The sequence below is a fragment of the Homalodisca vitripennis genome, chromosome X (genome assembly GCF_021130785.1).
Source record: "Homalodisca vitripennis isolate AUS2020 chromosome X, UT_GWSS_2.1, whole genome shotgun sequence".
NCBI classification, from domain to species: Eukaryota; Metazoa; Arthropoda; class Insecta; order Hemiptera; family Cicadellidae; genus Homalodisca; species Homalodisca vitripennis.
This window is the reverse complement of record NC_060215.1, coordinates 139,842,751-139,986,929: the sequence shown is the minus strand read 5'-3', so window position 1 is coordinate 139,986,929 and position 144,179 is coordinate 139,842,751. Positions and strand designations below refer to the sequence as shown.

At 32.7% G+C, this 144,179-nt stretch overlaps 2 protein-coding genes and 1 long non-coding RNA gene across 3 annotated transcripts in view; 2 read left to right on the top strand and 1 right to left on the bottom strand.

The window, feature by feature from the left end:
* Positions 1-22,340, top strand: part of LOC124369637 — a 25,439-nt gene extending 3,099 nt beyond the window's left edge. Inside the window, exons 2-8 of the mRNA XM_046827689.1 lie at positions 294-356; positions 2,643-2,693; positions 5,424-5,538; positions 9,492-9,620; positions 17,042-17,101; positions 20,087-20,137; positions 22,265-22,340. Of these exons, the coding sequence (XP_046683645.1) occupies positions 5,483-5,538; positions 9,492-9,620; positions 17,042-17,101; positions 20,087-20,137; positions 22,265-22,340 (372 nt within the window). The 5' untranslated portion in view covers positions 294-356; positions 2,643-2,693; positions 5,424-5,482. The remainder of the gene's footprint in view (positions 1-293; positions 357-2,642; positions 2,694-5,423; positions 5,539-9,491; positions 9,621-17,041; positions 17,102-20,086; positions 20,138-22,264) is intronic.
* Positions 22,341-35,310: 12,970 nt separating this feature from the next.
* Positions 35,311-47,676, bottom strand: LOC124369919. The gene is made up of 5 exons (XR_006923129.1): positions 47,285-47,676; positions 45,279-45,396; positions 43,592-43,763; positions 40,777-40,912; positions 35,311-35,461 (listed from the first exon to the last, which is right to left on the bottom strand). It is a non-coding gene; the product is annotated as an uncharacterized LOC124369919 (long non-coding RNA).
* Positions 47,677-58,421: 10,745 nt separating this feature from the next.
* Positions 58,422-138,314, top strand: LOC124369916 (enhancer of polycomb homolog 1). Its single transcript, XM_046828096.1, has 13 exons — positions 58,422-58,985; positions 67,501-67,639; positions 69,519-69,619; positions 71,581-71,721; positions 79,500-79,759; positions 83,123-83,252; positions 89,844-90,044; positions 94,034-94,185; positions 99,922-100,104; positions 105,329-105,458; positions 109,952-110,510; positions 124,644-124,764; positions 133,325-138,314. Exons 1-13 carry the CDS (start codon positions 58,833-58,835, stop codon positions 133,431-133,433), a joined length of 2,379 nt encoding a protein of 792 aa, XP_046684052.1. The 5' UTR covers positions 58,422-58,832; the 3' UTR covers positions 133,434-138,314.
* Positions 138,315-144,179: the final 5,865 nt, after the last annotated feature.

Genomic DNA, 144,179 nt, shown 5'->3' with positions numbered 1-144,179 from the left:
ATGCGGTTAAGATTCAATAAAAGACTGCTCAATTTGGAAAGTAAAGAGCCAATAGTGAGATGCCATGGTAGGTTAACATCGATTACCAACCCTCCAGAAATCGGTACAAGTAAGAGAGTTAAAGCAAGATGGGAGGAACAATGTGTTAGGTTGAAGAGTCTTGTAATGGTGTAGTTGTAATTAATTACACTGAGTGTAACAAGGGTTAAATTTCAACCTATTTGTAACAAATCAAGAATTATTTACTGAGAAGTACAGTATTTTAATTTGTACATGTTCCATTTAATTTTCAGATTCAAAATTCCAAAAATGTCGGTGGTTGAGGTAGAAGATTTCTCCGCAGAGTTTCTTCGTCTGTAAGTATTACAATTTATGTACAAGGGTCATTCAGGAATTTTTCCTTTTGCATCTTGATTTTAAATGAGTAGGATTAGAGACACGGTCTTTGTGATCGCTCTCCCATTTCGTAACAAACCATAGTTCACATTAACCACCATAATCTGCTCTTAGGTAACTTGTGAAGAATCGTTGTGAATTGTGTTCTGTATATGGAGAACAATCATTAGTGGAATGAGGAAACTTGTTTCGGAAAGTACGCTCAAACATTCTTAAAGTGGCTAGCCACTGTGGTTTGTTGACTTTGTTCAATATAATAAAAATACTATAGAAAATTATACGTTTTCTTTAACAAATCTTTGTATTCAGTATATTGTATATTGTTTTTGCACTTTCTATTTGTTCAATAATAATTTTTTTGTTTCCAAAACTTTTCAAAGTAAACGGGTGGATAAGTGGACATGTAGCGGAATTTAATTCTTTACTTATTGAGAAGCTCGCAAACCGATATGGGAAAGTGCTTAACTTAAATGGTACCATAGTTATCTAGAGAATAGCGAATTAATTATGTATTGAGTATTATTTATTTTCAAAATCAACTTATTCAACTTGTAAAAATGAAACTCTCTTTATCAGTCTAAGACATAAAAACCAATGTTATCATGGTGCCAGTTACTTATTTTTCAGGAATTTTATTGCAAATTAAGTACTTGCAAGGTTTATTATTTTATTTCAACTGGTAAATGTAGAGAAAACAAACAGTATTTTTAAACCATCAAACTTGTTATGTTATGGTCCACCATTTTTAAACTGTAAAATATTCATTAAATAAATGCCAAAAGATGTTTAATTTTACCATAGTGTTAAACCAAAATACCATGTAACATAGAGTTGAGTTTGAAAATGTAGTAATCATAATTAACAATAATAATACGGGATATGTTTTAATTTCAAACATTAAAAGATTGTTTTTTAGTTTTCACTCAAAAAGAGATGAAGATAAACACATAGTTTGATATAAATTAATTCTATTTCATAGACGTATAAAATGTTGTATAATGTGATGACTTATTTAAATGTTTTGAGCTATACCCTTTTTACTTTATCAAAATATTTATTTTTTGCTGGTGGGTAAATTTTAGTTTGGAATTCATACAAAATATTGGGTCTTCTGTAAAACCTAAATTTTATTACTTGTTTGTCTGTTATTTTGAAACAATAAACTACTTTTTTTATACAAAGTGTTTTTCTCAACTAGATCTTTAAAAAATGTGCCGTATCTTATATGTTTAGATATGAACATTTTGAGATGCAAATCCGGAACCTACAGTTTGGGCACACCCTCTTCATTAAATTTGATGACAATATTTAAAAAAAGATCACTTGTATGTGGTTTAGGGGTGTTGCATATTGTTCCTCTGGTTTAGCTCTAGTCATTCTTATTATGTACATTTAGGACACTTTAGCTGACACACTCTGTATACTTTTGATTTAAAAGATATATCTTTAATTTTATACAATACTTAAAGTGTAATCTATAAGATTCATAATACAAGTTTTTATTATCTTTTATTTGGTTTTCTGGCTTCAGATACTACTATTTTTATAACGAAACCAAAACCAAAGTATCTGCTTATGAGTTATCTTGCCAATTGGTGACAATACATTTTGGGAAAATTCTGTTACAGGGTTTTGGTAATATATTTATAAAACGTTAACATTTATATTGCAGTAAATACTGACAGTTTCACCACAATAGATGTACTTTTGATTTTAGTAAGATTTTTTGGGTTAAGATTTTAGAATAGTGTTGTTAAGAATTAAGATCTATTTTATGTAGATGTATTTTCAATATGTCTCTGTCATTAATTTTCAATTTCAGTATTCATCTCAAAAATCTTGATGAATATTTTAGTTGTTTTTTTTTTTTCAAAAAATAACCTCTTCTAAGTTATGTGTGACAAATGTTATTTAAAATTTAATATTACCCTAAATAAACAATAAACAAACAATTGGTAATCTAACTTTACCTGTTTTCCAAATTATACAAGTGTATAAAAACTGAAGTATGTGATACCATACATATGGAAATGTTCATTATATTTTGTTAATAAATGAGTGAATTGGTAACTAAGAGATTATGTCTATCTGTTTTTAAATTAGGTTGTGACAGATGATTTAAACCATGTAAACTTGTGGGCATTCAAAACATTCTCGTTAAAAATTTGTTGTGGTTAATTTCATATTAGTATTTGTTGGCATAGAAGTCTTTGTACTTATTAACTTATGCAATATTATTGTTCTAGCTTCAGAGAGACCGATGACACTGAACAAGAGATAATGCAGCAACAGCCACGGTAAGAGTATTTCAAATTTAATCAACATGAATAACATGATTTCACACATTTACCATTGTTATATAGTACAATAACAGTAATGCTGAAAAACTAATCTGAAAATATTGTAAAGTTAGTCAATTTGTAAAAATACTACTATATATACTAATCTAATTGGTAGCTCTTAACCTACTATACAATGTTCCTTGTTCAAATTCGGATCTGAAATGTAACAAATAATAATTTGGTGGGCTAAACTGAATCATTATTCAGTTTTCTAATACAATTTAATCCAGAATAATAATATTTTTGAATGTATGAAAATAAAATAAAAAGACGAATTAAAGTTTACCTTACGTTGTGTAGTTTTCTGCAAAACAATTATTGTGTTGTGAAGATAACAAATTATGTGTACATTTTTTCGATAAACATTGAATTACAAAAAGTACTTGCTCCGTCGAGACTCGAACCTGGATCTCTCACTTGCCGGGTGAATGTGCTACCATTACACCACAGAGCTCTTACTTTTTACAATTCAATTATATTGTATTTGGCCGTATCTGTTACATATGCGTTTAAATAACCAAACTAACATATTATCGGAAGACCAAATACATGTCAAACGACTTTTGTTTACATTAATCAAATTTGTATAAATGGCAATAGCCTTATTTAATTTTTTCAATAAACATTAAATTACAAAAAGTACTTGCTCCGCTGGGACTCAAACCCGGATCTCTCACTTGCTGGGTGAATGTGCTACCATTAAACCACAGAGCCCTTACTTTTTACGATTCAATTATATTGTATTTGGCCGTATGATGGTATATGCCTTAGATAACTTGTAATATCTTTTAACAATATGTTGTCTACAGATCTGTGGCCAAGAAGAAGGATCAAATAAAAAAAAACATTAAAATATTCCTGCAAACTTCAAATTACAAAATTTGTCTTTAAATGTACCAAAAGACTTCTTAAATGAACCAAATTTGAAAAATAATTCCAGCTGACTAAAATTCAATCAAAGTATTAACTATTTTGTTCATTATTAATCTATTATAAAACAAGAACAATGTCCAAGTGATACATTTATTAATTTTAACTGTTCAATGTTAATACTTATTGTAAGATTCGTGAGAAGTTTTACTCAAAATATATGCTCCCGGATTTTCCCCGAAATATTTGCAAAATTCATATGTTTCCAGGAATTATTAAAATTTATAATAACTGAAACATATGGCTGAAATTATATATTATGCAGCATATAATTATTAAATAATAACATGACATCATTATGATTTGACTAAAAAGAACTCAAAAAGTTCTTAAGTTCAAAAATTAAAAGATAATTAAAAACACATAAAACATAGCAGTAAGTAGTAAAAAAAACCTAATACAATAATACAGAGCAGACTGGGTATAGCAAAACATAATTTAATGGTTAAGGCATTGGGGCTATAATTTAAAAGGTTAGACATTGAAAGAAACACGAGTCCTGTATTTTTTAACAATCATTCTTCCCGTATTTAGACAATGAAAACCAGCGAAAACATTTTTCCTGTTGAAAACAAAAAATCCGTGTATCTCATAATTGTCCATAGAATTGATTATAAAAATTCAATGAGTCTCTTTGCGATTTCATCCAAGAGTTGACAAATATTTTTAACCACTTAGAAATCAGGCAAAATCCAACTTCAAACATGGTTATATCATTGATCAACAATGGAAAAGAAAAAGCTATAAAACCTGGATAATTATGTGATCAAGGAAATAAAGTGTTATTTATAGGTTCTGACAACTTCTGAGTAAATACTTTTAATGTAATAATAGATTCCTTGCAAATGGAACTGAAAACACATTGGGAGGGTTGAGTGAGAAGTGCTCTCTTCATAAATAGTTTGGATTTTTGTTTTGTTTTGAAATAGATGAGTTGTTAAGAGCATATTTTGAGGATACTTAATTGAAGAATATCAACATAGAGCATTTAATACGATGATATGATTGAAAAATTTGCAACAAAAAAGCAAGAAGGAAAGCTCTAAAAGCTTTTCATATTTAAGAATTTAGGTTTGATGTAAGTGTATTGCTAAAATTACTTAAATTTGTTATTTTATTATATTATATGTAATTCAGTTTTCGTAGTATATGGCATATGAGTGGAACAAGCATACCTTTTAATCTTGGAGCAAACTGTGGATGCCCAAGAGATATCTCGAACCCAACTTAAAATGTTAACTTAATGTACATGTGATGTAATAAAATACATTTCATTATGACGACAAACATATTTTATTTATATTTATATTTTCAACCCTACTTGTATCCAATTTTAACACTATTGAATGTGTGATAGATTTATTTATTTATCTACAGAAGTATTATAAATTGGATAAGCTGAAAAATAGTGTTAGCAGGACACTGCACCGTATCTGTATGGCATTTCCACTGTGTGGCACCATCTTCTATGTTGTAGTAGACCTAGGGGCGGAAAATTATTAAATCCAGTCCTGCCCCAATGTAGTAAACAGTGAATGATCATTTATGAATGATTTATTGAAAATCCTAATGATGATTGATGAATTTGTGTCCTTATATTATACAGCTAGAAACTGATATAGCAGATGGTCACCCATGTCTATACTTCTGCTTTTGATAACTGAATGAGGAAAATCTGATCAATTTCCATATGATCATTTATGAACCGTTCAGTAATGCATCCTCACATCAAATAACTTTGATCTTCTGTTACAGAGGTAGATTGTCCCGAATATTTCGGGCGATCTGCCCGTGCTGCTGTTCATTAAGAAGAAATGACCCCGAAGAAAACTCTGCGGAGGATCTCGTATCAAAGGCAATCCTCATCTAGGTGAGTGATCGTACACAAACTACAGGCTTTCATTCAGTCTATGTAGATCTGTCCCTTAGAATTCAAAATCAATATTTTTTAAACTGAGGGGTCTTAAATCCTGCACTTCAGGGGATACTGATTGCTCTAGACCACTTGTTCCTTTTATTTACGCCAAATTGAATTACTTATTCAAATGTACTCCCTCAAAAATTTACCCTTGACTATTTGTTTAAAATATTTTTGCTGTTTTTCTAGAATATAGAATGTTTTAAAAACATTTGGTTGTATGGTGAAATTGCCACAAATAAAAAATTAAATGCAAGTAATGTTGCAGATAATTTTATGAGGCTTTCAAAGCCTTTTTTGTAGGCAAAAATTGAGTTTATTTCTTTTTTAAATTTATTAACAAGGCAAAGTTTTCATGAATATGAAAACAAAAAACTCTATGACTTAATTAATGAAATAAAATATGGATTGTGTCTCTTATCAAATAACAGATGATAATTATTTCAACAGCTGTTATATTTAATTTTTATATAACAAATGTCTCCAGGTAATTTCAATCCTGCAAAAATGGGAATAACACAAATCTTTCTAATGTCTTTTTAGGACTTTTTAAAGTAAACATGTATTGGTCAAGTATTCCTTAATAATAACATATTTATTCTACATCTGACATATTAACTAACTTTGTTTATCATTCACATTTAACTCCACTTGATTATACATAAAAATCATGTTTAGTTACAGGGTTGTACAAATTAATTATAGTAGTTGAGGTAACACGTTTTAAAATATATGGCTCCCAAATACTTTTTTCTGCAAAATATCTTTCTTTGGTGTTTTCCTCATTTATGGACAGGGCAATTGCCAAATATTCCATCCAATTTCCCAATTATTTTCTCTCTGTGAGAAAGGTTTGTATGGGACTCAGTGTCACGTGGCAAAAGAGTTAATGCTAAATAGCATTTTCAAAGTAATTGATTCAGTGTGATAACTTTGTTCCTAGTGGGCACTGCTGTCATTTATATTGCAAACTAAAGTTCTGAAATACAAGTATATTATGTGGAAAATACTGAACTAGAAAGAAATCATCAAAAATGTTGATGTTTGTTTTTGTTTTTTCACGTCAAATAGCAACAATATTATACAACCAATTTTTGTCTATCCTGTTCTAGTTATTTTGAAAATTTTGTTTTACAATTGCTGATTTGAAAATTGTCTCTAAATCTTGTATTATATCTCCACGACTGTTAAGTTGTCTTGGTAAGGTTCATTATATCCAAGTTACTAAAACGGCCCATACAGTGGATCATCAAGTTTTAGTTTAAGCATGGTTCTGATTGCAACTTTTAGAAAGTGCAATATTCTGTTTAAGTTTAATTTTGATGTAGCCCACGTTCTTGAATATCATAAGTAATATGTCCATGAACTGTTGACAAATATACTGGTTTTATTTTATCTATATCGTGAAACAGGACTAACTTTTTAGTTGCAAAAATACTGGAGCTAATTTTTATACAAATTTTATAAACATGGTTTGACCAATTCATGGTTTTATAAAGGTTTTAATCCAAGAAAAGTTTTACTATTAGATAAATTTAAAGGTAAGTGTTATCTGTTTCTTAACATTTTAAGAAATTTTGAAATGAAAAAAATTAATAAAAGTTGTTTTGTGTTCGGTGAGACGCAAGTTAATGCTACTTAACTGTTCACTAATTTTATGAGTTGCTTCTTGAGCCCCTGCCAAGACATCATTGCTATTTTTTACTACGTACATTTAAATTTAGGTCGTCAACATATACAGGATGAATCAAAAGTCAGGATGCCTCTATTTATTTTCTAAAGTTTATATATAGGAAGATATCATTTGGGCAGTGGTACAATGCAGAAAAGAAGTATCATTTGATGGTTTTAACAATTTTTTGTGCCCCCCAAAATTTGTTATTAAAAATATTGTTCTGGTAACACTGACTATTATTTTGGATAAGAAAGATATAGTGACCTCTGGTTCAATCAATATATTGGTGGTTCAATGTATCCAGGTACAATGTTAACCAATAAGACTCCTTGCCACTGATACAAAAATTCCTTAATTTATTAATATATTTATAATGGGAAACACTGTCAAACACTTTAATTATAACAACAAAATTAACCTTATCAACATTTTGTACAATATTCCCAACAAGATAAATCAAAGCAGTAAACGACAATCTATTTTGTCTAAACCCGTGCTGTTCTAAATCTAATAATTAGCTTTTCTCACAATACTTCATTAACTACTTCATGATGTTACATGCACATTTTTAACACTTTGAGTTTGTAATGAATAGGCAGTCTTATAGCTTTTTGGATATTATCTGATCCCCTTCTTTATTTATTTTAATTTTATTTCTTTATAGCATTTTTTTAGAATTTTACACCGTATCACAATCGACCAATCATTTTAAACTAAAAGGAATCCAAATCTACTCATTGGATATACAAACAAACTTACATTGCATATATTCAATTCCACAACAGTCACAATAGCTCAGATCCAAAATTTTTCAGAATTGCCAGCAGTTCATCATGAACTCATCAACTGATTAAAATGCTTTAGACAACGAAATGCCTTTGAGATGAATTTGAAAATTAATGTGATTGTCGAAATATTTTATACTTTCAGGGAACATGTTCATTATTTGACACCAATCTCTTGTGGCAGATGTTGTAATGTTGATAGTCTGTGATGTTGATTTCTGAGGTTGTCCCTTGCCTCTCGTTCCATAATGATGAACATCCCTGCCGCTAGCTAAACTACATCATTATCAGCAGTACAGGAACACTTAAAAACTAGAGGCAGTGCCAAATCAGGTAGATTTCATAGAGATTTGTCAATCGAAATTTCCGGGAGATTTTTTAAATTTTCCGATCATGAACCCCAGAATCCAAAAACACCATAATCAAAAAAACATATATATATGTGTGTGTGTGTGTGTGTGTGTGTATGTATGGGCTTATGCAATATACTGTTAGCTTGTAAACACGATAAATGCCGTAATTTTTAAAATATCCAGACTTAACTTAGTACAAAGGCAGTACATAGCTTGGATGAGTTCGTTAGTCCAATGGAAAGTTTCAAGATGGCTGCCATACAGATTTGGCCAAAAGTTTTAACTCAACTTATTCCCAACAGAGACCCAAACCAATATATTTATATGTGTGTGTATATATATATATATATATATATATTACATCATTGTAAATAACTTTTAATCTTTTGCTTTTTTCTATACCTCTCTCTTAAGGTTGTAGCCATTCTAAATTTGGAAAATGAATGGTTATATCAGTCATACATTATGGTGCAAAAATTGTTTTAGAATTCCCAGGTATTTACAACAATGATTGTTCCAATCTATTTTTTACAAATTTTAACATTGAATATTTTTACATGTATATACAACATTATGGGAATAAGTGTTAACATGATAACTACTGTAGTTCTTAATAGATTCAGGCCATACTTAGTACATAGACAATATCTGTTACATAGCTTGGATTAGTTTATTAGCCAGTTCTATTATATTACTATATTAAGTATAACTTACAATAACTTCATACTATAGTGACATAGTAAAAATTATTACAAACTACTATTAGTTATTATGTCAAATGTAAAATTATTTAAATTTTCTATTCTATGTTTCATCATACTGATCTGTGTCTTTAAAGAAACTTTTACTTAGCTCATGTATTTGTTTTAGGATACTTGAACATAACTAAACAGCCATAATCCTGATAACCCTGAATTTATTACTTCTAGTCTAATCTCTACATAAGAGCCTGTGTCCACTGGTTATTCTTTTACTGTTTAAATATACTGTAAAGATACTTTTAAATTATCTCAAAATTATGGAAATATTCCTTGGTTCCTTCTTTAGAGAATTGTTGAACGGTTGAAAATTATATTATCTTATCTGTTTCAGATTTCTTAATCACGTGCAGGTGTGGCTGAGGAGACACCTGGCTCCAACACCACCTCCACTCCGAACCCCATGGGTACCACCACTACAAACTTGTGGTAGACTCCCCTGTGTTGTGGACTCAGATGTCTCGTGAGTAGAACTTACCAATCCTCATTGACAGTTAAATATAAATAAGCAAACAGGCATATATATTCATGGTAAACATAAGACCACTTATCTCATTTATCCATCAGTTCTGGAAGCTGCCCAAAATTCTTATAAGTTTAGAATCAGACTCAGAATGCAATATTCAGTATCATCAAGACATGATTTGGCACCATTACATGCTTGTTTACATAATGTATGTGTGATTCTATTTTTCAGCTATACATTCAGAATCGTATAATCAAAATACATTTTTCTGACGTGGTGTTCAAGAAATCTACCGTGCTGCCTGAGATTTTAAATTGGCAGGTTTATGCAGGCAATTCTTTTTTTTTTAACATGTATATTTCAATATAATTCACTTCCCCGATTGTTTTTCTTCTGTTGTTTCATTCGGCCAGTGGCGGTCAGAGGTCCACGCAGCCCATGCTACTGCATGTGGTAACAAGACGGAGGAGAGCCAACAAAGTCAGTGTCCCTACTTTCCCCACTAACCAATGAAACATAAGAGCGCATTACAAAAGAAGTTGGTCTGCCTTGGCAGCTTTAAATTGTTAAAATAAAAATTGGAATCTAAACAATTGAACTTTCCTGAGTTAGTTTTATTGCTATCAAAAAATTATTTTTAGAAGGTAAAAATGCTTCCTTGAAGTTATCATTAAGAATATTTTAAATATTTCTGTTAAAATCCTTTAAGTAATACAATTTAAATCGATTTATCATATTTTGTACATTGTAAAAAGCAAACACTCAATATAATGAGGACTTTTTGAGCATGTTGGAAAATTTTTAAGATTATGTGTATTTAAAAAAACTAGTACAAGTATTCCAATAATGATTTTATCCCTCATTACATTAGATGCAATGTAAAACCATTCAAAAATTTGTGTTCAGGAGAGCTCTGGCTGGTTTATACCTCCCAGTTGAACCTTTACTGGGTATAACAAAAACTGATGTGTCACTTAAATTTGGGCAATCTTATGGATGTCTATGAGCGGCACATCACTAACTACAAATGTCGAGATATTCGGGTGCAAAGATAGGTCAATGGGTCTAGTCTTCTGCAGGAGATAGCTGTTGGAGTTGGTGAGGCTCCCTTCTATAATCCGTGTCAAATCCAGTTGCTAACTTCAATATAAGGGAGAGCTAGCCCTGCCTGCTGTGACTGCAGAGGCTGGAAAAGAGTTGATCGTCACTTCTTTCACGGTGATATGACTGAGACATAGTGCCCGCTATTCCTCCTCATGGATCATGACAGAAGGTGGCCCCTATCCCCAACCTTTTTTTTTCTTCCTGATGGAAAAGAACAGTTTGTCCCCGCGCTTAGTCTTAAAAGGACCTTTGCGCCTCCCTTACTTTAATTTTGTCCGAGGCTTTTGCAAAAACCAATCAGATTTGAAGGCTCCTGTTCTGTGATATCCTTGGGGCTGAGGAGATATGCTCCCAGGTATCTTTTCCGAGTTTCTAAGATGGCAGGACAATCTAACCAAATGTGATCTGCTGATTCCTACTCTTCTCCACAGAGTCTACATTTGTTAGTCTGACTAAGGCCTACCTACCTTCATAAGATGTTTCCTTAGGGGGCCATGTCCTGTCAACATTCCTAATATTAGTCTTATATCCTCCTTATTCTGATCTAAGAGAGCTGTCCACCCTTTAACGTAAGGAGAGATACACATTTTGGATAGTCTTAATCCTGAGGCTCTACTCCAATTGTTGTGTCTTATCCTCTTTTCCCAATCTTTGATCAGAGCTTTAATGTTGGAGAAGGCTATCCCGCAACCTGGCTTAGGCCCCATAATTGTGGATTCCGCTCCCTTTTTGGTGAGGATGTCTGCTTTTTCATTTCCATGAATACCTTCATGATCCAGTACCTATCCGAGTGTTACTCTGTTATTCATTGCCAGCTCTGCTAGAGCATTCTTACATTCCCAGACCGCTTTCGAATCAAACGAACAGGTATCAAGTGCCTTCAGTGCAGCCTGCCTATCAGAAAGTATTAGGTATTTTAATCCTTTTGTCCTCATTTGTATGAGTCTTCTGGAGTCTATTGCCATGACCTCTGCCTGAAAACTTGTGGCATGTCTACCTAGGGGCACAGCCATGTCGACTCCTGGTCCGTGTGGTCCGTATCCTGCCCTAGAGGACAAGGCGTGAACCATCTGTGTAAAACTTCAGGACTCCCTCCTTTTGTAGAGTAGGCCTCCTTTTTAATCCATTTCTCCCTACTTCCGATACAAAGCATACATGGGTTATGAAAGGAGTATTTCTTAACCATTGCATCTGACACTTTGGTTAGAATTTCAGCCTCAGGAAATACTTGCAATATCTATATGTGGCCTTCTAAGAATGTGGCCTTTATTACCTTTGTTCCTAGAAGTTTCATTGCACTTACAGCGGCTGTTCTCACCACCTCCTGCCCTAGAAGAGTGTATCCCAGGACCGCTTCAATTGCTAGTGTTGGGCAGGAGCTCATCGCTCCCGTGATGCTTAAGCAAGCTAGCCTTTGAAGACTCTGTAGCCTTTTAGCAGCTGTTGTTTCTTCTACTTTCGGCCCCCACACATTCAAATTCATTTTTCTGGAAGGGTTCTATTTCTTCCAACTCTTCTACTAGGGACACTTGGTATCCCTTCCAGTTGATAGAACCCTCTGGGTAACGTTTTTTTCCCCTATCTCCTCTATGTCGAACCTAATAGGGCAGTGGTCCGATAGTGAGGCCTCCTCTGAGACGTGCCACCTTATAGTGTTTATGTTTTTGAGTCCTGTGGATAGGGTTATGTCTACGACTTCTTTCCTAGTTCTAGTAATAAAGGTTGGACTTGACCCTCTATTTTCTAAAACTAAATCATTGCTAAACATAAACTGTAGAAGTTCCTCACCTCTTTGGTTTATGTTAGTGTTTCCCCAGTAGGTATCGTGAGCATTGCAGTCGCAGCCAAGAATGAGGGTCGAACCTCTATCTCTGCAGCTCTGCAATAGTCTTTCTATCTCTTTTGTTGGACAGGTTGGGGAAATAGGCTGAGGCTATAGTAACCTCTTACACCCCTTGCAGTGATGTTACTTTCACTGTAGCCGCCACCAGATCTCTTATTATAAGATCTGTAATAGGAAAGGCTGTTATTTTTTTTGAAATTAGAATACATGTTCTGGGGTTTTCAATTGATCGATCATACAGTATATGGGATTATCTACCTGAGTCGTCAATCCTCTGATGCAACCTCTATTGATCCAAGGTTCCTGGATTAGGGCGATATCCAGGCCTGTTGAGATAAACCTCCTTCCCAAGATGTTGGTTGCACCCTTAGCATGGTGAAGGTTTATTTGTATTAGGCACATACTTACGCCTTTTTTCCACCTCACCCTGGTGGCCCATCCCCGTCCCTCCTTTTGGATTGTTTGGAGACGCCCTTTTTCTTCCTTGGGCTGAGATGGATGGTCCTTTTAGAGAACGTCCCCTCTTCAAGAAGAGGGAACATGTTGGTTTTACGCTTATGACCACTGCACTGGCTTGTGGAGTAGACCTTTCAGGCAAGGTATGTACAGATTGCTCTGACACCTTCGTGGTCTCCTCCACTTCCATCTCTTCAGCGGTGCTTTTTCCGTGGTGACTGTCTCAGATTTCTCTGAAGTCTCCTCTACCTTTTTAGGTTTTTCCGTGTTTCCTTGGTGTTTCTTTTTCAGTCTGAGCTGAATTTTTCCAAACTTGTAGCCGATCCATGGACCTTCAATTGACAATAGACAATATACTTTAATGACATATTCTTTGAGAACAGAACATCGAGTCAATAGTCATTAGATTCGTAAAAATAAACATGTTTAATTGTCACAAAATTCCTTTTCTGTGTAGTAAGGATTGTCTTGTAGCCATAGATTTAGCTTTCTCTTGAGTGTCTTGACTGGTTCTTGTTTGAGATGGTCTGGTAGGCGGTTGAAATATGCTGCTCCCTTGTATGAGGGTTTCCTTCCAAACAGGCTGAGATGGTGAGTTGGTAGTGTGAAGTCTGCAGCATGACGAGTATTGTGCTGGTGCATGTCTCTATGCCTGAGCTGTGCTGTATTAACAGCATGTAGAATCACTTCTTGAATGTGAAGTGATACTACTGTGAGGATCTTTAGCTCTTTAAAAGCTTCCCGACAGCTTTCTCGTGGGGCGATATTGCCTCCCCAGGTTGCAATACCATACCTCATATGTGATTCAAATAAAGCAAAGTATGCTGTTTTTGCTGCTTCCAAGCCACTTATTTGTTTTAGTCTCCTAATGACATAAGTGCATGATGAGAGCTTTTTGCAGAGGCCGTCTATGTGCGCTGTCCAGGACAGGGTAGAATCTATTGTTATTCCGAGGTACTTTGTGCTGTTTTTTGACTCTATATCTGGTAGTGTTATGTTAGTGTTGTTTTTGTTTCTGGTAGTAAAGGATAGCTGGACTGTTTTCTTTTCATTAAGAACCAGTTCGTTTGTTGTGCAGTACTGTTTGGTAATGTTGAGGGCGGTGTTAGTGTTTCTGGTGAGTGTTTCCAGTGATCTATGTGCCAGTGTGATGGCTGTATCGTCGGCGTACATTACTGTATGGCAGGAGTCTTGTAACCAGCTTGGGAGGTCATTTGTCAATAGAAGGTACAGTATGGGGCCCAACTTCCTTCTCAAGTTTGTTTGCTGTGGCGCAGTCGACTGCCAGGGTAAGTAGTACTGACTTTCCCTCGTCGCTTCTACGCAGAATGTTCCATTCTCCGACAGAGAGCTCTTTGTTTTGTACTTTCAAGAACTTCATAATCCTGTCGGTGGTTTCATGTATACTGTTAGGGAGATAGACAGTCGCAATTCTTGCACGTGGAATTTCTTCCTCTGGTACAATCCTCAGACTGGCCCCTTTCCTAGGCTTAAGGGAATCTTGCTTTCCCTTAAGCTATTCAGCAGTATTGGTGTTTTCACAGGTGAAGATCAGAACTCCTTGTCTCCTGTTGATACCGTAGAATCTTGGAGAGTAGAGACCCTCCTGTTCCTCCACGATAGCTTCCAGGATGAAGCTCTGGATCTCCTCTATCTGTTCTGTCATGAGTAGGGTCTCGGGAAAATTGGAGTGTAGAACCCCCACCCTTATACCTTCTACTGCTTGTTTATATGAAGGTTTCCGGGGTTGTGCAGATTGCTCCTTATGTTCCCCCTGTCTTTCTTTGTTTTTTGGTTTCTTTCTCCGATAAACTTCCAGTGTAGATCCATCAGAGTGAGGTCTTTTTAATTTTTTACCCTCCTTTTGTTTGTTCAAAAATTTATTTTTTCTTCTGGAATTGGTTTTAAGGCCAATTCCTTGGCTTCTTCCTGAGAGTAACCTCTTTTCCGAAGCCAGATCATGAGTTTCCTGGCGGCTCCACATAGTTTAGGCAGTTCTGGGAGCAGCCTTTCAGCTTTTGCTCCCTCTTCCTTTTGGTGTTTGCCCTCCAGTATGGTGTCTTCTTCTTCAGTGTCAACTCTAGCCGAGTCTGAGGTTTGAGGACTTCTACTAGGAAGTCGGCCTGTTTTTTGAGTTTGTTCAGGATTTCTAGAGTCGGAACCCATTATCAATCCCTCTATTTTTTGTGAATTTTCATCCACTTTTTGAGTGCTACAAGAGCTCTCTGGCTTATTTTCGTTTTTTTTGTGTGTTTCTTTACTAATTTTGTTCCCACGAGTAGCGGAGATATAAAGGTCACCCCAAGCATTGTCTCGCTCTACTTGGGGAAGGCTAAGTTTAAACTGGAGGTCGCCCGGTATCCAGAGTTCGCTTATTAACGACCAAGCACTCCCTTAATCAAGCAGCCCTCGGCATATGCTGTTCCACCTTGGCTTGGATACAGAAGGAAATTTAGATTTAGGATGGTTATAAATAGATTTTTGGGAAGTTTACCCGACAGGTGAGAGTAGTAAGAAAAGAAAAATGATTGTAGTGAGGATAGTTTGAAAGAAGCCCACCAGATCAGCTCAGCCTGATCAGAATAATCAAAGAAAACAAGATTTGGATCAAGCAGATCCCATGTGCACGAAAAAATACAGCACTTTAGAAGAGAGAAGGTGGCTATGCGTGTGCTTCGTGGACGCTCTGGCTTGGCACACGTGTTGGGGTATGAAGACCCCGCCACTTCCGCACCCTATCCCCAACCTTATCAATCCTGAATGGATTTTTTTATGTTTTGAGTTACACACATTTTTACTTTATCAAAATATTTATTTTTTGCTGGTGGGTAAATTTTAGTTTGGAATTCATACAAAATATTGGGTCTTCTGTAAAACCTAAATTTTATTACTCGTTTGTCTGTTATTTTGAAACAATAAACTACTTTTTTTATACAAAGCGTTTTTCTCAACTAGATCTTTAAAAAATGTGCCGTATCTTACATGTTTAGATATGAACATTTTGAGATGCAAATCCGGAACCTACAGTTTGGGCACACCCTCTTCATTAAATTTGATGACAATATTTAAAAAAGATCACTTGTATGTGGTTTAGGGGTGCTGCATATTGTTCCTTTGGTTTAGCTCTAGTCATTCTTCTTATGTACATTTAGGGCACTTTAGCTGACACACTCTGTATACTTTTGATTTAAAAGATATATCTTTAATTTTATACAATACTTAAAGGGTAATCTATAAAATTCATAATACAAGTTTTTATTATCTTTTATTTGGTTTTCTGGCTTCAGATACTACTATTTTTATAACGAAACCAAAACCAAAGTAATCTGCTTATGAGTTATCTTGCCAATTGGTGACAATACATTTTGGGAAAATTCTGTTACATGGTTTTGGTAATATATTTATAAAACGTTAACATTTATATTGCAGTAAATATTGACAGTTTCACCAAAATAGATGTACTTTTAATTTTAGTAAGATTTTTTTGGTTAAGATTTTTTAATGGTATTGTTTTGAATTAAGATTATATATATTTTATGTAGATGTATTTTCAATATGTCTCTGTCATTAATTTTCTATTTTCAATATTTATCCACTCTCAAAAATCTTAATGAATATTTTAGTTGTTTTTTTACAAAAAATAACCTCATCTAATTTACGTGTGACGAATGTTATTTAAAATTTAATATGACCCTAAATAAACAACAAACAAACAATTGGTAATCTAACTTTACCTGTTTTCCAAATTATACAAGTGTATAAAAACTAAAGTATGTGATACCATACATATGGAAATGTTCATTATATTTTCTTAATAAATGAGTGAATTGGTAACTAAGAGATTATGCCTATCTTTTTTTTAAATTAGGTTGTGACAGATGATTTAAACCATGTAAACTTGTGGGCATTCAAAACATTCTCGTTTAAAATTTGTTGTGGTTAATTTCATATTAGCATTTGTTGGCATAGAAGTCTTTGTACTTATTAACTTACATATGCAATATTATTGTTCTAGCTTTGAGACCTACGAAGACACTACAGAAGTACAAGTAAAACAGCAAAAGCCACAGCCACGGTAAGAGTATTTCAAATCCAATCAACACGAATAACATGATTTCACACATTTACCACAATAACAGAAATGCTGAAAAACTAATCTGAAAATATTGTAAAGTTAGTCAATTTGTAAAAATACTACTATATATACTAATCTAATTGGTAGCTCTTAACCTATTATACAATGTTCCTTGTTCAAATTCGGATCTGAAATGTAACAAATAATAATTTGGTGGGCTAAACTGATTCATTATTCAATTTTCTAATACAATTTAATCCAGAATAATAATATTTTTGAATGTATGAAAATAAAATAAAAAGACGAATTAAAGTTAACTTACGTTGTGTAGTTTTCTGCAAAACAATTATTGTGTTGTGAAGATAACAAATTATATGTAAATTTTTTTCAATAAACATTGAATCACAAAAAGTACTTGCTCCGCCGAGACTCGAACCCGGATCTCTCACTTGCTGGGTGAATGTGCTACCATTACACCACAGAGCCCTTACTTTTTACGATTCAATTATATTGTATTTGGCCGTATGGTGGTAGCACATTCACTCGGCAAGTGAGAGATCCGGTTTCGAGTCCCGGTGGAGCAATTACTTTTTGTGATTCAATGTTTATTGAAAAAATTAAATAAGGCTATTGCCATTTATACAAATTTGATTAATGTAAACAAAAATTATATGTAAACATATAGATAACAAAACCAAATTGAGTAGTATTTAAAATTATTTAAGGCATGATTATTGTGTTCTCCTTCACAAATACAAAAGAGGAAATGTATTGTAACGTATAAAAATACTGGCAGCAGAAAATGAAAAAGGATCTGAGAACTCATAATTGTATTTTAATCTTGAATGAGTGAATAATGAATCCAAATAAAAGTTCACTGGCACAATGCCAGAGTAACTTATTGATTGTAAGTTTACCTCAGATATTGGTCATGGAATGGAATTAGATAAGTATAAAGTAGTTTCCATCCATTGTTAATTATTTCCTACAGTAAGACCAACCTTGGATTTCCTTGGAGGAATAATTTTACTTCCTATAAAATAGCACACAAAAAATAGGGTAGAGCTTTTCCATTATGGTTTGTTTATAATGAACACTATTACTAATACTTGAACATAAGTTGTCAATAAACTATTTTATTTGCATTATTTTTTTATATGTCCCATATTTAACGTATGGGACAAAATTAAAAAATATAACATTTTTTAAGCTCTTCAGCTCCTTTCTTAATCCCCAACCTTATCCATCCGGAATATCCTGTCACTCCGGAATCTAGAGAAAAGGTCCTTTTAGGACTAAATCCAAATCAATAGACGCGTCGTGTGTATCATTGTTATACCAAACAAAACATGTACTATACTGTAGATGTTTGACTTTATATCACGCAGTGCTCTTTAGTCAACTGATTAATATTTTATTCTAATGTGCTCTTTTGATATTCATTATTATTATAAAGAACTTTACGTACTTAGTGTATTGTAAAAATATGTCAAAAAGAAAGTAACAGTGGAGAGTCTTTTAGAGAAAGTATAAGGTGAATATCATAAAGATAAAATCACTCCGTGTTTGCTCAGGCTTCTAGCTGATCCAGTAGACGAAATATCCATCTTACTTCTGATGTTTGCTTAGTGAGTAAACTAGTTCACTATTAACTATCATAAGCCAATAAAAAAATTAACATACAGAACTTTAAGGTTTTTAATTGTCCACTGTGGTCTTAGATACAGCACCCCCACTCTGACACCAACATAAATCAAATATTTATAGGTTTTGATCATTTCCCAAAAATGTTTCTATAAAATTCCTCTCTTTAACACGCTTACTACACATGCAATACAATAAAAACCTGAATCAGAAAAAAATTTAATTATATTTACAAGGAATGTTTTATTATAGTCTATTAGTTGAGTTTGTATGAAAGTAAGGTAGGATGGACTTGTGTGTAATATTGTTTAGTAGCTAAGATACAGTAAAGAGGACATTGGTATTGGGTTTTACTGTTTTCAAGACAGGTTCTTATTTATATTTTAATATCTGAAGAAGTGTGCAATGTAATACTTTATATACAGTTTATACACCAAATAGTGTTTTATTTCCATTGGAAATTATTAACTTTGTATTTCTTTGTAAGTATTTATATAGATGTACTCTTATTTTCAAATAGGTGTTAATGCAGCTTAAATTAGACAAATTTTAAAAAACTTTTCATACTTTTAAAAACAATAAATTTGCTCTGGTAGTATTATGCTTCCAAGCATCATGTCATGCTTTACGTGTTTTCCTCAAATTTGAATGTTTATTTTTATTTTTGTTTACTTAACAATAATGCTTAAGGTTGCAATTTTGTATTATACCTAAAACAATAAAGTAATTATTTAATTTTGTGTATAGAGGGTGAAAAGGAATTCCCAAATCGATTTTCATTAGAAAACCGCACATGCTGATGTAGATAACAAAACAGCACACACACAAATATAAATACTGGCTGAAGCAGTAAAATTTTAAGTGATTGAAAAACTTGCTTACAAGGCTCTCTAAAGCTAACACCGGCCAATATTCTTACCACCCTTTTCTGCAATTACGAGAACTAGAATCATAAGAGGCCCCAGAACATCAATCCATAGGAAATTAAAGAATAAAATACCCAAAGTACACTTGTCTATAAACATGATGATCAACTGCTTGGGATACGGTTAGGATTGAATAAAAGGCTTTGCTCAATTTGGAAAGTAAAGAGCCAATATGTTGAGATGCCACGTTAGGTTAACATCGATTACCAACCCCCCAGAAATCGGTACAAGTAACAGAATTAAAGCCAGATGGGAGATACAATGTGTTAGGTTGAGGAGTCTTGCAATGGTGTAGTTGTAATTAATTACACTGAGTGTAACAAGGGTTAAGTTTCAATCTATTTGCATCAATCCAAGAATTTAGTTGTTGAGTAATACAATGTTTTATTCTAGAGATGTTTCCATTATGTTTCAGACCCTGCGGGATGATATTCCCAGACGAATCCCAACGAGTACTGATTCATATGTAAGTTCTTTATCCATTCATCTTAGTGACAATTTATGTAAAAGGGTCATTCAGGAAGTAAATTGTTGTTGAATGAATGGGGTTAGAGACACGATCTTGGTATTCGTTCTGGCATTTTGTACCAAACCACAGCTCCATTTAAACACTATAATCTGCTTTTTTGTAACTCGTGAAGAATCGTTGTGAATTGTGTTCTGTATATGGAGAACAATCATTAGTGGAATGAGAAAACGGTTATGTTTATTTCGGGAAGTACACACAAACATTCATGAAGTGTCTAGCCACTGTGGATTGATGACATTGTTCAATATAATAAAAAATACTATAGAAAATCATATGTTTACTTTTTCAAATCTTTGTATTGAGATTCTGCAATTTTATTTGTTAAATAGTAACTTTTTTTGGTTTCCAAAACTTTTTAAAGTAAACGGGTGGATTAGTGGACATGTAGTGGAATTTAATTCTTTACTTATTGAGAAGCTCACAAACTGATATATGAAAGTGCTTAACTTAAATGGTACCGTAGTTATCTAGAGAATATCTTAAGAATTATGTGTTGATTATTTTTTTTATTTACAAAATCAACTTATTCGGCTTGTAAAAATGAAACTATCAATCAAAGACGTAAAAACCAACATTATCATGGTGCTAATTAGTTATTGCAAATTAAGTATTTGCAAGGTTTATTATTTTATTCGAACTGGTAAAAGTATGGAAAACAGACAATATATTTTAAACCATCAAACTTGTTGGTTTAAAACTTGTTGGTTTCAACTTATGGTCTACCATTTTGAAAATGTTCAATTTCAATATTCATTAAATAAATAGCTTACCATGATGTTAAACCGACGTTTCATTGTTTAGCTTGACAAGCAGCTATTCATTGTAAGCACTGATATATGTTGTTACTGAACCAACGTAGAGAGACTTCTTGTAAAGATTTCTCTTAAACTCACATACCAAGTGGCACGGAGTTGTGTTTGAAAATGTAGTCATCATAATCAACACTAATAATAAATAGATACGTTTTAATTTTAAACATTAAAAAATTATTTTTTAGTTTTCACTCAAAAAAGACAAAGATAAAACACATGATTCAGTATAAAATAACTCTATTTTATCGATGTTTAAAATGAGCACACACTCCTCCTTAAATTTGTTGATAACATTTAAAAAAGATTATTTGTATGTGGTTTAGGGATCTTGCATGTTATTTCTTTGATTTATCTCTAGTCATTCTCCTATATATATTTATGACACCTTAGCCGACTCACCCTGTATACTTTTGTTGAAAAATATACATCTTTAATTTGATACAATACTTAAAGGGTATTCTATAAGATTCATAATACAAGTTTTTATTATCTTTTATTTGGTTTTCTGGCTTCGGATAGTACTAGTTTGTATTATGAAACCAAAATCAAAGTAATCTGCTTATGAGTTATCTTGCCAATTGGTGACAATACATTTTGGGAAAATTCTGTTACATGGTTTTGGTAATATATTTATAAAACGTTAACATTTATATTGCAGTAAATACTGATAGTTTCACCAAAATAGATGTACTATTGATTTTAGTAAGATTTTTTGGGTTAAGATTTTAGAATAGTATTGTTTTGAATTAAGATTATATCTATTTTATGTAGATGTATTTTCAATATGTCTCTGTCATTAATTTTCTATTTTCAATATTCATCTACTCTCAAAAATCTTGATGAATATTTTAGTTGTATTTTTTTTTCAAAAAATAACCTCTTCTAAGTTATGTATAACGAATGTTATTTAAAATTTAATATGACCCTAAATAAACAACAAACAAACAATTGGTAATCTGATTTTACCTGTTGATTGCTTTCCAAATTATACAAGTGTATAAAAAATAAAGTATGTGATACCATACATATGGAAATGTTCATTATATTTTGTTAATAAATGAGTGAATTGGTAACTAAGAGATTATGTCTATCTTTTTTTAAATTAGGTTGTGACAGATGATTTAAACCATGTAACTTGTGGGCATTCAAAACATTCTCGTTTAAAATTTGTTGTGGTTAATTTCATATTAGCATTTGTTAGCATAGAAGTCTTTGTACCTATTAACTTAAATGTTCAATATTATTGTTCTAGATTTAGTCAGGACTCCATTCACAGAAGAGCAAACAATGAGCCTACACAACAAGAAACCGGTCTCCAAATTATTTAATTATTGTCTTAATTTCAATTCCAATGTAAATTCATATTTCAATTCAAAATTGTTTAATTAAACTTGTATAACTAGCCAATACCAACTTCCTTATTTTCTTGTGTACAAAATTGTTCAATAATCCTATAATAAAATAAATAAATAATTAAAAACTAATGTTCAACTACAATAAATAAGTTCATAATATAAAAACAAGTGATAAAATATATAAGAATAACAGAGAATAAAACAAACAACAACTCAACAAATCTGTAACGGTGGCCTCAAAATTGACACAGGACAAATGCTCATCAAAAGGCTTTGTCCAATGAGAAATAATAAATAAATTTTAAAAGAAACAAGAAATATAAAAACAGTAGACTAAAATTTTATTTTACTAGTGTTACAAGACAAATACTCGTCAATTGAATAAAAGGCTATGTCCTTCAACCAACTATTAATAAAACTATTAAACTTAACAATACTAACTGGCCATGCGTTATCAAGTTGTTGAAAAGTTTAATTTCCATACATAAATGACTTTTCTTAGTTTTATCTAGCCTAACATTTACCACATCTAGCTTGCCTTTGTTCCTTATATTATAGGTCTAATTATGAATATTTTGTCTGAGCTGATATGTTTCAAAATTTTCTTTATATTTTAATAAACACCTCGAAGTGAATGTTCAGTGAAAAACTTGAACTAAAAGGTCCCACTGGCAAGCTATGGATCCTATTCTTCAAAATTACCATACTCAGTTTATAAAGGATAAGAGGACGTGTGAACTGCATATCTTCGCCGTGAAGAAGATGCTGCCATATTGACATGCCAGTAAGTATATTTTGTATGCAAAGTTATGTACCAGATATGGTGAAACTCCAGAAAAATACATCACATGGACAATGTGTGGTTTCTTCTAAATTTCTGGTTCACTATCTGGTAGTCCGATAGTTTTGAAGTGGAACTCTGTCAGATATGACTATAGAGTATACCCTGATGCGCTCACAGAAAAGTGGGGGGATGGCCAATCATGGGTGAGGCATATCACACAGTACACTAAACAAATCGGTTCTCACAATGCCTACAGTGATTGTATCCCAGTAAGTCGAGGATATCTGAGGGCAGGACTTTAGTCAGATCGGTTTTTTTCTGATATTTTACCCAGGGCCTGACTCTACATGGAGCCCCAACCTACCACTAACTTCAAACCCATTAGATGGCACAACATTGACATTCAATTTTTAAAATGATTGTGAATCACTCAATTTAGTAACTCAATCTATATTTGTAATATAAGTTTTTTGACTTATAAATAGGTTTGTTAGCAGTTTACGTTCATCAGTCTGAAAAAGCCTCATAAACTCTTGACTTAGTGAACAAAGTAATTGAGACTTTTGAGTCATGATGAGACTATTATAAGGTCAGCGAGAACCTAAAAGATTAGTTAATGAACTTCAAAATGAAAAGTGGGAATAAATTTGGGTACAGTTACAATTGTAACAAAAAATATTTACTGAAATGATCACTTAACTGAACAGTTCAAGAGTGTGAAAAAGCTCCAAAGGATGGCTGATGAAGACAGTAATAGCAAGACACACATAAACTTAATTTGTAATATATGTTTCTTCATTAAAAGTTATTTACCAAAAACACCATCACACACTCTGAAATGACAATGCTGCCAAGTCTAAGGTAATACTAGCAAATCATATTGATTGATTCTTGTTTTGAGTAAAGTTAAGATAATTTTATAGTTGTTTCTTTCAATATTCAATATTAATAGAATAAAGTTTTTATTAAAAATATACAGGATGGCTGGTCATCAGTGTTACAAAGATTTTTGGGTGAAATTACAAAGTAAATCAAGTTTAATGATGCATGTAAGAGGTTCCAAGTAAAAAAAATGGCTTCAAAAAGAATTATTTTAATTTTTTCTAAAATAACCATGTTTTTAAACATATTACAGCAATTTCTCAACTACCTGTAAACGGATTTGAGTAAATGACGTGATTTTCGTATTCTACATTAAATTTTGAATAGGAATAAGTGAAAATTTTAAAGGATCAATAATAAAAACTCCATTGTTAATAGTTCCAAAGTTTAAAATTTAAGTATCTGTTAAAAATAAAAAAACATTGGTCTATTGTATTTTTCTACACTCTGAGTACAAGAAGGTAGCTAAATATTTTAAAAACTGTGCCATTTTATAAGCTTTCCAACCATACACTACACTATTGAGGTTTAGATCTGCATATGTTCGTTTTAGTGTTTTGAAATCTCCAAAACACGGGGTGCAGAAAACGGTTAAAAGGCAATTCAAAAAAGGGGTAATCTAAACGTACAAAGTAGTATTAATTTACTAGTGTCATGATAATCTATTTTGATTATCAAAAACTAATTTTATATTCATTTCGTGGTCATAAATCGTTATCTAACTATCAAAACAACACTGGTATTTTGAATTATTCTTATCTATTAGATAATTATAAGATAAAATGGATTATTCCTGTTTTCTTCTTCATGTTATTTTTTATCTTCTGATCAAGCAAATACCTGCTTAGATAAAACATTGTGGTCAGTCAGTTCTTCTTTGTCAGTGATGCTAGAACCATGTCTTTCTCAAATCGCGAAAACGCTGACATGCACTTCATCTACGGGCTGTGCGACGGTAATGCGCGAGCGGCACAGAGGGAGTACAGGGCTCGCTATCCTGACCGTGTTACTCCTAGTTCACAGGTGTTCTCCAGACTCCATCAGCGCTTAACAGAAACAGGCTCTTTCCACTAAGTACTAGACAGCTAGCTACAGCTACTGGCCTTTCTCGTTGGAAAGTTTCTAATGTTTTGAAGTCTAATACGTTTCACCCGTACCATTTCACCCTGGTTCAATCACTTGAACCAAATGACTTTGAATCGAGAAGAACGTACTGTCAATGGCTCCTAAACAAAGACATTGAAGAGTATAACTTTTTCAAAAAAATATTGTGGACAGATGAAGCCAGTTTTACAAGAGAGGGTGTTTTCAACTCCCATAACATGCATGTTTGGGCAACAGAAAATCCTAGAGCTATGAGAGAATCATCTTTTCAGCATCGGTTCACAATAAACGTGTGGGCGGGAGTAGTTTGTGATATTTTCTTGGGACCCTATGTCATTGATGGAAGCTTAACAGGAGAAAAGTATCTTGACTCTTTACAACATAACTTGCCTCAACTTCTAGATCAACTCACTCGACAACAAAGAGAAGAGTTAATTTTTCAACACGACAGAGCACCTCCTCAATTTTCCAACAATGTAAGGCAGTGGTTGAATGAAAACTATCCAACTTGGATTGGGCCAGGAGGGACTGTTGCTTGGCCACCCAGATGGGATTTTGCTGAGCTTTAGTAAACATTTTTACACTGATGGAAACAAAAAAATCACAGTATAAATAATTGTGTATATAAACATGACATAGTGAGACATATAGCCTGACTAACAGTCAAAATGACTTGATCTATAGACTTAAAATTTTGTTAGCAGCTTCAGTGAAGTCTCTTATGCAACATAAAAATCTGGCATACCTTGATTTAGATGAGGTAGCCGAAGACCTAAATTTGAGGTTTCAACTATTTAAAGAAATTCTTCAGGTTAATTCACTCTTTTGGATGAACGAAGAAGATATCAAATCAAAATGTAGTAATGTGCTACATACTAGAACGATGCTGTAAATCAAACTATTTGATTAAATTGAAAGCTTTTAATACAACCAACCTTAGAAAAACCCCCAAGTCCCTTAGATCTGGACAGAGATTGTTTTGTCTGATCTCTTGTTTACCTCAGCTGAAATTATAGGTAATTGTCCTCTCGGGTTGGCGGACAATTAATTGATGGTGGCCATGGGTTCTGCGCCTACACTTGGGGATTGCATAAGGTTTCTAATATTAACAGAATATAAATTCATTTCCATATTGTCAGGTTTGGCACCAAACGTATTTTAATAAATTGATAGGATACTTTACACTAGCTACAGTCATATTCATGTTTAAGCTACTGCTGCAAATACAGAAATATTTAGTTCTTAATTTGGCCATGAGATTGCAGAAATTTCCAACCACAAAAGTAACAATTGAATTATAATTACGCAATACAGGGGACCACACATAATAGACTGAAGAGCTAAGAGGAAAATTACATAAGTTTGAATCGGGTGCAAAGTATAAATTTGGATAGAATTAAGAATGTGCTGTGGTTTACCACACAACAGAGACTGTTAATCAAGCCTTGCGGTTTTGGCTGTGCGGTCCCTACCAGCTGACATAATTATTTTTTTATATTTTCGTCTTATGCATTAATACCTATACGTGAAGTTTGATATCCGTAACTTTACTAGTTCGGGATATTAATTTTTTTATACAAAATCACAGCTAGTACCTAAACGAGACATTTCTCAACCTATGTTTGTGTGACATTTTTTGTGACACCCTTTTGTGAACAAGCTGTGCGATGTAAAGAGTGGGGTGTGACCGAGTACCTTCTCTGGGGCTTGTCAAGACTATCTGCTGCCCTGGCAGTACATGGTTGTATGTGTCAGTAAGTACAGCTACATGTATTTGCTTGCAACCTAATACAGTAATTAACAAAATAACAATTACACTCAACTCATTTCACTTATTGGCAATAAAATCAAGTTACAACACTCACGTAATATGAAGAATACGGTCTACTCATACATTTGTCGCTCATGATCTAAACTCTACACCAGTGTTGTCACCTAGCCAGTTAACAAAAACATCCCTGATACACAAGTGACATCTTCTGCAAGCACAAGTAAAATGTCACTAATGTTTGCTATTGAATTGTCTTTTCTATTCTTTTTCATTTATTAATTACATGTCAATATTTTTGCAACGTTAGTGAGAAAAAATATTAAAGTTATAAAATTCAAGGGTTGGATAAGTGTTAAAAATTTTCTCACGCTACTTTGGCCCCCTCACTCTTGCGCCTTTGATGGAGCCTCTTTCACCAACCTAGATACATCTCTGAGTGAATAAGTTTCCAATTTTTCTCACTCCCTCCCTCTCACCCCTTATTTCTTCATCAGAACACACTCTCCCCCACTGCTCTTGGCCAATCAGCTACTTTGCATTTGTGTGACACAGCTTTGTGTATGTGGATTGACCAAGAGACATTTTCCCCCGGCAAGAGTAAATTAACCTTGTCTGAGTTTAGACTATAATTAGAATAATGTTTTGAAAACTTTTTACAAGTGTTGAGAAAGTGAAAGCAATTTAAAATATTCAAATTAATATTTTAAAATAACATTTTGGACAAGAATGGCATTTATGATTGTACAAAAGTTTAACTTTAAAGAGTACATTTTAATTTGAGTGAAACGTCTATTTTAGGTATTTTTATTGTTTTATAATGAAATGTTAAGACTTTTAAATGCCATCAGACTTAGTTGTTTGCCACTAAACCACATATTAAAAAGGCAATCCAAATTAATGAAATATTGAACATTTTTTTAGGGAAATGTAAAAGTACTGTTTTAAAGCAAGGAGTTTTTAATTATAAATATTTGTATCTCTCCAAACAATTCTCATCCATTTATTTCTATTTTAACCCTTTGAGTGCCACAGCATATTTCCCAAGTCATACGCTTAAATTGCCGGAGCATTGCCTTCTGTTTTGCAAGCGTGTGGGGAAAAAACTATTCAACCGATTTAAATAATTTTTTTTTTTGTGTTATAAAACAAGGTATTTTTTCCATATAATATTATAATTTTATTTTTATTTACACAAAAAGAATATAGGTTATAACAAAAAACTAAAAAATGAAAAAAAATAAATTTCAAGTTTGAACTAAAATTTTATTTATACAATATTTTTTTTAATTTTTTTTTAATTTTTTTTAGCTATACCATATGAAAGAGCATGAAAAACTGAACAAAAATCATGCATAATATGGTGTGTTACAGTAATATTTAACCAGATACTGCCATATATACAAAATACAACAAAAAGCAATTTTTGTTCAAGTTTGTCAAAAGTTTAGAAACAATATTATAACTACCCTATTTCACTCAATGAAGTAAGACGACTGTAAAATACTAATTATATAAAAAGTATATAAAAATATACACAGGCCTACAATATAACCTTACTTCACCTAAAATCAATAGTTTGATTGGAACTTGCGTTTTAGTTCATCACCAATCCAAAAATAAAATATATGTCACTAAACACGGAAAAAGAAGTTTGTAAATGCATTGTAAGTTTTACTGAACACAATTGCAGAATAGTAATAACAACAGTTTTCAGCATAAACACACGAAACTAGCACAATGTAAACACACAATGAACGAAACTGTGTAGTTAATGGCAACAAGTAGCAGCTGACCAACTATTGCGTCATCTGTTTTTTTCTGATGACAAATAACTACAAGGGGGCGGTGAACAATAAAAATCAATCACAATTGATAGTTCGAAACTTGTAGATTGCCGTGAAATAAGTTATTTGTCAAAACAAAAATGAATTATATGTGATATTAATTAAATAAAAATCGTCTACTGGGTAGATGCCGGCAATTTATGCACATTTCACAACATCTACTATGTAGACGCTGCGGCACTCAAAGGGTTAAAATTAAAACGAGAAGAGAAATTTTTTATTTTGAAATTTAATGTTCTGTGCCAAGAGCAGCAGTGGTTGGGCCATGACACTGGCAGGGCCCTTTGACAACCATACTATATAACTCCATATGAAAGTTACAATCTCAATTAAAGATTGACATTAATGTTTACGTACTTGTAGGTATTGAGAAAGTCTAAATTTGGTACATAGCAGGTTTTGGGCTAAGACCATTAAAAAATTCAAATATTGTCTTTTTTTACTTGATTGGAATTCTTATCCTAAAAGTAATAAAAACGTGTTTTTCTTACAAATATCAAGTTTTTAGGATTGGTTTGGAAAATATATCAAACCTTTAATTTTGCAGATGTCACAAAAACTGTCTTATACTTCATAAAAAATGTATCATACCTTTCTGTAAATAAACTGTATCTGTATCTGTCTTTAAGTTTAAAAGTAGATAGTAAAAAATCAGTTATAGCCTACTTTAAATTTTTTGAAAACTAATAAAAAAAGAAACCTATGAACTGGCAAGTAACACTTGTATTTTTTTTCATTTATAACACTTATATTAAAAAAATATACTTGACTGGTTTATTGTGAAGATTGGTCCCCCATAAACATAAATAAAAAACTATATCTGTTTAATCATGTTTTTTAAAAGAACTTTTTACATGTCTGTGTAGTCGGAAGCTAGCACTTGCATATTTTGTCAACGTCCTTATACTCGTATGTTGTCATTCAAACAGTTACACTAATATTTGTATGAACGTTTATATTTATCCACTATGCTATCCAACTACTTGTTCATAACTAATTCAATCTTCAGTATGCAGTTTACGTTGATTTAAAGTTTAATGAAACATAATCCTTAATTAGCTAAATAAAAATCACAGTTTGTGCATTTATATGCTTTTAAACTTATTCATCGATATCGTAATGTGTTGCATGTTTCTAAAAAACATGGTCATTATTTCTGTTCTAAACGATTCCAATATAGTTGTCTGTGGAACTCCTCAACTGGTAGTTGTCTCTTAGACCACGAAGAGCCCTTCAGCATCCATGAGGTCAACAATGGTGAACGAAGGAATCCTTGACTCCTGTTATTTACAATAAACAATGCTATCTAACTTAGAAAAGTACTTAAATAACTAGTTATTTATTGGGAGAAATGTTGAACACAAAGTTTTAACTATGTTTGTTCACTGAATAGACATATATTATGTTAATATATCTTTATCTTGTCTTCCTGATAATCAAAATCGACTTCAAACCGATCACACAATCTTTGGTATTGGTTCAAGGTGTTTTGACTTTGTGCTTATGGTTTCAAATGTTGCAATCAAAGGAAATTTTCAAAATTTGTACTTACTTTATTTTTGAACACAATCAGGAAAATAGAAGAACGCATGAGTGAATTGTAAACTTACCTCTTTAGACTTATATTAGACAATACAACCCAAGATATTTGTATAAGTCCATAAATATACTATCAGCATAGACGTGTCCAAGAAAGTTGACAATGGTGCTATGGCACATCACTAGATTGAGAATTTAAGTATGATGTGCATAGCAACTATCCAATCGAACAAATAAATATAGGCATATCAAACTATTGTCACACTATAAATGATATGGTGTTAGCCTTCGCATTGGAAAGCTTTAGTTGGCTGTATAAATAATTTCCCTAAATACATTTTAAAAGGCTGCTAAGTAATATAAAATATATGATACTAGTGATAAATTAAAATGGATCTGGACCAATAATACAAAAAGGTTTTAGAACTATTGTCTCGAGCAAACTGGTGTTTTGATATAATATGTGATGAAGATAACGCACAGAAAATATCGTGATTACATATCGCAGCCTGTTGGTGTTGTACGTTATTTGGCTGAAGATTGAAAACGTGCGAAGACTGAGGACCTTATGACAACAAAGAGAATGCTGTCAAAGATTTCTTCCCAGAAAGTGACACTACGATTCTATTTTCAAAACTAAAAAAAGCCCTAAGAACATTTCTTATTGTAGATACAGGTACCATATTGAAGTATGTGAATGATGAAATAAAGAAATAAGCCTTTGTTGTTATTGTTATATCTGTCATAAGCCATCATAAGCAATTTTACCTATATAGTTTCATTAGATACAGAAGGAAATTCATGTCCTTTAGATACTGAACTCATTACAGTGAAGAAGTCTGTTTATGGCAGGCATATTTATGACAATAAACGGTTTGCAGTCTGAAGTAGTAATGTTGTAGAGGGATGTAATGTTATATGTTCAATCTATGTATTTATTTTGACTTACTTATTACCTCTATGTATTAGTCTAGGGTCTTTTGCCGAAGTTCAGCTGAGTAAATATAATAATAATAAATTCGTTTATTTGTCGTAAAACATGTTACATGCATTGACAAAGTCTAATTCAGCTACAGACTAAATAGCATTGTCTCTAAATAATATTTAATAAGTATAATACATAAATATTATATATATCTAACAATATAAGACATTAATTGTCTAGTTGAAAATTATACTAGTTGTATTATGAGTTTATTTTAAAACAATCATTAAAAGTCTATTTTGTTAATAGAAAAAAAACTCATCAATATTATATAAAGGGTTTTTTAACAGCCATTCATAAAGTTTATTTTTATAAATTTTAAGAGGGTATTTTTCTATCAAATGTTTCAATTTGTTATACACCTTCAAGCCAATTATAACATGACTATTCAAAGATTTGCTCAGTCGACAATATTCAATTAAAATGTTATTTTTGTTTCGTGTGTTATAATTATGTGTTTGTGTATGGTTTATTAAGTCCTTATTATTTAAAATGTAAACAGATAAGTCAAACAAATATAAATTAACTATTGTAAGTATTCCTTGGTTAATGAAAACAGGTTTACAATGATCAAGATATTCAGCTTTACCAACAATTCTAACAGCTTCCTTTTGAAGCACCAGTATTTCCTGAACTCTAGCACTATTTCCCCACAGTATTAATCCGTATCTCAAAATTGACTGAAAGTATCCAAAATATGCAGTCCGAACATAATTTTCACTTATGCAGCAAGATAGACATCTCAATAAAAAAAATAATTCTAGATAATTTAGTAGACAGAAAATCAAAGATGTAACTGTACATAAAAAAGGTTCCATGAATACATGTTAAGTAAGATTGGTTTTTCCCCACATTTATACAACCGCTTTGTGTAGTCGGTACGCATTAACCGTCATTGTTGTTGACATTTGTACAAGACCAGAAATAAGTCGTGAGGTTGGTGCAGCTGTTTGTATAGGATCGATGTTGCCTCTCACTAATTACCTTGTGTAAGCCCGGTGTTAAGTCGTGGTTGTAATAATTTTAATATAATAAGTAATATTGTATGTTGGATGGTTATAAAGTCACGTTCTCAGTGTCACATTTCATTAAATTTGAACAACCTCAAATTGTGTTCACTCTCGTAAAATAAGGTTTGATGCTGTCAAATGTCAATAAGATTCAAATTACCACTGATGTACTCTATGGGAATATCAAGAGTCATTTAATTTTCCAATAAATTTATTTGTAGGACCGAATAGTAAACACGTGGTCATTGAGTTCACCAGTTTTTGTTTTGTTTTTAACCTTCCAAGTGGTAATTAAATCACTTTAAAGTGCTGGGCTGTTTTGAAGCAAAATACATGGTTTCTTAAAAGCCACTTTTTAGATACAAATATACATTTAAAGATCATGTGTTATATATAATTTTTTTTCAAAAAAAACATGCTTTAGGAAATAAAGATAATTCAAAACAATTACCACTTTTCTCTAAAAAAAAGTCTTGATGAATAGTAGATTTTTTTTTTTTTTTTTTTTTTTTTTTTTTTTTTTTTTTTTTTTTTTTTTTTTTTTTTTTTTTTTTTTTTTTTTTTTTTTTTTAGGTGGCAAGGTTGTAAATGTGTTTTAAAACATGGTTATAAATATTTCAAAATATACAAATTGTTTCAGATTTCATTGTGGACAGTAAAAATGTCACTTCAAAGCCTTATGAACAAAAACTACACACACAAAATATAAAAACTAAAAAATGTTCCGCACACCAAAGTACACATTCAAAGTAAACACTTCTCAAACAATATTGGTTTGGATGTACATATAACCTCACAAAAGCTAATGTCTGTTATAATAATTATGAATAATAAAAAAATGTTATTTGTTCCTTTTGTTTATATACACATATGTATATATATACATATATATATATATATATATATATATATATATACATATTTACATTTGACTAAAGAAACTTAGTCAGATTCTGATTGCTGCGCTACCCTCTTTCTTCTGCCTCCCCCTACAGGCCTCCTGAAGTGCTCTAAGGCACTGTAGCAACTCATAATCAAATAGAAAATACACACACAAGAAGCAAGAATCTATAGCACAGTGAATAATAACACACAAAAAAAAACAATACGTCGCGACCGAACAATAACTAACCCAGACGAAAACTACAACAAAGTACAGCTCGGCAAGCGCAGCAACAGCTGACAAAATCAGCAGACTGTTATTTTTCATTCTACTCAAAGGCTTACAAAATAGAACCAGTGCGTAGAGATATCCTCCTAACGTTGTACTAAGAAAATTACGGAATAATGAAATAAACCGTTTTACGGCAATTTAATAAAAAACAAGCATTTCAATAACTGTATATTGATTCACTTCGATATCACTGCAAAAGTATTTTTTTAGGAATTGAACTATTGCTTCATACTCACACTATCATGTCCCACTGTCATGAACAACAAGGCAGGAAAGAGAACAAAGTTGGATGAGAACCAGGGTTGACGGAAATGGTTCCCTGCACTTTTAGTCTCGGACCCAAACTACTACGTTTAAATTTTAATATCTTGTTAATACTGTTTATAAAATATGAATATCTTTTGTAACTGTTACAATTTAATAATTTGTTATTAATTATTTTAACCTTCACATGCAATTCGGCATCACAGTCAACAAAAAGACTATATTACTAGAGTTGATCTGACTGTATCCGCATCCCAATTTACCGGAAACTCTTCAAAGTTTGAACTGTGTAATACTGATCTGTTACAATGTGCCAATTTTAGACAGATCTCCATCATACCTATAAAGTCAAAGGTCTTGGAATTCTGGTACACTCTCAACTTATACACTTGTTAGAAACTAATAAATTATTGACTTGCTAATTGTATTGCAAATTGTATTTTATCTGCAATAATCTAGGCCTATGTGTTTAGACCTCTAATGCTATAAGCTAGTGGTTGATAAAGTTGACTTCTATATTAAGTTGGTTTTGCGCAAATAAATTGAGGTTAAATAGTGAAAAAGCCCAAGTTCTCAAGATTAACCTTGACTACAGAAATGAGGATGATGCCTTGCTTACATTCTTAGGAATCGCACTGCAATCTAATCCCAAATGGCATAACATTAACAGTGTTGCTACTTGTTTGGCCAAGGGACTTTCGTGCTGCGGTCCCTAACAGATAGCGTTACACCTGACACTATGCTGAAGACCCACAAATAGAGTTGTGCGTTTAATTTCTGGAAGACTGACATTGTAGACCTCTCTTTATTAGCCTTAGAATTTTCATCCTGCCATCTCTGCATGTACTGTATACTGTTATGTACATCAAATGTAACCTTCCTAGGTATTTCAGATCAACTGACCGTCACGTTTATGAAACCAGACAAAGGCACAACATTAGTACAGTCCGGTGCATGTACAGTAGCACCCAAAATAGTTTTAGTTGTATGTGCATAAAATTGTTTAACGTCTTACCACAGTGTAATAGAGCTTTGGCTTTAAAGTAGTTAAGGTCAGTACTTAAGACTATTTTAATATCTGCATGTCTACAATTTCCAGGATTTTTATAGTGTTGGTTTTAATTCATTTTAATTTTATTTATTGTCAAGTTGATTTTAACTTATCAATCAATCATCTTTATTCATCATTCAGCATTATACATGCAATAGGTGTTGTCAAAATTTATAATAAATAACTAATACACTGAATTATGTGTTATGTCATAATTATTTACAATGTAGAATTAGAGAACGTACTTAATAAAACCATACGCAACACCTTTACCAACAATAACAATTTGTAACGACTTAAGCCTAAACCAAATAAAAACGGTTAAACAACAAACTTACAACAATTTATAATAAACATTAAAAAGGCATAGCAATCTGACCATAATGTAACATTAAAATAAATAATAAGTGATAGTTAAAACTAAGGAAGATACGTATATTAAAATTTAGTTAAATCAACAAGTTCATAAGTGAATTTATAACAGAAATTAAACAGGTGATAGATGACAAGTACTAAAATAAATAATCCAACACAATTAAATTAAATATAAGTTTATTTGCACAATTTTCAGATTGATACAGAGAGATTATACATTTTCATAAACCTTCTGGAAATTCCACTTCCTCATTTTACTACCCCACTTACACTCCCCTGAGGCCAGTCATAGCACCACCATCAGTGAAATCCTGAACACACATATGACCATCAGCACAACTGTATGTAACCATAAGCTTTTCAACTCAATAGTAAAATAAAAAGATTATATTCATTTCATGAACTTGGGAATAAGTTCCATGCGATGCCTCACTACTGACAGTTGAAGCAAGATTGCTGTTCTCTGCTTACTGGTACAAGCATCTCAATATATATTATTTATAGTAAAATTTTGCATCTTCTAAATGCCACTCTTAACAATCTTCTGTTTATTTTGTATGTAATAATATGACAATCTTTAGCCACAAAGAAATAACTAATATTCATTATTTATCACAAAACGCAGTGACAGTAGAATATTTCACTCACTCTCTATCAGTACAAATTCAATATAAAGTAGAGTCATAGTATTTTCCAAGAGAAGGCAACCACCTACCATATAAAACCTGTTTATCAATAATTAAATTATATAGAACACATTAAGATTTATAAAATTATAGGTATTACCTTATATAGAAAACTTACTTTTAAGGCTCATATTAAAAAAATTGCAAAGCAATGTTTGGAGGATTGCATATCATCGTCTCTTGCCTGTAATAGAAAAGACACACACCCTCAGCTATTAATTAATGCCTTCAATGGCATAAATAGATCAAAACTAAAGCTTATTTTTTTATCAACTACCAATAAATCTCCTCAGTGAACTGGATTATGTCCAAAATCAAGCTCTAAGGATAATTTTTAGTGCTTTAAATCTACTCCAATTATACTTAAATAACCTTGAGTCCTCCTGGGTCATTATGAAATACTCAAAAGCAATTACAATCAGGGATGGACTTAAGATTGGGGGTGGGTTTGCTCTGTGGACCGACCGGTAGAGAGCACCGACATGACATAGTCGTGTCAAAGTTTAAAAAATAGCTTTGATCATATTTTAGAAATTGAGAAATGTGTATTGTTAGTCTAGAAGTGCGTACTGCAGCTGGAAAATCACAAGTATAGTATGTAGCTGCTCATTTTAGGGCTAAACTTTTTCCCAGACAGTATAGAAAACATATGTAGAGGAATATTCAATTTAATTCAATGCAAATTTTTTTTATTTCACTTCACTTCCAACGGTAAACCCAATGTACAACAATAGTAAAAAAAAAGATCTATTAATATTAACATAATCATTTTGTGTTAAATTAGAATAGTAAACAGGTGACAACAGTTAATTTTCAACAGTTACCATAGCATAACTTTTTGATTATTTATGATTAGCCACCATATTAATACAATTTTTTACTTGAACATCAGTATTAGTCTTACTTTTTGCTATAAATTAAAAGAAAGCTCATTCTATTTTTAATTATTAATAATATGGTAAACATTGTATCAGTTACTTGATATACATGATTCTTTCCATAGCAACCAAATATTACCATGGACTGGCACTTGGATTGAAGCTGTGATGCCTCTGAGCGATGGAGATAATGATATATAGCTTTCATAAAACATGACGGAGCAATTTTTATTTCACTTACTTAATTGTGAAATAACACATAACCAAAAGTTGTCCTGTAACCAACACATTCTTGGGACAGCAAGTTACATAGTCACCGTTATTGCAATCAGTATTTGTTTGAGTTCATTTTATAAATTTAATATTCATAGTCCTTAAAGATGCTTTACCGGAATATGCGAAAAATGTAAAACATGCGTAAATATGATAATTTAAAGTAGTCTCTTTAGTCTTTTAATAGAGTTTTTTCGGGCAACTTTGTAAACATGCTCTATAAACACAGCCGGAAATAATGATAAATATGACAAGTATACTTGAGTATTTTCCTGTTTTCAAGAAAGGTATCTCAAAAAAACATTAAATTAAAAACATAACTGAACAAAAATCCAGATTGCAACGCTTTAATCTAAATGTGAATGAAAAATCATTTACAAAGTTGTAGACCATTTAAAATAAACCTTAATTTTTTTCAAAAAGAGTATTATCGGTGTGGTTATTATACAGTGTCTTAGTATAATGGACACTGAACACGGGTTAGCAATAAACTTTCATATGAAGACATTTGCTTCTAGAAGAGCACGCAAAATAAGTTAGTTGTATTTCTCAATAATGTGTTTACATCTATTTAGTGGCATTTTAAAAATTTAAATCGTGTTCCTACAATTTATTAGTTCTGATTTTAAGTTAAGTTGAATATTAAGTTAGTGTTTAATTTCAGCATTGTAATGTAAATTATATCAAAAATAAAATGATGCAGCAAGTTGATTATTTCGTTTATTTTAACCTCTGAATAAATACAGTATTAAAACTTGAAATTAATTTATGAATGTATGTACTTATAAAAAAGAATAACAACAATTAGAACACAGTCATTAAAACACATTTGACTACTATTTATACGAAAAATAGGTTTTTGAAAACTGAGGGGTGCTATTTGATATTGTTGCCCTGGGCGACATGAAATCTAGATCTCCCCTATCTTGTCCCTGATACAAATTACAACATAGTACCTACTACAGTGGGTTCCGGGTCATGTTATTTCCAGCTAACACCCAAATGGTTATAATCTTTAATGCATTTTGTAAATAATAGGGAAAATTAATTCGTTTGCACATGTATATCATTTGACACGTCCTGGATTATTTTTCATTTGTCTTGCATTTACTGAATAAACAGCTATATTATTAATCACTTATGTATAATCATATTTTAGTAGGGCTGTAAATTCTTATGGAAGGAATCTTCCAAACACAACAAACAAACTGTAAACTGTACTAAATTCTAATGTACCCCTGGCAAGGGAAGAAACGACTTGATAGCAATCCCAGACAAGTTTGGATTTGAACACACAAGAGTCCAGCGCCATCAGTGCTGCCTGACTATCCTTGAAAATATTGATTGTCTTACTCCTATATCGCAGACAAAGATTCTCATGGGCACATTCCACAATGGCTTCTACCTCCACCTGAAAAACTGTAGGATAAGGACCCATAGGGGCCACCAACTCCCTGCATGGTCTCACCCCCACAATTCCAGCGCCTGTGCCGCTTTTTGTTTTAGAGCCGTCTGTAAACCATTTAAGCTCCGCTGGTGGAACAGGTTTCCTTCCCTCCGACCAACCATCCCTAGGAGGTATCACAATCCTAAAGGGTTTGTCAAAAAAAACGTTTGTGGCACTGATCAGAGATCATGTGCAGAGGATCCCCCTGAATCAGGATGTTAATTCTACAGTGTCCACTCATAAAGTCTTCCACTAGTTCATTGTCATCCTCCATATTGCCTAAATACATTAATAAACACACATACACAGTACCTTACACTATACACAATAAACAATACAGCACAGCTAGCGAACGAAAATGGCGAACCATGAACGGATTGCGAATAAACAATGGTTGAAAAAGGCACAATACGCGGCAAACGGCACAATGTTCGACGGCAACTTCTAGGCTCACATTGAGGCAATGGCGGCCAAGCGAGCAGATGGCGGCCAAGCGAGCAGATGGCGGCCAAGCGAGCAGATGGCGGCCAAGCGAGCAGATGGCGGCCAAGCGAGCAGATGTCTGCTAGTGTTGTCACCCGCATGGCGCGCCAGTATTGCATGACAACAATATTGTACCCGCAGCGAATATGTTATTTGGCAATTGTGAAGTTAACGGCCAGAACAGCAAAATAGGAGTTTCACATTACTAACCTGTTGCTTTCGTCATCTTGAACAATACACTATAAGGTTTCAATAGGTGGAAATGACAAATAACAAAATATAGAACATTAAAAGTTGAATTACTTTTTTAGTGATGAATAATATTTTATTGTTCTACGGACATCACGTGGTCTTGTTATGATCATAAGTCAACCTCCTCTTTGATGCAGCTGACAAAGCTTATGCCATCATTGGATACGTAAAATAACACTAAACTGAAATCAGGGGCAGTTACAGGACAAATTGTTGATCAAACCATACCTTGAACAAGTCGCATTCCATCCAAGCTTTTCTTTGATTTTATAATTCACGGGATGTGAGTTAATGTTAATGTTTATGAACGCTTATGGTTTTGCCGATTTACCTATTACCATCAGCAGAAATTTGTTTGTTGTCCAGGTGTTGCTGCAAGCTAAGACAGTTAGACATTCTTTATCCATTATAAGCCCTGGGGTAGATTTCTCTTTTTGAGAAGCAAGACTTTTGGTAGACAGAGCCTTATAATTCAGTACAGTTTCATCTGCACTATAAACTTGCTGCGGCAAGCAATTTTGAGAAGAAATAAGGTCTTCAAATTCTTTTAGATAATTGGAAGCTCCTCCCCAGCAATTGTTGGATGTCTAATTCCATGCCTTTTCTTCTAACGATCCAAAAAACCACAGCTAACTGTAAATGAAGGATCACCATCCATAATTATATTTAGTTGAAGCGCCTGTTCTTTTACCAAAGGACCAGAAATAAGGGATTCCTTTCTGTCTCTGTTGAGTGGACTACAAGAATAAGGCCTCATCAAGTTTTTCATATGAAGACAGAGTCGTTTTTTCAAGAGTTTTTTTTACTCAAAGCAGAACAAAACTGCTCAATTTTAACACAATTCTTTTTCCAGTCGCTAATCGTTGCTTTTCTGACACCATATTTGACTAAAAATTTTTAGCACTTTTTCTTTTGTCCAGTCTATTTAACACTTCAAGTTTTTGTTGTGTACACGAAGAATTACTTCGTTTACTTGCCATATTTTATGTTAAACAGTTGACGTCAAGGACTAAGAACATAAGTAAAAGAGGCACACTCACTCGGTACAGTAACTCAATACTCACGGAACAAATCTTTACAATAAATTTGCTATAAGCGTACACAGTTAATGAAACAACACTAGAGTTAACACTAACGTAAATACGACTAATGTTTGGAACGTGAGAGGGGAGGAATAGTTAGGCATCAACGCATGAACAAGGTCACTGCCCCTCCCTTATGACCATCACTTGTTTACAAGCCAATAATCACTGATATCATTATTATTTGTGAAACCCGCCTATCCGAATTCCTGCGAATCCGAACAGTATTCGGTCCCAATTAGTTGGGATTGGCAGGACTCTACTGTACTATCTTGCAAGAAAAGTAGTTCCACTGTTAATGTACTAAATTCATTATTTTGTCATTTTCACCTTATATTGTTTTGTTCAGAAAAACAATAGCAATAACTTATAACATGAATCTCGTTTCTGGTGAAAAAAAAAATAAATTTGAAAATAATGCATAAAAATGTAATCAAACTATCAACAAACTAATAAACAGTTTAAAAAAACAAAGGTTCAATAAATAAGCAAAACTAACGTAACTATAACTTTGTATATACTTACAAACCAAGGTGTAATTTCTGATCACATGGAATAGCTTTCTTGATTATTCAAGAACACGATTACACGGCGAACTTATAGTCCATCAACTTGATATTTATGAACACTCCGTTGTTGATGAACCTGACTGCACCAATACCTGTAGACAGGAATTAGACAATATATCATCCTTTCCATCCAAAAATAAACTTATTAACACATTTTAAAGAAATAAAATTCTCTCAATCTTCATCTAAATAACTTATCATCATAAAATACAATTGGTATTAACAAAAATTAAATACAACACTCATAGTGAGTGACTTTTAACACTGAGTCAAATTCTGCCTTCCGGGTGAAAGTGACGTGGTCTGGGGACGAATGATTATCTGCGATATCACTAGATGAAAACCTCAGTGAGTCATTGTATTTACTGAAAAAGAAAATTTCTCTTGCTTACTTGTATGATACTTATGGGTGGGGGAAGGGTGTGCACCTTAGTCCAGTTTTAATAAAAAATTTTTTTGAAGACACATACATAAGTGTTCAAGATTAAGATTGATCAAATATGTAGCTTTACTTAATTATCTAGGAATCTATTAACCCTTTGAGTGCCAACATCCGATTTTACCGGACGACAAAAGTTGGCTGAAAAGTGACGACATCCGATTTTACCGGACGTTTGGGAAAAAGTCACTAAAAATTGTAACCTTTAATATTTTTAAATAATATCATATTGAAATGTTTGTGAAGAATCGTTCTTTTCAAAATAAATTGTTATAGTACACTTCCGATCAAACTTTAAATTATGAAACTCACATATAAACATTTTTGGTTGCCATAGCTACCAGAAACGATGTGACAATAGTTTCTTAAAAGTTGTATAACTTACCCTACTCATTATTGAAGATAATAATATAAATTTTTTAAGATTTACAGACAATTGCATACACTTTCCAGTGATATGGACTAAGAAAAGGATATGAATTTTTTTGGTCATAATAATTTGGTTGAAAAATGAAATTAAAAAATATTTTTGAATTTTTTTAGGTAAGTCCATTTTTGGTATTTCTAAATTTAGTGTTATGGTAACTTTGTTATTTTATGTTAATTAAACAGAGTTTTCAGAGAAAAATAAAAAAAGAATCATATTGATAGCTTATTAAATAATCGAACTGTGAATTTTTTACTAAAACCTTGCAAAATGCCTGAAAAAGGGCTGGCACTTTTAGGTACACCCACTAGAAAAATACCTGGCACTTTTCAGTATACCCACTCAAAAAATACTTGGCACTCAAAGGGTTAAAACACCTGTTTACATAGTGGAAAAAATACGAGGGCTGTCCAGAAAGTAGATTACGTTTCGCTCCAAGGCCATTTTGATGTCAGGGTGTTTCTCCGTTCAGTGCCTATCTAGCCATGCTAGAGAGAGGTTACTGTCGCTCCTCCTGCTGTTTTACAATAGCAGTTCAAATGTGTTATACATTGAAAATTAAGCGAGATGAAGTGCGGTCATTAATAAAGTTTTTGTTGACTTATGGGAACAATGTGATTACTGAACGTGGAGTGCGTCAGTGGTGCATGAGGTTTAAAAATGGCCGAACTAATGTGCATGATGACGAACAAAGTGGATGGCCAAGCATTGTGACTGATGAAATTGTGTCTAAAGTCGATGAGAAGTTTGAAGAAGACTGCCGATTCACAACAACAGAACTCTCACATAGTTTTCCTCAACTTTCAAGGAGTTCATAACACAGATGTTAGAGTACCGTACATTTTTTGCAAGATGGGTACCGAAAATCTTAATTTGGGGCCTATTAATTTTTTGGACCGTTTAAATTAAATTAAATTTATTTTTATCGAGTTCTGTGGCACTCTTGGCCGGCATTGCGGCACACAGTTTGGGAACCTCTGGTCTAGTCTCTTCAAGGCTTTCAGTTCTTCTTCCATTGAAACAGCTACCTTTTTACCTTTTGAAGCCATTGCCACAACTTTTAGACACAATAAAATCAAAACACGACCAACAGTCTAACAAAATGGCAGAAAGGAAACAAGGAAATAATGCACAAGACGACCTCTCAGTGAAAGAGCTACGTACGCACTGAAGACTGCAGCGCACCAAAATAAAGAGAAAGTGAGATTACCAACTCGTCGCTTGGCGCACAAATATAAGACGCACAATCGTGTAAAATAAATGGGTTGCCTTGCACGGGAATGTGCTGCGTACAGTACCTGTAACAATGGGACATATTGCATAAAATCATGTTACATGACGAATTCCCCAAGAAGATCGGATAACTCAGAAGAACGGATAAATGAGACTCTACTGTAGTACAGGTAGGATCTAAGTGTAAGGTTAAGTCTGGCTTATGGTGGGGTGACTATTACCTTCTCGGGTGCTATTAAAGCCAGAGTTATACTTGTTTTTTGCCTTTAGCAGCAACGATAATTGGAGGTTGTGGAACGACATTTGGAACGAAATTGTCTCTTATTAAACACTGTGGACAGTGCCAAACTGGTTGCCTGCAGCTTTTTAAGAGACGGGTTTTCTCGGTGCCTTTTCTGAATTCACTGAGCTATTGTTTACTAGCACTTTAATTGGCCTCCCAAGAAAGAGCAATTGGTTTATTATTGGCTTTGGCATTATCATATGTCAGAAACATTATTTACGTTTTAGTTAGGCCGTAATGCTTATTTACAACACCTAAATTGTAATCCAAGAGTAAAAGTTGTTTTCCATGAGTAAATACTAGCCTAGGCTTCATTTGACAATATTTATAACAGTTGTATAATTATTAACCAGGTTAACTCAAATGGTACATCAAAGTAGGCTTCTTACCTCAAAGTGCCTAGCTGCCCCTCCAATTGTCATCTTTCTTTCTCGTACATTTTAGACAGCATTTTCGAAGTGTTTTGGATAGATATTCTTCCATTTGACCCCTACTTCTTTGAATGTTTGTGCAAAGTAGCACATTATATTGTTGGCTTCACAAATTCTTCAGAGGTTCAGTCTGAAAACATCCCATTAGTAAAGACAGGATAAAATTATTACTAAAAACATTGTAATAAAAGAATGGGCGGTTAAAATGTATTTATATTTTTTATTCAAATCTAACATGTTTTAGTTATTGACATGCTTTTATTATTATCATAGCATATTATATAAGTCGTGTTTTTTTAATTGCATATTTTTATTCCAAATACTTTATTTGGTTGTATGTAATGGTGTTGTACCTTTGACATAACCTAAATCCGAGAAGTGGTAACCATTGGATTTCCGATGTTTTCCCTTGTTTGCAAGGTGGGAGCCATAGGATTTCCGATTATCCTGTTCTATTTCACTTCAACTTATGATTTAATGTTTAAGGCTACATTGCATCATAACATATAAGGCAACACATACAAACAACATAACATATCAATGAAAAGAGAAGACTCTGAACTTTCATTTTCATACATAAAACACAACTGACAGTTCTAAATTTGGCTATGAATAGAAAAAGAAAATTAGAATAATTTGTTCAAATCATCTTTGATCAAATGATCTTTTACAACACAGAAGTAAAATATGCGCCACGTCGTCTGCAGGCTTGGACTCGGCGCGGCGGCAGTAAGTTTATTTGTGTAAAGGGATTTTATATTTTTCCCTGACCAACGTCGAAATTCCCTGACTTTTCCCTGACTTGAGACCGGATTCCCTGACTTTTCCCTGATTTCCAGTCCTGTTTTTTCCCTGACTTTTCCCTGACCTGTAGCATCCCTGTACATATGATACAAAACTGTTTTAGTGATGTTATTTTATCCTCTAGGAGGGTTCACTTCTGGTTGGTTTATGCCTTCCTGTTGAACCTACACTGTGTACAGCAAAAACCGATGTATCACTTAAATCTGGACAACCTTATGGATGCTAGCCAGACTAGCTACCACCAATACCACACCTCGAGACCATATTGACATTCGCCTGAAAACCTGTATTGTCAAAAGCTTCTTTGATGTCCAGAAAGACACCTATGGCTACTACTTTGGCTACCAGCGCCTTCTCAATACTTCATACCAATTGATATGCAGGGCTGTCACATGATCTTCCTGGAGTATAAGCATGCTGATTTGGATGATCAGCCTAATGTATTACTTTCCTACATTATGACATGTAATTTGAAGTTTGAAATATCAAATTGCTCAATATATATTACATTTTTATTTAATTTAAGGGGATCCGGAACGCCCATCTTCATAATGTTAATATAAGGAACATTTTCTCAGAAACTGTATGTAGTACAGACTTGAATTTTTTAGCTCTGTTTAAGTAACTCTTGATACATATGTTAAATTTTTTTTTTATTATATTTTTTAAAATACACAAATATTAACTATATCCAGTGAAAAAACTCAGTATATGTATCATAGCAACCTACACACTGTGTAAAAATTTTAAATTAATATCAGCAATAGTTTATGAGATTATGTTCCTTTTATGTTAAAAAAATTAAATTTTCCGAAAACGGCAAAAAACTGAAAATACTTACTTTATTCATGACCTTAATACATTGCAGCCATATAAGCTGGTGTATCTTCTTCATCTTGTCCAAGTTTTCCACATGCTTTTTATAGAACACATGATTCCACAGCGAACTTATAGTCTCTCTGAAAAAAAACAATACCAATTAAAAAGGAATAAATTAATTTCATAATAGTTTAACTGCTCACTTAACCCTTTTACTGCCGGCCATTTTTTTATTGTACCAGTCAAAATTGCCAAGGAGGAAAATCGCTGTCGTGCATTCATTTACAAAAAATTCTGTATCTTTTTTATTTTTCATTAGATTTGCATGAAATTTTATTTTATTTACTCGTATTTAAATGCTGTTTTTTAAATAATAAAATAGCATTTTAATTTGAAACAAACTCATTATTTAATTTTAAAAATTATGTAAGTAAAAAAATAAAAATTGTGTTTGGCATCTGATAATTTATTTTTAAAATTATACTAAAATTATGAGCATATCATTATAAACTAGAGCAATTGCTTAGAACATATACCAAATTTGAAGGTGCTACCTTGAAACATAGCTGCAGTATGAGGATTTTCCCAAAACTAGTAGGCCTCCTCTAGGCCTACCAGTGGAAGTTGAAGGTAAACTTATCTGTGCCACATCCCCCTCACTATCTAATAACTCCTCATTATCTGATGGTAAGATAAAGTCAGGATCGTCATCAGTGTCATCCACATCACTTTGATTGTCATCAATAGCCCTAACACTAATATCAGATTCGTTCTCTGCATCTAAATCTGACAAATTCTGAAGGAAATCGTCACTCAGTTCGTCTTGCACTTGTACACCACCATCGATTAGACTGTTAATTATTGTTCCCTCACTCACAGGAAAGTTAGATGTAACTCTTTTACTCATTTTATCCTTGATCAACAAAAGTAACACTTCAAAAAACTTTCAATAACATTGTAAACAACAACAATGAACGAAGATTTCAGTAACATAACCCGATCAACTGGTTTTGACAGCTGTCGAGGTAGTTCGTGAATTCTAGTCAAAGACGACGAAAATAGAAATCCAAAGTTCTTAAAATGGCTTCTTTCATTATCCTTTGCTCCTAAACAACCAAAATGCAGAATATTTCAGCATTTGAACATAACAGTAGCCAGTAACAATAAAAAAAACAGACGTCCGACATATCGGACGTCGGCAGTAAAAGGGTTAATCCGCCAATCAAGCATATAAAAAATTTTCAAAACTTATTAACTACATTAAAGTTAACGTTCCGTGATTTAGTAATACACACCCTAGTTAAAGAGACTAAGCGGTATGGTAGACGGTGCATAACTAAGCTGTTCTGAGCTCAGAACACTCAGATAAGCTACCAGGAGCAGATAACGCTGAAAATCATAAATAACAAGAAGCACAGTACACAAATATTTACATTTCAATTATTGAAAAACAAAGTTAATTTTGACCCCCTTATTAAATCATAAATATATTTTTGTTTAAGATGAGCAGAATACATTAATAATGTTGAAATTTCAATTGGCTATTCCGGCTGTTATCCCTACTGATACCCTTTATTTATACTATGTTTGAGCACAGAACTTAAATAGCCTATTTCATTAAATTCATTTTCAACAATATTATTATGGTAAATAAAACCAGCTGGTAATTGCTAATTATAAATATCTATGGTCAAAGGTTTTTATATTCAATAGTTTGGATATTTCTAATAGATTACATTGTGTTGGTGACCGCTTATGATACTGCAGCCATTATGTGCAATTTAATGAATCTCCTTACAAAGGCAAAAATTGATCTGCCACTCTGGGCAATTCCGATTCCCACTTCCAGGTTAAAATAGTCAAAGGCACAACAGTAAATTCTGTGGTTGTACAAGAAACTTTATAATTGCAGCTTCAACATTTCAAAACAAATTACAGGGTTATATAGTTATGAAGTGTTATATAGTATTGAATATGATGTCATTCAAAGATTACTACACAAAACAACATATTATGTAAAGTACTTACTTGTTACTGGGGAAAAGGAAAAAATTGTTCCTCAACAGATTACTTAAGTAGGGTATAAAATTTGTCTTTAGTCAAGGGTCTGAACGGGTCAGTTAGGTGAACTAGTCATCGGGAACAGAATCTTTTCAAAAGGCCCGTTCTCCCGGAACGTATTGTTCACTTTTAAAATTTAGCTGAATAACTTTGATGATTTATTTCAAATCAAGTATTTTGTTTTTAAGAATAGTTCAAACTTATAATATTAGAGTTAAATTCATTTTAAACCCCTTATCCGCAAAAAAATGGCCATAACATGCAACTAGTAAATTAACCCTTTGCACTCCTCAGTCTATTATGCCAGCCCAGGCCACCGCCATTTTGCTGTCTAGCTCCGTTGTTTGGTGGACCTTGTTGTACTTCCCACTCCTCCGTCCATGATACCAGGCCACAGCTGTTTACTTGTACAGCTACGTATTACAGAGGTCCATGACGTTGCCTGCACTCCTCCATGTTTTTGCTAATCATTGTATTTAAAGTGACATTTAAAAGGTCCTAATTTTAAGGGAACCTTGTAGTCAAAAAATTTAAAAAAAATTAAATTTTAGTTTTATATTTTTTTAGATTCTACATATATTTCCGAGCATTTTGATATATAACACTTTGATATCTAATGTGTATTTACACTTTAAAAAAATATTTAAAGAATGCCATACCGACCTAGATTTTTCTTACCTCTCAAAACTCACTTAGCCATCGTGTCAGAACAATATATATATATATATATATATATATATATATATATATATATATATATATATATATAATATATATATATATATATATATATATATAGGTGGTGGTGACAGCTCTGCTTTTTCCATCTGTTGAGCAGGCCAAGCCATATGGTGATAGTATCCAAATCAGTAAGTTGGAGTGTATAAGGACACGTCCAAAAAGGATGGGTAGTCGTTTAGGTAGATTGAAAACTACTACGAGGCCAAAAGTTAAATGATGGGAAACCTATTTCAGGACGTGGTAGGCTTACTGATGCAATTATTGACAGTATTCAAACATATTATGGTAAAGCAATCCGAGACAACCTTGAAAATGTTGATAAAATGAGAAAGGCGGTGTGGGCGATATATTTTCATCTGCTTTCGACTGACAACTCTCCCCAGCACGAACTTTGCCCAAAGGGTGAATCGTCATGGTTGCAAATACCAAAAGTGCCTGTTTTCAGGTGATGAATATACCCATAAAAATGCAGTGCCTGAGCCTATTATGCTGGAAATAAAACATATTTTTAAGGACCTTTCAAATACAAATTTACTTCAAAAATGTCTTTATGGCCGCACACAAAATCCAAATGAGTCATTAAATAACGTCATCAGGACGAGAATTCCCAAAAACAACTTTGTTTCAATAAAAACATTAAAAGTTGGAGTGTAAGTTGCCATAATTGCTTGTAACTGTGGTGCTCTGGGTAGGGTGCAAGTTATTCAGAAAGTATGTGGTAATGCTGGAGAAAATTGTGTAGTCGGCCTAAAACAAATTGATCAAAATAGGGTTTTTAAATGCCAACAAAGCAGCCTTAGAATGCTTTAAAAATAAAAGAAAACTAAAACGAAATGCCAAAAGAAAAGGGGAAGATATGGAAGAAGAAAAAACTGTTGTGTATGGTGCTGGACTCTTTTAGTGTGACAAAAGGACAAGTTTGCAGTTTTTGGTACCTACCGGAAAATCACTTTTCCTGACACTCAGGTACACTTTTTTCATTAACCTCTTTGGTTTTCAGCCTGAATTTTTTTATGTTATGTATATCTGTGTGTCCTACAATGTTAACTATAATTAAATTGTTTAAAACTGTCAGAAAAAAATTAAAAATAAATATTTATAACCAAAAAATAGAAAGTTTTTAGTGGTTTTATATTTTTAAGTATTTTTTTTGTTTTAACGTTATATTTACTTATGGATAAGTAAACATTATTCAGAAAGATACAAATAAGCAATGTACAAAGTTTTACATGTGTACACCAAATAGTTCTGGTTCTAAGGGTACCTAAACATTACATTTTTAACATGCGCAGTATAGGGACTACAAGGTCCCCTTAAATACCTCATGTGTACTAAAAAGTTTTGTTATTGTTATCAATATTAGCAATGTTATGTATTTTGCATCGTGTTCTAATTGATTTCATATTAGGTTATTTTGGAGGTAGAAATACAAATTAAGTTATACAATTCAAAATTTAACATTTATTGATAAAAAAGGTGGATACTAGCAAACAATAGCAAAACATTATATCAAAGACAATATAAACTAGCCTATTGTACTAAAAGATGATGTCATTACACTTTGTACTATTTTAATGTGTGACATCTCTGAAAACTGTTTCCTGGATGTAATCCTGGTTTTGTAGAGCAGGTGTTGCAGTACAATCTTGTCCTTTTTCTCATCCCCGGTGCTGATCTGTTGCTACATACTACACAATATTTTGATTTATTCGCTTCTAAAAATTTAGGTATGTGCAATTTACCATTTAATCTTTCTGTTTCCTCTGTCGTGGATGATTGTCCTCTTTTGTGTGAAGTTAAATTTCTCACGTCACCAACTAGGTTTTCTATCAACTTTTTTCTAAAATTTATTTGTCTCAAACGCTTAGCTCCTGGTGGTCTGTTGTTATTACTTCTTCGGCTTCACAGTCAATGTAACTATCATGGTCACTATCTAAGTCTGGTTCACTACCACTTACTTCTGCACTTAACAATTCCCTTATGTTATAGGATTTAAGTATATCATCTGTCATTATAAAATATGAAATATTGAATATACTAAACACTTAAAATGATAAATATAAAAATGTATTATAAAATGTATAAAGAATTAACTACAATAGTCTGTTCCTGTTACATGAATAACAGTAGACCAGATACTGTACTGTAGTGACAGCCAAGTGAGTCTGTTTGGGACAGTAACTGATAAGGATACAAAGAGACTATTCCCAAATTAAATGTTGCGTCATTGTCTACAATAACATCTCAGCAGACCAGAAACATATTATTCAGCAGGCAGTGACTGAGACCGTCAGTATATAATTAAATAAACATGTTAATCCAACTATCAAAAAAGTTCTATCTTACTCGGTAATAATATATACTTAAATAATGTAGAAGCAAACCAAAATAGTGTTATTTTGTTGATTATTTAATTTACAAACAGACAAAATGTCACAGAATCTTGTAGTTGTAATACAAAAATTTAAAAAATATTATTATTGCTAGTTGACCTTGTCCTGGTATCCAGGCCAGAGGAGAGCTCAAGCAAAATGGCAGTGGCCACTATACCAGGACAGAGGAGTGGAACTCCATGAGTCATCGATATATATTAGGAGTTGATAAAGAAATGGCGACGGCCTGGATACCTGGCCAGAGGAGTGGACGGCCAAGCCTTGAACAGATGCACGGGAGTGCAAAGGGCTAAGACTACAGATTCTGTGAGTTATCGGTTACAGTAGGACTCCAAAATCGTGCAGTTGTTCTTTGTTTTTTTTTTATTGCCTGAAGGTCGACTTTGGGAAAGTTTCAGTTGCTTCTTACGTTCAGTCTTTAAGCCGGGCATCTCGTTTAGTCGTTCATTTCGTACCGTCTTTCTTTCGTTCACTGCTGACCGATTAAGAATAAAACCTTAACCGTATGTATACTCGAAGGTGGGAGAAGGGAGCCTGAGTAATATGAAAAGTGGTGGAACTTAATCGGTTAGATGTCTAAAATATGTTGTTACAGTATATTTAAAAATATGTTATTTTCCAAAGAGCGACGTGTGTGTTAGATTTTTATTTTTTACAAATATTTCAAAATGGTTATAAATAAAATAAGAAAGCGACTTACCAACATCAATAAAAATTTTATTTTTCACGCTTGGTAGATAAAAAGCAAGATAACCGTTCAATTAACTGTTTGCACTCCTCATTGGAACTGCACTCTCTCCATTTCTCCAATTATGTTTCAATTCAGTCCGGTCTTGTAAGGCTCTAATATTAGTTGTTATGTTGTTAATGATTATTCTGAAGGTAAACTGAACTTTATTTTCTACCATAGCAAAGTTAATGAGCTATCGTGATTTTTTGTCTGGAAATTTTATTTATTTACTAAAATATTTGTGTGATACACACACATGATAAGACAATAGTAGACATTGCATACATGAGAAGTTCAAAAATAATGAAAATTATATTTAAATGAGCCGTCAAATTAAATAACTAAGTCATGGCGTCATTTTAAACTGTTCCGCGTTTAGCGAAGTAAAGTTCAAACTACAGAGCAGTCAACCGGACTAATAACCAAGTGAGAAATGTGTGATGACAAAATATTTCCTTTAAGAGGGAACGCTAGTTAGCTGCCGGCCACGAATCAGAAGCTCCGCTTTTAACATGGCACCGCTTAAAAGCACGTTATAAATAGCAGTTCGGCTCGATTCCATAAATATTTAAATTTATAGCCTTACACCAATGAATACAAACCTTATAAGAAGCGCAAAGCTTATGGAGAATAGTCTGCCAAGTTGGTTTCCCGCCAAAACGAGCTTAGCGCGTCCGCCGCTAGGAGCGCTTGTTTCCCCCTCATTCCCTCTCGCTCTAGCTTGTTCTCTCTCTCTGTCTAACTGGCCGCGCGCTGTCTTCTCATTCGCTCCCGCTCTGTCTTCTGTCTCACTCTAGCTCGCCACGCCACGAGCGCCCTTCACGCTGCCTAGCGGTGGACGCGCTAAGCTTGCCAAATTCAAATAAAAATTGGCAGACTTTTTAACATTGGCTTTGCGCTTCTTATAAGGTTTGTATTCATTGCTTACACTTAGAGTCTTAATGCTAATAAATAGTAAAAAATGAAAGAAACTGTGAATACTGGTTGTTTATCATTTATATTTAGTTTTAATTTTCTAGCAAGAAACTCTATTTTGAATATAAATTATAAACTATTAGTCATAACAGTCAATCGAATTTTCAAACATCCATCAGAAAGATACCAAAAGTTTCTGAAGTGAAACATTATTTTTAGATTTGAAATTAGTTAGTATTTATAAGACAATTTTAAACTTTATATCCATCTTATAAAGAGGAGCCTCAAATACGCGGCTACAACTAAATAGTTTGCCCCCTTAATGAGATCGTAATTAAATTTCAGAACACAACAATTCCATTAACATCCCATGTTTAATGTAGACGTTAAAAACTTATGACGTCGATGTACGAGGATACGTTTCAAAATCTCAATTGTAATGTCTACATAAATTAACCATAATTTCAAGGATTCAGATCTATTGCACTAAAAAAATTTTGTTGTAAAAACCTAATCACATTACAAATTTAAGTCGTGTCGGTTAGAAGTACCTAGTCTAGTTGGTCAAAATAATGCATGTAACAAAAGGATGATAGTTTTTTCAGTATATAAATTCGTTTCTTGCGTTCATCATATATATGATTGTAAAATTAAAAATAAGTACAAATCATAAGTCTAGGAAAAGTTTACATCATTTTATGACAGCGCAAAATTATATCTCGTTAATAGTAACTTATGAATATGGCTTTTAACGCTATGTACGTTACAACTTAAAAAAATATGAGAAATAAAAGTTGTGACATATCATCAACGAATTTTACATTGAATAGTTATTAACTATATTACAGAATTTTGAAATTGATATATAAATTAATATATAAGTTTTAATATATAAGTAGTTAATATATAAATAATATTATTGTTTCATCTGATTCATGTCAAAATTTTATTGAAGTACTATAAACACTTAAACAAACTTATTTTCGTAATATTACTGTAAAATAATTTTCGTGTTTTTCGTGAAAAATTTCAACAACCACCATTGTATAAATAGAACGGTGATCTCACTGCTTATGAAAATGTTTGCTCTAAGTTTGATTGCAAACAGTATTATTACATTTATCTCTGACACAAATTACGAGACGTTGTAATAATATTATCTATAACTTTGTTACTTACTGTACGGAACAAACATTTTAGCACTTTATGATATACTATTTTTGTAAAACCCTGCATATAGTGTATATAACTAAATTTCACGATAGTATTGCATTTTCAGTGCATACAAATCTAAAAAAACTATTTTTGAATAAAACTCAAATGATTACAACACATGATTCAAATCTAAATAAGATTTAACAACTAAAATGTATTGACTTTAGAGAGGAATCGATTCCAAGCAACCACTATGAGCGGAAAACGATTGCATAAACATTGCAGCGGTGCTGATATATTGAACAAAGGACAGCGAGCTAGTTCTGTTCCGATGACGGAAAAACTGCAGCTTGATAAGATATTTATTGGTCTCTATCTTCACCTTTGAGTATCGGTCTATGAGAATATATTGCATCCAATGCTAAAAGCTGTTCAGACTTGAAACATTGTAATTTTTTGCTATCTAGCGGCAAACAAAAGAAGCCAAATATAAATCTATAAAAAAAAACTATTAAACATATATTATATCAAATAAACTCTGATAGTCATATAAGTACTGCACATTTTAGATTTAATTCATACAAATGAGGTAATTACTATAAGATTAAAATGTATTACAACTTTGAACAAAATATTTGGTACAGTAGTGCTGTCTATCTCTTAAGAACAGTCATACCTTTACCGAAAATAATGTCTGCCAAAGTATCCTTATTTGAAAGTATAATCTATTCCTCCAATGCCAATCCTCAAACTGAAAACGTATGAGGTCAAATCAACAGTGATGATGGTAATGAATTAATCGAATAATGCACGATTTTGAGTTTAATTAGCAGTTATTGAACACACACACACACACACACACACACACACACACACACACACACACACACACACACGCACGCACGCACACATACAATAACTAAAAATCATGCATTATTCGATTAACTCATCACCATCATCGCTGCTGAATTGACCTTATATGTTTTCAGTTTGAGGATTGGCAATATATATTCCATAAACATTGAATTACAAAAAATATTTGCTCTGCCGGGACTCGAACCCTAATGTTTTACTTCCCAGGTGAGTGCGCTACCACTATACCACAGAGTTCTTACGTTTTAAAATTCAATTATTCTGTACTTGGCCATATTTGTCGCATATGCGTTTAAATAACCAAACTAACAAGTGCTCGGAATACCTGTCAAACGACTTTTATTTACATTAATTAAACTTGTACAAATGGCAAAATCCGAAATTAATATCAATAAACATTGAATCACAAAAAATACTTGGACCACCGGGTCTTGAACCCGGATCTCTCACTTGCCGGGTGAGTGTGCTACCATTACACCACAGAGCCCCGGTAAAATTGTCCGAAAATCGGCCCCTATATAGCCTGCCAATGGAGTACCCGGAAGGTAATGATTAAACACTTTTCTTTTCGTCCTTGTTCCAAATATGTAGAAAAGTCCTTTCCTTAGCTGTCACTACCGATAAATATCCAGGAAGTTTCCCTCAATTCAGCTATTGCAGATTCTTCCAATATTTTTAGTTTCGGTTTCAACCCTGCATTTACCAATTTTAAATTCATAGTATTAGTTAATGTGAGTTGATTAATATTAGTTTTAAGTTTTCTTTACCCTTGTCGTCCTAATTCAATATATCTAGATTTTCAAATTAATTTATAGTAATTAATTATCTAATTGGAATAAAATTATCTTTTGTAGCTTTTTTCTGGGAGCTTTATGCCATTTATTATTTACTCGTTCGTTAGTTTTGTATAAGCCTCTCTGTTGAGGTACTTGTGTAACGGTTTTACGTTCAGTGTGTTGCTTACTGAATTCCATGTAGGAGCAAATGCACATTTCACTGTTCCTATAATCCATTCTTAAAAGGAAGATTTGAATTTTTGCTTACACAGTAGTGATATGCTATACATCTTGAAATAGACAATACATGTATACTATATTCAAAAGATTCTTTTGCTTAAGACATGACTTTTCCTCAAATCTACTCTTCTCAATTCCAAGTCGACTTGCAACTAATTGAGCTGATAAACTGTTCATTGAACGCAATGAATCAAAGTGATAATTATGTTTTATTATTATCTTTTTCCATAAACAACAAGCTCTAATGAAAACCTGAATCCTCCCTTTCGACATCATCGTAGTTGCTTACACATAGGAAAGAGCATTTACAGTTATAGAAAGTAGATCGCTCAATAAATTTTGCCACCATTTCTGGAGTACTGAGTTTCCAAACAGCTGTTACTGAGGGGTCTAAAAACAAAATATTATCTGAATATATACTATCAGCCATAGCAGAAAGGTAGTCACTCAAGACAGAATCGTCTACCCATTTATCTGTACTTCAAGACTTGTTTTATTTTAAGCTTAATAAGTCATTTGTTGCAGTTCGTAAGTTCAGTTATAACTGTTCAATGGCGTTGTCTTTCCAGTTAAGCTTCGCTTGAAGTGAATCTTTAAGGCATTAGCTCCTGCCGTGAGTTACTATTATTTTGTATGATCAATTTACATTAGGCAGTGCTTGATCTAAGTTTTTCTCCATTAGTTCTTGTTTTTTATAAGAGTGCCAGCCTTTCCTCTTCATCTACTTCATGGGAATTATATGAACAATTTAAATCAATTTCTCTCTGTTTTTTTCTAAGTAAATTTTTGACTACAATATAGCAGTTTCCTTGAGATATAAGACAAGTATGTTCTCTTCATGCTCCATAATGAGTGTGTTACAATGTTTAATAAAAGTTGCCGATTTAGATCATCTACCTCTCCATCAGATCTATTACTAGCGTATATACTTTGTTTATTTCAAAACGAACATCAACTATGTTATCTTTTATAGAGCCTTGGTATCCATCCGATTCTAGTATAATTTCTTCTAGATGATGCATTTTTAACTCTAAAATAAACTCTTATATTTTTTAGTTATGTAACATCACGCTGTTGGTATCAAATCCCAATAGTAGTATATGAAAATCAGTAAGTATGTATTCACAAATGACTATAAGGTGACTAAATATTTCATTTAACTCCTTAAATTCTTTGATCATTAGACCTGAAATACACTTGAAGGCCGATGTTGTGTTTGAAAAATGAAATCGCTTTAATAATTCTGGTTTTCGTTGCCTTGGGTGGGCGGTTGGCTACGGGGATAAGTCTGCAGGCAGGGAAACCCTGATACCGAAGTGCACATGCGCAAACCACGTAAAATACGAACGTGACCTTGCTCCAGCTTGTTATCAACGAAGTTTTACAGAAATATGATACAGTTTTTATTTTTAGATACCGGTAAACTCACGTCATCTCAGCTTCAGCTTTCTACGGCCGGAAATAGTGCATTGAATCTATTTTTTAAACTATAATAACAATATTTATTTTACGGAGCACTATTACTTTTACTGTTGATCGTGTTTGACAGTCGTTCCAATCCATTAATATGTAATATCTTCTTAGAGATGATATTATAATTACGCTGTATAAATCCTTTTTCAACCTTGGTAAACCAACTTTGTCCTGTGTAATGTCCACAAACACAGTGTTCTAGAGAAGGATGTGTATATCCGTACAATATCCTATGAAAACATACTGAATGTGTACATTAAAATTTGATAAGATTCACCGATTCCGACATGTTTCCATATAACACTAATAGTGTACTGGTTGAGATCAATTTCCCGACTTGGGAATCTGTAATACAACATTTAATTTGGAAGTTAAAAAAGACAAGTGTCAACTAAAAAGGTTCTCTGTATGAATATTAAACAAGAAATCCCAAAGCAAGAATACATCAATGATAAATCTCGGATGGCAGAGTGTATTTGGGATTTTGGGAAAAGCAGATATGTTATTGGAGAATCGGCCATATGTGTTTTTCATCTCACCGGTGTATTCGATATGCTCGATCACAATTTGCTCCTGCAAAAACTTGACTATTGCGGGATAATAGGTGTTTAAAATTCTTGGATCTCTTCATATTTAATGAGAAGGGCTTAGGCTGTTCGAGTTCGCTTCAGGGGTTCTACAGCTGCAAAACAAATGTTTTATTACATTCAAAGGAGAAAAAGTACAGAGCTTCTCAAGCGCCAGTCTTAGGTCCTCAATTTTTCTCTCATTTATTAACGACCTGCAATCTTGTATTACTGGCGCCAATGCAAACGTCTGTCAGTTTTTAGATGACACCTATCTCCATAAACGGCCAGAGACGAACCAACCTTGAGATTTTGCCTATATATAAATCAGTAATTTAATGGATTGGTTTCAAAGGAGCCAATTATTTCTAAATGAAGTAAAAACTCAAACACTACATTGCCGTATCACCAATAGATCCTAACGGCCAGGGCTGTAAAAATTGGTTTTGAAAGAGACAGAGGTATCACTATGTGAAATCTCAACGATTCTTGGGAAATATATTGATAACCAGCTGAAATTCCAAGATCTTATTGAGTTTATTTACAATAAATTAAGTCCAGGGATATTTTTAGTATATGTATATTTTAAATTAGTATTATTTATTTTCAATTTAATATCTATTTGTGGAAACTGAACCTTTTCAACGCTTTTGTACAGTTGGGCATTGTTTGTAATACAATTTGAGTTCTGAGTTGATGAAAATATCTTAACGACGGAGAGTAACACTCGCCGTTCATAGCTTCACATTACACTGTTAGTGAGAATAAAAACCGCCAAATAGCGTTTGTTATTGGAAAAGATTATTCTACCCGTATGAAATAATACGCATTAGTTAAAACCATATCGTTCGCATGGTGTTACATTTACATTAAGTTTTCAAGAAATCTGAGTAAAGATTATAATATTAACGATAAAGTTAAATGAAACATTTCAACAGTTTTTATAAAAAATGAGTGACGGTTGTGCTTTATTATAACCGAAATATTATATTAATATTAAGAAGGCGATTTTTATGATCTTCGCAACTATACGACTTAAAATAATGTAGAAGAATCCATATATCCATTAATGTTATATCAAGTAAATACTAAATAATATAATCTATTTACTTTGTCCTTTGTTATATTATATAGTAACAATCTCAAATACCACTAAAGTAAGTCTACGTTTTGCACTCGTGATTGAGGAATCATACTACCATGCGTTCGTGTTCGTATGTCAGAGATGAATGAGAGAGAAAAAGAAAGAAATAACAAGGAAGCACATGTGTACTTTAAGTAGCATACAATTCATGTGATATGGTTTTTTTGTTTGAATTAAAAGTTATTTAATTATTAAATTTAGTTTTTAAAGGTAGTATGATTATATATATAAATGACTTGTGGCTACAGTTTCAACGTTAGCTCAAGGCATAATTCCCGCGCGTTGCAGTTGAGTCAGAATAGGTTCGCCATAATGGCTGCTGTGAACGGAAAACGTTCTACAGCTAGATTGCTTGTAAATGTTTTTTTATCGTGACAGTGTTGTGAAAAAGTTATCATGGAAAACGAATAAATTATATTTGTGCGGGTTCTGACATGATTGATAACACTTGTCGCCCTTCAATGGGCCTAATTTTATAGTGTTAAATGTGAAACGTATATGTCAACAAAATGAGCAAGCCCTCGTTCAGGGCTAGGCCCCTTGAGGCCTCCAAGCCCATGCCCATTTTTATGTCGGAAGAACTTCCAGACCTACCAGAATATTCAGCAATTAATCGGGCAGTACCCCAAATGCCAAGTGGAATGAAAAAGGAGGAAGAATGCGTAAGTCGAGCTATTGTTGGGTAGATTAATTTAAGTCAACCCATGTAGTTCATAGTTCTTCCACTAGAGTGTTTACATTTATTCTTATCAATTTTAAAACATTTTGTTTTTAAGTTGCATATATATTAGAAAGTCATAAATACAGTATATTTAACCCCTTTTAATTTCCTAACATAATTTATGATTCCTATGCAGTTAACTTAATTTGGTACCATGTAGTGAACTTTTAAGGTTATGTCAAGCTAAAATTAAACTTGTAGGATAATACTAGGTTAATTTGGTTAGCTTCGACCTTTTATGGGATGATAAACACTTTACCCGTGTTATTATAAACTATAAAAATGCTTTTAATTATTTTCTGTAGCCTAGGCCTAGTATACTTTATTTCCTCAATGAATTTTAACCCTTCCCATGCTGTAGACAGATATAATTAGAATGGTATACCTTGACCAAAACACCAATTACAGTTATATCCTATATTATGTTTCTTGGGAAGTTTTTTAGTTTATAAAAGGCCTTTGAAATGACCGGTGCGCATACTCCGTACTTATCGCGGTTAATTTAAATATATTTGAAATAAACAGTTTTTTAAATAGTTCTTTTTTATCAATAAATACACTAATTTTAAGTAAAATGCCCTGTTTTATACATTTTTGCTTTTATCTTTGATAATATAGTTGTAGTAAAAATTTGCTTTAAACTGAAAGAAGAAAATCTTTTTACTTGTCTTGGTGTTATAGGAAAGTTAATGGATTTATTAGTGGTGTTTGAAGGGTTAAGGTCCTCATAAACCATACATGGCACAAATATTAATAACAGTTTGGTTGTATGAAATTTAGACTGTAAATATCTCAAATAATCTTATCGGTCTAGGGTATTTTCAAGTATTCGTGATCAGACCTTTTAGAAATTTGGTATTTTATAGACAGGTACTCCATGGTTGTTGTTTGTTCGCTGCTATCAATGCAGGGCAACATTGTTACCTGTTCTAGTAGTTGGACGTATTATTGTCAGCCCTGTTCAGCCAGGCCTACTAGCCAATTTAATTTTGTAGATAAAAAAAAACTGGGCAATCCTCAACCAAATATATGGTTAGGCCCTCACTAACCACATATTTCACAAAAATATAGGCCTATGTTTGCGAAATTTAGGTAATAGGTAGTTTATTCTATTCCTAGTAATCCATTAATATAGTAGAGGACTCTCAAGCATTTTGAACAGACCTAATCAGAATTTTTATATTTTACCAATAGGTTCTCAAGGAATGTTTTTCATTTGTCACCATCAGTCTGTGGCAGTCCACATATTAATTGATTTCTGTTTTTATTTCTTTTTATTTTTAGAAAGGCAATCAAGAGTTACGTTTTCCTTAGATTGATCAAGCTCAGATCAAATCGTGTGGCTTAAAGCAAGTTTCATTTAATTTGGTGATTACCTTTGTGTAGAAATGTGTGTGTGTGTGTGCGTGCGCGCGCGTGTGTGTGTGTGTGTGTGTATATATATATATATATATAGCCTATATATAGGCCTACATTTATTTATTTATAGATATATTGAATAAGGGGCTTATATAATTTCTAGTGAATAGGCTCTGTAGCCTAATGTTACGAGTTGTCATGTTGTTTATTGGTTTAATTTTCTCTAGCAGACAGATGCTGTATTGTCTCCCCTATTAGATGACTTTCCTTTGAAAGAAAGCCGAGTAGTGTAAAGTGGCTAAAATAAATATTTACCTCTTTTGAAATCAGACATTTTGTTACAAGTGGAATAGGTCTAAAAGAGATAAATAAAGGATAATGTTTACTTAGCCATGTTACCTAAATGATCTAAAACTATTTTTGACAATTTCTTAACATAGATAGTAACATAGTATACTTTCATTTCCAGAAAGAATTTTTAGGCAATTACTAACCATATATTGCACCTAAATGATCAAAAGTGTTTTAATTTTTAGATTATATCTAAATTAATATTAATCTAGGAGACCAGTAGGAGTCAAGGTTTTTGGGTGGGGGAGATAAGTATACGGGAGGGAAGAAAATTTTTGTCAACATGCAAGAATTTAAGCCATCTGCCAACTGCATTTGAAGGATAATAAGAGTTTTTCAGTAGGCTGCATTTTTATATTTTCCATTAGTTTGACCACAGTTTCCACCTCTATGGTTCAAATTCATCATTTACCTTTGTAATTTTGGTTCTGTCTGCTATGTGCTACTTCTTTTGATATCTCGATATTGCAGTTTTTTATTGGTTGCATTTCATTTAAAGGAATAGTCATTGTTCTTACTCCTTTGTGGTGTTAGTGAGTGTTGTTTCTCTGCACATTCAATATAAAGGTTTGTGTCTGTGGTCAGTGCGCTTTGGCCTTTCAGAAATTTAATTGGTTTCTGTGTTGTTTAATTAATTATAGTAATTTAGTTTTGAAACATTTTTCTTGAAAAAAGAAAACAAAAAACAATAAATGTCCTATTGTGAAGCAGCTAAAGTAAACATTTATCCAAATAAAATATAGGTTAAAATCAATTTGGGGAGTAAGTGATAATTTTCTTCCCTTATTTTGTTTCTTCATACTTGTCTGGAGTTCTCAAAAGTGATACTATTGTTTTTTGGTTAGATGAAAAAAAGGCAATCAAGAGTTGGTTTATCCTGAGATTGATTAAGTTCAGTTCAAGTCATGTGGCTTAAAGCAAGTTTCTTTTAATGTTATGTTTTAAGTTCCTTGGTAGAAATTTATATATACATATATATTTAATAAGGGGCTGATGTAATTTCCATTAAATAGGCTCTGTAGCCTAATGTTATAAGTTGTCATGTTGTTTATCGGTTTAATTTTTTGTAGCAGATAGATGCTGTATTGTCTCCCCTATTAGATGATTTTGTGGTTTCCTTAGTCAAGTTTTATTATGAAATGGTCAATGTGGAATCATTTCTCGCCGAGTTTATGCATGTCTAGTTGTTTGTGTTTGATATTTTTCTATAGATATACAGTGTAATATTATCAAAGTATGAGTTCACAGAAAGTAAAGTGGGCAGTTTTCTTGTGATGTTTGGTTTTTGTGACTTCTTCCTGGTTACTAAATAAGAGCTCTTATTAGATTATCTACCGTACACAGTTAAAAAATAAGGAAGGAAAATATATTCTGGTAGTTTTATTTCTATTATGGATGTTTTTCATTGTGAGCACAAATAATTTGTTGAAAAGTTGTCCTTTTTAGTTTTGTGTGTTCTTTTAAAAGCTTAGTTTATTTTTATGGGTTTTCCAATGATATGTGTTTGGCCTATTTAATATTGAATATTTTTTGGTATATTAAGGTTCTTACATTTTTATAAACGGGGTTTAAAGAGGTAATAATTTTATGATGTTATATTTTCTCTAGGGTCAATCTAACCTCCAATCATTTTGCTTCCTATGTTTGTACCATGTTTATTGAGTTCAAGACTGGTATTCATTGGTATTTTACATGTTCAACGTTCATTTAGAGTGGGTGATTTAATACAGTGTAAGCAAATTTTGTATTTATCATGGATTTACATTAAACTGTAATTCTGATTTCAAAGATTTGTGTTCAGACAAAATCAATTAAAAGAATATAAAAATGCTACAGTACATTTTAAGATAAACTAAATCCAGATTGATCATATGTTGAATGTCTGTACAAATAACAATGTCACAATTCCAAGAAATCAAACCTCTGTCTATGAGACACAGTTATTGTAATCGTTTTAGCCTCTTCAACTATGAAGCTAGATTCTGTATTCAGAGGCAGTTAAAAGAGTTGTTGCAGAGTTGCCACTACAGTGTTGTCATTTTTGTTATCCTAATAAAGTTAGCTTTATCTGTAAACAGTTTTAATAATTTTTTATCACTAAATATACATTTAAGTAAGTCTGCATGTAGAAGGGTTACACATTTTCTGTGTCAACATTTTGTATAGCCTATGTTTAATTGAAACATATATTACGCTATTATGTGGCTTTTGTGGTTGTTTAAATAAAGAATTTTTTCTTAGGTGTGAATTTGGCAAAAATTAGTATATGTCAAGGTTTTGAAAATAAAAATATTTTTTGATGTTCAATATTTTATGGGCCTAGAGGAAATCAAGTCAAACAAAGTCTCATCTAACATACTTATTTTCAAAACGATTCAGGTTTAGGATGAACATATTTTAAATGGATCTTGATCCATTGTAGAATTTGGTAGTTTTAATTTGGAATATCTCAATAGAGACACTACTAACCCTCCAACTGGCTATTGCCCAGGTAATGTCAATCTAATGTGCGCTCATTTTGACATTCATTGTAGTGTGCACAACACATACACCACATTATCATCCCAAATGGATATATCATTGCTGTAATAAAGATGTGTTGATTTCAGTAATATATTTTGTTTTCCTGTATTCACAAAATCAACACAATAACGATAACATTACACTATCTAATTTTACATATTAATCAAAATGAAATAATTGCTTGGCAATCTTGTTAGTTTAGATCTTGATCTGGTATTGTTTTGTTTCAACCGCTAAGGTAATGTGCTAAAATAATGATTTTTAATTATCAATACTGATAGCTACTTTTTAAGTTTATATTGCTTTAAATAGAGATAGGCTAGTGTTTTATGTGGCAAAAAAATAACCTGATAAAAGTACAGAAAAACTCATAAATTTCCTTCAAATGCAGGGGATAGACAAATTCTTCCCGCTCAAATTCTTATATGAATGTTGACTACCATGTTATCCCCTTCTCTTAGACCTACCCCTCCTCAATTTGTTACCCTCCCTCACCCGGAAACCTCCTCCCGGTCTCTCAGATTGTTGGACTAATTGAAATATAACCTAAAATTTAAATAATTAATAAATTTTGTGCAATGTATGGTTTCGGTTAGTCTAAAAATCCTTTCTGATAATGAAAGTAGGCTATACTATTTTAAGACATTGTTAAAAGTAGTTCTAGATCATTTTTTATTTACATGGCCAAGGTAAACATTATCCTCATAATGGATCTTGTGACTTATCTTGGTAGCTTATAGCTTAAAATAACATGTAGTGTAAAAGTTAATATTATACATTTTGGGGAACAATTACATTTAAGGTAATAATATTTTGGCCATTTTGTAGACTTACTATTTTCAGTAGTAAATTAATATAAAACTTTTCTTTGGTAAAACAAATACAATATATGTTTTCGTAAACCAGAGAATATTTAGAATATTATAGCTGTGTCAAGTTATAATTATTAATATGTTATTAGTCGATTTAAATGGACATACTCCTTTTTGAAAGACTGAACACAAAGTTTGTAGTTGGGGGGTTTAAAGATATTTTTGTAGTGAGTTATAATACACCATAATCTACAGATTCTTAAAAAAATGGTATATATATATATATATTAAGTTAAATAATAAAACAACCAGTATAGTTATAAAAACATTTTGAAACACTAGCTATTTGAGCAATTTCGTTACAATTTCATTGGTACTTGTTTCAACGAAAACCGTCAATGCATAGGCGAGAACAACCACTTTAAACAGGGATGCTACAGGTCAGGGAAGTCAGGGAAAAAAAACAGGACTGGAAATCAGGGAAAAGTCAGGGTATCCGGTCTCAAGTCAGGGAAAAGTCAGGGAATTTCGACGTTGGTCAGGGAAAAATATAAAATCCCTTTACACAAATAAACTTACTGCCGCCGCGCCAAGTCCAAGCCTGCAGACGACGCGGTGCATGAAGCAAAAACCCTGGGGATTGCGTCGAAAAAAGTCAGGGAAAAATGAAAAATTTGGTCTGGAAATCAGGGAAAAGTCAGGGAATTTCATTATTGGACTCCTGTAGCAACCCTGTTAAAGGTACGCTTGGACAAGCTGGGAGCAGCAAACATTTTGTCTTTTGATAGGCATCAATCAGCTGTTTTACAAACGTTATACAAATTTTACAAGATAGCAACTATTTTCCAATTTTCATACCAATTCTAAAGGTACTTTTTCAACAAAATCTGTCAATGCATAAGCAAACACAGAAAAGATAACCTTGCACAATCCGGGAGCGCCAAACATGTCATAGTTGAGAGATATCAGTTGTTTGTTAACAAATGTTCAACTGGTTGCCAGTGGATGACCTAGCAGGGTTATAATGGCTTTATTCTGCCAAACAAATATTCTGTTTAAATTTCCAACTGAATTGAAGTGATAATCTGTGTAATACTGTCGGTATGAATTGTGCAAACAAACTTACTAATTTAATTTAACATAGAAGTAAAGTATGTCCTAACGTGACAGAACTCCTTCACGCTATAACTTCATCATTCCACAACAATAATAATACAAATAATTTTACCTTTCCTCAAATTCAAAACCGTAACAATGGCCAAGTGTACAAGACATTACAATAACCAACAAATAATTCATAACTGTTATTTGGGAGTCTACGAGCTCAGAACTGAACGGATTATCTATATTCTATTTTGGCAATGATTGAAGGATCTGCATTATTTTATTATCAACTGGTTTCCATTGAGAATGTGTTTGGCAAATATCACGGATTGTCAGTTTTGAGAGAGCAGTTTGTAAGTGCTAGTCTAAATATGTTTTATAATGTAAATACAGTACAACATAGTGTGAAACAAGTGTCTTATTTGGATGTTTGTTGAAGGCCTAGGTCTAGCTGTGGAAAGTTTGTTATTGTTTTGTTTAATGTCCAACAGTTAAGGATTCATTTACATAATATTTTTATAGTCAGGTAGTTGGTATTTTATCTTTAAAAGAAACATGTTAAAAACGACAAATGGCAGCAACTGGAGAGGTAACTGTTACGTGATAAACTTATCAAACTGTGACTAAGTAGGGAATATTTATTATAACATAAGTAAACATTTAGTTTTAACTTAGATAAATTAGCTTGTTCACAGTATTTATCACAAGTAACTAATGAAACAAAACATGGTTTTCTATGGATAAAAAATGTTAAGTGAGTGAAGAAATAGTGCAATTAAGAAATGAAACTTTTGGTCAAGATATATATATATATAATAGACTGTCATAAATATTAAAAAATGAATTTTTTTTGTAATTGCATATTTAATATCTATTTATTTCTAACGATCTACAATATTTGCATTACAAACACAAAAGAAGGAATGGCAAAATAGGTTGAGAATCAGATAGTGATGTCACGATGACATACATAACAATCATAAAATAACTAAGTGAAGGATAATAGTGACCAAATTAACATTACCAAATGAGTAACTTAATACCCAGCAGAAATTTAGAACAACAGTACATATAATGACTAGATAAATTAGAGGGTTATGACTTGGCTTTATATTAAAAATAATATTTGGAAAAATGCAAAATGAAAAAAAAAAACAATAACCAAGGAAATAATTGTATGAAGGCCTGCCTTGTCAATCCCGTTTGTGATTATTAATTAAAGTAATACTTCCTGTTTTATTCAATAAACTTCAAGGAACAAAGTATAAATGAAATATTCACTTATGTAGGTCTACATCATTTTCTGTTGTGGAAATGTCACTTTACCACTTTATGATGATTAATGATTAACTGTTGTGTTTAGGTGCTAATTATTTAGGTTCTCTTTGATAAGAAAACAATACCGGCGCATAGAATATGTATACCTGACAATGAATTGAGTTGATTAAATAAATAATTTGGGGTTACCACAACTTTTAATTGTTGTTTCTTTTCGATGACATGTATAGAGGTAAATTTTCTTTGATAACATCAGACAACATGCGAAAACTCTTAAACTATAAACCTGATGTCCCTGTTATATGAACGTTGTAAATATGGCGTCAACTCTCGACGTCAGTATAGTGCGGACATGCACTTTGTATTGTTTTACTGGCCACCTATTTTACCAAATGCTTTGAAATTCCACAAATTTGTGCAAAACGATGTCTTGCATCAAAATATAATTGTTCGTAAAGCTTTGACTTCGTATTTTGTCAGTCTGTTGATTGAGACATTGTAATTTATCTCAGCTGACTGCTCAATGATTTTTGCATTCAGCTATATTTCACTACGTTGTGAATATTCCACTTTATTTAATGTCACACGGCAGTTAAATATTAGATTGTTCCTTATTTTATATGAAAATGAGTAAAAGTAATTGTTTGAAGTCTCCTGTGTCAAAAATACACCAATTACTAACTTAGTTGCAAGTGTCAAATTACAAATGTCAAATTGATAGGTCGTCTTAAATTTGGTTTGTAGCAGCAAAGAGCAGCTGGTAACTTTTTATGTTTATGACGTAAGTTTAGCCATTTAAAAACCTAAAAGATACAACTAAATTTTATGCTGTAATATGTATCAAGACATATGTAGTGCTATGAATAATATAGCTAAAAACCTATTAGCACCCTCTATGAGGTTAAAAGTAAAAAAGGTATAATAGTGAACATTTTGAAGTTAGCTCTCCTTATTCGTCATATGAAGCATACATTTTAAAATAAACCTGTGTTAATTTTTGCATGATTATAAAATTGAGATGTTTTACAGGAACATCATCTGCAACGTGCAATTGTGACCGGGCTCATCATTCCAACTCCGGAGGTGATCCAGGTTGGGGACATGGCTGCGTACAACCGCCTCTATGCACCCAATTTCAAAGTGCCGAAACAACTTATTCACATGCAACGTAAGTAGATGTACTCTTCTTCATCTAGCAAAAAAAACTTTGTTGACCATGTGATCAAATTCAGATATACTACATCATTTTGACAATGTGATCAGGTTTTAGAGTGGAACTCAATAATTCGATTCATACCATGCCTACAGCCAGGGTCAAGGGCGCAGATGCATAATATATGGAATATGGGTATACATGTGTACAGTACATGTAGGATTATTCAAAAGTTTATCATCAATTACAAATTAGTTGGGATGGATCGTATTTTAATATAAATCCTAAGACCTTTATTTGATACACAGAAATTAAGATGAAGATCGGTAAAGCAAACTTTAAAAAAATTTTCCTTCGTCATTCACTTATATTTAGTGCCAAATTGTTTAAATGTTGAATATGACGAACTCAAAGTGGGTATACAACCAACAAAGAGTGCAATAAACATTGGCACTATTCTTAGGCCATACAATGAATTAGGTCCATAATATAACAGTGATAATGTACATATGTTTTGGACTATAAAATTACGGAAGTGCTGAAAAGTTTGGAAACAATTTATTCTTTATGGTTCTTATAATAAAACTATGTAAATTTTGCCATAAAAGTTTTAACTTCTATAAAATACTACCGAGCTCATCGACCGGGCATCTTAATTTAATTAGCTAAATGATATTTAAATGATCAATGACAATTTCTTACTATTGAATTTTGTAGACTAGCTGTACTATATAATTGTTTTTCCTAAGACAAGAAGTTGAGAAACATTTCATTGCATTTACTCCTGAAAGGACCTTTGCACTTGCTTCCTGAGTAACAGGATAATCAGGATGGGTAAGGATGGGGGTAGGAGCCCCCTCCTGCCGAGATCCCATGAGGAGGGACTAGAGGAGGGGCACCTCTGTTTCAGTCTGTCCAGTCAGAGCAGGCTGGGGACAGCACAACCTCATGTTGGTGCCAGCAACAGCCTTTTTAACATTAATGGAGCTTACCTACTCGAACATTTCTCGTCCGCAGTAGACTAATTAATAACAGAAACGCTCCACGAGTAACTGAACAACTTCAAAAATACTCCACTAGATGTCACAAAATATCGAGAACAAGCTCTCTGTAGTAGCCTACAGTGCCTACTCCTTCACATGGAACTAAAAAGTGAATTCCTGAAGCTATTCTTTGTTCCATACGTTAAGTTCTAGAATATCGAATAATAAATGGATCATAAATAGCTTTTTAAAGAGATTTCCCCAACATAAGCTTGCATTTAAGGTTTTACAGTGACTCCTAGAGGACATCCTCTGAAGATATGACATCACAAGTAGACTATAAAGTTTGTTTTCAGACCATAAATTGATGTGCTTAGTTTTATTTTGTAAGTTAAAACTTATAAAATTAGTAGTGTTTCGTAATTTTAGCACCCAAAAAAGAATTGGGTTTCAACAACACTTTAACTTAGTGTTTTAAGACTTTTTGAAAATGTTTATTTAACATAAATCCTCTTTTGCATAGCAACTGTGATGTCTGATATAGAATGTCAGAACACTTCATAGATGGTTTTGAACATGGAGAAAGTCGAAATTTGTCATATATGCAATAGCATGTATTTATTCTTCCCCAATCTGGATTATGTTTGATTTTATTAACAAGGTTATGTTACAAGGGAAAGTCCTTGTCGTTGATCCAGTATGCACGTTTGCATAGTAAATATGACACATAGAGTTGAAGGAGATTAGAAATATTGACAAACTTATAAAACATCATTTTCAAGTTACTGAAATTAAACTTACTTGATTATTTAATAAATATAATTTCTTAAATACTAGAAGTGTGACTGTTCTATTTACTTCAAGAATTTTAATTATGAGTAATTAATAAATTGACATTTGAAATTTCTCAGCTTTCACGATGGAGCAGGATATCCCAGACTATGACATGGACTCTGAGGACGAACGGTGGCTTGATGTCCATTCTAAGACTATGGACATAAATGCTCTAAAGGTAACTGAATCATTTTTTATACATGATAGATTTTCCAGTCATACAATTATGATTGTCAATGGTTTACAACAAGAACCTGTCCACGTCATACTTTATGGATCAATTCTTGGTGTAACTGCTTTTTTGTTGTGTTCTTCAGAGTATAATTGAAAAACGACAAATTCCTCACAAATGTTGTCTTTACTCTTATACATTTTGATTAGTCCGTTGTTAAAAGCCAGCTATGCTGGTGACCAACTTGATTTTAGTCCATTAAAACAATGTTAAATTTCAAACATTCTTATGACTTTATTTGTAGTCATAAATAGGGCCATACTCAAGCTTTGGCGGGCCCTGTAAAAGATATTTGGCCGGGCTCCGCCACCGCACCGCCTGCACACTGCTTCACTCCCTCCCCACCGTTATCCCAACGACAACATTGTATTATTTTGTTAATAATAGTAAAAATGGTACTACAGTTGCCTTCCTCCAGAATGGCTTGACCTTCTCTCACTAAATAGATTGATGTCTTCTCGGGTTTTAGGTCTGATCACGGTAGGCTTCCTCAGGTGACCATGTCCCTGCATCCTTCAGGAGAATCCGCTCTGTAGAATGTGTGATGAACAGGATGAAACTGCCGAACACTTGCTCTTTGATTGTCTTTCAATAGCAAGGGAGCGGTATGCCATCTTTGGTAGTTTGGACAAGGGTGGTGAATTTCCCCAGGAGGACCTGATATGTTGTTTTCTACGGTTTGTGGAACTGCTGATATCATAGACTGGTAGGCCTCATGGTGTACTTCCGGGGTGCACAAAAGGCCCTTGAGGCTTAAGTGCATGGCAATAGGCCGCCCCATAGAAGAAGATTCAATATACGTTGATAAAAATAAGTACGGAAAAATCTTATTATCGGACCATTTTGAACATGAATTTTAATTAATTTTGTTAACTCTAAACATGTATAGTAATTTATATATTAGTTGTCCGATTGAAATTATTTTCATGTATTAATTGTGTAAAAATTTGAGTCACTTTTTATTTTGAAAACTACGTACTATAGAGGTTGTGAGCGTAAAATATTTGTCCTATATAGGTCGCGTTCGTCTTGTAGAGGTTCTATGCTAAGATTATTCGTTGTTTAGAGGTTAATCAGTCTTAGCCCAAATCACAAAAAATCCGTCTTATGGATGTTTTTTTATCTAATTACTACGTTGTATAGAGGTGTTTTTGCATTAAGTGTTACAAAAGTTTCAAGTGGATTTGAACAAATTTGTCTTAACGAGGAATTTGTTTTATCGAGGTTCGTACTAACAAGGTTCGACTATTCTTTAACTGGAGGATCATATGTCTTTTCATCACAACAGCTGTCAACAACAAAACTGTCAAATTACAGATTTTAAATGCCGTCATCACTCACACGTGGCTTTGATGGCATGTTCTCAAATGTAAATAAACATCGCAACCAGACACTGTTTAAATAAATTACGACTGAAATACAAACAGCTGATGTAATGTAATTCTAGAAATCCTAGCAAAGTGAATGCCCTCACGCTCTGTCCGGAAAGTCACCAATTATGCAGATACTCTCTAATAACGGTATAGCCAGTAAAATGTTCACAGTGAAACAGTTCAGACAAGATGGTAGTGGAAATATTGCGATGTTGAACGTCTTCCAAGAAAGGATGGGAAAGGGTTAAATTGTATAATATGCAAATACAGTGATGTTAGGACTTCATCTGATCTTGCCATTGGAAAGCAAATTTTTTAGGTTGATATTTCCAATCCTGCCATTCTTTGTTTAATACCTTACAAAAAAAAATAACAAAGCTATCTGAATGTAATTCACTCTTGAAAGAAGGCAACACGTAGTGAGCTCAATGTGAACAGCAGGTATGAATGTTCTCCTATGCTTTAAGTAGATTTTATATTTTTAATACATATGAGTACATATATTTCTGGATTAATTCGGTGTGTCTGTTGTAGTTCGAAGAAATGATGGACCGATTGGAGAAGAACAGTGGCCATTCGGTAGTCACGCAGATGGAAGCCAAGGTTCTGCTCAAAGAGGACGATGACTTGATAATTGCTGTGTACGACTACTGGCTGAATAAACGACTGAAAACTGTAAGTTTTTATATTTAGCTATACTTATGTTAATTATTCATAATTCTGTGTATTGTTTAGTTACTGCCAACAATTTATGGTATTTAATCGCAAAGTATCACTTTAAACAATTATAAGTGTCCTTGAGACTATTTAAATATAGGAGCTGTAGTATTCGTAAAAAGTGAATTTGCCTAGTCAGACTTAATCAATAATCATTAAAAGGATGTGTTTCCATTGATGTATTTTTACCTGCAAAATAACTCTTAAAACATGTATTTATTAGAATTGGAAATATGTTGCCTATATTTAAACCCAGTTTTGACATTTAACACAAAATGAATGCTATTCAACTCATTAGAACTCCATAAGCTTGAAGAAAATATCAGAGTTGTAAGAGCAACTTACTTCAATCAAAAATTTAAGTCAACAATACCGTTTTACAACTATTGGTATCCTGGTATTGCATAGAAAGCAAATTGTAAGGACATGCATGTGAATGTATATTTGGAAATAAACATCAATGTAGATTATACCCAGCCATGATGTGAACTCACAAATTTTTCCCTATCTGCTGATTGCCAAAATAAGTTTTCAATTTTGAAATCATCACAACTCTCAGGTTAAAAACGGGTTATTCGAATTTTATTGTTTGTATTTATTCCCTGAACTGTATAAACTCCTTTCCTACTTATTCCGTTCGAAAGTCTTCGCACAGGTCTGTGGTCTGTTTTTATTTTATTTTCTGGAGAGTATTCATCTCTTGCGCTGTAGGGTAATACCTCAGAGTGATTGCTTAAAAGTCTGGATATTAGAATTTTACTGTGACAAAAGTATCATTTAATGCTGGATAAAACATTCAGAGACTAGCTTTTTTGATATTTTTGTTTGTTTCTTAAACAGTGATGTTGTTCTTTGATATTAAATTTTGTCTTAGAACAAGATCATTTACGAAAATAAATTGTGGTATCTCTAAGTAATGTAGATTTTAATATAGTTCAATTTTTAACTAAGTAAAAATGTTATCTCGCCTTAGCATCCATGAATTTTTTTGTGGGCAATCTATAACCTTTATTAGAAGGATACTGCTGAATACCTGCTTTTGACTGCTCTTTGATAGTAAGGAAGCATTCCGTCATCTGCGGACCTAATCGGTTGTTTTTAACGAATTTTGGGACTGCTGAAATTGTAAACAGGTAGGCATTACAGTACACTGCCTCGAGATTTCATTTCATGGCAGTAGACCGCCCCTTAGAAGAAGAAGAAGAGTTCTCCGAGAGGAAGCTATTTACCAAATCTTAAGTCTCTAGGACCTTTCTATCAAAGAGTTTTTGCACAAATATTGAGGCAAGCAGATAGAAAGACGCATAGACATGTACAATATTAAGAAGGCCCTGTTAGGTGCTTATTAATCAGAAACGCAATAGAAACACTGGGTACCAGAAGCAGGTACACAAGCCAGAGAAGCAATGGTATATAATTTTTGTCTCTACAGAAGCGCATGTAGCTGTCTGTTACAAGAGTAAAGGGCTCTCCCCTACTCATCATCAGGATGTTGGTTGGATGAAAACAATTCTAGCAGTGGTGGATAACACATGCCTCTATAGTTTACCTATTTTGTGACCTGTGGAAAACTAAACAACTCCATTGTACTGTTTTGTGCACTCGTACTTTAAGAAAAGTCTACCGTGGGGATATATTCATATATAGTGTGGCAAGGATTAATATAGAGAAGAATGTAACATGTGAAGTAAAACAACTGTGAAAGTATAAACAGGATGTGTAACTATATTGTAAATCATCATTAAAAATTAGAAGTTAGAAAATAGTGATGGCAGGGTGAGAAATAGCGGTTTACGATTACGCTTAACATTTCTACCTTCTATATGCTATTGTTCGTTCTTATGTTTATATTTGTGTACATTTAATGTGGTATACAGTAAAGTATTGCCTATAATTTAGGTAAATATTGCTTGAATCAATGTTTTGGATTCTGTAAATCACTTAAAAGGACTCTAGCTGCATTTGGTTTTTTCAGTGTATCAATTAATGCCTGTTTTTTCCATTGCAAAAAAAGGACAGATTATTGTGTTTGGAAGTATAATTAACTATGATGTTGCTATAGTCAGCCAATAAATTCGTCAGATGTGAATTATGCGTTTGGGTAATAGCACTGTTTACTTCGTTCGATGATAGTGTTGTTATATTTAAAAAAAATCATTATGCATGGTACAGTTTACATTAATTAGTGTAATAATATAAATATTTATATTTTGTATTAACACATATAAATATATTGTATTTTATTATTATTATTATTATTTTTACCAGAAAGATATGTGTTATATACTTTATTTTATTGAAAAAAAATAATGAAAATCTGTCAAATAGTTATTGAACAACAATGTTTATTTGAAAAGCTTGACAATATAAAAAAATCATACCGTCAATTTAAATGGGTAACATAGCAAAATAGCTAACGAGTTCAAGGTGTGTATATATATATTTTTTTTTTGGAATTTGAGGGGGCTGTTACCGGAGTCTCAGTCAGGATTTCGGAGAGGTTTTAGTACATTTTCAGCACTCCTCAATCTGGTGGATGACATGCTTTAAGCTAAGGATGGTGGTTTGGAGAGTTTGATGACTGCATTGGACTTCTCACAGGTCTTTGACTCGGTAAACTTTGAGTTGATGTTGGCAAAGCTGGTTTTCTATCGATTTGATGAAACTTCGGTTAGATGGTTCTCATCTTATTTATCTGGGTGAACGCAGAGCACAAAGGTTGACGGGAAATTATCATCGGCAATTCCTAGATCTGTTGGAGTTCCTCAAGGCAGTTGCCCGGGACCCATTCTTTCCTCATATATACCACAGATCTGAAGGATCAGTTGATATGCTGCTCACTAAGTTTTTATGCTGATGACTCACAGCTGTTGTTGTCTTATCGAACCGGTGAGTCGGTTGAAGCTACACGTAAAGTCAACAAATACTTGGAGAGAGTAAAGAGGTGGTCAGATGATCATGGTCTTCGGCTAAACTCTCATAAATGTTCTGTTTTGTTAGTAAATGGTTCATCTTTGAATGGCCAATCGGTAAAGTGCATGGCTGAAGGTTGTATCCATGTAGACGGTAAGCCTTTCACTTCATGCAATACTTTGAAGGTCCTTGGCGTCACTCTTGATTGCCAACTCGACTTTTCTTACCACGTGAAATCCATATGTAAAAATGTTACAACCAAGTTGAAATTTATATCTAAGCTAAACACAATACTCCCAGTCTCTTCTAAATTACAAATTATAAGAGCAACAATTTTCCCATTAATAACATATGCTCTTCCAACCTTTGCTTTTTGTTTAACACGGGAAAACGTGATGGTTCTCACCCGCTTACAGAATAGGGCATTGAGATTTGTTTACGGTTTGAGGAAGTTTGATCACGTAAGCGAGTACCGATTAAGTGCTGGGATGATGTCGGTGGAGGGTTGCTCCCATCTTCAAACCGTTAAGATGATTTATAAGTTTCTTCAGACGGGAAGGCCAGAATATCTTAGGAGAAAGCTGTTACGCACGAGGTGAGTCAGCGCTGTACTCAACAGGATGGTCTATTACACCTACCAAAGACAAGTTTAGAGACAGGGAAAAAGGCATTTAGACACTTTGGACCCAAAACATAAAATGCTCTGCCCACTGCAATAAAAAAACCTCAGTCTCTTTAAATTTAAGAAAAGTGTTACAAGCACATTTCAGTGATAAATGTTAGTTGTAATTTTATTATTGTGTCATCTATGTATAATGCATTTTGTACACTTTGACAGGAGTTGTCATGAAAAGCAGAGTTTGTACTTTGATGAACGCTCGACCAATAAAGACATTTTTATTCATTTATTTTATTTATATATACATATATATGACTTATATTACAATCTGTATATGATTATATTTTTAAATTATTTTATCATGACTCAGGGTAGTTTAAATTTTTTTACTGGCTGCTTTTACTACCCAGATTGGCTGTAAAGTTAAAAATACAAAACCATTTAATGTATTAAATTATTAATTGCAAATAACACAAGAATTTGTACCAAATTCATAATCAAGAATCAAGATCACAATTTTACTGTTTATATTGGAATGTATTTATCCAACCGTAATTTGTACAGATTGCCTCTTAAAATTAAGTAACTCTATTTTGAAAGCTTTAAAAATAAAATGCACACGTCTTAAAACTATTTTTTAGTATTAACAATTTTTCCATTGTACCGTTGTTAGTCATCTTTCTTTATTTTAAACAATCTAGTTATTTTGGTTCAGATTGTGTATTACTGTAGATTATTTCTTGTAATGGTATTTTATTCAAAGTTTATTCCTTTTTAAACTCTGTTATAATTTGTTGCTCTGTTGTTGGAGTTGTATATGTTACTTGTGTGCTCATTGTTATTATTTGTTATTGTTTGTTGTCCATTTAAATGTGACTTATGTGCATACAAAATTTGTATAAAAAAGGTAATACATTAGGCACATGATTTGGGTACTATGTAAATAGAAGTAATATTATCGAAGTGCATCATTTAATATATTATTTAGGTTTTATGAACTTCAACAACATTAATTTGATGTAAACTTATATGCGTATGAATGACTGATTAATGACTGATTACTGACTCAAAGGAAAATGCTAGAAACTTTGCTTTTGTAAGTTGTCAATAATATATTCAGCGAAATATATGTCATAACAGTAAGGGGTGGTCTTCCTGATAAAGAAGCCCTGTTGTTTCATAAGTAGAAAGTTGTTGTGCTTTAGATGGTTTTAAAAGAATGATTTTTCTGTTACTTTTCGAGTCAGATGAGACCAAGGAAATGGGTCTGTAATTGTTTTAACTTTATTTGTGTTAGTGTGTTTGTGTATGGAATGGATAGATCTTTTAGAATTAATTTGGATGTAAATGTTCTATCGAGTTCTGGTTGCCAGATCTGATCAGGATCTCTTTCTTTTAGTATTGACCTCTAAGATGGTCTTGCTTTTGATTAGGCTCTGCAATCGTAAGTGTGTTAGCCTCCCATCTGTTCTTGGATTCCTAAATCCTAATCTTTTTGTCTCATCTGTGACTCTTGTACACTCCCTTCTTGCTTAGTGGGAATGTGTCCGGCTTATTATATGACTTTCTGAGTTCTCTAATGTTCCAATGTTGATTTTACTCTGGTTTTATGCCTCTTATTTTTTGTTTTGAACACTTAATGTGGATAGGTAACATTCAATCAAGCTTTAAGTACACCTATGGAATTAGAATTAAGCCTCTTCCGTACTTAACTTGAAGACTGTTTCACAGGATTTTAATTCGAGAAGATCTTTAAGTTGAATTAGATTATTAGAGTTAAAGATAGATTAATCGATAGATAGATCATTTAGATAGATGTGGATAATTTCTTTATCTTGAAGTTACAAAGTTGTCCTGTTTTATCAGAAAGGTTTTTTCACAATTCTCTGGCATATCATTCTTATAGGAAGAAATAATAAACACTGTATCAATTAAAGTAGCAGCTGTTTAGATAGTAGCATCAAAGATCTTTTCATGTCGAAGGAAGTAAGAGCTTCATTCAGAGATGTTTTTTCCTATGATGAACTGGCAGGAATTCTATTCTATTTGTAGGAATCTTCTTCATTGTTCCATCCAGTAGTGAAAGTGCCTTTATCTATTTATTTATTTGCTACTTTAACAACACATTTCACAGAGTTTTTCACAATGTACACAGAAACATTGTATTTCCTTAGCAAAATTGTTACATTTATAAGTAGCAAAGCTTCCCTTAATATGATTCTCTGTCCAATGTGCTGTAACAAAACTGAAGTTGAACATTTTTCAGCATAGAAAGATCTAATCCATGCTCCAACCGAACTGAAAGAGTCTTCCTCGAATAAATGCAGGAGATGCGTGGCGTAGCACAAACATAAACAAGCAATATTATTTACAAAAGGACAATAATTTTTTAATTAGGTTAGCTATCTATGTGTTTTCATACACAAAATACAAAGAAATTATGTTTTCGCAATCAGTAATTTGTGTAATACAAATCCGCTGTTGTCAGCGAATAAACACAGCAAAGTAATGGCACTGCACGAACATAAATATGGAAAATACTAATAATACTGGTCACCTATCTTCCTCAAAAAAATGCATCACTCATGCCACTGTGTGAATATAAATATAAACTATACTAAATGCAAGCATAATATTTTTAATTAGATTATGTATTTAGAGTTTTGAACATTCAAAATACACAAAACACGTTTTAGCGGGAGGTAATTATTTGTGTACTGTTTATCAGCTGATAATTATTGACATAGCTGATCTTCGCTGATTCCAAAGTCGAATCCCGTCAATCGATTCTCGAATCCGGATCTTTGTTGAAGATTCTGTGGATTCGGGATTCGGCTTCGATCCATCTGGAAAGTAGTCAACTGAATTTTATGCACCATCAATTGTTTCATGTTCAACCTTATTTTGTAACCTAAAAACTTTTGTAGACATTCTACTGTTCGTATGTTTTTCTAGAGTTCATGTCTAGAGTTTACAAATTGTCCTTCCAGTTTAGTGGCTCTAAACGGTGGGTTTGTTTGTCTTTTACGTGATGTGTTGGAGTGGAGCTTGTCAATAGGTCAGTTCTATAGGCAGGTTATATTCCAAATACCTTCATTCAGAGTCTGAGAGGCTAGAGATAATGTAGCAACATTTAAGGATAATACAACTTAGTTCTGACCGATTGGACCTTTAGCTCTGTAATATTTTCAATCCTTTACTTGCACAATTTGGACACGAGGTGACTAGATTTTCAATACATCTTATAGAAACTTCCTGTCAATGATGATGGCCGCGATTGTACACCATTTTTAATCTCATCGACGGATCCAAAGTACTTACCGCCTAGCTTGCGCTTCATGTGTAGGAACAAGTGGTAATCGAACAGCGCAAAGTCTATATAGTTAAACTGCTCCCAATAAAACTGTCAAGTCACCGTTTGAGTGTCACTAGCAGTATGTGTCACCGAGCAACATAATTCTTTTACTATGCATTCCTCTCCATTTGTTTTGAATCGTGAACCGTTTTTTCTTAAGTCTCACAATATCAAGACACATAAGTGGCTTCACCTTTGGGAAAATTCATCAATGATCAATTTATCACTCATCAAAATCATTGTTGACAACAGATTGCTGAACACGCTGAACCTCATTGTGGACATTGGTTTGGCCTTCATTAACATTCTAACCCACTTTCTAACCATTCCATCATTCATTGTCTCTTCACTCTAAGCATCTATAACTTGGCTATAAATTTCAGTATATTTCACATTCTTGCTTACAAAATTAGAATTACTGCACGAATCTCACAGTCGGCAAGATTGGTAATGTCTTAAACATTTTAAATGTGGACAACAAACTGAAAACATAACAGAGCATTCAAAAATGGCGTCAGTTGAGAACTAGTGAACATACGTGGCACAATAAATAAATATATGTTCAATGATGATTGATTGACAAGAAATATTTCATACAAATGCAACTGACATTAAAAGTAATTTTAGATATTTGGCCTTCCATTCATACGTTAGTTTTCTTATATAAACATATGTAGGGAACAACCAAATTTCCATACTGTTGGTACCAGTCAAATCCTACTTATTTGTATTATACATCATATATCTGCCATCGGTTTCTGAATTAAATTCTTTCTAATTTATGTTTCTTTCATTTATAGTTTCAACATGATGGGTTAGTGCTCAGAATACAAGTGTTATTTGTTTCAGCAACAGTCCCTGATACCTTGCGTGAAAACGGAGGCACATCGAGGAGGTAACAGCAATAACAATCCTTACCTTGCATTTCGGCGGCGCACAGAGAAAATGCAGACAAGGAAAAATAGGAAGAATGATGAGTCCACCTACGAGAAGATGGTCAAGTTAAAAAGAAATCTCAGCAGAGCAGTCACCCTTCTTGAGTTGGTGAAACGAAGAGAAAACTCAAAACGGGAACTGCTACACCTTACTGTTGAGATATTTGAGAAAAGGTAAGTGATAAATTATATTTTATTATTCAGTCAACTTCTTCTTGACAAAACTCTTATCCAGAGAAACCTATTTGGTTCCATATTTCATATCATACAGTACCTTTATTTATGTGACTCAGATACCTATCATCTCAGTATTTTGCTTGTCAGCAGTGACACCAGCAACACAGATAATTCTTGTGTTGATTTTGGAATTGGATCTAATAAGAATATGCTTGTACTGGGGCAATACTGTAGGGAGGGGGCTCTTAGATTAGTCGTGAACTCCTCATTGTAGAGGAGAGGAATATAAATGTTCTTCGTATATTTAGTTTTAGAAATCAAACAAATCTGACTCTGTTCTATGACGAATTTCTAAAATTTACATTTAAGATAAAACCAATAAAAAACTGTCCGTTTTTTTACTCTTTTTAGGCAGTTATACCCCATCGTGGCTCGGGTATTTTTCCACGAAGTAGTAGTTTTTAGCATTAACATTTTTGTATCTCTTATAATGAAATAACTCTTGTTTTTTTCACTGTCACTAAAGCCTGGAAAATTTGGTAGTTTATCTTTAGAAAGGTATTCAACTATGTATCTTAATCACAGACTTGTGTATAACGTACGGACTTAACATACTTGTTTACAAACAACTAATAGCTGGTGAAAACTTGAAAATAGTGAATCAATACAGGATGTGAATGTGAAGACAGGAAAAAACTACACTACAAAAGTGTTTGCCTCTTCAAGAACAATTCTGAATCCAACACACTCCAAATATTTCATGGAGTATCAAATCTACGCTGGTTTTACTGACAGCTTACATCAGGATGTGCTAGTTACACTAGTGACTGAATACACATGATGTGCCAGTGCACCCACTTGACTCAGAAAGTTAATTAGTATCTTTATTAGCCATTGAACTAAAGGAATAAGCTTTGTCAACTATTAAAATTACAGCTTTAGCACCCGCACCCTATTGATGTGATAGAAATATTTTCAGTTGTTTATTCAGATCAGAAGTTGCAATTTTACAGTTATGTTAACACAGCTATGATGAAAATGTTTCTTGTGTCGCAATAGTTTATTCTGGATCAAGTTATAATAAAAACAAATCCAATGTTACAAGTAATTAATTATTCATCAATAGATATTTACATAATTTTATTAAAACGCTGTTGTTTTGCCTTGTCAATTTGATTGTTTGCTATATTAGACTTAAGCGCCTTTTATTGAACTTAGATCAAGTGTATGGTCTATATTTGATGTTATGGTGGTACAACAGTTTATACCACGTATTATTTCATTTTATGTTGAGTTAGTTTTCCCTGTATCATATACTACATATACATCATTTGTTACCATTTCACTGTGTCATGGTTTTTGGGTATTATTTGTTATCACTTCCTATCTTTCACAGAAACTGCATTATAACTCGATTGGATTATGGGCTAATTTGTTGTTCCATTTGGTGAAATTCAAAGAGTTCATATATTATAGGTTGCATTGATTTCTGATACAGCTCTATTAAGAGATGTACAGATTCTGACAGGTGTGATATCAAATCAGACATGCTTTTTTCATCAAGATTCATATAATTCGTTCAAAAGTTCATTTGGGAAAAACTATAATTTATAATTAACCCTTTTGAGTGCCGTGGCATTGGTAAATCAGATGCATTAAAAGCCTCCTAATTTTCAATCTTTGCTGGTTTGACAATCCGTATTTAGGCGATATTTAATGTAGTACACAGTTAAAGTATCCGAGTGACCAAATAGCTACAGGTGAATGTTTCCATAAGGTTTTTAATGTTTTATTGTTTCTAGTTTTGCTGTCAAGTGCATAAAAATATGTATCGTAATCTTAATTTTTTCTGTCTAATAAAAAAAATATAGAAATTTTTCATAATAGATTATTGAATTGATTGAACAATTCTTTCTGCAAAACTTTTTTCCTCTTAGGACAGGAAGCTGAGAAGTTGCACTTAATCCTAAAAGGACCTTTATGCTGTTAGGTTATTCTGAATGGGTAAGATTGGGAGTAGGAGCCACCTCCTGTCGAGATCCACGATGAAGGATTTTGGACATTAATCTCAGCCATGTCTTTTGAAAGAAGGGGAGTCCAGCTTTGTACCAGCTACTCCAGTCAAAGTGGGCTCTTATGTCTAGGCTAGCAACTGCCTTTAACACCTAGGGAGCCCCACTAACTCCAACAATCACTCCTGCAGTAAACTAGTCCTTACGATTTACCATGTACCCCAATATCTCAACATTTGTGGTTGGTTATGTGTCGCTCCCAAACATCCATACTGTTGCCCAGGTTTAAGTGACACATTGGTTTTTGCTATATTCAGTGTAGTCTACTGGAAGGTATAAACCAGCCAGAAGTGAACCCCCTGGCTTTCCAAAAAGCTTGAAATATACAAAAATTAGTCCAGAAATTTAAGGGAGTAACATTAAATAGCAATAGCATTAAAAGTGTTTATGGCTTAATAATTTAATTTAGTATTAATCTTTTTGGCTTAAATGGGTTTTTAACCCTGAAAACTAATTGTGTGATCATTATTTAATAATAATTGCCTTTCCAAACGTAAGATAATGTAAATGAGTGTTAAAAAAATTTTTATTAGTAAAGACAAAAAATTCAAAATGGGTTTTTTGAGTTTGAACACTTTTACAAGAATACACTGATCAACTTCCACCCCCAGCCAACCATCGTTAATTTAAAGAGGGTCCTCAAGCCAACTTTACTACAAACCAGTGACTCTCATAAGAGTACACCAGATAAAAAGAAATTTGTAACATCAGGTGGGGGAATTGAACCTGACTCCGATGCTAACTCCCGCGTCCAAGAGTAGCGCGTTAAACCATAAATTCATCCTGACTTGATGTTTTGGATGTACAGATAGCCCTCTTGCGATTTTGCTCTGTCTTGATTCTCAATAAATCATCTGTCGATCCGCTGAAAATATGTTTGGATGACGTGTAGCGGCCGTCAAACTATCTTGAAGGTTTAATATACTGTTAAGAATTATTGGAATGGAGAATATGGAAAATATATGTTGAATAATACTGTAAAGAAACTGAGACAAAATTGATTTTAAATAAAATGAATGAGGAATTGAGATCAGAATGTGCGCATCCCAGCTCATAATATACCAGAAGTGTAGGAAGGTAATTTTGTACTACAGTGAATATTTGAATGGATTTGCTAATGATTTAAAATTCATAAACATTAGTTCTCAAAGTCAAAGGTTAATGTCTATGTTAAAGTTTCTCTTGACCTATTTGTTTTTTTTAGACCTATTTCTCATCTTGTCCCAACAGCACTAACTCATCCTCTCTCTATTTGCTCAGTGAGATTAACAATGTAAATGTTGGACAGGTTCCAAGCACAAGACTTTAGTGGCCAACTGCTGGCAGAAGTGTCAGCTATGAAAGCTTCCAGACCCGCCTTTGCCCCTCTCTTCACCAACCAGTTCAATCATGGGACGTCATGGTCCAAACCTGTCAAGGTAAGATATGAGATAGTGTAGTGCGTAAGTTGGGTACGCGTAAGTCGGGTCTTTTTCACACTTACCCCGCCACCGGTTTTCAGGGTGTAGGATTTGTGCGCAAGTCGGGTCTATTTCACACTTACCCGGCCACCGGTTTTCAGGGTGTAGGGTTTATGCGCAAGTTGGGTCTTTTTCACACTTACCCGGCCACTGGTTTTCAGGGTGTAGGGTTTATGCGTAAGTCGGGTCTTTTTCACACTTACCCGGCCACCGGTTTTCAGGGTGTAGGATTTGTGCGCAAGTCGGGTCTTTTTCACACTTACCCGGCTACTGGTTTTCAGGGTGTAGGGTTTATGCGTAAGTCGAGTCTTTTTCACACTTACCCCGCCACCGGTTTTCAGGGTGTAGGGATTATTCATAAGTCGGGTCTTTTTCACACTGGTTTTCAGGGTGTAGGTTTTATGAGGCATTTCAGATTTGGATATGTTATTTACTGTTTACCTAACAATTTGTAGTTGTTCCAATCTTCACTGCTCGTGGTATTCCAAAACTATCTTCTTACTTTATTCCTGAGGTTAATCAGATTATTTATCGAAGCATTTTACCATGGTGCTCTATTTCTAGTAACTTGCTTACAAACAACTAGAGCTTGCTCATCAAAAACTATTTTTGTATTTGATACGTAATGTTCAATCATGTCCACTTCCCTGACATGTTTAATATTATGCCAGTACATTTGTGACATTCTGGAAAGCCTTTTCATAACTGAATTTTGAAAATCTATGTTATAAACTTTGGTTCAGCTTTTTCTTTCTTGCACAGTACAATGCAATATACAAACTTGTGGTCGGACATCTCCACTCCTCTATGGTCCAAGATGCTAGGAGCATCAGATGATGCCGGTCTCCTTGATCTCAGATGACAAGGTAGCTGAGGGTGCAGTGACTCTCATTGGTTCATTGATAATGGTTCTGTATTTGCCTCCATCAAGAGTCGTCGTAAGTATTTAGATTCACTGCAGCTATTCCATTATAAATTAATATTTGTATTGACTCCAAACTGTCAGGTTTACAAAGAGAATCAAGAATTTCTATTTATTACACTACACTGACTAAAGCCATAAACAACACCGACTCACAAACAACAATAAACAATTAGTAAACCAGTTAACAATAAGTCACATCTCATAAAGTGGCCGCACTACTATGGAGATTGCTACTTTAACGTGTTGAAGAGTATTGCAATTTACTGATAAAGGAGTGCGGCCGTTCGAGAACGGCCCTGGGTGTTTCACGGCTAAGTGAGTCCTTGCATAGAAACACCTGCCCAGTAAATGTTTAGTACTTGGATTTGGCGCAATCGTAAACGGTGGGAATCCGATACTGAAGTGGTAATGAAGTGAGTATTGCATTAGGTTATGTGTGCATTAGTTCAGTTGTGTTTTAGCATTACTGTTGGCAAGTTTATTCTGTTCTAAAATGGATCGGGATTGGCTTGTTAGGAGTGATGACATACGAGATATTTTGTATGATATTAGTGAAGGTGACCAGCTTGCTCAAGATGGAGGTGATGTTTTGCACTCCGATGACGATGTGTTAGATATTGACAGTGACAGAGAGCTGGATGACACATTATTTAGTGGCGTTACTAGTGTACAAAACACAGACTCAACGAGTGTTAGTGACGTGAACATGGAAGACCAAACTGACGATGGATCTGCTTCACTACCCCAAATCGGCGATAGGCCTGCTGTACCACCTTGTGCACAGCAAACTCCTGACTCAAATCTTTGCCCCATATGTAAGTGGCGTCATCTTGATGATTTTACTCCTAATGCATTTGATTTTGACATTTGGCTTGACTTTAGGCCCAGACGAAATAGAGCAAGGTAAAGAAATAGATTTTTTTCACTATCGGACTATGATCTTGTTGGTCATATTGCTGCTGAGACAAACAAGTATTGTAGAGAATATGTAAAAGAAAATCAAAATTTGCCAGAATACTCAAAAGTAAAGCGTTAGGTAGATACTACTCCAGATGAGTTGTATTGTTTTTCTGGCGTTTTTTTGCTTATGCCTCATTCTAAGAAAAACACTCTCAAGTCATACTGCGCAAAGGATCCACTTTTATCAACACCCATATTCTCAAATGTATTCAGCCAAGACCGTTTTTTACTATTGCTGCGCATGTTAAATTTTGACAACAACAGCCTTGATCAAGGGGCTGCTGACAATCTTTATAAAATACGAACTGTAATTGAGACAGTTAGACGGAAGTTTTTGTCTAGCTACGTTCCTGACTAAGACCTAGCAGTCAACGAAAGTTTGATGGTATGGAAGGGAAGGTTATGTTTCCGACAGTACATACCCAACAAACGGAAAAGGTTTGCTATCAAGCTTTATGTTTTGTGTGACTGTAAATCAGGTATTGTTCTAGATTTTCGGGTCTATACTGGAAAAGGCACCCAGTACACAGAAACTAATGAAAATAGTGGTGTTTCAAGCAAAGTAGTAAAAACCATGATGCAACCTTTTTTGAATAAAAACCACGTTTTGTATGCTGATAACTGGTATACCAGCCCTGAACTGTTTCAATGGCTTGGTGAAAAAAATACAGGAGCTTACGGAACAGTGAGATGTAATCAGAAGGATATGACCTGTTTGCCCAATAAAATGAAAAAGGGTGATATTCAGGTACGAAGCAAAAAAAACATAGTAACAGTCAGATGATGTGACAAGCGCCAGGTGACGATGCTGACTACTGTGAACACAAACATGAAATGGTCGAAGTCAGGAAGCCCAACAGAGCAGTTTTCGTGAAGCCTAAATCAGTTATTGAGTACAATAGAAAGATGGGAGCAGTAGATAGGTCTGATATGATGATATCATTCAATGACTCGACACGGAAAACTACAAAATGGTACAGGAAATTATTCTTACACACAATTGACATTGTCATGGATGCATTCAACAGGTACAATGTTTACCACAAAAAAACATCACATCCATGAATTCAGATTAGGCCTCATACGAAAAATCTTTGAAGTATACTATCGAGAGAGGGAGACAGCTGTAGCATGCCCGAGAGCGATGACCTAGGGTGGAGACACACCAACACCAACACCGGAAGGACAGACAAGAAAGCTACAATGCAAGTGCTTTGTGTGTGCTAACACCAAAACAAAACCGAAACAGAGAAAAGACACAACATTTGAATGTCCTGAATGTAATGTTGGTCTTTGTGTATTCCCATGCCTTGAAACATTTCATACTAAAAAGATTTTCTGAAATAGTACATTTTCAAGTGTAAAGTAATTTTTTTGAAGTTTATTTTGCTATGTATTCATGTAATAATACATTGTTGTTAATGAAAAAATGTTTAAACACATATTTTTCTTACTCCGTGACATCATTTTTGGGTTAAAATGCTTACTCTCCTGTAGTAGGCTGAATAGGACGTTCCGGAACGGCCGCACTCCTTAACAGGTTAAGCACACTGATCAAGGTGTCTATTACAGTAGGACATGAGCAATGACTAGACAAACAATGGAGTAGACAGAGCAAGTGAGCAGATGATTGACGAGCCTATGAAATTTCTAATTCTAATTTCTTCTCAAATAAAAATTCTAAGTTCAAAATTAAATATTCAAACAAAATAAATTATAGTTCATTCATTCGAAAGGGGTGGTCTCAAAAACCTAAGCACATCAGCCAACTTTAGAGCCTTTTGCACTCCCCATGGATTAAAACGAGAGGTTCTCACTACGTTCCAGTCAGTTTAAAAAGCTTAAAAAAGTGCAGTAACTTACCAATGAGATATCACCTGTTCTTTGACCAGTGTTCCAAAGGCCTGTGCTTTCTCACCCACCAGCTCATCACAGGTAAAACCTACGTGCTCTGCCATCTCCTGCCCGTACATCCTACACACAGGGTCTATGTCAAAGACACCCATTCTGTAAAAGAGCTCTGCTATCTGTCTACTACAGTAAACTATCGTTTGTGTATATAAAAAATAAAAGCCATTTAACAAGAATGAAAAATTTGAATCAAGTCTAAATCAATCTAAAAACTTTTCTTCTATAGAATTCAAATCAAATTAGAATAACTCTTCAAAAAATTTTAATAATTTAACAAATAGAACAATTTTACTGTAACTTCAAATAAAGAAAAGGTGAGAGAATTAATTTTCTCTTTGAACAGAATATAATAAAATCATACAAATACTACAATTTTCTGTACTCATTTCAATCCATAAAAACATGATAAACAAGTATGTTGTGTTCCTGCCATTTATATGAAAATTAGTACAAAATAGACTTGTTCATGATTATGTAGAGCTTACAGTCATCAAAATTAAAAAGCTTTATTTTTTCTGTTTAAGGAAAAAATATAGTCACGTCACTTAAATACTAGGGGTTTTTGCATCCATCGTCGAATAACAAGAGAGGTTCCGTACATTCCAGCCCATTCAATAAGCTTTACAAAGTGCTGTAACTTACCAACAAGCTCCCTATGAGACATCACTCACCTCTTTTAACCAGTGTTCCAAAGGCCTGTGTTCCAATGGTCCCACCAAAGTCATCCCAGTAAAAAACTATGTGCTCAGCCTTTTCCCTTTCTGCCCACACAGGGTTTCTGTCTAAAACACCCATCCTGTGAACGTGCTTTATCAGATGACAGTGCCCTTTAACAAGGCCTGTTATCTGGTTACAAAACTAATATGTTTATTTAAATTAAATTATATTATTTTAATTCAATCTAATACTGTAAATTATCACTTCTGTATATGAAAATAAAATATGTCTATGTATATGAAAATTTGAACCAAGTCTAAATCAAACTGAAAATGTTTTCTGCTATAAAATTAGAGTAAGTCTTTTTCACAAAATTTTAATAAAATTTAAGAAATATTTTTCTTTTATTAGTAAAGCAGCCATGCTAGATCACGTCTATTGTCTAAACATGAATATAAATAATAATCTAAATTCTGTCTACTACTATTGCTAGAATTGAAATTACATGGTTTTGGAGAGGTGCATAGCTCTCAGGCAATCTATAGAGGAGATAGCAATCTATGGAGGAGATAGCAATCTATAGAGGAGATAGCAATCTTATGGAAGAGATAGCAATCTATGGAGGAGATGGCAATCTATAGAGGAGATAGCAATCTATAGAGGAGATAGCAAAGAGAGTAAGGAGGTTCATACAAATATCTCGTGTCACCTGGCTTCCTTATGAGGAGTCTATGTTTCTTAAAAGAAGACTTCTTGTTCTGTTGAATAAGTAACAAGTAGGAAGAAATTCTAGAAGCCATTTGTTAAAAATGTTGATAACAATCTTCATCCACAGGAACTTTAATAAATATAATTTATATACGAAGGTCATTCGGAAAGTAACCTCCATTTGCTCTCTGTATGAGAATCGGAGGATGTTGCATTAGTGTACTCGTCCAGTCAGTCGCCATGGTACAATAAGTCGTCCACGAGCTAGATAGTTATCTGTAACTTTTCTAAATGTCCTCCTCATCAAAAGCAACGCCAAGTGTGAGGCGCATGCTGTCATATAATTTTTCAAAGTTAAGCAGTATTCTGCAGTAGCAGTTCACTGAGAACTTACCTGTGTGTGTGGATTGAAAGTAATGACTCAAGGAGTTGTTCAGAAATGAGTTAAATGTTTCAAAAACAGCCAAACAAATGTCCATAATGAGGAGAGAAATGCCAGGTCCTCTTTGGTCACCAATAAACTCGGTGAGAAAATCAAAAGAAGGATTTGTAACAGTCGGTGGTCAAATTATGTCTGAAATAATTGATGAATTACCACAAATTTCCAGGACTGAGAGTACGGTTATAGACAATTAAAGTGGTTTGAGCATGATGAGAAACTCAAAGATGCAGTCTTTGTCTGGCTCAAGACACTGGCGGCAGATGTTTATTTAAAAGGAATTTTTATGTTAGTGCATTTATATGATGTTAAATTTGTATATGTTGAGAAATAAGGAAAAGTGTAGTTTTAAGTCTTATATAATAAGCCATTTCATTGTTTATTTATATACTATTTATATATAATTTATTTACAAATAATTGAAGTTATCAAACATTCAAGAAAATAACCGTTTAGCTTTGAAAAGTTGAGATTTTAATAAAAATTACAGTTGAAGATCCTAAATCGTAGAATTACTACACCATTGCTGCTGCCAGCCCACCAACCAAGCAGGACGTTCTTAAGAGTAAACCTCTTGCTACCAGAGGAGCACTATGGACGGAGATGTATGTGGTGATGTGAAGGAAAAATCCTGTTTCCTTTCACAATCCTATCATCAAAAATAAACTTCAAACGGAGTATGTGGTGATGTTAAATGAGCGAGCTGCTCGCTTTCAATTGTGTCAGTGTCAGTCACAAGTTTGTCTATAGCAAAGATTGCTTTACCCATGTCCATACATTAGGAGTTTGCTTAGCAAGCTTTTCTCCTAAATGTTTGTGTGATACTTACCAGTGAATGAATGTTATAATGGGACGCTACATTCTTCCATTTGGGAAAGTTTGATCTCTTTCCAAGAGGTAAATTCTACCAGGTCTGAGACCCTTTTCTAATCTGAACTTGTGATTTCAGGATGAGTATCTGCCAAGGAAAGAGAAGAGACAGTACAAAAAGAGGAAGCACAAAAACATTACCACCAGCCTACTGCTCAATGACATTGCTGGAGTCATATCTTCCGGAGATGATGACAGCCATAATGTCTCCCCCACCTCCCCAACCCAGGATGAAGCTCCTTTCGCTTTCCGGCGGAAACGGCAGTGTGTTTATCATGCTGTCAGTATCTTTTCATTTCCTCCTGTTTCAAATCATTATTTAATAGCCAAACAAATACTGATATTTTTCATTGCATGATGCAAGTCATCTAAAGAGAGTTTGTTTACAATCTATGATAATAAAGATAGTTGAGGACCTGAAGACTTATAGAAGCTGTATATTTTTCAAGAATGGTAACAGGATTTATTTTTAAGTTACCTGAAAAAAGAAGTATGTTTAACTTACCCATGTGTCATATAGTTATCACTGATGTTAGTGATGGGCCGATTCCGATACTAAAATTTAGTTCAATTAAAATTTTAATTATTTTAACAGTCAAATTAGTACCTCTATACAGAAATAGTGTCAATCATAACCTAAATGTAATCAAATTTATGCTAATTGTCTTTTTACAGACAGTTTATTTTAAAATCAGACACAGTACAATGTAACTCCTTAAATTCTTTTATAGAGTATTATGTCTACTTTTACATATGACTAACGTGTTTTTAACTTTATCTTAAAATCACACAAATTTATTACTTTAGATAAAGCACAATTTTCTACTTTGTTTTGTGTTCTGCCAGGTAACTTTATATTTCCATTATCTATGTACTTATTAAACATCTATTAACATTTGTTATATAACATAAAAAAGGACTCTAAGATTTTATCCCTGTGACACACCTGGAATTGTTTTCTGCAAATTTGATTTTTATACTTTTTAATTTTGTTGTCTTCTGAAAGTGTGTAGTTTATACATATCATTACTACTTTTACTAGGTCTATGAGTAGGATTCATACCAATTTAGTTCCTTCCGTTCCCTCCATTCTGTTTTAGAATCTCTATTAGATTATTGTGATCAACACTCTCAAACAAACGTCTTTGACAAGTTCATGAAAACATCGATACCTGTTTCGTTTTTGTCAAATGAATTAACAATGGCCTCAATAAAGTTTACCACTATTGTAATAGATTTATTTTTCCTAAATCCATGTAGAGAATCGTCTAAAATTTTATTTCTTTCTACACATGTTTACAATCTATTATTTCAGATATTTTGGATATTGCTGGCAAAAATTAAATGGTAATATTTTTTTTCAATTATTGATAATTCTTTTTGTAAACTATAATCATTTTTGTAATTTTGAGTTAGTCGGGGAAGTACCCTCTTACAAAGGAAGATTTAATTGAATGAGCTAGAGTTTTTCTTAGATGTTTTCCTCCTTTTCCCAGTCATTGGTAATTCATAATAAACAAGAGTATTTGTTATTAAAGGAATTTATCACACCTTGGACTTTTTTTTCATTTGATGAAGCAAAGTTATAAAATGTACTATTTAAACTGACAATATAATTTGAATTATGTCATTTATACTGCTATTGGCGTTTTTGTTTACTTTGTTAGTTTGATATATTTACAAAGAAATCATTCACAATAGTACAGATTTTATTCTGCTCTTCGATAAGTTTATTCCTTTCCTTAATTTTTTTAATTGTCATTTCTGAGTTTATTACCTGCCATGTTGGTTTTTGGTACATCACTTGAATTTTTTTACTTTGTTCTCAAAAGATTTTTTTGATATTATCAGTTAACTCTTTTTCATACAATTTATTCTTTTCTCGTATTCTTTTAAACAATTGGCAGTTTTTGTTGCCCTTGAAAACTTAGTTTCTTAAACTAGATCTTTTTTACGGGCTTTGAGATCTTCATTTACCCTCTTTTTTGAAGTCAGCACAGTACACTTTTCACCAAGATTCTTTTTCCAATAACTTTTGGAAAGCTTTTTGATTATCTTGAGAAAAACCTCTTATAAGATTTGATTTTTGTTTGGTACTAAGCCATTACAATACTTGTCTGTCATGGTCATTGTTGTGAGACCTATAATTTTTATGCAATTACACTTATTTGTAGTCTGTTTCCAAATCCAGTATAAATAGTACCTAAATATTGTTAATACCTAATAAATAAATAGGAAGAGCTTGCTTGCTTTTACCAGATTGGAAGGATATTTCTCTTTTACATCACAGAGACATTAAAAAGAACACACTCTATGAAGGAAAGATTAATATTCTTCCAATCTGGTAAAGATAGGCCTGCTCTTCCTATCCTATCTAAATTGTCATATTAAAATGTGGATTTGTTATTTTTAATCGCATCTGGTAACTAAAAATATAGTACAGTAAATGGTTTCATTTTGTTACCATTGAAGCAAATCTGGCCAGTAGGAGCAGTCAGCACAACAATTCAAACTTAGCTATGTTAAAACATTTAACATATATGTATGTGTGTGTGTGTACATATATATATATATATATATATATATATATATATATATATATATATATACTTATAGAGGATATATTCATACAAATGCACAAATAACAAAATATTAAAAATTAGTGAATGCCTTGTTTGTTTTATGCTGAGAAAAGGATGTATGCGCATTGATGCAACAGACGTGTAGCGATGCACGGATATAGATAGACATAGGAAATAGAAACTGCAGGATAAATTTATTCATAAAACTATGATAATTTGGTTATCTATGTATGTGTTATCATACACAAAATACAGCAAAAACACATTTGGCAATCAGTAATTTGCGTACTGCCGAACAGTTGTTTTTGACAAATGTACACAGCACACTAACAGTGATGCATTATCATAAATATATAATTAAAAAACTAATTATTTTATCTTAACACATTTAAGTGAACAATAATTTGTGTACTATCAGTCAGTTGTTGTTCGTGAAGATTCAGTTGATTTTACATTCAGCTTTGACAAATCACTAATCATGATATTGTGATTTCCTAAGTGTATTTTAAGCACAATTTTATTCTTTATTTTGTGATGAAATACTTTGAAAATATTGGTATGGAAACTGAGTGGAAATAGCTGGAGGTATCGAGAATCCTTGATACTGCTAAGAATTAAGGTGTAAAGTATCGGAATCGACCCATCCCTAATTTATATCAAGTAATGTTAAGCTTTATTCCATAAAAATACTTAGATAATATCCAATATTATACAAATTTAAAAAATGCTATGTAATATTCTACATTGGCGTAGACTTCCAAAATGGCAATATTATAACGCGATGATCTGTATAAACTTATTCATTCATTGCATGCTCTCAAGCTGATTGAGCCACACTAAACTCAAATATCCCTGGTTGTTGTTTCTTTTATTTTACTTAAAAAGCCAAGTGTTAGAACTACCTTGTGTAACTTTGTCTCTGGTTCTCAGTTCTTACAGTGTAAGTCAGAAGAATTGAAAACCAAGAACCTTACTTTGTTTAATCTGTATAACTAGTGTCAGAATTGAGTAAACAGACGCAATACATCGAAAATCAGAACCAGCCAATCGTCATGTAATGCAATTAACTTTAATGTACTTAAATTTTTAATAATAATGTGTAATCATTTGAAAGGTTTTTATTGAATGGCTAACTAACTCAAAGAGAAACACTTAAATCCCACCTTACTTCCGAAAACTACCTCAGAGAGCCTAAAGCAATAATAGATTTACCTGTGTTTATCAGAACTAATATAATTTTCTTAGTAAAATTAACTTATTTTATTGAAAAGTTTGGGTTATGAAATCTGATATATGCAACTAAACATTGTTTGTAAAATAGGTCTATGTAAAATCTATCTGTCTATGTAAATGTCAATAAAAGAATAAAAACACTTAATTTCTTTAATATAATCCATTGTTTTCTAAGTTTGTACTGTCCTAAGCACAAGTTAATTATACTGTAAATTGTTCCAGTTTAGGCAGGTTTAATATCTGTTTTCTCTAATCTGATGTCTAACCATGCAGCCACTAGCTCTCTTATTGATTTATTTCAACTGAGAAATTGCCTGTATAAAGAAATATGATACTGACACGCTTGTAGGTATTATTACATTTTTTATATTGGTGATAAGTGTCAAGGTCACCCATGTCCTGTAGATTGGTATGCCTGATTACCTGATGTGGTGATTTGTGTTGTACTGTGTAGCCTGTCAACACCGGCTTAGGCAACTGGCCGTGGTGTAGCAGAGACGAGGGTGGTCTGGCCGACCAGAGGTTCAGGTTTAACTTGGCATCGGTTGCTACTCCTGTATCCCGCTGCGTTGGTCTGGCGAGGAGGAGAGTCGGCAGAGGTGGCAGGTATGTCGGTGTGCCACTGTAATACATTATTTTAGTTGCTTCTAAAAAAAATATTACGTAAGCTTACTACAAATAAGGCATACCGAATATCACGCTTTTGACATATGAAACATTAGTAAAATAAATGTGATTATAGTTGTCTAGATATGTAAAGAGTGCTTGGTTTGAGGTGATACATACCAAAATATGGCGTTCTTGTACCTCTCTGACAAAAATACACATTTTTTGTTCGTGCTGTAAACTTTTCCTAAACACTGTTTTAAGACGTCTTATTTACAACATTTTCTAGAAGGTATTTAAGAAGTTACAATTCCACCACCGCTCGTTCTAGAAATTGAGCCTTTAGAATGTTAGGAAAACAAGAAAGAGTTTGGCTGAGAAGCTGACTTCGACCTAAACGCCAAACACCATTATATCCAAAATTATATTTTGTCTCTTGCAGAGTGTTTTAGTACACAAAAAGCTTTCAGAATGGCAGGCTCACACTACGTGCTTATAGTGGTTGACTAGGAAGTCAAGGAAGTATTTTTAGACAAGCTACATTCCGTAGCAAGGGGGGGTGCCCATTGTCTAGCTCCGTGTCCACCTGCTCGTTTGCCTTGCACATCCTAGAGAGCCATTATATTTCAAGTTCAAGTTCAAAAATTCTTTATTTGTATTCAGTTATTTGTATATTTGAATATACAAGGCTTGTTTTTTTAAGTAAGGTCCGTTTTAATAGTAAGTACACAAGTACACAATAAAAGGTTATTTCAAAAATGTACATTTATTTTCAGAAAGTACATACTTCACTCTATTTTCCAACATAGTTGCCAAGTTTGTTTAAACACTTATCATACCTCTCAACCAATTTAAAAATACCCTCTTCATAAAAACTTGTCGCCTGCTCCGATAACCAAAGAGTTCACTGCCGTTTTCACGTTGTTGTCATCATTGTAACGGTTGCCACTGAGGTGTTGTTTGAGGTGGAGTAACAGATGGTAATCCCTCGGCGCAAGATCAGGACTGTAGGGTGGGTGGTCAAAAACTTTCCAGCCAAAACTGCCCAATAAATCGTGAATCTGACGTGCAGTGTGAGGTTTTGCATTGTCCCTTTGTAAGCATGTTGCATCTTTTGTTTTGAATCGCTCTGCGTAGCTTTCTCAGAGTTTGGCAGTATGCTTCTGCCATTGATAGTGGTTCCTTGTTGCATGACGTCGATGATTAAAACACCATGCCTATCCTAAAACACTGATGCCATGATTTTGTGTTGGGATAGGTTCTGTTTGGTTAATTTCATTGTACACTCAAATCTATGGGTTTTTGTGGTCTTCTGTTAGGAGTTTCGGAACCCAATAGGAGCACATTTTCCTAAATTGTAGGTGTTCAGAAACAATGTTGTAAAGCACTGATCTTGACGCACCAGGAAATTTGTTTGAGAGACCTGTTTATGTGTGTTCTCACGAATCCTCGCTTCAATTCAAGCCACCAAATCGTCTGTAATCAAAGAAGTGCAACCGGATCAGTCCTCATTATAGACGTTCTCATGGCCATTTTTGAATTGTCGTACCCACTTACGCAACTGTATCACCATACACTTTGCAAATCTGTCAATGAATTTTTGCAACAGGCAGGTTCCTTGCTGACAAAAACCGTATCAAAGAGTGAACCCCACACGGCGGGCGAGTTGATAGACTTAAAAGTTTTAAAAGCACAGAACAGAACCGTACAGGTTAGCTACAGAGCTGAAACTGAGTACAGTTGTTCCCCAGTCATGCCAGTACACGACGTGTTGCGGTATGCGAGCGAACTACTAGTGTCTACAACAAAACGAACCTTACTAAAAATAAATGCCTTGTATATCAAATAACAGTATATAATATATTTGAGATATATCACATATAATGATAGACCTTATATACAAAACCTTATTTAAGAAAATGCTCAAATAATTAGTACTTTATAACTTTTCAGTTTTACTAGATTGCATCATGAATTTAAATTTAGATCAAATTAACAGTATGGTAAATAGTTGTTTTTATATTTTAATCAATAAATATGCAAATTTTATCTAAAATGAGCTGTTTTATATTTTTTGTGTTTATTTCTTATAGCATATGTATAATAAAAAATTAGCTTTGAACTTGAATAAAAATATATTTTATAGATGTCTTGATGTTAAAGGAAAATTATGGAATCCATTTGCGGCGTACGAAGTGTCTTCTAGCTGTTCATCTCTTATATTTTAAGGGTTTTTTAGAAAATAACTTTTGTTAATTTATGCAAAAATCAAGTACCTTGGGTTTATCCAAGATAACACTGCTATACCCAAAAATAGGATACCAAACCTAACAATACAAAGAATTACAAAAGCTACCTCAAAACCAGAAAGTAGCTATTATGTATAAAGTTGATTTCAAATTTGAGTTCTAAAACTGTCCCGTAAGAGAACAAAATGACGTCAAATTTAGTATCAGGGTACTGGTGTACCAAACTCACTATTGCTGAATTGTAAGAAAAACATTTTTGTTGGACATATAAATTCCTATTATATATGAATTTTTCATATGAACTCTTTCTTGTGACATCACATGTTAACAAGGAGTACTAGTACCCAACATTGACGAATGGAGGACAATTCCCACTTTCTTATCATCTGATTTGTTCATTTCATTGTACTCAGTCATTGGCATAAGAGCCATTGGGTACCAATCCAATGGATACTTGACACTATCTAGATATTTCTCAGAGTCTGCATGAGACTCCGGCACTATAAAGGTAAAGATGCATAATATAGCTAGTTGACTATTGTTGTTTAACCCCTTAGGTGCAATCGACCAGCACCCCTTACACTATCTAGATATTTCTGAGGGTACGGTGGCACTTAAACTATTAAATATCACTAAACCCCAACGTCATCACAAATAATCACATAATGTTTTGAAATTGTACACATTTGCTATAAAGGCGAATAACTACATTGCAATTGCAGGCATTAACAGATGCGAATGAAGAGATTGTGTCCACCATAGATACATTAAACTGGAACCTAAGTTTACACACCACCTAACTCTACCGGATATCTAGTACTCCGCTTGTTGTGACGCTATGGCAGTTCTGGATGTCTGTTATTGCCTTGATTAATCTGTTAAGGTTCCTTTTGTTGTGTAATGTACAACTCTCCACTATTTTTCTTCTAAGGAGCATCCTGCAAGAAGGCTCTTGTTATATTGAGATACAAGTTTTCTATGTTTTTGCTGTAGAATTCTACTGCCTGTGAGCTAAGCCATGCCTTGAAAATTTTCTGCAAGTCATCGTCATCTCTGAACCACGTGATCCTAGCTAGATTTTAATTTTATGGATCAAAGTCAAAATTCTCTTTATTTGTCCTTGTACAATTAGTACATAAAATAGCATAATTTATTAAAACCTGTGGTAATTCTAAGTTATGTAGTAACATATTTCATTTAAAAATAAAAAGTCAACTTTGTCAGCAATAATGCTAAAAACAATACTCCTAAAAACTCCTCAAGTGAACATAATTCCAATTCTGTTAAATGATGCTTTCAATTTAATTTGAATTTCTTTATATTTTTTTAATTTTTGATTTCATTTGGCATCTTTTGAAAAAACTTTATTTCTAACATATGTTGTTTTTAAAAAATCCAAATTTGTTTGGAAAATTTCCTGTAGTTTTATAAATTCGGTTTGTATTTTTTCTTATAATCGTGACACCTGAAAAAGGGACAGATTCACATGTGTACAAATCATAAACTGTTAAGATATTTAACTCTAAAATTTTGTTTTGCTGAATCTCGTATATCAAGTTTAAGGATAGCTCTCAATTATTTATAACTTTAGTAAATATTATCTAGGTTTTCCTTTAATCGTCTAGTGTTGCGTAGAGCAAACATTGGATTGCATTGTTTGTCTAATCGGCTCATGTACTGGTTTGGTCCTGCATGTTCTCTGACTTCTATACCTGGTTTACCAAATCAATACAATGGGAGATCACAACAGTACCTCGGTTATTTTGTGGAATACTTTATTTTAGTTGTAACAATTTTGGAAGTAATAAATATTAACCCAGAAAGCAAATATGTAAGTTTATAAGAGGTAAATCACAATATAACCACAACACACACGGTTTGTGTTATTTTAACTAAAAACTTATCTTGCTGAGTATATTTAAAATCAATAATGTATATATTGGTTTTAATCATCTGAGTTAATGCAGTCCTGTTCCATCACCTGCTTCTCTCTACAGTGTTATGACAGGGAAGTCTTACGTGGAATTAAAAATTAACACATATTTATTTTATTTTATTTTGACACCCTCAGTTATTTTATTATTGTGATCCCAAAATTAAAACCATATGATGATCCATTTATTAAAAAAAAGTGTCATTTGTTGTATACTCCGAAATAGTGCATTTAGCCATACGAAGTTAACTTTATATGTACATTTAGTAATTAGTTCTGTATTTACAATTCATCTGTCAAATAAATATATACACTACCGTATATGAGCGTTTAAACTTTTTACAAACACTTGACAATTTTTAATCAATGTGTTCATAATTTTAACCCTTTGCACGCCATAAGCGAGTTATTTCGCATGCATAAAGGTCCGTACAGCGCCCATAGCGAGTTATATCGCGAACTACATTTTACAACATTAGATAGTTTATTAGTTGTCGAATTTGCCGCTAGATGGCAGAGAAAGTCACTTTTGCTGCCTAGTGCATTAGCTAACGTGCCAACTGAACGTTTGAGGTGTATCGATCGGTAACAGCTGTTTCTTTCTATTCATGTTTGTTTCCCGTACTTCTCGAAACGCCCAAAGCGATTATACTCGCCGCCATTTCGTGAAGCGCCGCCATTTCGTGAAGTTCTATGTCTAGTGTTCCTGCTCACTGACAGTTTATGTTTTTACAGTTTTATTAGTTTATATTACGTTTAGTGCTTGTGAACTATTAAAATTATTACTATAGTAATAACTATTATTTATTATTTTGACGTAACTTGTGAATATATATTGCCATAATTATGGCTAACGCAGACGATCCGGACTTTGACGATTTCGTTCTTGGGGTTACATACTTTGGACGATTATTCGTAAAAAAAAAAAACAGAAAACAGTTTTCCAAAATGTGTATTTATTTACTTATCACACATCATTATCTACTTCATGTACCGGTATACATTTTTAAAAATTATACAGTTTTATGAAAATAACGTTTTCGTTCATTTCATACCTACTGGTCCTTAAAATAGAAAAAATATCTATATTTCGTTTTAAAAAATGCCCATAAAAGCATTTTATGATTTTTTATTCTTTAAATCAATTACTTAAACAAATAAAAAAAAAAATGGCTTTACAGTTTTCAAAAAATTAAATATTCAGTAATTTGGTGCTAGGGCAAAACATATACGTAATTACTTGGCGTGCAAAGGGTTAAGATTGTATATGATGAGTATTCAAATAGAACATTATTGAGTGCAAGGCATTCTAATTATATCGCTACCACCATGACGGAACATGATCTTACATATTTAAATGTCCCAATTGCTTAGATATATAGTGCTAAGTTATATTGCAGTATTTGGGAAGGACAGGTCCCAATACTGAGTGCTTATACTAAAACATAAGACAGGCCATTTACATAAAACTGAGAGCTTTAACTGAAATAGTATTGTTTTTACTGTACGTTAATAAAGCCCACTACTAAACTGCTATATTGTGTATGTTGGTAGAGTCATCCTTGATCGGGCTGGACCCCCAATGGATGATTTCTGGTCATCTCTAGACTTTACAATCCAAGACAACAGCAAGCCCAAACCTGCCGTAAATGCTGTTGACAGCAAACTTCCTACAGAAGTTGGAGAAAAGCTTGCCTTAGATGAAAAATCCTCCCTGCAAGATCCTTTTGAAGACTGGTATGTATTTTCTTTACATTTTAAGATTGATATTATTTCATTAAGTTAGTAATTAGAGTGAGATTAAATGTTTATTAAATTATTTTCAAATTGTATCAAGTGAGACACTGAGAGTGAGAATCTTAATGTATAAATTGTTATGATTTTTTTGTACAGTTTTAACCCGTAAAGCACTGAAGGAAATTGGGTCTGGATACAATTTGTGTGCATGTAAGATTTAAATCATTTTGTTATTTTTTTTTTCTATTACTTGGAAGTGAGAACAACAAAAACATGTTGCAGTTGAGAGGTATCAGCTATTTGTGGCTCCCGGTTGGTGCAAGCCTACATATAAAGTGGTCATGCTCGCTTGTGTGTTGACGAAATTTTGGGAAAAGTACCATTACAATTGTTATAAAAATTGAAAAATGGTTAACTTTTTCATAACTGATGCAAAACAGCTGATACTTTTCAACTGATAAAATCTTTGTTGCTCCCGATTTGCGTAAGCATACCTATAAAGTGATAGTTCTCGATTATATATTAACGGGTTTCGTCACAAAAGGTACATTTGGAATTGGTATAAAAATTGATAACAGTTGGTTTCTTGAGCATTTTTTACAACTATACAAGTTTTTTTATTTGACTTTAAAACCTTTCAACAGACGCCATTTTGTTAATATTAAATCAAATCACACCCTTATTTTTTAAATTGTTCTATTATTTATTACTACCTATGTGCAAAGTTTGATAACTGTAGCTTTACTAGTTCTAGAAATTAATATTTTTAATGAAAAATATAAAATGGCAACTAGTGACTAAACGAGACATTTCTCAACCTATGTTTATATTACATTTTTGAACATCCTGTACACACAAGTTGTTTTACGCATCATTAGATAACACAGCGATAAAAGAATAGCACTGGTTTTGTTATTTATTCTTGGTGCTTTATGCATTTCTGTTTGCTTCGTGGCAGTCAAAATTCATTACATTTCATGTAATGTACACAATAAACTAAAATAAGACAATACAGTATTACTGAATGCAGTCATCAGCATGATTTTTATAGTACAGACATATCCATATTCCACACTTGAAGATTTAAATATAAAAAAAAAACAAATAAAAAGAAATATATACTATATACTTAATAAGCTATCGTATTTTTTATCTCTTAAGATATTAATTTCCATGTAGAATATGAAAGTTTTTCCAAAACCCAGTGTTACGATTTATTCTAATCACATCATCCTTGCTTTGCTGTCTGAGATTTTCTGAGGTTTTTTGACTAATGTAAAGTTTTCTCGATGTGTTCTTACTGAAGTAAATTCTTAAATGCCATCCAGTTTTCTGATACTGTTTTATTCTTTGACGTCATTTCAGTAGAAATAAAGTGCATAAAAGTCCAGAGTGAGAGCCTAAATTCATAATATCCAATTGTGTAAATTCATTTCAATTGTTTAATTCTACTTGAGTGTCATTCAGGTGGGTTTTTCCGGTGATAATTTGTCTTAATCTCGGTATCTGTTAAGAGTGATTTGATAGGGTAGGAAGAACAGGCTTAACTTCTAAAGAGTTCGTCTTCTTGATATAGAAACACTACAGAAGGCCATATTTTATGTCTATCGAGAACACCTGTCAGCCACGGAAAGAAAGATTACTGATTTTAAACTTTACCAACAAACCAGTTTTACCAACAAAGACAAAGAGTTTTCACTTTCACTTGTTTATTTTATCCATTTTATTACATTTACACACAGTGCTATATACAGTTCATACAGTATGTTGATAGTTGTTAAATAAGCTTAAGTGGAAGAGAGGGTAATAAAAAGGACATTAATTGATGTTAGAGTGGCTCTCTGGACTTTGTTACCTACTGATATAACGACTCCTATCTTCTCCGTTGGGATTGATTGGGATGGATGGATATTACATTTACTATTTTTTTTGTGAAATGGTTATTGAGGGAGGTAGTATTGTGATAGGTTTATATTTGTATATTTTTTACATCTTGTCAATGGCAATCCGTGCGCGTTCATAGGATATTAGTTGTTAAAACCTATATACTGAGGAGAGCAATGCTCAATACTCCAAAAGAAGTACTAACGAACAGCTCCCTGATCGGAAAGTATCTGGAGATATATTTTCTCCTAATACGTTGTTAGCAATAATATTTATTGCTACGAAACATTAATATTGTGAAGTCCAAAATGGTTGGATTGTTCATAATTTCTTCTACAAACAGTTCTACGTCAAAATACACAGGCATTCATATTACATTCGCCACTATCGGCGATTGACTGGCCTTCCAGTGCTCCCACATATCTACTACGTCGCCAATGTCGGCTGTGATTCTGTAGTGGTAGGCGGTTGCATGCGGTTGTCACGCCTGCAAGTTTGCGATCAGCCAGCTCGTGTGAACCACCCTATAATGTGATTGAATACACTACTTAGGCAGGTTTCTCACGGGCCACAAAATGTCGAACTCAGCTTTTCGCTTTCCATTGCCGACTGCTCGCCTGTTTGGACTTATGGAGTTGCAAACAATGGGTGAGCATTGTTGCTTTCGTACGGAGTGGCTGATTTCAGTGTTTAGTGCCAAAACACGCAATGAGCGTGAGCTGGACTCAGTACTTATGGCGTTGCCAGTTCTCGTATCTCAACTCAGCGTGAATACAGGTGTGTTTCATTTCAGTTCTGATTATGTTAACATTGTTTTACTCTTAAAAATGTGCGACTTAAACTTTGAACGGATTGTAATAGAAGTAGAGTGTAATTCTTTGTTGTGGAATCAAGAAACAAGTTAATCACACTTGTTCATTGAATGGTTTTTTGGACATTTGGTAACAAAAAATTCTGGTGTCTCCCCTAAGCTCTGAGTGGCATTAAGTAAAACTGACTTGATAGAAACTTGGAACTCAAATGGAATAAACTCTACTGTCTTGCTACTCTTCAGTCTCATGTGCGTCACCTTAAATCACGAACAGCGAAGCATTATAAAAAATATTCTTCACTGATGCTGTTTCATCAAGAGACTACTGCTGAATGAGGCCGGGAAGGGGAACTTGAATTGCAGTAGAATGTTGAAACTTGCGTTAGCCATCCAAAAGGATCCTGCGATATCGCTGACACAGCCAACAGCTTTTATCTGTGTTCTGTTGGCATTTTGTGACCTGTATGAAACCGCTGTAAATTGCAATAAGAACGATTGCTGTGAGCCACCGTAATTAGACTTACAAAATTTTCGCTCATGTGAATCGCTCCTACGGGCTGATTAATAGCAAGAGCTCTGATATAGTGCAAATGGCAAATTGAATCCCCCTTGATGCTCATTATTTAACAAACCACACCGTTAGACGTATACTGCCCCTTGCTGCTTGTGTCGTAGCCAAGATCTAAATTTAATTCCTATTTTTTAGATGCATACATTCATTTCTGCACAAATCGTCGACATTATTAGTGGGATAAGGAAACATTTTAATAGTTTCACCATTTCGCCGCGTCTGAGAAATGAAACACACCTGTATTCAAGCTGAGTTGAGTGCGAGAAATGGCAACAGACTCTTAAAGTGTTGAGGCCTTATCCACTGAACGCACTTGTGGCACGTTTTTGCATTAGATATTGAAATCGGCCATTCCATGTGGAAAACACCATCTTTTTCTTTTTTTATTTGTAATGTTTTAAAAAAAACTATCAACCGTGGAGTTACTATTTTCGTACCGTAAAAACCGTGGAAGAGCCATGAATTTGATGATTAAGATTGAGTGGGAACTCTAAGAGGACTTGAAAGATCTGGACTCACTTTAGTCACCTGCAGCTGCTGAGGTATAATCTTATTCATTTACTTATCCTTCTAATAAACCCAAAAGGTTTAGTTTCACAAGCGGTAAGGCAATGTAATTAAAGGCCTAATAATACATTCTTTAAACCGTACATAAGTGAAGTGCAACTGTGTTTAGTATTTGGTAACACAACAAATTTCAAAGTAAAAATGTCTCTTATACCATTAAAAAAGAGCTCAGTTAGCTCAAAATAATCAATGGATGTTCTATCCTAGTGTTTGTTTATGTCACAAGTATACTTTTGTAACAATTTTGATGACAGGGTGTTTTGACATCAATAGACATAATGGAACAAAATGCATTAAGAGTTCTCCTAGGACTCAACTTTAGAGGGCCTGTTTAACCTTTTTAGGACGAGGCCAAAATTATGTGTGTAACATTTTGTATTATTTTTGTCCTTATTTTAAAAGCTGCATACATGGAAAAAGTTGGATTTTGTATACTTTTGGAAAATAATTATATCTAAATATTATTTATTCAAAAGCTCGGGTTTGGGTGTACCTGAAATATATTCTACAGTAAAATCTATACTTAGGCATATAAAAAATTATATTCGAAGATTTAATTTGACCTTAATTTTAACCATTGAATTAAAATAATATTTTGTGCATGGGAAATATTGTATTTTGATTGAACATGTAATTTTGTATAAATTTATTAAATTTTAAACCTCTTGTATTTCAAATAAATAATCAGTGATTACTTAATCTAGTTAGGTATATTTGCAAAAGCGAAGTTTTAATCATGATTACAGACAAAACCTTATAGCCTACTTAGAAAACAAAGCTGAAAACATACCTGCATGAATATGGGACTGCCCATCAGATCAAATAAACAAATGAAGGGATGCATATAGAATACAAATATAGTATATATACCAGAAAATATATATATATATATATAATATAGGCGAAAAATTATAACAGACCACAGACGATAGATCGCACAGCTGGTCCTTCTCGCGTAAGTTCTGATCGGCAATAAATCGCACTGTTGGTTCTAGAAGGGTTAAGAAACAGTTATACTGGTGGCATCTTCATTTCAGCACTACAAGAACTATGTTAAACTTTAAATACATTACACCCTTATGTTTATATGTAAAATTATGCAAGATACTTTGTTTTAAATACATGATTAATACGCATCCTAACGCTTTTTTATGTTTGTATTGCTTAATCAGAAAAAATTTCAAACATTTTTGTACTTATAGTATATTCAGATAGTATTAATTTTATAAATAAAAAGTGTTTGGATGCTTGTTAGTCACGTGAATAAAATTATATATTTCCCATAATTCCACTACCAAAAATAAGGTTATTAAAGTGTTTGAAGTTTTCACTAAAGCCAGCTCTTAATATCTTTGATCTTGAATGCAAATTTGACCATTTTGTATGTCCAGGCCTCATTTCCGTCCGAAGTCACCACTGAAACCAGACGTAGAGGAGGAGGAAGTGGTTGACCTCCTTGGTGGCACTTCACTCTCACTTGTGGTAGAAGACCTAAATGAGAATACAAGTGAACTCACCCCGGTAAGTGGTACAAGATTATCACATTGTGTTATTTGTCATTAATATTGATTATATTTTTACCTTCTCCTTGATACACAGTTTTGTGATGGTAAAAAATCAAAATTTGGTCATAAGTGTAGATATTTATTTTGGGATTCCCAAATCAACAAAATAATTTTTGGAACATCTCATGTTAGTGTATGTGATCATCAACTTTAATGAAATCAGTTTCCGCCAAGCATACTCCCATTAAGTAGTAACCATTTCATAAACCATGTAGGTCTGCAATCGACAGAGATCCCAACTTTGACCTCTCAGAAACTTTTAGTATTGCAGAAATTGCAAAATAGAACTTCTGGTATATGAATGGAAAAAGTGTTTACCATATTTTGGTGCCATGTGTATTTGTTTAAGAAACAGGAGGAGCTGATACCCTTTTAAACCTTATTCTATCCACCCTCGTGAGCCACTGGCCTATGTGATGATCTTATCAGTCAGAATAAGGAAGAGAGTTGATACAGTACAAGGTCGATGTTACTGATAACAATTACTAAGGTGGCAGACAGGATTTAAATCTTATCTGGTATTATTTTAGCTTGAAGAATTACATCCAGTTTTGAGCCATGTATTTGGATTTTTCTTCTTTATAACAGTAAATCATGGAAAGTGATTGACAGTCTTTAGCAAAAAAAATGTATTTATATGTTTAATCCTACTAATGGCAGTCATTTTATTTCTTATTGGCATCCAGTTTCTTAATAGGTCATATCATAACATCTCGAAATCTTTTTGTTTCCATACTGAAAAATAATAATTTAAATAGACATTGGACAATTAATTAATGTCATTGATAATTAAACTTTAATTAGAATGAGTTTAGATGTTATTAATTGCCAGATAAACATTTTAGAACTTAAACTTTAATTTTAACATTAGGTTCAGAGTTATAAAAATCTCCGTAATTAAAGAATTGTTATTGATAATTGAGAAATAACCTTCTTTTCATATATTAAAAAAAAACAGCATTAACATTGCAAAATCACAACATAGATGCCGTTCACGACAGTCATGGCCATTGTCGAGTGTTCTCCATATGTACAAAACAAACATGAAACTGTAAGTCGCCACTCTAACACTCATTATCCACCGCTTACCTCTTGCTTATCATGGCCGACCCCTCGGATTGGTCTATGAATGATTGCTCCTCACACCACGTCACGATTGGTCCTCAGATTACATAGGTTAAAAGAAAGATGTTATGTTTTGTTATTGTGGTCACTTCCGAACCTTGACTGAACTATGTTTACATTATGTAGCAAAAAGTTGCTCAAGTTTTGTGTCCGATGAACTGGTCTAAATGGGCGCAAGAGGTCTTGTGAGTGCTGCCATAACCAATGTCGGACAGTTCTTTGCAAGAGCTGGAAAACAGTGTTGGCTATTAAAATGTTAATGATAAATATTGCCGAGACATTACTGCCGTGTTTAAACACACTTGGTAATTGACGCCTGCAATAACCAGCGCTACAGCTGTAACAAGTAATTGCAAGTAAAATTGCTTATTCTATTCACATTATGCGACAGTAGTTGTGCAAATTTTTTAATCTGGTACCCGAAGATTAAAATGGGTTCGTTGCAGGTAAATCTATAACAGCCCTGGCAACCACTGTAGAATATATAAAGGCAGATTTAGATAAGGGAGATACAACAATTGCAATTTTCCTACATTTCACTAAAGCATTTACTTACAGTTTGTGTCACGACCTGTTCCTCACAAAACTGGCTGTGGGGTTACAGGAGATCAGCAGTTATTTATATTTAACAGGCAGAACCCAAGCAGGAGAAATAAAATCATTAGACTATGCAGTAACAAAAAGAACTGTCTCCAAAGCATTGCAATTTGATACCGGTGTCCTGCAAGGATCCGATCTAGGCCCTATTCTTTATATAATTTTTGTCAATGACTTAGTTGAATAACTCACAGACTATGGCTTGTTGCTAATGTATGCAGATTAAAGTACTCTTCTGTATAAAAAGATCTGAATGAAACTCCTTACATTCCTCTCTAGACATCAATGGAAAAGAAATTCGATACCAAGATTGATTGCTAATTATCTTACAGATAGGCTTACAAGAAGTGTTCCAAGATTAGAATGTTTTTATTATTTAAAAAAAGGTTTAAATAAAAAAAAATATCTATATCTCCCAGAACTCAATACCCTACTTGAAGAATTTAATCAAAATAAGCATAGAATATGGTTAAAACATGTTTTTAAATCTATAGTATGTCTCAAAATAAGCATTTGAAAGCACGTTGGGTGAATTTTCATAAAATCGTTTGAATGATCTTAACCCAATTCAAATGCAAATAAAGATCTAGACCCATAATATTAGTATATTTACTAATAGAAAAACTCTAATTTCCAAACTGTAAATCACTAAAAGAACAATTTCTTGATCGAGGAGTACAACATTTTACCAACTGAGTTTTTGCTTAGTTCATTGCTTCAAATCATTTTCTTTATTCAGTTACTGTTTCACTGATTTTTAGCCTTCAATTCGTTGTCATTCTTTGATTTAACAACTTTAGTTGTATCTTAGTTGTACAACTTTAGTTGCATAAAGTATTGGACCATTTGAAATGTTTGCGTGGAGATCATTTATGTACAAAAGAAACAGAAGAGGTCCTGTAATTGAACCTTTTGGAACCTCAACCTATAGTTGCTCTCACTTTGATTAAGATTTAACATTTTTTTTATTGATGACTGTCCTTAGATAACGATTTATTAGATAAAATTGGAACCAAGAGATTGAGTTCTTAGAAAATTTGTAAGCGTTCAACATTTTAATATATATATCACGATTAATGCAATCAAATGCCGTGAACAGATCAGATTTTCCCAAAATTCCAGTGCTAAAATATATTATTTCAAAATGTATCTGCTAATTATTACTATCCTGAATGTTTAAGTTTTAATTATAAAGATTTTAAATATACTATCTTCTAATGTGATCTTGAAATATTCTAGTATTACAGTTAGAAGTTGTTGTTGAGATAGGCATTACTTACTATCTCAGTTTTAACCCTTATAACGTCACAGACGCCGTATGGCGCATAGGCAAACTATCTCCAAACAGCAAAGACGCGGTACGGCGCATCGACACAAAACTGCGTCTATAGCAAATTAAAGTTCCTTTTAAATCCGATCAATGTCACTAACGGTATGCGTCAACCATGTGTGTGGGTTATTGACCTATGTCAAGCGTCAAAATATAGCTATCGCGTTACATTGTTTGAAACAATAGACGCGGTGTCTAGACAATCTCCCCGCCACACGGCACAGACGCCGTACAGCACGCGCTTTTGTTTGCAGTTTGGCTTCAGGTAGTGCGTGTCTAACCATCGCTGAGTCGGTTTCCTTCGTCGTGTTTTCTGTTTATATGGTTTTTATTTATTTGTTAAAAGTATTGATATCTTAGTTTTAGTATTCATTTAGTGTTTTTATTGTCATTTTAGTGTTTAGTGTCACCTATTTAGTGTTCAGGTACTTTGGGATTATACCGACCACACCAGTATGAAGAACACAAAAATATAAATTTATAGCTAAACAAACATGATAAAACGAAAAAACAACTCTTTAATTACAAAATTACAAGCATTTCCAGGCATTGTGATCGGTATTGTTGTCGCTGTTATCTTATCTTTCTCGAGAATCCCGATTACGACAGGCCACGCGGCATCACATGATTTGCGCGGTACATAATTGCCTTTCCATTACAATTCAATTTATATTTCTGATCAGATCCTCTAGAATTTGATATTTTACTGATAGGTACTATCTCAAGGGATGTTTTTTCTTTCGTTGACATCGGCGAGAAGGCATGGCACTCGCATTTTGGGTGGCGGAGTATGATCAAGAATAAAAACAAGTTTTGAGTGTTTTTTTCAATAAAGAGTTTAGTTTTAGTTTGATCATGTTTGTTTTTATTGAATTTTTGTATTTGGAGAAATGTAGAGGTAAAACACGGAAGTACAACAAAGCGACGCACCAGCTGAACGGGCGGCGAGATTCTGCAATCACGTTATCTACTAGACCGCTCGACTTTGACCTCTGTCTGAGGATGGGGAGGGGTTTGCGATAAGACAATTCCTGTTTTATATTGACGAAATATTGTTCTACGCTAATCTAGTAATCAGTAGAAGCAAAATGTCAAATAACGATTCATGTCTGGGTGTGGTCGGTATAATTCCAAAGTACCGTGTTCATTATTAGTGATAAATAACATGTCTCGTAACATTGACGATCCTGAGTACAGTGACTTTATAATTTTAAAATTTTTACTTTTTTATACTTACCATAATTATAGAAAGTAAAAATAAAAATGAACTTTACACATTTAAATTTTTTTTTTTTTTTTTTAATATTGTGCCGTTTGCTGGAAGTCGTGAAAAGATATACTGACGTTATAAGGGTTAAGTAATGACTTGAACTATCTAAGTTGATGTAATGTTTCAGGTGAACCTGAATATAAGTGAGCTGTTTCCAACCCTGGCATGGGAGGGGGAGGAACTAGCTAGGCGAGATGACACAGACACCTTGGCTGCTGTTACCAGTGATGCTGAGTCGTCAGAGGATAATGAATTGAATACGAAGTATAACCTAGAAACAGAATTGCGTAAATGGAAGAACTTGAGGATGGAATACAGAGGAGGAGGATCCTTACTAGATCGATGGGCAAGATTTGAAAGCCCTCCCCCAGAACCACCTGTAAAAAAGCCTAAACCATTAACTCCTGAGCCCACCTTTAATTTAGATGATTTTACAGGCTGCTCAGCTTTTCGAACCAGTAACTGTTGGTCAGAATCTAAATTATTGCGGACTCTTTCTGATTCAAGTGAAGTTTTACCTAGTGGTGTTTCTGTTGAAGAACCTTTAGAAGTCGCAAATGTTATCACAAATGAAATCAGCAATCTACCTCCAACACCACCTAAGGAAACAAAGACTCCTCCTCCTCCTCAGACGCACCGGATAAATAACCTAAGTGCACAGTCCAATGGCCCAGTCAGCATTGAAGGTAAGAGCGAAAATACTAAGAAGCGTGATAGCCTTCATCTCTGTCTGTCAGTGGACTTAAATGACACTAATAAAGATAAAGATCCGTTATCTGATGTGGCAGAGTTACCAAATTATCTATCTGAAGGTGTTAAAACATTGCGTGAACCTCCAGATTCAGATGGTTCAACTGAGGATTTAGCTAAATTTCTGGATGAATTTTTATCTGATGTACCAGATTTACGTGACCCTGATTTTCTATCTGAAATTATACCATATCCTAAAGTTTTTCTCAAGGATATCCTTGACTCATTTAACTGATATTGTATCTGAAGTACTAGCAGATATTGATCACAGTAAGGAATCACTAAATTTACCTGATTGTTCTAATGTACCTGAAGTGTTGAAGATCGTAAGTTATCAGATCTACCTGAAATGTCTGTTTTTCCACATAAAATCTTGATATGTCTCAAATATTCAATAGCGTCAGATCCTAAGTTATGAGATGGTATCAGAAAGTTCCCAGACTAGGTTTGCTAAATTTTGTTTCCTTACTTAGGCTATTATTGACTTTTATCACCTTCGAATTAAGCTCCGTTTGAGTTAGTACAACAAACCCAGAAATGTTTCCACAACAGGAAAGAGTAAAAAATACAGCTTTTCAAAAAGCTGTCAAAAATATGCTTTTTTTGTATTTCTTCAGCACTGTAAAAACGGTGATCACACATTTTCATTTTTAGGAAGAGATGAAAGTCCCTTTCAGATAGATGTCTCTTTGAGTTCACTGCACACATCAACACGTTGCTGCTTCTAATCGACGGTCAAAAGCCAAGGCACAAATTTTTTGGCAACTCAATGCATGCCTAGATTTTCGGTTAAAATTTCTTGACAGTGTTCATACCTAATACTGACACTACTATATAAGTAATTTATTGTTTGCTGACGGTCTTCATGAATACACAGAATTTGTTCAACAATTTCATCTGTTTTGCTTGTGGAAGGCTGTTCTTAACGATTTACATCTTCAATTGAAGTTCTGTCAGCCTCGAAATGAGCGTACCACTCAAAACTCTGTCTTCTGCTCAGTGAATCTTCTTCAGAAGCTTCTTAAAGCATTGCAAAAGTTTCCGTTGACGATTTCTTAAATTTAAAGCAAAACTTGATGCAAGCCTGTTGCTTGAATTTACCAGCCTTATAAAAAATTGCTATGTAATAATAACACACAACAACAAAGCACAACTTGTAGACATAACCTAACCACTCATAACATCGAAACTCAGCATTCAGCGGCTATTGCAATAGAGGCTACTGGAACGCCTGCTTATACAGTTGTGTCAAAAAATGGCGAGTAAAGTCCGGGAACTCTGATACCACCTCGTATTTAGTCATGTCAGATATGTACATTTATTTTAAGGCATCAGATTTATCTTGCTTCCAACTGTCCTACTGATATTGTAGTAAACGTCTAAATGAACTGAATGTCTATGACATGAAATTCATTCAATTTACCAACTTTATATGTGACTTTACCCACCAAATAAATGCAAGCACAATTTTGCAATAAGTTATTGATATTGTTAAAAATGTTTGAATATATATGTAGGCTATTTAATTATTAAATTTTGACTAAAGCAACCAAGTAAGAAATTGTCATTCCAGTGTTATTGGTTAATGTGAATTTTAACTTTATCTGACTTAACTGCCATAAGTGATCTATCTACCTGTCAAAGTTTTAGTGATAAACGTGAGTCCACTTAAAACAGTGTTCCAATATAGATGAAAAGCTTTTCAAAGAATGTAGGCAACATTTTCATCTGTTATGAAAAGACTCTTAACTGTGATAGAAATTGTTAATTCAAACAAAAGCATATCAGAGTAGATATTTTAGTAGCTCAGCTAAGATTTATTTTAATGCATGTTAGTTGGTCACATTTTGTGGTTAGCACTATTAGCATAGTTAGTTAAGAATAGATATTTTAGTAGCTCAACTAAGATTAATTTTAATGCATGTTAGTCACATTTTGTGGTTAGCACTATTAGCATAGTTAGTTAGACATTGTTATGTTATTTGTAGTCATTATCTGTGACATTTTAATTTTTCCTTGGTGAACCCTGTTATTCTTCTTTTCATCTTATGTTAAAGCCACATTTACATCAGAGCTAATAACAGATTTTAACAAGTTTTCATGTAGACAAGTAATATGACTAACAAAAGTTTTTTAACCAAGTGCTATTTTTGATTTGATTTAGTTGTATTTAATAAGTTGCTGCACCACCAAGTTCGTGTCCGTCCTATCAAAACTCTGGAAAGACCAAGAGTCTTTTGCCCCCAAATACTTTTAAATAGAGATGAGCTAATTCTTAATTATCTCTCAACTCTTAAACATTTAGTTGTAAAGATGACCACTTCTTTGTTCTTGGTTCTCTGAATTCTCTGCAGTTAGGACTGACTTAACAACTGAAATTTTTCGATCTGAAAATGTTAATAATCTGGCTCAGTTAAATCTATTTATTGCTGTAAAAATTTAAACAAATTGTGTTCTCTTTTACTGCAATAATTTGATTTGCAATGAGAAGAGCACCTCCTTCAAATCAGTTAAATCGTTTTTAGGTGGATCTATACTGAATTTACGATAACAAATCAGTGCATTGTGTTTTATGTATATATATCTATATATATATATACACACACACACACTTTGTATGACTGAAATATACTATTTATATTACATTATATTGTAAGCAAAGTGTTAATGTAGCATCTCAATGTGATTTTCGGAAGATATAGTATACAAAATCTATAACATTTTGTTGCTAATCTGAGTCCTTAACTTTTCTGTGATGATAACCAACCAGTTGGTATAAGCATTTTTGTAACTCTGTGTAAATGAGGCTTAACCAATACAATAATACTGCATGTGCAGCCAACTGTTCCTTTGACATTTTAGTGAGATGTATTTAATTAAATTTGATTACTGTGTACAGTACTTAATTATACTTAGTCTGCAACTGCAATTAATCAAGCGAGCAGTTTTATTATTTTGCCAGTCCTTTTAATCCGTACATTTTCAAATTATGATCAAAACTGAATGTAATTTTTTCTATTATGTCAGTGGGCTTGTAAAAGCCATTCTTCACATTTTTGGTACAAACTGTAGTGGTGCAGTTGATAGAAAGATGTAATTTGTTGAATGATCTAGCCCACGTTGATGCGACAATTTGTAGAGTTTCAGGTTTTAGAGTGTAGTAATAGGTCTGGCAATTGTTACGGTTCAGATTGCAGAGTTGTAGAATATAGGTTACGTTCCACGTTGATCGCCAACTTGTAGAAGGTCTGGTGTCTAGGTTAGGTTAGGTTCACATTGATAAGTCAATTTGCGAGGGTGTTATGTTATAGTTTGTTGTAGAATAATATTAAAGTTCCAAGTGTTCGTGTATCAATTTATAAGGCACTGTATTTGTAGATGCCTACGTTGTTTGTGCTAATATGTTGCAATTCAAGTCTGTTGTGGTGTAGTGTAATGAGTATTATTTTAACCACTCACCTGTCTGTCGATGGTATAAATACTGTAGTCCATATGTTTAGAGTCACTCCTTCAGTTGGTGAAATTTTAGGGTATGTTGAACCAATAACCATCTCGATTCTCACTTAAATTTTTCAGTAAAAGGGGCAATCAATTATTCACTTTGCCAATTGTAAACTCAAAACCATTAATTTTCACTTCAAACACAATTTGAAATGTTACATAAACATTGAAACATTCTCCTCCTGTGGCACGTGTTTGCCAAACTATACAATCACAAAAATTGAAACATTCTCCTCCTGTGGCACGTGTTTGCCAAATTATACAATCACAAAAAAGAAACTCTCCTGATTTTAAACAAATACTTGATCAAACAAACAAAAAAAGTTTTTACTATGACCAACTACAATAACACATTTTAGTCGAGATATGGTCCGATGACGCTAACATTCCCACTCATGTCATCCTTGGTCGCATAGTCATGGCAACTAAGTGTTGGGACTTATTTTCTCTGAGACGGTTACTCCACGATATCATGTAACTTCGGCGACCAATAAGAGGCCTTTTTCATGAATATTTTCTTGTATAAAATGAGATATTTATTCGTGGAATTTCGTTTTATGTCTCAAATTAAAGTGTTATTGTTAATATAAATTTAGATTAATTTTTCCTATTCATTACAGTAAATTATTGTTTATTTTTAACTTGTGACAAATTATTCAATTAGTATGATGCAATACTATAGGCCACGTGTTTTGTTTCAAATAAATACATTACTTAATTTCCTGCCAATACTAGTATTGTTAATATAAATTTAGATAAATATTTCCCATTTATAAAAATAAATTATTGTTTACTTTTTATTTGTTAAAAAATGTATTGAAATTATATGATTACATGATCCGTTACTGAACTCCCAAATATAAACCAATAGTATTTCCGATATCTTAGTTTGTACTCCTCCTCCACTGCATCTAAATTTTATTCTGGAGTGTTTTTTTTTTTACTTTAAATGTACATTGCAAATATAATTTTAACATTACATGTTGGCATACTAACACAAATAAACAAGTTGAAAATACAGTTAATATTAAGTTGACAATTCAAAATCAAATACAACAAAATTGAAATTATAAATGACAAATTTGAAAACACAATTCATACACTTATTTTATTATATGATACATGGTTAAGTTAAATAATAATATTTGTATCTCTTTTGATGCTTTTGACATTTTAATGCTTTTGTTTTGAAACAAAATACTGATATTTGCAATATTTAATAAATTTCTTTCTTTACTCTTAAATAAGCAATTGTTTTACTTTCATTTTTTTTACAAATTTATTTCTGAGTCTTTTGAACAGTTAGATCAATATTTTTAATTCTTCTAATACTGTATCTAATTGGAATATAAACATTGAATTTGTTTTTCACTAATTTTGTATCCAAAAGCAACATTCGAAAAAAAGTGTATAAGATTTAATATTTTTGTGAGAATGTTCAGAATGTTTTTTTTTTTTTTTTTTTTTTTTTTTTTTCTCCTAAATTTGGTTCAACAAGATAACAATAAACGTCAATAATATAGAAAGATCTAAATTCAGGATTTCAATGTATTCTTGTTTTGCCTAAGTATTTTCTTGATTCAGCTTGTCTATTGTCTAAAAAGGCATGACAAGACATTTGCAGAAGGGTATGCTGTGTTTGGCATCTGGCCTTGGCTCATGGAAGGATGATATTGCCACATATTTATTGTATCAATTTCATGAGTGTCCCTCATGTGCTGGCCAGTTATGAATTCCTCATTTTTTAAAATCATTTAATTCTTTTTGAAGTTAGTTGTTTCCAGCTGTTAACAGAGCACTCGCAGCAGCTAGTATGAAAGTTGTTTTTAGGTCATCGGAATGTCGATGGTTTTTAATTGTAGCACGCTTTTTCTCCATTACAGTGCGAGATTCAGATATGTTATTTAAATTAGGATGGACCATGTGGTACGTTTGGAGAATCATCTGTACAATTAGTGCATATCCAGTTACTTATTGTAGTAAAAGCCTTTCTAACAGCTTTTTCACTGATATTGTGAGCATGATGTGATGGCTCACAAGAACCACTGTTCTGTAATCCTGAGTATTTTACTCAAATTGAGTATGTACCACATTTTGAATGATTACAAATATCAGTATCAGGTGTTTGATTTTAAAGGTAATCAAATTATTTGGCAATTATTATGATATAGTCTGCAATATGTCACAGTGCAGGTTTTTAAGTCAGCTTTGGCTTCTTCCCGTTGTTACAAAAAAGGTATACATTTTATTCAAGCTTTGCCTGATATTTGTTGTACGAATGAGTAAAATTATATACATATTTGGTATTCTGGCTTTGCCTGTTTCCTGTTGTGCTGACAAATAAAATGGTATATGGTTTTTTATTCTAGCTTTGCTTGATTGCTATTGTCCAAATAGATAAAAAGCTGCTTCTTTATATCAAAATTGTTTAAGATGAATCTTGACAAGTGTTTTTTCAAGTTATATGAGTTTACACTCATATATATATATATATATATATATATATATATATATATATATATATATATATATATATATATATATGGTTTGTATAAACTAAACAGATGTGTTAAGCTCCATAGACACAATCATTTCTCCTGATACAATGTTTGAAAGATTTAACATATTTTATTTGTCAATGCTGTATAAAAATGACAGCTTCTGTGTTATTATGATGTGCAATTGTCTTTCTGTATGGAATAGAATAGTATTGTTGTTTTTGTGCAAGGGCTTGTCTTCCTAAATCTGAATATATCCTTGGATGTTGTAAAAGTCAAAGTTTGTAGGTGCCAGTGCCAAAAAAGATGAAATATATATTAGTTTAAAAATTTATAATTTTTAAATGTTACAAAGTTGGAATATTCCAAAACTGTTAAGTTTTTGTGTTTTTAATTTTTACTTTTACTGCTCCCTTGATGTTTGCACACTTACCTTGTTTAGCATGTTGTATTGTTGTTTAGGTACATTTATTTTTGTTGCATTGTTATACAAAATCTTGTTAAACATGTTTATTAATGACCTCTTATCGTTTTTGCATCCACGATATGTTGTGTCTTATTGTTTATTTATATTGGCTTGTTTTAAAATAGTTCACCCATTTTAATTGTTTCCCTTATTCATATTCACATTTGTTAAGGTATGTCGCTTGTTTTAAAATCGTTCACTCATTTTAATTGTTTCCCTTATTCATATTCACATTTGTTAAGATATGTTGCTTGTTTTAAAATAGTCTACTCATTTTAATTGTTTCCCTTATTCGTATTCACATTTGTTAAGGTATGTCGCTTGTTTTAAAATAGTCTACTCATTTTAATTGTTTCCCTTATTAATATTCACATTTGTTAAGGTATGTCGCTTGTTTTAAAATAGTTCACTCATTTTAATTGTTTCCCTTATTCATATTCACATTTGTTAAGATATGTTGCTTGTTTTAAAATAGTCTACTCATTTTAATTGTTTCCCTTATTCGTATTCACATTTGTTAAGGTATGTCGCTTGTTTTAAAATAGTCTACTCATTTTAATTGTTTCCCTTATTAATATTCACATTTGTTAAGGTATGTCGCTTGTTTTAAAATAGTTCACTCATTTTAATTGTTTCCCTTATTCATATTCACATTTGTTAAGGTATGTTGCTTGTTTTAAAACAGTCCACTCATTTTAATTGTTTCCCTTATTCATTTGTTAAGGTATGTTGCTTGTTTTAAACAGTCCACTCATTTTAATTGTTTCCCTTATTCATTTGTTAAGGTATGTTGCTTGTTTTAAAATAGTCCACTCATTTGAATTGTTTCCCTTATTAATATTCACATTTCCTAAGGTATGTTGTTTTGTTTCACACTTTGTTACGTTTATGTATTTGTTATTAGCCAACAGTTTTATGTATTGTTATAAAATACTTGCACAATCATGCTTAATATGCTTTATACTTGTTCATAACTTGTGCTTTTTACACAACTGTTTGAATTTATTAGTTTGTGTACTTTTTTTTAGATTTTATCCCTTTTTTTTATTCCTTTTAATTTTATTTACTTTATACATTTGCTGCTTGTTGGTCTGAAGCAAATTTATGGCAATTTGCAATATTTTGTGCATTATTGCTGTCTAACAGACCATTACGCAATTGCTACTACATCTTAGTCATCCACGGTGCTATGCAATCTCAAGGCAAGGGCAGGGCAGGTGTGGTGCATGGGTTAGGCAGACTTATGTGCTCCATTTTGGAAGATTTTTAAATGAACATTTCTTAGTATTTTGATTCAAATTAGCCATACACTACACAAACATACCTTCAACAAATTCATCTGCCTAGTTTTAAAGCAACTAAAATAAACACATGTTCTGTCGAAATCCATTGGCTAAGTCTTTAGCAACTTTATGCATGTATTCTGAGAAGAATGCACCAACATGAAACACATAAGCCTGGCCAGAGGACTGAGCATTGCCCTTTTAAGACTCCAAACTGACTAATTAATGCATTGATTAACATTGACAAATTCATCTCAAATAAAAAATTATAAAATAGAAAACATTCATGTGAAGTTAAATGGATAACAGGATTGTTCTGGATTATCGCTTTTTAAGTTTTACTACGAAACTGAGGAATTATGTTAATGATCAGGCTTTGTCCTTTTGAGTAAAGCTGAACTAACAACAAAACACAAAACATTTAGAAATATGAAAAGTTGAAATGTAAATCTAGAGAAAATTGACAATAAATATAACAGTAGTAACAAAATATGGAACAGGTTTCACCCTTTGACAATAAACAGTGTATTTAGTCATTTCCTTAGAGAGCCGGATGTTTGGAAAAAGTCAAGGTAGTCTCTGGGTTTATCATTTCAACCTCCATGGTTTCAGTTGCATTCTTTTACATAAAAAACTGTTAAACGGTTAAAAATGTGATTTATTTGGGTTAAAACATTGTTTAAATTGTATAATGTACTGTATTTGTAAATTGGATGTACATACTAAATTACATCGAAATTGATCTACAGTAAACACCCTCTTATATTAAACTAGATGACCAGTTTTGGGAGCTCTTCCCACTGTTAAATCAGGTCGTTAGATTTATTAAAAACTAAACATGTAGTCATAAGTAAATTACACACAACATAAATATATAAATACACATGCGTGCGAAAACACTCAACATAACGAAGTTACTGTTAGTCAACACCACAGATTGCTGTGGAACCTCAGTAGATTTGAATATGGTGTGCAGGTGTTCTATTCTTTATATTGTGTTTCTTGTGGTGATGGTGTTTATCTTCTTTTGTCACATTTAACGAATGCATGCACATCACTACGTTTCGACGTACCTACCCACCTTTGACAATGTGACAGGTCCATGTGATACCTCACATTACAGGTATCTGTTCACATTTTATAACATATAACGATAGAAAGATAGGAATTGCCATAACAATACTGTTATCCTATTTTAAAATGCACCAGAAAACACTTATTTTAAACTAATTAATCTATATTACAACTAGAAATGGGTCGATTCCGACAGCGTCTCTTTTCACTCAATATTGGTACCGATATTTTCAAAATTATTTTATTAGAAAATAATGAATAAAATCAACAAAATAACTATTAATTAATTATTAACTAGCGAATTATTAATATTGAACTATCAATTAAAATACTCTTGGAATACTTTTTCACAATATTATGATAAATATGTGTTGAAGCTGGATCTCGAATCCACTGAATCTTTAAACAAGTATATTCGTCGATGACAGTCAGCATTACGCAGATTACCAATCGCTGAAATGCATATTTTTGTACTTTCTGTTTAAAAAACGTAAACCGTTGAAATAACTTTAGGGTGGTTTGATGTTTTTTGCCTCTCATTCCTACTAGTCAGATTTGCTCTTATGATAACTCCTAGTGGCAGTCCTTAATTACAAATAATCGAGGAATCAGTATCGAATTCTGAATTGAGGCCACAATTTCGGTATCGAAATTGAATCGAATTTTTTTTTATTGACCCATTCCTAGTTCATAAATTGAAATGTTTATGCCAATTTTTGTAACATGGTTTTTAATTTGAGTTGTTTTTATCAATATACAAGGCAGCCTCATATGACATTGTGGTTTAAAAACGTTTATTATATAGTTTGGTTACATTGAAGGAGCAAAAGTTTGGAAACAAGTTCATACTATTAATTATATACACATTTGTAAAAATGGTGAGAAATATATATTTGGAAATAGGCTGTATTCTTATTTTTTAGTAACAAATGACACAGAAATTAGATTCGAGACCACAATTTTGGTACCTGCCCATTACTAATAAACACATAAACCTGAAGTCATGAAATTCACAAAGAAAGTTTAAAATGGAACAGAAAGTTAAATAAACACTCTCATGTAAGCTTGTAAAACAAATTTAATAAATTTCATAACAAAAAAAGAAATATGCTTTGATGGCTATAATAAGAGTTATGTTTTGATATTCACTTTAAAGGTGGATTTCATAGAAATAAGCTTATTATAATCACACTCATATTCCTATCATCATGTTTCAGAAAATAACTGCCTCTCATACAAATATATGTGCTTCAACAAATTCACATTATTGATATTAAATGGAAGTGTAATATTTTTTAACCGTATCATCATCATTTAAACCACAAGGCTGCAACAAGTTACAATAAATAATTCTACGTTAGTACAAAAATATACAAATAACATTTTTCAGTTTCAATAAGCTGAGTGCTCTATATTTTCAGCCTTTTTAATAGTTGCTAATTCAATAAAAAATTTTTTTGTTTTTAATTCCAAGTAACTTACATATTTGTCTTATGCAATTTAGAAATAACCTGATACAAAACAGAATTTCAAAATTTCAGTCAGTCTGAATTTAAAAATGTAATACTATTAAATAATACTAGCCTAATTTCTAGCTTGTGGTTCAGTTTCTTCACTGGTTTAAACTCAACCCTCTTGATTGTTTGTCCTAATATGTTTGCAATGCATGAAAAATAAAAGGAATGGATAATCCAAAAATAACACACAATTATAGAAAAATCTGGACAATGGATGTTGCATTCAGGTGTAGAAACACTGTACAGAAATGGAAATCGAAACTCCATTTATTGGGTTTCACTCACTGTATGGAAATTACATTTATAATTATAAGCATAACCAAGTGGTATCTGAATGGTTCTGAATGTGTGACAAAAAGTATATCTAAAACAATTGTTGTTTCCATCAATATGGAAAAACTAAAGCAGAAAATTGAAATTATTGTACCCCTTTATTTTTTGTTAGAGCAGATGTACAAAGAAATCTTTCATTCATAAAACATTTTTATCTGATTTTTGTTTCACTTACTCATATACAAGAATTGAAATTTTAATTGTTTATAAAACGTTTTGATTAATGTAGTCCACAACACAGTCAATGTGACGCCAGACAACTAACTGGGAAGTCAAATATGTCGATGAGCTTTAGCTTTGAAGCAGTCAGTAACGCAAAGCTGAACTTCACGCCAATATTATTTTTTATTGCAATGGCTGATTTATTACTTACAAAAGGCTTTGTGATCGCTTATTAAAAACTCTATAAATTACTGTGTAAATAAAGAATAAATTTTAGTGGGATAATACTGTTTTAACAGTTGCAAAGAGAACTAAAACAAATTTAATGTTTTAACATTCTTTTGGTTGAATTACCATGATGTACTCCTGGCACTAAGGATTTTCCAAGATGAATATTATGTTATACTCTTCTAACATTAATTAATGACAGTAAAATTAAGCCCACACAGTTTTGAAATTCACTGTGTAAATACTACATTTAAATATTAGAAAAATTAACAGAGAATTCAATACCACATTGAGAGTGCTAATTAAATTCTTTATTAAACATCTTAAACTAATTATGATAACATAAATTCTTTCTCAACACATGGCCAAACACCCATAACACCCAAATGGAAGAGTCATAGATCCAGTACAGAATTATTTGGTGTTGGCTTTGCTATTAACAACATTGCAGAATTAATGAGCGAATGGTTTGGCGCCTTTTCGAAGTCGATGCAGACGAAGTTGCAGGTAACAGCTTGTGTATGATGTATTCAATGCATGCATTGAATAAAATAATAATTCTGTATCTATTGCATTTTGTACAACGAATGTTTAGCGCATGGCTTTGCAATGTCTTCTTACTAAAACTGTTTTTTATCAATAGAGAAATAAATATTGCCATCATAGATTAAGATTTAAATTCCTTTTAAAAAGAACTGTGTTTCATATCATACTTAAGAGATCATCAGATAATTAACCCAGTTGTTAGTTATTATATTTAAATAATCACAAATAGTTTAACAGCTATAGTAACAAATAACCTATTCTCTTAATTATAAGGTTTCGTTTTTTTACTGCATTGATTGTTGTTAAATTCGTTATTTTGTATTATTTGGAAGGATAACTTTATTTGAGTAATGAAAATTAGGTGAATCAGTAATACCGGGGTCTAATGGTTCCTGCTATCTGTGAAACCGGTTTAATATTTTAACATTAGATTTCTGTTATAATACTTATGATTGTTATTTTCTTAGTAGTAAACGGCTCTTTCAAATTAATTTTTTAACAGTAGTAATTTATGTACAGCAGTAGGTTAAAATTTTACATGAATATTACAGACTGAAGCAGTCCATTAAAGTTCTATTTACCGGCTAAAAACCACCCCACTCTGCTTTCTTCCAAGTAGGAATCACTTAAAAGTGTTGGCCTCTCAGAGGTAGTTTTGTTTTGCTCTGTTCCATTTCTGTTTTTTATTTGCGAAAAACCAATAAATCCCATTGTTTGTGGGAGCGTCCACCGAAATCAGTGCCTTAGAGACAGTGATTCACCAGCTGCCATCGAGTATTGGACCCTACCAGAGAACCTCTCTTCAGCTCCAGCCACATACTAGGCCTCATGCACTGTCAATCCCTAGTTCCTTTTAGTTGCCTCTTAAGATAAGCTAAGCAGGAATTACTCCAAGCCTGGTGGACTGGTTTGTTTGTTCGTGTATGTTCAGGATTGTATCCCAGAATCAGATCCAAATAGAAATGTTATTTTCTTCAAGTAAGGATACTTTTTTTTGAATTCATGGCATTTTACAAATCTTGCTGTTCATCATTAATATGAACAACATTATAAAATTTCCAAAAATCATAAAGTTATACTTGTTAATTAAAACTCGCTAATACTGTAATAGATGTTTCAATAGATTTTTTCTGATATTCTTCGGATAATCTGAAAAATAGTTTGTACTTCTTCAACTAGGTACCTCATACATAGTCTTTCTACTTTTAACTAACAAAATGGTGTCATAGTGGGTATTGTTGGTATCTTTTGTAGTAAATGTGTAGAATTATCTATTCTTCATACATAAATGTGTTAAATAACAATTAGTTTTGTAAAATAAGCATATACATTGTATTTGTTGTCTTCAAGAGTTGCATTGTTTAACTAATTTATAACTACTTTTAACAAGGCAGTTATATTTGATCGTTTTCAGCATGTTTAGCCCCCTAATGTAGGCTGGAGTGACATCCAAAATACATTAAATGCGGGCTAAAAACAAGTTTTTTGTACCATTAAGAACATTAACCTATAATTTGTTTCTAATTAAAATATTTGTACATTTATTCATATACAATACTTACAGTTACCGAGCTTATTCCATTTTCAATCACTTGTCACGAGTTGGTAATAAACCAGAAGTTCTGTGACAAATTAGCATTAATTCTCAGCAGTGGCATAACTAGGACTTTACTTGGCTTTGGGCGTGACGAATCTAATTGAATAGTACCCTACACCGTGGGGGGAATGAAAGAAATCTAAATTTAAATCAATTATTAAGGCCTGATTCTAATTTAAAAATTTCACTGCTGTGAGTGTTGAGTTCAGCTCCAGTTCACCTTCCTCTTAATGCAGCATCTGAAATCTAACGCTTCCGAAGACTTGACACCTTCAATCTGGAGTCAATGTCATCGCTGTATTTCACAAGTTTGAGGGTTCTCTACCCCCATCCCTCCCCCTCTTAGTTACACCACTGCTTCTCAGATTATCAATATTTGCATTATTAATCTCAGGAAGTTTATCTTGGTCCCTGTTATATTTAGGTATAATGGAATGCCTTAATTTACTCATTTTCTTTGTATGCAACATATTATTTTTTTCTCTCTTGTACCCCCACGTCAGTATGCCTCTTGTACAAAATATAAAGTTATGGGGGCATTGTAAATGTTTAGTTTACTTTTGTAATATTTTGAATTTGTTTACAATATTGAGTATTTTATTTAGAGAGTAATTCTATATACAGACTGTTAATATTATTTTAAGGGAAATATTTTACATTAAAACAATATGTAATTATATTTAACCAATTTGCCTTCTCCTACTTAGAAAATGTCTAAAATATCTGGTTTTCATACTAACAATATCTCTTACACATAATTTCTGGAATCGCTTTACGCTGTGTGTTTTCTTCTTTTGTAAATAACAAGCATGTTTAAATCTTAGGCCTCGTTTAAATAGTTACTAATTTGAGTTAATGTTTTAGTGGCAAACAGTCGTCTTCTGTCCAAGCATATAGGTTCCAATGCCTCTTATCGCAAGAAAAACAACCACTTACACAGTCATGGGCTGAACAATAAACTAATCATGAGACTTCCAGAAAATACGTAAGTATAGTTAAGGTGTGTGTGTTAGGTGTCAGTATAGTGTAGTTTTAAAGAAGTTCTTTAAAATATTTATTTCTTACAACACCGGATGTTATCATCAGCGAATATAAGACGAGTGATGTAGTTTCAGTAAGGTGACCTTTGTGGTTTTGTAACTATCTAAAGTCAACTAATACTTAGAAACAGCCATTAATTAATGGTCCTGTGATCAGTAAAACTATGAGACCTACGGTATTAGGGCTCTAAGCCTCTTTGGGTATTCAACTAACGGATATCGCCCATGCAATATATCACATCAAGGTGAGTTCCAGATTATTTGGTTGGTCACCAGACCAGTGGATTAGAGGGTATTGTAATAATAGCTAATATAGCGAGGTGTTTCTTAAAAATTTAGTTGAATGAGTGTATTGATGTTCTGGATTGCCCTTAGATTCAGATTCAGAAATTCTTTATTCACAAACAAATGCCCAGAATGTGCAATGAATAGTCACATCAAGAACATTATAGTTAATACAAAATTATCTAATATCAACTTGTAAAATATTCTATATTATGGTAATAAATAGTTGTCATATACACAGACACATACATATGTAAATACATATAGAGATGTTGAGCTAAACCAACCAACTATCCCTTTCAAAATATTCTTTAAATGAATATAGAGGTTTATTTAGTAGATACTCTTTAAGTTTAGTTTTGAAATTATTAGTGTTGTAGTGAGTTTTCAATTCAATCGGTAAATGATTTAGAAACTTTTTCCCCCATGTATGAGGTTTTCTTTTTATAAAATTCCAAGTGATTAGAATCATTAGATATATTGAACCGTGTATTATATTGATGTTTTCTTTCTGTTAAGGCAAGATTGCAGAAATGTATAACGTAATTTATAGTTTAAAATATGTAAAGATTGTAGACAGTAAATATTTGGAGTTCCCTAAAAATATGCTTAACTGAGTTTCTTCTCTTTAAATTTTGTATAATTCTAATAGCTTGCTTTTGTTTAACTAGAATTTTATCTAAATTATGTGATGTGGTAGCTCCATAAATAGCAATACCCTAAACAATGTGAGAATTTATGAGAGCATAATAAACTGATTTTGGAGATTCTACAATGCAAACATTAGCCAATCGTCTCAGTGCATACAGAGCACTGGAAATTTTATTTAAAACATAGTCCACATGTTCATTCCAACTTAAGTTTTTTATCTATAACCAATCCTAAGAATTTTGTGCTATAAGCATTATGCAATTGTTCTTCCTCAATGAAAATATTAGGTTGAACCCTGTTTAAAACTTTTTTTCTGGAAAAAGAGATAAAATTTGATTTGCTTGAGTTTAACAAAAGGGTTTTACATATCAAGAAGTCATATCACTGAGAGACCTATAAAAGCGGACATATCAACACTTCCGACACTTTTTTCCATAACCACATTTGTGTCATCAACATATAAACAGACGGCAGAGCTTTCTCCCACCACTACAGGCAACTGATTTATGTAACATAGAAAAAGAAGTGGACCTAATATTGATCCTTGTGGAATTCCATGCTCTACTATTCTTAGTTTGAATGAAATTTGTTTTTTAAACAATACTGAGCTCTGTTTGAAACATGCTCTATTTCAACGTATTGCTTCCTATTTTGAACATAAGAACTAAACCATGCAAGTTCATTTCCCATAACAACCAAAATATTAAGGGGTCAGGGTAAGCAAAAGAATTTCTTTTACAAAAATTGGATTTTTGTGTTTTTTTGTTCTCTGAAGTATTCTGAACATTTTAATATATATATGTTTTATGTGTATATATATATATAAAACATTATGTAAGTCATATTTATTTAGGGTTTTATGAACACTGCACATGCCCAGATTGCCCTTATGGGCAAGCTAGCACTAAAACTCACAAGTCATCTTTGTTATAGTACTACTTTAGTTTATTGCAAGATTTGATTTAACTTCTTTGGTTGGCCAACCTGGTAGTTGACAGTTTAAATCATCATCTGGTGGTTTGTTGATGTTTATTTTTTTGTGTTTGTTTTGTCTGCTAACCTGTACTTTTATAAATTACAAGTGAAATTTATTTTGTGTTGTTGTTGGTGTTTATAAAATAAAAGGTGAACGTAGGCGGACTGTTTTCAAGAAAAGAAAACACGTAGGTGTTCCTAAAAGTTCTGGTGATGTACAAAAAGTGAATTTTTCCTTAGTTGGTGAAGTAAACCAACCTTCAACTTCCACAGGACTAGGCCTAGTCCCACAGCCTAAACAGTCTGAACCACAGGAAAGACCAGTGCTACAGTATAATAAGCAGCCACCAAAACAATCAGATTATGATTATCAATTTTAAATATCGATACTATCCAGTACGACATTTGACCTACATATATTCATAAATAATCATTGCCAGTTTTCTTTATTTAGACTAGTGACGTCATTACCAGCTGTTTCTAGTGACTTCATTAACAGCTGTTGTTATTTCGTCTATGTAGGAGAAGGCTGGTGACAACGACAGGCATAATGGCGATGAATATGCAGATATTGGCTCAAAATAATTTTATAAACACTGAGCAATGTTTTTGAATGATTACAAAATAATGACCTTGCTCCTGTAAATCCGAATTGTTCAGTTTGTATTGACGAGTTGAAAATTAGAATTAAAGTTGAGAACCATACAAAAATTAAGAACAAACATGGCATCCAAAAACGATCTTGAGAAGACTTTTTGTGAACATTCTAAATTTGTTTATGAATATAATTGTGTACTATTTTAGTTGAAATCAAACAAACTGTGGCTTTTAATTATTAATGAATGTACTTTTGACGGCATCAGTACCTGCAGAAATGCCATTCCAGATTGGTTAAAGTAATTGTAAGTACTACGCTGCTCAAACGTCGTTTAAATATAGTTTAGTTATTTTATGCAATCAGAAACAAATACATTTATTTTACATAAAAGTATAGCTTCACCATAATACTATTTTAAAAATATAAAACTTAAATTTAAATCATATGTTTCATTATTGACTAATGGCGGCAAGAACAGTGACGTACGTGTTTCTTTGTTTCACAATCAGTCACGTTTATCCTTGAAAATACATAAGGTAATTAAATGTTATTTTTGTTATAATTATATTAATTGTATATTACATTTTAATTTGTAAATTATAGGTATTAATATCTCTACTGTAATTTCTAAGATTAAAACAAGCAAAACCATAATGTTCTTTGAAATATCTTGTTACGTTATTTGGTCCGACATTTTGTTTTTAGTCTTTTGACAGTTTGCTTTCAGTCGTTCGGATAGTCATGAATATCGATGATTCGAATCATTCGATAATCATAACCCAATTGTGTTGGTGGCTGCTTATTATACTGCAGCCAAGACCAGTAAGTGCTTCTAAAAACAAAATTGGTGACATTGACAGTAAGTACCAGGTTTATGTAAAACTGGACAATACAGACAATAATATGAATGTAATTGTTAATTTAGATATATTGTCCAAATTCCTAGACTCTGGTGTAAAATGCATAGAATGCAATTCAGTCGGATTGAATATTGAAAACACAAAGAATAATGGGCTGTGTTCTGAAATTATATTACATTGTACATATTGTGGATATAATAATGGTTTCTTATCTTCACCACAGTTATCTATTGGTAAAGATCTTCATGATATAAATGTTAGGCTAGTATATGGCCTACGCTATATAGGTAAAAATGTGTGAAGGCCGCTCAAATTTTTAGCTGCATAATGAATTTGCCTCCTCCTCCAACCAAATTCAAACGATACACAGAGCTCCTTGGTTCAATTACTGAAGATGTGTGTTTTGAATTTATGGATAAGGCTGTTGAGGAAGCTGTCACTGAAAATCATGATCCAAGAGATCTGGCTATTGCAATAGATGGGACTTGGCAAAAACGAGCCCATATGTCGATGAATGGGGCTATCTCTGCAACTAGCTTTGATAAAGGAAAGGTTGTTGATGTGGCAATATTCTCCAAGTTACATAAGTGTATAAACAAAAACAATCATTCACCTAACTGTACTAGGAATTATACAGGGGCAAATGGAGGAATGGAAGTGAGAGGGGCAGAACAGATATTACAGCGTAGCCTACAAAGAAATGTTGGGTACACTAGATATCTTGGTGATGGAGATTCGAATGGATTTAGTCATGTGGAAAGCCTAGATTTTTATGGTGACACATCAATTGAAAAGCTAGAGTGCTTAGGCCATATCCAAAAAAGGATGGGCTCACGACTTAGAAGACCAAAGCAAAAATCAAAAAGTATAAAACTTTCTGATGACAAGCCACTAGGTGGTGCTAAGCATTTGACTGATGCCATTATTGATAACTTGCAAAATTATTATGGCCTTGCTATCAGGAGAAATGTAGAGGGTGTTCAAAAAATGCAAGTAGCTGTGTGGGTTATTTATTGGCATATGCAGTCAACCGATGAATCACCTCATCATGGTCCTTGCCCTAAAGGCAAAGAATCGCGGTGCAAGTACCAGAAGGTAGAACAACATTTTTCCCATAAAAATTCACTACCTGCAATAGTTATGAAGGAGATTGAATTATTTTTAATGACCTAGCCAAAGCTGATCTACTAAAAAAATGTGTTCATGGAAAAATCCTAACGAGAGCGTCAACGTTTTTTGGAACCGAACGAAAGCTGTCTTTGTCGCTAATAAAACATTGCATTTTGGTATTTATGATGCAATTTCATGTTTCAATTATGGTTACATTGCCAAATGTGAAACCATGAACAAATGTAATATGGAGATAGGCCTACACACAATTGAAGCAATGAAAAGGTTGGATAAGGACTGAGTATACTTTGCGCAAAAACTAGCGTTAGAGATTACGAAGAAGGCTAGACAGATGAGAAGGCAGAAAATAAGGCAAATTGAAGAAGTGGAATAGGACCCTGATGACTCAGCTATGGTATGGAATGCATTATAAATAACTCTACTTTTAATTTATGTACATATCATTAGAATGCCTTTCTTCGTGATTTTCACAATTTCCCGAAACTTACATATTTTTATACATTTGCACACTTTTCTCAGGATTGAAGAGGCGTAGAGCTCTTAAATTTATACCACACATGTAGCTAACTTAGTTGTATGGTTTAACAATAGATTTTTTCATTATTCATTCTGAAAAAAAAAATAAAATATTAGGCTAAAAACAAAGTTTTAGTAGTTAACAAAAAGTTCAAAATATATTTTGTTTTATATTTTGTAAATTCCACCTCTAAAACCTTGTGCAAGAACATACTTATTACTGTGAAAAAATTTCATTGGCATATCTCCTATGGTTATTAAGATACGTGTGTAAAGGTTTGGCTAATTTAACATTGTTTAGATAGGGCCTACCCTGTCCCTTTTAACTCTACAACTGGCAGTCGCCTGATTATCAGTCGATATTAATGTTTCTGTAGTGGCAGTCGCCTGAAAATCAGTCGATTTGACACTTGCCCGTTTGACATCTGTTATAATCAATACACAAACTAAACTGCAATGATTCATATAGCACTGGAATCAGAAATAGTTGCTGATTTGATCGATGTATTTTGTTTTGTTTTGTATGCCATGATTCAAGTATGACATATTGAAAACGAGAGTTGTTTGTAAACAGTTCGGCCATTGTTGTTGTATTGTTACCCGGTCGCGTTATTCTTGTCCATCTAAAACGTAAGTTTATTACACGAAATAAGTGTTTTTATGTAATAAGTGTGTTTATTTATGCGTATAAATTCTCTTAGATTGTGTTTTATCAGTTTATTTTGTGATGTTATGAAGAAATATATGTGAAAAAATATATTAGTGAGCTTTTGTATTCTAGGCTATGTGCAGTGTTGTGGTAGTTTTAGTTAGCTTTAGGATCATTTTCATATGCGATGATCATGATATAAAGCTTCTTTATTTATTTTTATATAGGCTTACTTTTAATGTACGAGTATTTTATGAATTTTTTGAGTAATAATTAAGATTTTGATGAATTTTATAACACAGTCGTATCCATAGCAACGAATTTAGCCGTTTTGTACTTTTTTCAGTTTAGAGTATTTCATAATTGTTAAAAAAAAAAATTTAGTAAACTATACATTTTCTAAAACTATAAAAAATTTTCAACATTTTGGGTATTTTGGAAATATTTTTTTTCACACAATATGTCTTTTATAGGTGCACCCCCACCACTTTTACATACCTTTTTTATTTTTTGAAAACAAACTTAGTAAAAAAGTGATAAATTTCTTATATTTTGGGGTTTCCATAAATAAAAAGTAAATTTTCTTGTGAAAACAATGATATATAATACATATAGGTTTATAATCAAATTATATTTTAAAAAAAATTAAAAACCGATACTACTGCAAAACACCTCAAAATGGCCTGCCACTTGAGGACATTTCAACTGCCAGCTCGAGGGTTAAGAGTACTTATTAATTTACAATGTGACACACTGTCAAATGCTCTGGTCAAGTCCAGAAATACTCCAATCTTGTGGTCTCCCTTATCCACTGAATTGATTATTGAATCAATAAACTTAATGCCTGCTGTAATCGTAGAACGTCCAGATTTTGCTCATATCTGTATAAGCAGATGCTTACTTATATTAGATTTAATGGTCACATGGTATACCACACACCTGTTACTTCAAAATTACATTGATTGATTATATCCCAATCAAATGTTGTATTATTTATAGGTTTTTGCATTTTTTGTATTTCGGCATTCAGTGATTTAAAAAAAACCTTAACTATGCAAACAGTTGTTCATATACCTTTTGAAATCTTTGTTACCACATAATCGATATGATGTTGCCATTTTAAATCACTCTACAAATATATGCGAAGAAACTTGAAAGGATCACTTACCAATTATATCTAAACATTGCAATCTCTTAACTTAAAAATGATATAAACCCTATTTAATATTAAATTTGATTAATCTGCTATTTATGTTGATTTAGGTTATCAAAAAACAGGGTGCGGCAAAATGACCTGTTGGTTTTAAAATGACACAATAATCAAAAGTGATTCAAGATGTTTCATTGTTTATTACAGAAGGTTGTTCATACAAATTAATGAAAATAACATCAAACCAACCAAATTGATCACTTAAATATCTAAACATGGCGTTCTTTAAGTGATGTCCTTCTTTGACCATGCACTCTTCCAGTCTTGCACTGAAGCTGTCAAAACACCTTCTCTCACATTGCAGGAGAAATGTTTGCAACTTCTTGACTTATGACCACTTTCAACTCATTCAGATTGTCAACTCGTGTGTGTGGGATTTGTTTGTGTAAACTCTTGTGTATTTTAAAGAATACACAAGAAAAAAAAATCACAAATGCTAAGGTGCTGGTGGTGGTTATGGATGCAGCCGACCACTGCTCCATGGCTACTACAAATGCTAAGGTCTGAGGAACAATGCTTTCAGCTGCTGGACAATAGCCATTTTATATGGGTGTAAATGCAGATAAAAATGCAATATTCGTCTTACCGAGCGGCCAGACTTGCACAAAGAAGCAGCTTGTTTATGGGCCGGCCGCTGAGGTCTGGTTTCCACAGTTCTTCTTACTCTTTCAATATTCTCTTGTGTCCGCATCTACCATGGACGGCTGATAATAAATCAGTAAATATTTATCTTTCTAAAGTACAGCCAAGAAAGAGCAATTTGTGTTTTATATACAAAAAAATACTTTTGTCCAGTAACTTCCGACATTTTACCTACCTTGGTTCTTTGACCTAGAGAAATTGATTAAAAGTTAAATTTGTTCAATATTACTATAAATTATTCTAAAACCATTTTGTGTTTAAAATTATGTGAAACCTAAAGAGATATCAAACAATGTGAAAGAATAAAAGTTGTTTAGTAACCTGGTATATTCTTAAAATGTCTAATTTTTTTGTCTATATTGGGAATTAGTTGAGTTAAAAATTTTGCCCAATGCAAATTGCCACTATTTTTAAGGTTTTATTGATAAAGATTGGCTAATGAGTTCAACCAAGCTGTGTGTAAATACTGTCTCTGTTCCAATTGTAATCTGAATCTATGAGGAACTACGGTAGTTATAATGTTCACAATTATTCCCACTTTATATCACCATTCCTTTTTCAAACTTTGAATGGCCCTCATCTTGAAAATGTATGATATATTGAAAAATGTGGAAGAAAAGTTGTTTATAACAACCTGGTATATTTTAAAAATATATAATTTTTAAACCTGTGTTAGGAATTAGTTAAGTTAAAATTTTTGCTCAAATGTGTTTGGCTGCCATCTTGACATTTTTTATTGATTAAATCTGAGTAACGAACTCATCTAAGTCTGGATGTTTTAAAGTTTTGGCAGGATATTGCATAAGCCCATATTTATGTACGTATACATTCAGCATATACAAATTTTCAGAAGAAAATTTTTGAGTTAAGCACAGCAATACCAATAAGGCCTATGGGCATAATTTTAGCAGTTTAAAGGTTGAAGACAGAAGCTATAATATATCATAATATAAAGTAACATAGTAAAAATAACATTTGTGTCTTTCAGGGGTGATATTTTGGAGACAACTGTGGTGAGCTCCCAAGTGATCTCGGACAAAAATACAAATGAGGCTCTTATGAGGAAAGCTACGCAGGTGCCTATGGAAGTTACTTGATGAAGGGGGTGAACTGCTTAATGTGAGGTCTACACAAAACCTCTTACACAAACTTATCTGGCTGTGCTGCGTTATTATCATCTCACAAAGGGCTCAGGGCTCGAGTCTCACCATTCTCTGGGTTTTACTTCAGTTTTTGTGCGTATCCTATTTATTTATATCTTGTTGGAGCTAAATTCTAATCCTACAGTCAGTAGGCTATCATTGTCCTGTAATACTATTTTAAATTATTCACACAATTGTTTCTAGTAAGTATGTTTATTATTTTAGATCAATCAACCAAATGTAATTATTAATTTTTTATGCCTTTTATAAATCTGCCAGTGTCATTTGCAATCATTTTCCCCCAAAGAAAGCAATCTGTTAGTGCAGTAGTAATATCACCCCATGAAGAGTTTTAAGACTTTAGATGCTCAAACAATGGCAAATTACTGATATCTGTAGGGTTATCGTTTACCCTATTTGTTACAATGATATAATTAAAATTTTAACTAAATGTACTTTCAAACATTTTCGTCAAATGTAAATTTTACAACTTGAAACACCATTTTTATCTATTAATTTTTGGCTGTTAAAGTTTCTGACTCATCGAATTAATTTTGTTTTCTATGGACCATGCAACAATTTACTATTAGAAGTTAATTCATTTCTTTAATAATTTTTGTTCTCACAAACAAGTGATCTGATATTGAACGGTATTTTGATGGTATTTAAGTAAATAAACAAAACATCTCTGTCTTACACTGGGTTTCCAAGAACAAAATGTGATACTAATGGTATAATTACCAAAATAAACCTACATTTTAACATTAATAATATAAAATTTATATTATATATATTTATTTAATACCATATTTGAACTAAAACACTAAAAGCTGTTGATGTAGCTCAATCGTCCTAGATGGTATTTGTATGTTCAAAGTACATTACAGATGAACCTCAGACACAGATTTTTTAGGAACCATGAGGATTTGTTGTATAATTCTACCACAAATGTACAAATACGGTTCCCCTATAAATATTTTTATTTCTTGGGCATAACATGGAATAAAATAAAATATGGCATACCAAAATAAATGTATAATATGCAAGATTATGTCTAAAAATCATGTTGGATGTATATTTTATATTTATACAATTTTCGATTTCTACACACCAAACTAATATTACTGTAAAATCTTAAGGGGTATTGTAAAATGGTGTTAAGAAGTGTTTGGAGAGATTAAGAAAATAAATGTTGCAGTCTTTGCTCCTTGCCACAATCACTCTTTGAATTCTGAATAGCTTGAAACACACTTTTCACACTTTTATATTGTTAAGACCTTAAATGTAATTTAAATTAGATATGATTTTAATCCAGATATGTGTAAATCTGTTACAGATTTTTATTTTCCTTTGATTAATAACCGTTTAGGGGAAGATTACAAATTGATTATTAATTTAATATATGATATGTGTTTTGTAATTTTTGTTGAATCATTAAAGTTTCAACTTTTCACTAAAATTTGTAACTAAACTCCTACTCATAATATGCCATATATACACAGCATCAAGAGTAGTCATATAAACAGCACCAAGCAGATGTTTAGGTAATAAGGCAATTTTGTGTATTGTCTATTTTTGGGTACTAGTATACGGAATATTTTGGTTTCAAAATTACCATTCAACCAAAGAGCAAAAATCTTAACAGTTAAAATTGGTTTTTGGAACAGCCGGAAGAATTTTTGTCACACTGTTAAACATATGAAGTCGTGTATGGTATTGTTTCTGTTCATTCATATTTCTTCATGTTTTGTTTTCTTATTAAGAAATTGATATAAACCTGTCTCACTTATCGAGTACCTTATGAATTATGTTCTAAACATTTTAAACTATTTTTTAAGTTATAAAAATTCAGCTAAAACAATATATGTATTATACTTCAAAGGTTCATTGAAATAAGTACTTATTATTATAGGTCTTATAAGGGTTGATTGTTTAGTGGTGTATTACAGTTTCAGTTTTAAAATAGCTAAAAAAAGAGTGGTGTTAAATTTTGCATAAAAATGATAGTCAGTAGTCAAACCACTTAATTCCATAATATGCACAAGGTGCAAAGAATAGTGTCGTTACAATCAAACTAAATAATAATATTAATTTTTAAATATAAATAAAAAATGGTAACATTAGTTCATTCAAATGATAAAACTTACATCTTGACAATTTATCTTCAATTCTTCTTAAATGAATTAATCGGTTTTTGTATTGAAATATTGCACAAAAGAATATAGAGAAAAATTAGTTAAATAATCCTTTACTTCTTTTTTACATTTTAACAGATTTGTTTCCATTATAAATTTTGTTGGTATATTATGTAAATATCTTACACCTGTATAATATGTTTTCTTTCTGTAAAATTCGAGATTGTGTTGATCGATATGTCTATTAAAATGAGTATTTTATATATATATATATATATATATATATATACATGTTTAGTAGTTCTTAGTATAGGATCAAAATATTGTTTTACATAAATTATTGATTCAAATACGTGTAAACCATATACTGTCAGAATTCCAAGTTCAGAAAAAATATGTTTAACAGAATCTGTATATCTTAAATGTTTCATGACTCTCAAAGATGTTTTTGTAGGACCAGTAGCCTATCTAAATTGCTTATCGTTTTTGCTCCATAAATGCTTATTCTGTAAGCTAAATGTGAGTGGATCAATGAGAAATATATTAATTTCAGTGTATTTAAATTACTAATTTTTGCCATTTGTCACAATGCATATAGTAGACATCTTATTAGTAACATGATCTACATGTTTATCCCAAGCTAAATTTTTATCAATTATCATATATTGATTAAATTGTAAATGTTGTATACCAGTTCCACGAAAAGCTTAGAAATGGCTGAACATTTGGTACCAGTAGAAACAATACAATAGCAATTCGATAGATTGTTATTCCGATTCGTTTGTGCATATTTGCATTGGTTTCATTTACAATTTAAACTTAGGAAACTAAATTCTTCATTAGTGCAAAAGAGTGTTGGCAATTAAAAACTGTTTATTTCAAAACAAATGCCGTTTTAATATTTTGGTTAAATACAATTTCTTTATGCAGTACGAAAAAAAATTAAAATACGAACAAAATATTCTAAATTGGTGTAATTGTAATAAATACCCTCAATAAGTACTGTCAGGAAAGACAGAAATGTGACAATAAATACAGGGATTTGAGTTTAATGGGGGTTAATAATTTTGTGTTTACAAAATAAAAGCCTAATTAATTAAAATTATTTGTAACAAAGTCATAATAATGAGTTCATTGAGGAAATAAGTTCACTGAAGTCATATCCCATTCAATCGTTCTCTTGTCTCCCAGAATAAATGTTCTCTATCTTGGAGTTATAATAAAATAAAGAATACCATGGTTTTATTAGCACTGTGCGTTGTGTTGGTGGCCATGCTTTATATTATGTCATGCCATATGTTTTGAATATGTCTTGTCGAGGCTTCATTTCATACCTTTCTCTTTGTTACCAAGACTCGGTACGATACTGCAGTCAGTCCTAACCAGTTATATCATAACCGTGTATCTGTGTTATAAATATTTAACATATTTGAACATTTTTGCTGAACTATATAATAGGCCATTATAAATTGTTGTTATATATACATCACTAGCTTTATTTAAAGTTGTTATTTGTTGTGCATTATTAGTGATATCCTTATATTGTTTATCAATATTTATAACTATTTTACTTATTTTTATTTTACTTTATATTTAAATCAAATTGTTTTAATACTTATTTTAATACCAGCACTTGTACTTCTATTAAGCCTCAACTTTGTATATATTAATATAACATTTCTGTTGATTTTAAATTTTTATTGAAATTTCAGATTTATATGTGTGTAGATAAATACACGTTTAAAGATATGACTGATGATTCCTGACAAATAACAACAAGTGTGCCACAAAAGTACATTATTAACGCTAATTTCACTGGCAGATTTATTTTAGAATGTATTGTTTTTCTTATTGCCTCTATGTTTATTGCATAATTACAGTTAGGAAGCATTATCAAAGTGACTAGAATACAAGATTGGAGTCACATTTATGCTGATTATGTGATTTGTAAACAGTATATTATGGATAATCCTGTGGCTCACATGACGCGACGTATTCTAGTGACCTTGTCCGAAATGTTAAAACAATAATTTATGTTTGCATGGTGTGATTTTTTTCTTAATATTTATTTTAATAACCGGTTCAAATTAAATTATTTACTAGTAAAATTATTTATATCGAAATTATACTACCTGTTCCTAATTATTTTCTTCTCAGAGATTTATATTTATACTTTTTGTTGTTGATTAATTAATAATAATTTATTTTTCTACCATTTGAAAATTACATGACCTTTCGGGTAAAGGCATAAAATACTACATCTTATTAGTTACTTGCCTAATTGTTGTGTTATTTCTTTGTTTGCATAGCTCATGACATCATGATTCTGTGTACATTTGTAAGTTAATTACTATCTTTGAAAATTAACGTTTTGTTGAATTACCTATGATTATATGTGATCATAGAAGAAAATAATTGAATTAGTAAAATTGTATATTATTTATTTTCCATATCTGTAAATAATTTTACTGTACATATATGTAGATAAATTACAGATTTATAGTGTAATATATTATTGAAATTTGACTTTTCGTTGTAGGCATAAGAAAATGTGTTGAGTTCTCATACACCAAAAATGTTTAGGTAATTTCTCAAAAGTCATTTAAATGTGTTTTTCTGTTGCTGATTTTGATTACTTAAAACTGTTGTAAACCATATATTGTATAGTTTTAAAGTAATAAAATCATCATTTGTAAATTTACTTGGGTCTTTCAGATTGTTATTATTTTATATTTTACCAACAATTTGACAGAACGTTTGATGTGAAAATAAATCAATATTTTCAATAACAGAAGTTCAGAAGTGTATTTTAGTTGACACTGTCAACACGGATGAGAAAATTAACATTCAACACTGTGACATGTCATTGATAATGGCGTTTACATATATCTCTTTAATGAGGCATCAGATTTTTAGGTTTAAATTGATGACTTTATCTTATCATTCTAATCAATAGTTCATTACATTTTAGCATAAAATACACTAACTAAATTAGAAATGGCTAATGGTTATATAAATATGATATATTGATCAACAGTTGGTCTTTGGACTTCTTTTTTGTGGATGAAGAATAGAAGTTTATTTTGAAAAATCTTTAGTGTATTTGTTAGAAATTGAAATAATACTAAGCTGTAACTTCTAACATGTTTACTGCCCTGTATTTTATGAAAAACTGTAAGCTTTTTAATGAAAAACTGATATTTTATAGTTCATTCTTAGTACTTTTAAAATAATTCAACATAAGGAATAATAAAAGATTGGTTTGTTGCTCAAACATGGTTACACTTTTTAATATTTCTGTTTCAAACTTTTGCTCTATGCATACCTATATCATTTACAAGCAATGTATGGCTAGACGAAATTTTACTAAGACAAACTGGAATCATACAGCATCTGAGGTATACCGCATGTGTGGTTTAGATCATTTCTAAGCTATACAAATCTCGGATCTTCTTTCAAACCAATTCTATTGATTTACGGTGCCCCTCAGGGATCAATTCTGAGTACACTTATTTTTCTAATATTTGTTAATAGCATTCAGTCATCACTGTTGCACAAATGAGTAGTGCAGAATGCTGATAACACGACTCTGTTTCAAAGGAAAATTAAATTCTGTTTTGGAACAAAACACTTTTGGTGGTCCCAAGAGTTGTTCAATATTTCAACAGAATCAGTCTCAAAACTAATTCATTTAAATCCAATGTCTTGAACTTAACTTTGTGATCTGCAAGCTCAGAGTGTGGTTTTACCATCATGTTTGGCAGATTCCACACTGAAAGAGCTTGTCAGTTCAAAATTCCTCGGAATACACCTTGATAGAGGGTTGTCATAGAATGATCACTATTCTCAGGCATTTATGTTTTGAGGTCTTTCTTTTGTTCTCTTAGGACAAGAAACTTATAAATTGCACTTAGTCCTATAAGAACCTTAGTGCTGCTTCCGGAGTGACAGGATATTCAGGATGGGTAAGGTTAGGGAGTAGGGGCCGCCTCGTATCGAGGTCCATGAGGAAGAATTAGGGCACTAATCTCAAAGTCATGTCCTCCCGAAAGAAGGGGAGGCCAGCTCTGAACTAGCCTCTCCAGTCAAAGCAGGCAGGGGGTGGCACACCCTTGTTGAGGCTAGCAAGAACCTCTGATAGTTACGGAACAAACCCCACCAAACTCCAACAGTCATCTCCCGCAGTAGACTAGACCTTTGCCCTTGCACCCCAGAATCTCTGACATTTGCGGTTAGTGATGTGCTACTCCTGGACCTCCATAAGGTTGCCCAGATTTAAGTGACACATCAGGTTTTGCTGTGCCCAGTGGTAGGTTCAACTGGAAGGTATAAACCAGCCAGAAGTGATCCCTGCTGGTTATTTGAGGTTGTTAGCCAAATACTGCCCTACTCAGGTTCTGATAACGGCGTATTATGGACTGATTTATCCCAACTTCTCCTATGGAGTTGTATTGTGGGGTGCCTGTGCAAATAACTAAATTATGAGAATGTACAAATGACAAAATCAGCATTTTGTATAATTGCTCATTTAACTTTAAGAGAGTCTTGCAGAGAAAAACTTTCAAGAAATGACAGTTGTTACACTCTACTAGATCTCTAGAATATGGAAAGACTCTGTATTGTATGTCTAAATGTGCTATGATTAGTGGCCAAGATATACATTCGTATGGGACAAGAGGTAGGATAAATTACCGAACTGGGAGGCACAGGATGGTGGTTTATGAACCATCACAGGCAGGTGTTCATTTCTTCAACAAGTTGCCAAACTGGATCAAAAGTGCTGCAACACTAGGTGTTAGATGCTAAAAACTCGTCTAGAACGCTTTTTAGCGTCTCAAGCTTGTTACAATATAAGCGAGTTTTTTGCATACAACTGGGAGACTGGCCAATTGGGAGATTGACTCTGGCACTTGAGGTGGGAAAATTGGTGAAACAATGAAGGATGTATGTATGCTAAATTGGGTGTTTGACTGTTGATTTTGATGTAGTGTGAATAGGAAATAATAAATTTAATGACTTTTGATATATATATATATATATTAACCATTTCTTTGCAATAAATAGCTTGACTATTGAGTATAAGCTGTGCTAAGTTTATTCAGTTCTAAAATAATTTCATAGGTCGATTCAGTTCTAAAACTACTTCATGGGTTGATTCAGTTGCAAAACCATGTCACTAGTTTACAGCAGCTATGGAATGACGTGATTTCACTATTTATGCTAGAATACTGACTTCACTATCGATGATAGCGACATGTTCTTGAGGATCATTCCACTATGACAATACCAAAATTTTAGAGTAATGTTTTGCTCTTCATAGAGTTAGGAAAGTATAATGTCATACATTGATACCTCTCTTAATACCTCAGAATTGAACTCTTGATATACATGTCACAGTGTATCTTTCAAAATTCTTTCAACACTAGATGTTTTCTGTACATTATCTCAGAAACTCAGGAAAGTAACAAGTTTATTAACAACTATTACTCAATTCTACAGTAGTTTATTCTAAACGGGTGCTGATGCTGTTTCAGAAGTCTTGTTTCGAATAATGAGTTTTAAATACTTGGTGTAAATTTAAGGGAAAATGTCGAACTATTATCTTTACATTAGTAAAATCATACAAACAATACTAAATACTTCGATTATCTGTAGTAAAACACATAATTTACAAAAATGGCAACTTGAACAAATGTATACGATACATTAAAATGATGTGTTTACAAAAACAGACTAGGAAATACCTAAATTTTAGTACGAAATACACTGAGTCATAACTGACTAGCTGCAAAGTCTTATATTGTACACTCTTATCAATTATATGATTGGAAGGCAGCTGTTTAGCAAAGATTACTCCATATTAATAGATGTTCTATTTAAAAACGGTTTTATTATAATAACAAAACTCATTTGTTAATTATAGTGAGTGTGAATCAAATAGACTTTTTATTACTGTTCATTTTGTACTAATATGTAACAATAACCCATAAACTTATTGATACTGTTTGAAATTTAGCTGTTTCTTTTTTAGTAAACTAGCTTAGCTCAACTGTGTGGTGTGTATTATACATTATTATGCAATAATACAACTAAACATGCAAAACTTGCTACCTCATGCAAAATGTTTATTTACTTTCTAATGCAAGATATATTCTATTCATTGTTGACATTTTTACAGGGCCGGTTTTAGGTACGTAAACGCTCCTTAGGTGAGAAATAGTCTAAATGTCATGGTTGCACTTTTTATGTTTACTCCAGTAATCTGATAGTCTTATCAGTTGTATACACCTCAAGATACACACATGCACACATACCTGAATACATAAAATTGACATTTTTTACTTCCAAAACTCAGACAGAAGCAACCATACGCGTACCCATTGCCTTAAAAACTTATCACAAGTTATAGTGTGGTGTGCATATTTTTTATTTTTTTTTCCGTAAATATACAGTGGAGTGTCTGTCAATAACCAGAATCTATTGCAACCGGATCCCTTCCAGATTATTGAATGATAAAAATGAACCCATAAAAGGCTGGTAAACGTCCTCAATGTAAAAATATCCCTGGAATTGGCCTTAATTCACTATAGTTGATGTGAAGTGGAATGTATAAATAAAAGTATTGCTGTATATTTTTAAGTGATTCATTATAGAAGCATAATATTCTTTTGCTCGGTTTCGCACTTAATAATTGAGATATTTTATGAAGAGCGTATCCATTGCTACAACAAAATACTTTGCGCATGTAAAATACGTGCTTGAGGTTAATGGCCGAACGCAACTCACGGGACAGTGGTAGATAAAGCAACTAACTGTCCTCAGTGTAGGTTCAACTGGAAGGTACAAACCAACCAGAAGTGAAAACTAATACTGTACTGTATTTACGAAATGCAATTTCCCAACGGAATCATATTCGGATTAGTTGTCTGGATTTTTGACACATTAATTATTGACAGCGTATTGTATAAAGAAACACATATAAAGTTTGTTAGTATTTATTTTACTTGCTGTACCAACTTTTTTTGTAAAATATTCCAACACTTAACGAATATCGACAAATTAGCTGCCCATTAGCTTATAAGGAAGTGCCGGCCCTGTAATAATGAGAATATAGTTTGCCAAATGTCTATTGCATAGTTAAGAATATTTTTGGAGTTTTTATGTGTTAAGGTCGTTTAAATTAAATTTTTAATCTTAACCCTTTTAAGACCAGATGAAACCAGTTTTAAATCCATAGAATTGTATGTCCTATTACATAACACGTAGATAATATTAGACTATTTAATATCCATTAACTATATGTTTTATTATTTTATTACTGTATATATAGGGGGCTTCAAAATGAATGTGAGGATTTTAAAGAATTTTAGTATTTCTTCAGTTTGACTACAAATTTTATAAATGATGCATCGAATGAAAGAGCGAACACCTAGATTTTTGTTTTTCCTTTAATTAAAGTAATGCCAAGGTGAGTACCTTCATTACTGTACTTGGTACATATTAAGTCGATAAGTTAGTTCTACCCAAACCTTGATTAGTGTTTCTGGAGTAATTGTTGCAAGAACTGCTTCATAGGAAAATACATAATCCTTTGTGAAGGCCATGTTATCCAGCCCCAGGAGGCCAATTTAACATTGTTTAACTGATGGCTTACATCATTATGCCAGTGAGGCAGCAACCTGTCTTGCTACTGAATTAAGATCTCTGGTTCATCTTTCACTTGAGAGCCATAGTTGTAGCGCATCAAGATAAAAAAATGCACCAGTTACAGCCGCTTCATTGAAGAAGAACCGGGCATGTAAACTTGTTGCTAGCATATAATGTTGGTGAATCTCGTAGTTGTTACCACCTCATGGGGAGTTGCTAACCCTAAATGCTCCCATTATGAACATGCACATTTCTGCTCAGGTGAGATATCGATTCACCAATGAGTACCTTTAGAAGAAAATGTTCATTGTCATACGACAACAATTCGTTCGTGAAGTTAGCACATTATCGTAGTCTGTTGGTTATAGAGCTTGCAACGACCGTTCAGTAAGGAATTGTAAGAATCTCCTTAAGTCTCTTCTCACCCACATGAGCGGAATCGTTAACTCACAAATAACCTTCTAGGCAGAATTTTTGAGACTACGTGTGAAACACTTTCTGTTGTTCAACACAATTTTCAGCCATTCTTGGTCATCCTACATTCATCCTTATACAAAGACACCTGGCGTTTTCATGCTAATAATAACATGTAAGGATTCATGTAAAAGCAACAAAACTATTTCAGTTGGTCGTTCATTTGATGTATAATTTATAATTGTAAGTCAAACTGTACAAATATGATATTCATTTGGAAACGCCAAACATTTCTTATGTTTATGGTATAAAGATTTTCAAGATTTTCAAAGTAAAATGCCTATTCCGTTCTTTTAAATTTTGAAAAACATTTCTTATTGTAATAAATTGACTAAAACTCACTCACGAATGTAATGTATTTTTTTCTACATTCAGGCAAGAAAACCTAATTTGAGCAGGGAAAGTTTCACCATAGGAGACAAAATATTGGACAGCTGTTTTGTCG

Coding starts and splice junctions, on each gene's coding strand:
- LOC124369916 (XM_046828096.1), top strand. CDS start 58,833: ATGAGCAAGCCCTCGTTCAGGGCTAGGCCCCTTGAGGCCTCCAAGCCC. Junction 69,620..71,580: donor TGGACATAAATGCTCTAAAG/GTAACTGAATCA, acceptor TGTCTGTTGTAG/TTCGAAGAAATGATGGACCG. Junction 110,511..124,643: donor TGGCCCAGTCAGCATTGAAG/GTAAGAGCGAAA, acceptor TTAATGTTTTAG/TGGCAAACAGTCGTCTTCTG.